The sequence below is a fragment of the Hevea brasiliensis genome, chromosome 5 (genome assembly GCF_030052815.1).
Source record: "Hevea brasiliensis isolate MT/VB/25A 57/8 chromosome 5, ASM3005281v1, whole genome shotgun sequence".
NCBI classification, from domain to species: Eukaryota; Viridiplantae; Streptophyta; class Magnoliopsida; order Malpighiales; family Euphorbiaceae; genus Hevea; species Hevea brasiliensis.
The window spans coordinates 50,977,428-51,121,606 of record NC_079497.1 but is presented as its reverse complement, the minus strand read 5'-3'; positions in this window follow the sequence as shown (position 1 = coordinate 51,121,606).

Here is a 144,179-nt window from a genome sequence, read left to right as displayed (position 1 = left end):
ATGGAAATTTTAAGGTAAAATGTGATTTATGATTTGTATGAAATATTGTGATTTGAAATTGTTTTGATTCACACTTGACATGACACTGTTACTATGTTCCTCCTCCATCTTTGGGGTGAGTGTGATTATTCCTCCCTCTTTGACTTATCAGTCTGGGGTGAGTGTGATTATGTTCCTCCCTCTTTGACTTGTCAGTCTGAGGTGAGTGTGGATAAGTACTCATTATTCAGCTAGCTTCCTCCCTCATTGATTTCGATTATTGGGGTGAGTTTGTCTTGTCGTGGTGTACAACACGGCATGTGTGAAAAAAAAATTGTGACATGGCCTAAATTATGTTATTGATTGGCAACATTGTGTTACTCAGTTATTTGATCAAATTTGTGTTAGATGAATTTTGTAAATTGTGAAATGGAATTGTGAATCATTTGATTTGTGAACTGCCAATAAAAGATTTATATATCGCATTTCAAATTGTTATTGTGCACCACTGAGTAAATTTTACTCAGCGATAGCTTTTCATTGTCAGTGTAGACAGATCGACAGTAGCGTATCAGGCTGCTAGTACTGCATTGAGAGATCATCGGGTATATTGAGTATACCACATTTTGCATTTTGTACTGTAATGTATGTTCACTGTATGTATATATTGTTCTTGATTTTGAGCAGTTGTAAAATAAAATTGTACATTAAAGTTATAAAATAAATTATGAGTTATTTTGACTTGTAAAAATTGTATTATATTTCTTGTATCTCAGTCTTTGAAAAATTACTATGGATTTGAGTTGAGAAATATGTTGTGTTGAGAAATATGTTGGAGTTGAGATTTGGAAATATATATTGAAGTGCTTTTTACAGGTTTTTTCTGAAGAACCGTTTTATCTAAAATATAGATGGCACTCTGCCAAAATTTTTACAGAAATTTCAAATAATTCAAATGTGTTAGTTCTATTACTTCAGTTCAAAAAGGTTTTTAACACCTGTAAATAGTGCTCACCACTGTAAAAGAAGTAAGAAAAGTTTTTAAAATCCCTTGTAGTTTATTTAATGGGTTATCAGTAGACGGAGTTGGTAATTCATTAGGTATACTATGGGATCATGTTATGCCTTACAGAGGGGTAGGGTGTGACAACAATGCATACATTCAGGCATTGGGGCTGATCCCCTTGTTATTGTGCCCAAGAAGCTAGCTATAGATATTCCAATCTGGCTTCTGTGGCCCTGTGTCTGATCTTGTGAACCAGAACCCATAAACTTCTTGCTATCAGTCGGTATACTTGATTGTCCTGGTCCAAATTCCCTCTTACGCTGCCTATCTTTCTTATTTTGTTCATTTATTCGGACCCTTTCCACTTTTGATGCAGCATCTACTAGTTTAGCAAAATCTATGATCTCCAATGCTGTGATTATGACTTTGATGTTGTCATTGAGCCCTTCTTCAAACTGTCTGCACCTCTCTGCCTCTATAGGGACTATCTCCCTCCCATACCGGCTCAGTCTAACAAACTTACGTTCATACTCAACCACTGACAATTACCTCTGTCTCAGACTGAAGTTTTAAATTTCTGATTAGAATTTTCACATTTATTTCCTGTAATAGTACTCTATTCGGGCGTAACTGTATCAAATTATAGATTACTTACAAATATTCTTATTTTATTCTACCACGAGGAAGCACGTAGCTCTACACAATAATCTCATGTCGGTACTGTAATCTGCAGCTTACAATACAAACATTGAGAACATTATGTAGTTATTACGTTATAACCTCATGAACTAGGTTTTCTACTTCTTTTTATAATGCCCTCTGCGACTCTGAGTCCATATCTTAACATTGAATAATCAAAAGTAAACAGATCTGCGTAGTGTCACCTCGACTCTTATGAATGCAATGCATGTATGCACACTATCTTTCCACTTATCTTTGCCTAGGAACGCCTAAACCGTGCTCTGATACCACTAAATGTAACACCCCTCACCCGTCTACAGTGTAGCCGAGCAAGGCGTGCTACACGGCGTGCCGGAGCACCTGATCTTATCTGATTTCATTATAGTTCTAGATTTACTTGTTCAAAAACTTTATCTGAGGTTTAGGCTATTTTTACTGTTTATCAAAATCTGACTAATTTGGAAAATTCAAAAATTTTAATGATAATCCAGCAGAGTGCCGGTAGTAATTTGGACTAACAGTTCTTCTGAACCTGCCAAAAATAATTTCAATATATACTCAAATTCACAACTCAGAATCAGTCTCAAAATTTTTCATACTCAATCTCAATCAGAATCATCATGATCAGATACTTAACTCATATATCAAAATTCTTACATTTTATTATTTTGCATAATTTGCCAACTAATTACATAAATTTGTCAAGTACAGGATGTACAAATAATTTACATTATACTTAGAATGAACAAAATACATAACATGTGTAAATATGAGCCCTATCTGCATGCATTGCTGAGGAGGTGACAACTTTGTACTCTTCTGACACTTCTGCAGATCTGGACTCCATAAATCTCAGTCGACAGTCTACTAGTTTTACCTTTAGTACCTGCGCGAGGAAGCAATTCCATCGCGCTAAGCATTTCTGCTTAGTGGTGCAATAGTATAACAAGAAATAATATATATAATTAAAGAAAGAAATAAATCATAATTCAGATACTCAAGAATCAATTATTCTAGTATGGTATTTCTAGTATCAACAATCTTATATACTAGTTTGTTCCTCTTTGGAAGTGCTTAGTTTATAACTTTTCAGTAATACTACCCAGTATTCAAATTATTCTAACTGTATTGTATTTCAAGTCTCTACGATTCTGCAATTTATATTTTTGTTATGTTTCTTTTGCTAATTTCTTTTACTCATTCATTCTATACTTAATTTAATTGTACTGAAATTTCATTATACTTAACTTAGCTTCCTGAATTGAATAATGTTTTAAATGACTACCCATATAGCCTATACACTGACCAGACTAGATAAACGGATATACTAGCACTGGGTACCTAGTACCTCGGGCCGTCACACCATCGGTCACAAAGTATCTCCTGGTGTGCAAACAGTATGGCTAAAAAGCCATATAATCAATCAGGCATTAAGCCGAGTATAATAATGCAAACTGTATAGCCATAGGCTATTAAAATCATAGTATGGCATAATAAGCCATAAAACACAGTATGACGTAAAGTCATTTATAAAACAGCTGTCAGAATCCTATTAGCATGCTAACCTATCCAAACTAGTCAACTAGGCAAATTAGGGCATATTACAATGTTACATATTTAATTCCTTATTCATAGGGTTTATACATCTTTATGCCTTTCACTGGTCAATAAAATTATTGACCTTTTATGCATCATGGATAAGTTGATTCTAGCATCAACATGTCACAATTTACAATTCAATATGTTGTCAATATAATGCAATTTACCCTTTTCACAAGTTGGCATTCATTGCCAAATTACTTCAAATATCATTTTATGTAATTACCAATTTTCAATTTTAGTGTGCTAGATTGGTCTAGCTTAAAGTCCTATTTCCCTTGGTTTTTAGCTTCTAGTCAAAGAAGCAAAATTGTAGCTCTATGTCTTATTACACGTGGGGCAAAATTTCAGGTCATTCCGAGTTGTATAGACCAAGTTATGGTCAATTTACTAAAGTTGGACATATTGCACCTTTGGTGCAAATTTTGGTCAATTTCTCAATTTTTGTGTGCTAGATTTGTCTAGCTTAAAGTCCTATTTCTCTTGGTACTATTCCCTTTAATTAATTTCATTAGTCAACCTATAATGTTGACCCTTGATGCACTCTACATGAGTCAATTCTAATGTTATCAATATGTCACATTTTATAGCCCTTTAGTGTTGGTATATGTTGCCAATTTCATTTCCAAGTGTATTGCATTTTATTGCAATTTACCGGATTTCGGTGTACTATTTTGACCTAGCCGGACGACCTAGTTCCCTCGGTTTTTGGGTTTCGGTCCAAACTACAAACTTGTAGGTCTATGTCTTATTGCACGCAGGGCAAAATTTCAGGTCATTATGAGTTGTATAGGCCAAGATATGGTCAATTTACTAAAGTTGGACAGATTGCACCTTTAGTGCAAAATTTGGTCAATTTTAGGTCACGTTTGGTTCGGCAGTTTTTGTACCCAAACTTGTGCAAGCCATTTGACTTGGTTCTGGCCATTTCTGGGTTTTGGTTTCTTCATAAGAATTGTAGCTCTATGTCTCATTGCAATTGGGGCAAAATTTCAGGTCATTCTAAGTTGTGTCAATTTACTAAAGCTGGACAGATTGCACCTTTAGTGCAAAATTTGGTCAGTTTTAGTTCTAGCAGTTTTGGTACCTGAACTTGTGCAAGCTATTTGACTTAGTTCTGGCCATTTTTGGGCTTTGGTGTCTTCACAAGAATTGTAGCTCTGTGTCTTATTGCACTCGAAGCAAAATTTCAGGTCATTCTAAGTTGTATAGACCAAGATATGGTCAATTTACTAAAGCTGGACAGATTGCACCTTTAGTGCAAAATTTGGTCAGTTTTAGTTCTGGCAGTTTTGGTACCTGAACTTGTGCAAGCTATTTGACTTAGTTCTGGCCATTTCTGGGCTTTGGTGTCTTCACAAGAATTGTAGCTCTATGTCTTATTGCACTCGGGGCAAAATTTCAGGTCATTCTAAGTTGTATAGACCAAGATATGGTCAATTTACTAAAGCTGGACAGATTACACCTTTAGTGCAAAATTTGGTCAGTTTTAGTTCTGGCAGTTTTGGTACCTGAACTTGTGCAAGCTATTTAACTTAGTTCTGGCCATTTCTGGGCTTTGGTGTCTTCATAAGACTTGTAGATCTATGTCTAAACTAACCATGGTAAAAATTTCAGGTCAATTGGACCTGGTTTGAGTGAGTTATGGTCATCCCAAGGACTACTGTTCATATGGTCAAAAATCTAGGTTGCAAGGTTGCTATTCCGGATTTAGTCATTTTTAAGGTCAATTTCTAGGCAGAATTTTGGCAACATTTCCACATTAAAGTTGGCCTATTTGGTGTCTAGTTTCACCCCATATTGGCCTCATACCAATTGGGTTCATAGTTTGGCACTTATGGCCTCATTTAAGTGCTGCCTTCAATACACAACCTGCACAAAGCACATACACTCCCAATTTGATGTTCCTTCTCCTCCTCATTACTACAATATTCAATCAACAACACTTCCATACATATATTTTACACCATTCCAGCAATAATTCTGGGTAGAATATTCAAGTGCTCAATGCACACAATTCATCATTAAGTTCAACATTCACTTCCACCAAAATTCAACATACTTCAATGTCAATATTACACATACACTTCAACATAATCATACTTCAATAACACTTACACTTGCTGCCCACAATTTATCATTAGCATATATCATTAATAACTACATGTTCACACACAAATTCATGTTATTAGGGGCTGCCAAACTTGGCAGTTTGCTCAAGGCATCAAAGTTCCATTTCACACCCTTAATTCAAACACTACATGCACATACTTAGATTTTAACTTACTACTTCCTCCATTTAAGTTATTCAACCTTAATTTCCATCCATTATAGGTAACCTTTTTTACTAACCTTTTTTGAGCTTGACCAAAACTTCATCAAATCCTCTTCTTTTTGCTTCCAATATACTGCCCATGATGTATAGACTAAGTTTAATGAAGGAACTTATGAAAATCAAGGCTTGAAGATGGGTAGATGAAGGCTTGTATATGGGGCGGCCATGGATGAAGCTTGGAGAAATTTCAATTCGGCAAAGAATAATGAAGAAGAAGATGAATAGTGGAAAAATTTGTCCTAGTGGTCCTTATATACTCCACTAATGCCCCACTAATCACAATTAAAAATTAGATTAATTCAAGATTTCCTTTAATTGCAATTATGCCCTCCAATTCCCTTAAATTACATGTTATCTTGAATTTCATTTTTCATTAAATTTTCAAAATATAATACCACTTATTTTTCATGGAAATTTAAGCCAAAAGTCAACTCTAGGTGTCAATTGATCAGAATACCCCACTTCGGGTTATATTCCCGATTTTTCGGTAACACCGATTTTTGTCTGTTTCTCGATTTTTCATTTTTCTTTGTACTAATTTATTAATTTTTATTTAATAATTCTAGTATCAATTATATTTCAATAGACCTTTACTTACGTCCCGGAATTAAATTCTGAGGATTCCCTGCGGTCCTAGGGTCGGCAACGACCTTCCCAGTGCGGTCACCCATCGCTGCGATGTTAGCTCGTTTAACTTAGCTTCATTTTCTCTCTTTCATTTATCTTTGATTTTTCTTGCATTTTCTTCTTATTTATTTCAACATTATATGTCTGTTCATTATCATCGAAGTGTAGTTTCAGGCATTCCAACTTTCCGAGGTAGACATTAGCCGTCGGAACAGTAGAATGTACGGACTATAAAAATGAGGATGTTACAAAAATGATCAACATGAAAGTTGTTCCTTATTTTGTCTAGTTGCATTTCCTTTTTTGGATCACTCCATTTGGAGTTTTGTAGCTCAAGTTATGGCCCAAAAACCATAACTAGCCGGATTGAAATTTGTCCAGAATTTCTGGACTGACCAAATCTACAATGTTAGAAACAGTAACTGCAACTCACTTTTTGAATATGTTCTGGTCATAATTTGGGTTAGATTTCTTCATGAAAGTTGTTGGTCTATATCTCAGCTTGTTTCTGGTAAAATTTCAGGTCAATTGGACCTTTCTACACTGAGTTATGGCCAAATGACTAAATACTGTTCATTTGGTCATTTTGCCCAGGCAGAATGCAGGTCACCTGGATTAGGGCAAACTTTTGGTCAAGTTGTTTTGGTTTTCTGGGCATAGTTTCTTCACCAAAATTGTGCCATTATGTGTCTAGTTTCATGTCCAATTGACCTTGCACCAATTGAACCTCTACAATTCAAGTTATTACTGCCCAAACCTGCTGGACTCATGCCTATACCTGCAGGTCACCAAGCGCAGCCACACCAAACCCAAATCCCACTACTCAACACACTTCATTTTTTATTCAAACAGATCCAAATGGTCACTAATTGACCATTAAAACCTACTTCCATCATCACATGGTCAAAGTCTCATTTTTCCACTCCAAACTCTAACTCAAACATTACAAATCATGTATTACCATTACACTTCATCACTCCACTTACAAGATGCATGTGAAGGGCAGCCATACTAGCATGTTAAGTCCACAAAAATCATCACCATATTACCCTAACCAAGGCTGCTGAAATTTAGGGATTTCATACAAATGGTATTCCATCAATTTCCATATCATTTGCACTCATTCATAGTCCTAATACATGAATTTAAAGTGAAAGAACAAGGTTAGGTAACTAACCTCTATGGAGTGAGATTTCCCACTTGATAAAATTCTTGTTTTCCGTTTCTTTTTGCTCCCAAAATAATCACCAAGAAGCAAGAACACTTTTTTGTGTTGCTAGGTTAGGGTTTTGTTGGGTAGAAGTGAGTGAAAATCAAGCTTTGAAAGCTTGAAAATGGTTTGGCTATGGAGGAGGTTCACGGTAAGGAAGATGAAGAGAAGAGAAATCTGATTTTTGTTTCATTTTCCAGCCCATTTGTCTCTTTTAAATAAGTTTATGCCATGTGTCCACTTTGGGTTGGTTGGGAAAACTTTAATGACATCACTATGATGTCATAATGTCATTTTCTTTCATTTTCTCTCTATTTCTTGTCTAATTAATTTCAATTAAATTTTTAACAACATTTAGTCATATTTTATGTTATATAAGTTATTTATTTAACTGGACAAGTTGGCCCAAAATCATCTCTGAAGACGAAATGACCAAAATGCCCTTCGTTTGGCTTAACGAGCCAAAATTATCTGTACCGATTGAAAATTTTTTTCTAAGCATTTTCTTGGCATTCTAATGCCATAAGAACCTCAATGACCTTTTTCTAGAGTCCCAAAAATTATTTTATAATTTTTCCCCTAGGTCTAGGGCTCCTAGTTGCGAGAACCGCAACTTCTCACTAGGTTACCCATCGCTAGGGCACCGGCTCATTTAACTTGGTTATATTTTATTTCTAGATTTTTTTTCTAAATTTTTCTTATTAATATTTGAGTTAATTATGGTTCCTCACTTTAGTTTAAATATTTTTCTAGACGTTCTAGCTGTCTGGACCGACACTGGTCACCGAAACAGTAGATTGTACGGACTAGCTAAAGTGAGGATGTTAGAACTCTTCCCCTCTCATAAAAATTTCGTCCTCGAAATTTACCTGACTTAAGTAATCGTGGAGTTGCTACCTCCTTATTTCTTCACTTCCTTGTATCGCCTCATCAGTGTCTGGGTTTAGCTCTTCTTGAGCTTCCATAGCATATACTTGTGGTGTCACCCTGACTTCGAGCTTTTCAACTGTCTCAAAAATAATCTTCTGTGAAATGTCAGCCGTTTCTGCTCTACCCGATCTTTTACCCCTTTGAACTGTTGGGGAAGGTCTATCAACTTGTACTGGAGCTATCGAACCACTCCTCTAAGGGCAATCTCTTATGAAATGATCCGTAGCCCCATACTTGAAACACTCTCCAGTTAACAGTCGACACTCCCCTCCGTGTCTCCTACCACAATGCATACATTCAGGCACTGGGGCTGATCCCCTTGTTATTGTGCCCGGGGAGCTAGCTATAGATATTCCAATATGGCCTCTGTGACCCTGTGTCTGATCTTGTGAACCAGAACCCTTAAACTTCTTACTATCAGTCAGTATACTTAACTGTCCTGCTCCAAATTCCCTCTTACACTGCCTATCTTTCTTATTTTGTTCATTTATTCGGACCCTTTCCACTTTTGATGCAGCATCTACTAGTTTAGCAAAATCTGTCATCTCCAATGCTGTGATCATGACTTTCATGTTGTCATTGAGCCCTTCTTCAAACCGTCCACACCTCTCTGCCTCTGTAGGGACTATCTCCCTCCCATACCGGCTCAGTCTGACAAACTCATGTTCGTACTCAACCACTGATAATTGCCTCTGTCTCAAACTGATAAATTCCCTCCTTCGCTCTTCTAAATACACTTTGCTAACATATTTCTTCCTGAACTCTGTGAGGAAGAATTCCCAGGTGATCCGTTCCGGTTGCACCTCACTGGTTATTGTGTCCCACCAATATGCATCATCCTGAAGTAGGGACGCAACACCCTCGAGTTACGCTCGGGGTGCGATTAAGTCGCTTTGACACTCGATAGTTCTATCCAACCAATTTTCTGCTGTCATGGGATCATCCTCCCTCTTCCCAAAGAAGTCTACAGCCCCATGTTTTTGCTATTTCTCCATATGGGACTTCTGTGGTACTGGTGGAGGTGATGGTTGTGGTTGTGGTGGTGGCATTGCCCCCATCATTTGTCGGTAAAATTCGGTCATTTCTTTGAAATAAGCATGGCGAGGTTAGGCAGTGCCTCGACATCGGTGGAGCAGATTCTCCCCGCCCCAGTTCACCACAGGTGGAGCACGACTCTCCACCTCTTCATCAACTGCTCTTTGCGAAGCAGGATCCATATCCTATTCAAAACAAAAAAACAAACAGATCTGCATCAGTGTCACCTCAACACTTACAAATGCAATGCAATGGTATGCACTCTATCTAGGCCCAAAAACGCCTAAACCGATGCTCTGATACCACTAAATGTGACACCCCTTACCCGTCTACAGTGTAGCCGAGCAAGTTATGCCACTCATTGTGCCGGACCACCAATTCTTATTTTAATTACAATTTGTCCCTTTTAAATTCATGTATTTACAATTTTGATAAATTTGAATTTTTTTACAAATTTTGTAGAAAATCCAGCAGAGTGCCGGCTGTAAATTGGAAAAACAGTTCTTCTGAACCAGCTTAAAAACACTTCCAATATAATTTCCAAATCCAAACTCCATTATACACACATTTCTCAACTCAATCTCAAAATCTCAATGCTATTTTCAGAAACTTTTCTTTACTGTTCACATCATCACTGGAAGCACATTTATATTTCTCAACATTTCATTTATCAACATACATTATACAAAAAATTTCAATAACATGAAATTTCATATGTTTACATTGTTACATAATTTCAAGAGTTTATAGTTACAAACCAAAATTAATACAAAATGCAAAATACAAAGTGCTACCCCGAAATCCTAATGTCCTACCATATGCACGGCAGATGTGAGGTGACTCTAGATTCCGGATGCAAATATGAAGACTCACCCGGTTTGATATCTGCTGGGCTCATCAGCTAGGTCTCCAGTACCTGCGCGTGGCAAAAGCGACGCGCTAAGCAATTCTGCTTAGTGGTGACAATATAAAATTGGAATAAAAATAAGTATGCAGAATGTATGTTAACATTTTTTAGTAAACTTAATTCCTGATATTTTTTGTAGTATTATTTCATTCAAATTTGGTAAAAGTTATTATCATTGCCCGAGTAACCCATACTAGTCGACTGGACTGGATAAATGGGTAAACTAGCACTGGGTGCTAAGTACCTTGGACCATCACACCATCGGTCACATTGTGTCTCCCGGTGTGCAACAGAACAGCTAATAAGCTGTAATAATCATCAGGGATAAAACCCGAGTGTAACAACTTAAATAACATAGCCAAAGGCTATTATGTCACAGAATGGCATGGAAAGCCATGAAACACAGAATGGCATAAAGTCATATGCAGTACTGCTAATAGAACCCTATTGGCATGCCAAGCTATCCAAACTAATCTTGTTAGGTATACTAGGGCATATTACACTTTTAATTTCACAATTCTTGAAATTTAAGTTTTTTGTGTTACTATTTATTTCATTAGTCAACTAAAATGTTGACTTTTGCATAGACAATAGGTATATTGGTTCTAATAATCCCAACATACCATATTTTGCATTCTAAATTTGTTGTTATTGGTTGCCAATACCATTTCTAAACTTAATGTTAATTAGACAGAATTTTTAGTTTTCTTCCTTTGTATTTACTATTCCATTAGTCTTTTTTGCAGTGGGAATTTGGCAAAATGATCAACATGAAAGTTGTTCCTTATTTTGTCTAGTTGCATTTCCTTTTTTAGATCACTTCATTTGGAGCTTTGTAGCTCAAGTTATGGCCCAAAAGCCATAACTGGCCGAATTGAAATTTGTCCAGAATTTCTGGACTGACCAAATCTACAGTGTTAGGAACAGTGACTGCAACTCACTTTTTGAATATGTTCTGGTCATAATTTGGGTTAGTTTTCTTCATGAAAGTTGTTGGTCTATATCTTAGCTTGTTTCTGGTAAAAGTTCAGGTCAATTGGACCTTTCTACACCGAGTTATGGCCAAATGACCAAATACTGTTCATTTGGTCATTCTGCCCAGGCAGAATGCAGGTCACCCAGATTAGGGCAAACTTTTGGTCAAGTTGGTTTGGTTTTCTGGTCATGGTTTCTTCACCAAAATTGTGCCATTATGTGTCTAATTTCATGTCCAATTGGCCTTGCATCAATTAAACCTCTACGATTCAAGTTATGGCTGCCCAAACCTGCTGGACTCATGCCCATACCTGCAGGTCACCAAGGGCAGCCACACCAAACCCAAATCCCACTACTCAACACACTTCATTTTTTATTCAAACAGAACCAAATGGTCACTAATTGACCATTAAAACCTAGTTCCATCATCACATGGTCAAAGTCTCATTTTTCCACTCCAAACCCTAACTCAAACATTACAAATCATGCATTACCATTACACTTCATCACTCCACTTATAAGATGCATGTTAAGGGCAACCATACTAGCGTGTTAAGTCCACAAAAATCATCACCATATTACCCTAACCAAGGCTACTAAAATTTAGGGATTTCATACAAATGGTATTCCATCAATTTCCTTATCATTTGCACTCATTCATAGTCCTAATACATGAATTTAAAGTGAAAGAACAAGGTTAGGTCACTAACCTCTATGGAGTGAGATTTCCCACTTGCTAATTTCTTGTTTTCCTTTTCTTTTTTCTCCCAAAATAATCACCAAGATGCAAGAACACTTTTTTGTGTTGCTAGGTTAGGGTTTTGTTGGGTAGAAGTGAGTGAAAATCAAGCTTTGAAAGCTTGAAAATGGTTTGGCTATGGAGAAGGTTAACGGCAAGGAAGATGAAGAGAAGAGAAATCTAATTTTTGTTTCTTTTTTCCAGCCCATTTGTCTCTTTTAAATAAGTTTATGCCATGTGTCCACATTGGGTTGGTTGGGAAAACTTTAATGACATCACTATGATGTTATAATGCCATTTTCTTTCATTTTCTCTCCATTTCTTGTCTAATTAATTTCAATTAAATTTTAAACAACATTTAGTCATATTTTATGTTATATAAATTATTTATTTAATTGGACAAGTTGGCTAAAAATCATCTCTGAAGATGAAATGACCAAAATGCCCTTCGTTTAGCTTAACGAGCCAAAATTGTATGTACTGATTGAAAATTTTTTCTAAGCATTTTCTTGGCATTCTAATGCCATAAGAACCTCAATGACCCTTCTCTAGAGTCCCAAAAATTATTTTATAATTTTTCCCCTGGGTCTAGGGCTCCTACTTCTCACTAGGTTACCCGTCGCTAGGGCACCGACTCATTTAACTTGGTTGTATTTTATTTCTAGAATTTTTTCCTAAATTTTTCTTATTAATATTTGAGTTAATTATGGTTCCTCACTTTAGTTTAAATATTTTTCCGGACGTTCTAGCTATCCGGACCGACACTGGTCGCCGGAACAATAGATTGTACGGACTAGCTAAAGTGAGGATGTTACAAATTCACAAAGCATTAATGTTGCCAACATCAACACACAGTTTAGGCCATGACACCAAATTTCACAATTAGTGCCGTGTTATACACCATGACAAAGTAATCTCAACCTCACTAACCGTTATTAATGAGGGAAGGGTTAGCTAGCTAATGAGTACTCATGTAGTCTTACCCCACTAACCATTATTATTGTGAGACATAATCAATATCCATTATCAACCCCAAGTAGCCATTACTACTGGGGGAGTTTCGAAAGGGACTGTTATGCTAACTGTGGTTTCAAAACAGTTTCCAAAATTTTCCCACTCAACAATCGCATTTATAAACCAATAAACACATCTAAATTCATCATAATATCCATATAAAGGTGGCAACACCCAAATTTCTTAAATGCAAGAGAAAAACTATATTTCAGTCAAAGTAAACTTGTTCAAAGCAAATTCATTCAAATAAACACATTCCAAACAATTTACAAGTTTAAAAATGAAGAAAAAGTTAGTTGTGTGCAAACCTTCAATGCTCTCCTTTCTCTTTACTCAATATTCCTTGTTAGTCCCAACCTCTTTCTCTACTGAAAATACACAAATAGATTGTCTTAATACACATCTCAATTACTGCCAAGAACTCATTATGTGAATGTCTAATGCATCCCAAATTATTGCAAATTTTAGAGAGTTTTGGTTTTAGACAGCTTGGTGCCCTAATTTTTGAACCCAATTTTTACCTAGTTTCGATCATAATTTGGTGAGGTGTTCTTCATGAAAATTGTTCATCTGGGTCTTAACTTTATTTTCCTTTTTGAATCGCTTAATTCGGAGCTGTGTAGCTCAAGTTATGACCAAAATACAGTTACTGTTTATGTTACTGTTCACCTTATAGCTTCAATTCTGGCAAATTTAATGATCCAACTTCGTTTAGCAATTTGATCAAGTTAAGTCCATAATTTGGTCTAATATTCTTACGAAATATTCTACTATGTCTTAGGTTTCCATTGGTTCAAGAATCACCTAAATTGAAGTTTTCTAGAGAGAGTTATGGTCATGCATAGTTTACTGTTCATATGGTCAATTTGCAGATTTCTAGATTTTCTGTAGATTTGGTGATTCAATTTTGCTTAGCAATTTGACTAGGTTAAGTCCATAATTTAGCCTTAATTTCTTCATATGAAATGTTCTACTATGTTTTAAGTTTCTATCAATTAAAGAATCACCTAAATCGGAGTTTTCTAGAGAGAGTTATGGCCATGCAAAGTTTACTGTTCATGTGCCTAATTCTACAAGTTCTAAAATTTTGTCCCCAAGTTCAAGCCAAGTTTTAGGCAATTTCTGGGTTGGGTCTCTCCATGAAAATTCTAGCCCTATGTCTTAAGTTTCATTTCCAATTGGTTTCACACCAATTGGAGTTGTGTAGCTCAATTTATGGGCTGTCAAACACACTGAACTCAGTGTGCAAATTTTGCCTTAGGTTTAAATTTTTATTTCTTCAATTATTCCCACTAACCAACCTCAATTCATATTTAATTCACCCAAAATACCTATAATTTAGCATTGACACATCAATGGCGCTTTCTAGCACAAACCCCACAATTTTCAAATACCAAAGTTTGTAATTTTCCCTAATCCTACCATTTCATTACTTCTATTCATCAACCCAATGTCAATTTAAACTAAATAAAACTCAAATGATCATAATTTAACACTACACACACCAATTTCACTCTTTGGCACCAAAGCTCCAATTTTCTCATGAACCCTAATCTCTCATAATTAAATTTATACACATTTCATACAATTTCTTTGCCCTAATCATGTATACTACTTGAACTAAGCTTAATCTCATCATCAATTTCATTCAAATACATCAAACCCTAACTTTTCTCCAATTTGGCCAAAACTCTAGTTTAGATTCCATACATGTTTTCTTTCATTTTCTTATGAAATTTCATCATAATCTAACTTAATTTAAGATTTGTATAACTAAATGAGCATTAAAGAACTTACCTCTTGATGACTTCCTTCCAACTCCCCAAATCTTCAATTTTCTTCTAATCTCTTATTTCCCCTTGATTTTAATCTCTCAATCAAAGATCTCTTTGATGTTTACTATAAGTTGATGGAAAACTCATGAAAGATAAGTAAGGGATTGAGCTTGGAGGATGGGTGTCCATGGAGGAGGAAGAGAGAAGAAGAAAGAAATGATGAAAGAGGGAGAAGGGAGGTGGGGCAACATGAATGGGAGAGGAAGGGAGGGTTTTGTCTTCTTTTGTACCTATTTTATTTCTTTTAATTAACAAAAGCCAATAAGTCATAATTTTAAATTTTGTCTTAATGAAAATGGAAATTTAAGTTTTCATTTCTTAAATTTCCCCTTACACATTTTTACTTGAATTTTTGCTCAAAAATTTATTCATAATTCAATTTATTATTTTTATTTACTTAAATTGACATTTTGGTCAAAAATCAACTCTTAAAGTGAATTGACCAAAGTGCCCCTTATCGGGTCATAATCCCTCTTTTACAATATACCCGGTGAGTCTTTATATTTTTGGATCACTTGAATTTTTATTGTGTCTATCTCAATTAATTTTCTATTTATTTTTAGTCCTCAAGGTGTCTTTGAATAGTACCAGTCACGGACCAAAAATCATACAATTCATAACTCAGAGGTTCGGGATGTTACATAAAGACCTTTTGATCTTTTGAAAAGTGCATGCTATATTAGTGGAGATATAAAATTGAGATATGCCTATGGAGTTGGAATTGAATTACTTCTTCATAATTACTCACAAAAGAGGCAAATTTGGTGGAGTTAGTGTTTCTCAAATCTATCCCGATAAAACAGGTTATTTGTGACTTATTAATGGCCTTGCAAAGAGGAATAATTAGTTGAAGCACCATGAAAGGAGGTGAAGTTCTAAATAGGCATCTATTAGAACCCTTATGCCTTGAAAGAGGGAAATTGGTATGAAGGTTGGAGGAGTTCAATTCTATGCTTATTAAATTGTTGGTTATATTCCTAAGTATCCCCTGAAATGTGTTTTAAAACAGACTTTTGCTTTGCTTGAGGACAAGCAAAAGTTTGAGTTTGGAGGTATTTGATACACTTGAATTGTATAGATATTTTTAAGCACGTTTGTATACTATCTCATAGTATTTAGGCAAGTATTTTCATACATAGTAGATGATTTCATTAGTTTTTGTAATTTCTATTGTCAAGCCCTTAATTCCATGTTTTCTACATCATTTTAGGTGTTTGGGTGAAGCCCCACAGTATAGGAGTGCAAAAAGAAGCTTAGAGAGGTCAAGAGACTGAGTATTGCTACTGATACAAAGTACACGGGTCATGTAATTAGACCTGTGTAATCTGCAGGGACCCGTGTAAGTCTCTGCTGGGCACAAGCTTGAAGAACCTTATGAACAATAGTACACGGCCCGTGTAGTTGGTGCAGACCCACGTAACTCTCTGTGCCAATGCAAGACGCCGTAGTTCCACTCCAGCAAGTTACACAGCCCTGGGCCGTGTAGTGACACATGGGCCATGTACTATGCAGCAGCCATGTTTTATAACTCGAATTCTCCTCTTATTTTCTTATTCAAATGAGACTTCTAAAGCCTTTTGGACTCAAAATGACCTAGCCCTAAAGCAACCATTATAACTAGAAGAGAAAACATCAGAAAAAAGGCTGTTGGGGGCTGGCTCTCTGTCTCTCTTATCTGTCGACAGCACTTTTAGGAGTTTTAGAGAAACTCACATTCCTCACTCTCTCTAGCTGTCTTGAGGAGAAGAACATCAGTACCAAAAGGAGTTTTTCAGCTGAAGCTCCATAAGATCAAAGCTACAAACTCTCTTCGGTTCCTTCATTTCATCTCCCTAGACAGATTTTTATTGCTTTATTTCTTCTACATAATTTTCTTTTTACTATTTTTACCTTTTATCATGATGTTTGCTGAACTCACCATGAGTGAGTAGTTTTCTTATTCTGGATTTTGGAGAGTAATGCTTGTAATCATTGTTATGGATAAACATTAAATTTTATTTATTGGATTTGAGATTTGTTCGTTGATTTAATTTCTTGTGATCTTAATGCATGCTATGTGCTGGTACCCACTTAGCCATGATTGTAAATGTTAATTGAAGGACTGAAAGGTGAAGATTAATATTAGAAAACCAAGATCTTGAACCTAGGAATACTGACCTAAACATAGGCTGTCACTTTGTGGAACTTCAAAATTAGTCAAAGACCTTAAGGGATTTTAATTAATCTGATCACCATGAAAGTCAGGTTTAAGTTAATTAGAATACACCCTAGGTACCTTGAAAGAGGACTTAGGATACCTTAGGATTGATTTCCATCAAGGTAAACGATTCTCAAAACTAGTAAATAAATAAAATAACATCCATAGCAAGATTCAAGTGTGAAATCTTAATTCCAGAATTGTTTCAAATAAATCATTTCGTTTTAAGTTTACCATTCTAGTGTTTAAGGTTAACAAACTTCATTCCCTAAGTATTCAATAGCCTAGACAATGAAAATTACTACATAGATTGGTACTTGCTAAACAAAAAAATCCTTGTGGGAACGATACTCTACTCATCACTTTATTACTTGCTAGCGATCCGTGCACTTGTGGGGTTGTGAAACCAGCGAAACAAGTTTTTGGCGCCGTTGCCAGGGATATTTTTGGTTTTAGCAATATCAAGCGATAGGCAATTTAGCTGATTTAGGTAATTATATTTATTATCTAATTTTATTTTACTGATTGTGTTTCTCTTTTTTCCTTTCAGGTGCCCGATCTAGTATATGACCATAACAAGGCAAGAAGAATAAATTTTAGACTATGATCCGAAGATAGACAGAACTCTGAAAGCCATCAGGAGGGAAAGGAAACATCAAAAGCAAGGTCAAGGAGATCCTGAAATTCCAACCATGGCCGATAATAATGACAAACCATAACTCTTGAGAGATTACGGAGCTCCATCTGTCCAAGGATTTTAGCCCAGTGTCACTAGACCCACAGTGGAAGCCAACAACTTTGAATTAAAACCAGCATGGTTCCAAATGATTCAACAAACCCAGTTTGCAGGTTCACCAACAGAAGACCCACACTATCACCTCCAGTGCTTTCTTGCCCTATGTGACGCATTCAAGATGAATGGAGTGTCTGATCAAGCAATAAGACTCAGAGCATTCCCATTCTCCCTTTGGGACAGAGCAAGGAAGTGGTTACTTTCTCAACCGGTGGGATAGGCATACCATCTGGCACTACCGCTAGAGTTAGAAAAGATACATAACGTCTTCCATGTATCGATGTTGAGGAGGTATAGATCCGACCCATCTCATGTGTTACCAGTGGAAGAAATTGAAGTAAATCCAGACCTCACATATGAAGAAGAACCCATAGAGATTCTGGGTTATGAGGTGAAGTAGCTACGGAACAAGCAGATACCGTTGGTTAAAGTGTTATGGAACCATCATTCGGGCCAAGAAGCTACTTTGGAACGAGAGGAGGATATGAGGAGACAGCACCCACAACTGTTCAGAGACTGATGCCAGGTAAAAATTTCGAGACGAAATTTATTTTAAGGGGGGGAGAATTGTAACACCCCTATATGCATAGCCTGGTATATTTCACTGTTTCGATGACTGGTCGGTCCGAACAATTAAAGAGATTAGAATCACATCTAAGACACCTAGATAAGCCCTGAACGCAAATAATTAGTAATTGCCAGATAATTAACTATAAATAAGAAAAACAAAACATAAAAAGTTAAATGAGCCGAGAGTCACAGCAATGGGTGACCTTCCCAAGAAGTGACTGCGAGGTCAGCCTTAACTCAAATTTCGAACCGAAAAATGTGACGCCGCAGTCCTTAGGACTACTGCGAAAACAGTTGAAAAGAGAAAATTATAGAAAAGAATTGTTAAGCAGATCAAATAATTAGGTCAGGGATCTGGAAGAAATATCGAATAACTTACAAACTGGATTGAACCATCGAGGGTTAATTTGGTCAATTCACCCCTAGAGCTGACTCCTGACCTAACTGTTCAATAAAATCAGAGAAACAAAACTTTCAAAATCGCGAATTAAATTAAAGAACTAATGGAAAAATAAATGAAAATAGAAAAAGAGAAAAAGAAAAGTTATTACATCATAATGATGAGCTCATATGTGACATCATAAATCATTTTAATTTTCCTACATAAATTGACCAAGTCAAAAATCATTATAAAGACAAATAATACATAAAAATTAAAAGAAATTTACTTATCTTCCTCCATGAAATCGGAAGCCATATTTCTCTCTCTCACCACCATTGTTTTTCCTCCATTAAAACTTATGTTAAGCTTTAAAATCCCCATTTAATCCTACTTTCCCCCTAATTTGTCCCATTAAAACTTGTTAGACTAACTTGAGAAAGTATTTGAAGAAGAAAAGAAAAGGAAAAAGGGAGTGAAATTGAAGAATTAGAATTCAAGTGGAGGTAAACAAATTACTTTGAAAATTTTGATTTATTAGTTGTGTTTGTAGCTCAATTAACCTAGAAATTTACTTAAAATTTAAAGAAAACAACTATTGGAGGAGTATTTAAAATTTCAGCCAGCTTAGGTGAGGGTTTGAATTGGATGAATTTGATGTAATTGAAAGGTGGTTTAAGTTGAATTATGTATGTAGATCATGAATAGATACTTTTATTTCATTAGTTTGCAAAATTGTGTAATTAGGGTTCTTGAATAATTTGAAAATTTGGGAAAAATTAGAGAAATTGGTCAATTGATGCAATTGACCTTAATTGAGTTGAGAAATAGTCAATTAGAACCATTTATGGTGTGTTGAATTGCTAGAACTAAGTTACAATTCGGATAGGTTAGTGTTCAGATTCTAGCAGCTTGACCTAGGTCCTTTTCAGGGACCAAAACTGAAAATTTACTAACTGAATTGGTGTGAGGCCTATTGGTAATGAAACTAGACACATAATGGACCATTTTTCATTTGGGAATCTTGCCCAGAAAATGACCATAACTTAGTGAACAATTAGGTCAAACTTGGGTGTAGTGCACTGCCACTATACCAAAATGATCAAATGAACAGTGTTTGTTTATTTGGCCATAACTTGAGCTATACAGGTCCAAATGACCTGATTTTTGTGGCATTGGAAAGGTATGACATAGCACTACAACTTTCATGAAGAACCCAACCCAAATTATACCCATAACCCAGTCGTTTTTTCACACAAATTTAGTGACCCAAAACTGCCAAAACCAAATTAGGTGCCCAAAAATTCTGGGTAGACCAATCTGGATAGCCCTGTTTAAATGGCCATAACTTGGGCTAAAAAACTCCAAATGGAGTGATTCAAAAAGGGAATTAAATTTAAGATAATAATGAACAAGTCTTATGAAGAACACTTTGCCAAATTCTAACAGCAACATGACCAATGGAACAGTATAAAACAAGACATCAAAACTAAAAATTTAAAATTGTGCCTAGGAGACTTAAAAATTGAAGAAACAAGCAAAACCAACAAATTAGGTAATCAAAATGTGGTATGTGGGTGAAATTGAAATCCCTATACCTATTAAGCATAAGAAAGTCAACAAATTGACTTGAATAGTAATCCCGAAATGCAAAATTCAAAGAACGTTAAATTAAGCATATTAGGACTCGAAATAAGTAATTGAGAAATTCTTTAATGGATTTATGATAAATTGTGATACTGAAACACTATAAAATTATGTGTTTTAGTTAGAAAGCATACCGAAAAAGAACCCAAGACATCAAGTCAAGGCCAAGAGGTGACTCGCACGAGGTTTGTGCACAACATAAAATGTTCTTTAAATTTCTTTTGCAAAGTGCATGAAATGAATTGTGATTTATTTATATTGAAAAATGATGATTGAAATGTATATTATGCTATTGACCTAAAATGTTGAAAAATTAATTGCATGTGTTTTTAATTGTGAGTAAATGTTTGGTAAATTATTGAAATAGTTTTGAAACCACAGTGTCATGATCATATATTTGAATGCCTCACTAGCATGACTAGTAGGAGGAATTAGTTTTGAATTTTGATTCCCTCTCTGGCCGAAGTGTTGAGGTGTGTGCTAGTAGAGGAAGAAATTGAATGGGTACCCATAAATTGAGTTTGTAACACCCTCCCGGTAGCAACTCCGTACATTCTACTGTTTCGGTGACCGGTGTCGGTCCGGACAGCTAGAACGTCCGGAAAAATATTTAAACTAAAGTCAGGAACCATAATTAACTCAAATATTAATAAGAAAAATTTAGTAAAAATTTTAGAAATAAAATACAACCAAGTTAAATGAGCCGGTGCCCAAGCGATGGGTAACCCAGAGGGAAGTTGCAGTTCTCGCAACTAGGAGCCCTAGACCTGGGGAAAAATTCATAAAATAATTTTGGGGACTCCAGATAAGGGTCATTGAGGTTCCTATGGCATTAGAATGCCAAGAAAATATTTAGAAAAATTTTTCAATCGGTACAGACAATTTTGACCCGTTAAGCCAAACGGAGGGCATTTTGGTCATTTCGCCTTCAGAGACGATTTTTGGCCGACTTGTCCAGTTGAGTAAATAATTATTATGACATAAAATATGAATAAACATTACTAAAAATTAAATTGAAAATGAGTAGAGATGAAAAGAAAAGAAAAATAAAGAAAATTAGGGATAATGACATCACATGATGTCATTATCTTACTCCCAACCAATCACAAGTTAACAAGCATTCTTAAAACACTTAAAAGAGTCAAAATAGACCAAAAAAATTCTGGTCTTCTTCTTCTTCTTCAGCCAGCCGAAACCCTTCTCCCCTCTCCCTCCATTGATTCTCAATCAAAGCTCCCTTTCTCTCTTTGTTTCACTACTAAACCCTAGACACCTTTCATTAAAACTTGTCCATACCTCTTGGGAAAGTGTTTGGCAGCCTAGAAAAGGAAAGAAAGTGAAGTTTAAGTTTGGAAAATTCTGCCCTACAAGAGGTTAGTGCTTATTTATGCATATATTTCTTTTATTCCATGTTAGGGACTTGAAATTAATATGAAATTGTGAATTAAATAGACTAAAACTCATGTGTATGTATACCATGGAATTCGGCTGCCTAGTGAGGGTTATGACTTTGATGGTTTAGATGGGCTTAGAGTGGATTAGAGAGGGTGTTTAAAGTGTATATATATATATATATATATATATATATATATATATATATATATATATATATATATATATAAGGAATGAAAGTGTTAACTAAGGTATGTGGTGTGAATCATAATGGGAAATTAGGGTTTTGACAGTGAAATTTGGACTTGGCTTATGAAATGATGAGTGAACATTCTAATGGTCAATTAGTGACCATTTGAGGTAAGTTGACCATAATTTGAAGTGAATTAGAGTATTACAAACTGAAATGGTATGCTGCCTAGTGAGGGCGGCAGGGGAGGCTGTGAGTCCAGCCTGTTTGGACTACCATAACTCTGGCTGTGTAGGTTTAATTGGTGTTTGGCCAATTGGACATGAAACTAGACACATAATGGCACAATTTTGGTGAAGAAACCATGCCCAAAAGACCAAATCAAGTGAACCAAAAACTGGCCCCAACCCGGATGTCCTGCAACCAGAATCTGCAGAATGACCAAATGAACAGTAATTATTCATTTGGCCATAACTCATTGTAGAATGGGCCAATTGACCTGAAATTTTTACAGCAACAAGTTAAGATATAGACAAACAACTTTCATGAAGAAATACCCCAAATTATGGCCAGAACATATCCAACAAGGCAGTTGCAGTCACTGTTCATTGCACTGTAGATATGGTCAATTCTGCAGTTTTTCAATCCGGCCAGCTGTGGTTTTTGGACCATAACTGGAGCTACAAAACTCCAAATGGAGTGATTCAAAAAAGGAAATTCTACTAGACAAAATAAGGAACAACTTTCATGTTTACCATTCCCTCAAATTCCCATTGTAACAGCCACTAATGGAACAGTAAATTTAGGGTACAAAAACTGAAAATTTTGCTCCCTTAGTTCTAAGCTTAGAAATGGTATTGGTGATTAATTCCAACAAGTTTTGAATGCAAAATGTGGTACATTGGGGGTGTTAAAACCAATGTACCTATTTTCTATCCAAAAGTCAACATTTTTGTTGACCAATGAAGTGAATGGTGACACCAAAACTTGAAATTCAAAAATTGAAGAATTCAAAAGTATCAAATGCCCTAGTATACCTAACAAGATTGGTTTGGATAGTTTGGCATGCCAATAGGGTTCAGTTAGCAGTACTACATATGACATTATGCCATTCTGTGATTTTATGGCTTTTAGCCATTCTGACCTTGTGTTGATATTTGGCCTTGTGCCTATTGTCATTACAGCTTATTAGTCGCTCAAGGTACATCGAGATGCATACGTGACCGATGGTGTGACGCCCAAGGTACTAGATACCCAAAGGCGGTTACGTTTATCCAGTCCAGTCATCCAGTATAGGTTACTTGGGCAACCAAAAGAATGAAAGTGGATAAAATTAACAAAATAAATGATTATAACAAGTAAAAACCCAGTAAAACATCGATACATTCAATACATATTTATTTTCTGCTATTTCCTTTTATTTTGTTATTGCACCACTAAGCATTATTGCTTAGCGCATTGCTTTTGCCACTCGTAGGTTCTGGAGATACTGATCGAGAGCCCAGTAGACTGCAGACTGGGTGAGACCATCCTGTAGCTCTGCATAGTGTCCGTGTCACCTCGCCATCTTCAGTGCATTGGTAGGACACTAAGTTTCATTTTGATATTTTGTAACTAATTTTTATTTTCTCATATGTAATTGAACTTATGAAATGTATTTTGATGTTCATGTAAATAATGAGAATTTTGTTTGTGAAGGGAAAAGTGAATGTTTATCTGTGATTTATACATGATTATCACATGAGATGAATGATTGAGAAATGAAATTGAAAAATGTTGAGATTTCGATATTGGAGTTTGAGATGATTGAGTATGATTATTGGAAGTGTTTTTCACAGGTTCCGAAGAACTGTTTTCTCCATTTTTAGCCAAGATCATTTGATTTTCTATAAAATTTTCGGAACCTCAAATAAATTATAATTTCAATAAATGACTTAAATGAGTTATATTTCACAAGTTATATTCAAAACTATAATAAAAATAAATTAAGAAAGAATAAAAATGATTGAGATGAAGTAGAGTGTTCCGGTACACCGTGTGACATATCTTACTCGAATATACTGTAGACGGGTAAGGGGTGTCACAGAGTTAGCTAGCCTTGAGATTCCTCATAAGCCTCTAGCTATTGAGATGAACATTGTTCTGATGGCATTATATAACTGTGTGTTTTTATGAAATTTGTTTTGAGACTGTTTGGACTAAAAGTTTATAAATTACGTTTTATATTTTTTTTTCATTTTTAGTACCATATTTGAATAAATGTGATTGAATTATGCATAAAATGTTATTTTAGTATGTTGTGCACAACTGAGTCATAGTACTCAGTGATGGCTATTCATTGCTATCGCAGGTAGAGAGATTGGTAAAGCAGCTAAGTGAGCTGTTGAGGAGTACTGAGCTACTTTTAGATATTTTATCGAGTATAATTTTATACCCTTATTGTATATATTTCTTTTGATGTAAATAACTGTATGTACCTTTATAAATGGGTTTTAAGTAGATTGTACATATTTTGTAATAATATTATTTTGGACTCCCTGATATAACTTTTTGGACTGATGAATGTAAATTAAATTTTCTTTAATGCAATGAGCATGACATTAATTATTACTAATTTTGAAAATAATTGAATTGAAATTTTGAGTTGTGAACTATTTATTTGAAATATGGAGTTTGGGGAAAATTTGTGTTGATTGAGTTGAAATGGTGGTTGATTTTGATTGAAGTGTTATATTGGAAGTGTTTTCAACAGGTAAAATTTTTCAGTTTTTTCAAATACAGCCGGCACTCTGCCGAAATTTTCCTAAAATTTTCAGAAAAATGGAAATGGATAGAAATTTTATATGACTTTTAAACCTTAATTAAATGTTTTAAATTCCTACCATAAATGCTCACCACTTCCAAAAAGTAAGAAAATGGTTTTAAAATCCCTTGTAGTAAATTTAATGGGTTATCGGTAGGTGAAGTATAGTAATTCATTAGGTATACTACGGGATTATGTTATGCCTTATAAAGGGGTAAGGTGTGACAATTTATGAGGTTGATTCAAGCTTTGAAAGCTTGAATTTTCATAGCTATGGAGGAAATTAGAGAGAGAAGAGAGAGAGGAGAGAGGGACAGCTAAAGAGAGGTTGAAGATGACTAAAGTTTTTTCTTTTTAATTCTATTTATTTGATTTTTAATTTGTGTGTGTTTATCCACAATTCCCATAATTAAAAATTAAAGTTATTATGTCATGCTTATGTCACTTGTGATGATGTCATAAATCTCTTTTTATTTTCTTTTCTTTTCTTTTCCTTTCTTTTTCCCCACTTCCTCAATTTAATTATATATTTCACAATTTTAATTTCTCACATTTTATTGGACAGTTAGGCCATGAGTCATCTTTAAAAGTGAATTGACCAATTTGCCCTCTTGCCGGTCTAATCCGGTTTGCCAATAATTCAGTATTTCTTCCGGAACCCAAACCTAATTATTTGATCTAGTTCTCTATCTTTTTCTGTGATTTTCATATTTCCCCTAGCTTTGTAATTTTTCCTAGGACTGCGGTGTCACAATGTCCCATACGAAATTAAGGTTTTGACCGATCTCGCAGTCACTTCCCGATGCGGTCACCCATCACTGTGACCCCTGGCTCATTTAACTTTTTATGCTTTGTTTTTCTTATTTATACTTGACCTTCTGGTAATCATTATTTATTTTCATTCAGGGCTTTTCTCAGTGACTTAAATATGATTCTAATCCTCTTAATTTTTCGGACTGACACCGGTCACCGGAACAGTGATTTACACAGGACTATGTATGTAAGGGTGTTACACATCTTCTCAAGATGTTTGTCTAACTGTTGCTATGTCATGGCCTTGGTCAGTGGATTAGCCGGGTTGTCAGCCGAAGCTATTTTCTGTATGGCAATATCGCCTCTTCCAACTATCTCTCTGATAATATGAAATCGCTGCTCTATGTGTTTGGATCGCTGGTGAGACCTAAACTCCTTTGCCTGAGCAATGGCTCCATTGTTGTCATAGTAGAGAGGAACTGTTGACTCAATGGAAGGAACCACTTGTAGTTCTGTAATGAACTTATTGATCCAAACATCCTCTTCTGCAGCATCACATGCAGTAACATATTTAGCTTTGGTCATGGAGTCTGCTGTAGTTGTCTGTTTGGAACTCTTCCAATAGACAACTCCTCCATTACAAAAAAATACAAACCCTAAGATAGACTTTCTATCATCAATATCTGATTGGAAATTAGAATTTGTAAATCCTTCTAGTTGAAGTTCGCCTCCTCCATATATCAAGAATAAATCCTTAGTCCTTCTCAAGTACTTAAGGATATTCTTGACAGCTATCTAGTGTTCTAAACCTGGATTGGATTGAAACCTGCTAGTCACACTAATAGTGTAGGTAATATCAGGCCTAGTACACAGCATGGCATACATTAGGCTTCCTATAGCCAAAGCATAAGGAACCTTAGCCATCTTTTCCCTTTCTTCAGGAGTCTTGGGAGACTGTTCCTTAGAAAGGTGAATTCCATGGCTAACTGGTAACAATCCTCTTTCGGAATCAAGTATGTTGAACCTCTTTAACACCTTTTCCAAGTAAAGCCTTTGGGATGAACCTATTATTCTTTTCGGTCTATCTCTATATATTCAAATTCCCAGAATATAGGTAGCTTCTCCAAGGTCTTTCATAGAGAAAGTACTTGACAACTAAGTTTTTATAGATGTTAGCATACCAATATCATTGCCTATTAGTAATATATCATCCACATATAACACCAGAAAGGTAGTCATATCCCACTAGTCTTCTTATACACACACGATTCATCAATATTTTGAATAAAACTGAAATTTTTAATGGCTTCATCAAAATGTTTATTCCAGCTTAAAGAAGCTTGCTTAAGACCATAAATGGATCTCTTAAGCTTGCAAACTTTAGAACCTTCTTTGATTCAAAACCCTTGGGTTGTTCCATGTATATGTTTTCCTTAATAACACCATTGAGAAAAGCGGTTTTGACATCCATTTGCCAAACCTCATAATCATAGTGTGCTGTAATAGCTAGAAGAATCCTTATGGATTTAAGCATGGCTATGGGAGAGAATGTTTCTTCATAATCTATTCCTCCCCTTTAGCGAAACCCTTTCGCTACAAGCCTAGCTTTGAAGGTCTCCACCTTCCCATCAGGACCAATCTTCCTCTTGAAAACTCATTTACATCCTATGGGTACAATACCCTCAGGTGGGTCTACAATATCCCAAACTTGGTTCTTATGCATGGAATCCATTTCAGATTTCATTGTTTCTAGCCATTTTGAAGAATCTATATCTGATATAGCTTCCTCATAACTAGTAGGATCATCACCATGATCAACTTCTTCATGAATAAACAACTCTTGTTTATTCTCATGAAGAAATCTATATCTCTCTGGTGGATGAGATATTGTACTAGATTTACGAAGAACCGGTGTTGTGGATGTATTATTTATAGGCATAGGCTCTCCCACTGGATTAACATCCATGGGTGTAGGTTGTTGGTTATTGTGAAATTCTCTAATTCCAATTCTATCTTCCTTCCTTTGCCACCCTCTTGAAGAAACTCTTTCTACAAGAAAATTACATCTCTACTTATCACAACTCTTTATGATTGTGGAAGATAAAAATAATATCCAAAATTGTCTTTTGGATATCTAACAAATCTACCTTTTTCAGACCTTGTTTCTAATTTATCAGTTTTCAGTTTCTTGATAAAAACTGGACAACCCCATACCTTAACATGTTTAAGAGATGGTTATCTTCCATGCCATATCTCATAAGGTGTGGAAGAAACTAATTTAGTTGGAATCCTGTTAAGAATATACAGTGCAGTTTCTAATGCATATCCCCATAAGGAAATAGGCAAATCAGTGAAGCTCATTATGCTGCGTACCATGTCTAACAAAGTAAGGTTTCTTCTTTTCGACACACCATTCAACTGTGGTGTACCAAGAGTGGTCAATTGTGAAATTATGCCCTGTTCCTAAAAGAACTCATCAAACTCTGTACTTAAGTATTCACCACCTCGATCAGATCAAAGGGTTTTAATACTTTTTCCTATTTGATTTTCTACTTCAGCCTTGAATTCTTTGAACTTTTCAAAGGATTCAAACTTGTATTTCATTAAATACAAATACCCAAATCGAGATTTATCATCAGTGAAGGTAATGAAGTAGTAATATCCACCTCCAGCCATTTCTCTAAATGGCCCACACACATCTCTATGTATGAGTTCCAAAATATCTTTAGCTCTTTGCCCTTGTCCCACAAAGAGAGATCTGGTCATTTTGCCCTGAAGGTAGGACTCACAAGTTGGTGATGGTTCATTTCCTAAAGTAGACAAAATCCCCATCCTTTCCAATTTCGTGATCCTATCTTCTGCTACATGACCCAATCTTAAGTGCCAAAGTTGTTTTAGATTAAGGTTGACATTTTCTGTTGCATTAATTTCATGTTCGGTGCTTGGAGCCGTTTTGCATTCATTATCAACATAATAAAGTCCATTTTGCAAGTAACCCAAACATACAATTTTATTAACATAATAAACTGTACATACATCATTTATGAATCTAAATTCATAACCGTCTCTAGTCAAATTAGATACAGAAATGATATTTTTATACATGTTGGGTACATACAAAACATCCTTTAAATACAAAACATCATCATCAAAATAATTATTTACAATAAGAGAAGTAGATCCGATGGCTTTGGCATCAACACTTGATCCATCACCAATTTTCAGCCTCACTTCTCCATGATCCAAGCTCCTAAGAGTTACTAGTTCCTGCACATCAGAAATTATATGTGAATTAGAACCAGTATCAATGACCCAAGCAGAATTAGTATGATAAGCAATACTGGAATCTAAGAAACAAGAAACAGTTATACCTTTAGAAGGTTTTGCCTTCTTGCTCTTTATCAACTCTAGGTATTCTAGGCAATTTCTTTTCAGTGCCCATCCTTTTGATAGTGGAAACACTTTCCTTTGTCAACAGGAGTCTTCTTCACAGTTTGGCTCTTTTTGCCCACTCTACCAAAAGGACCAGGGATAGAAGATGGCTTCTTCTTGTTACTTTTCTTCTTCTTCTTGGTCTTACCAAAAGAAGAAGAAGCAACAAGTGCCACTTCCTTTTCCTTCTTGCCAAGCATATTGCCTTGAGCAATTACAAGAATGTTCAGAAGACCAGCCAAAGTGCATTCTTGTTTAGTCATATGGAAGTTTGTGATAAAGCTTCCAAAAGACTCTGGCAAGGATTGAAGGATTAAATCCGTTTGAAGAGAAAAGTCCATGGAAAAATCCAATGCCTCCAGCTACTCTATAAGCCAGATCATGATATGGACATGTTCTCCCACATCCTGACCTTCATGCATTTTCATTCTGAACAGTTGTTTAGATATCTCATATCTAGCCAACCTACTCACCAAACACCTCTTGAAGGTGACTCAGTATTTTAGAAGATGTTTGTATTTTCTCATGCTGCTTCTGTAACTGATTAGTCATTGAAGCAAACATATAGCACTTGGCTTGCATGTCATCTTCATGCCACTTTCTCAAAGTATCATGTTCTTCTTTGGCCTCAGGTGGTAATGCACTAGGAATTTTAGAATCAAGAACGTATCCTATACGCTCAAGATTGAGAACAAATCTCAAATTCCTTAGCCAATCAAAAAAGTTAGGTCTGGTGAGCCTATTATCATCTAGTATGCGTAATAACGGGTTGGACCTTTGTGCCATAATTATCAAATTCAATTATTGCAGAAAAAGCAAGATTCAAATTAGTCATCTTGTATCAAGTAAATTAACCACCAATATGATTATGGTTTTTTAATCAAATTGGTCCTCTCACTAACTTGGCGAATCCTACACTTCCATAATAGGAAACGAAAATCCTAGTGTAACACCCCGAACCTCCGAGTTATGAATAGTACTATTTTTGGTCCGTGACCAGTACTATTCAAAGACACTTTGAGGATCAAAAATAAATATAAAATTAATTGAGATAGACATAATAAAAATTCAAGTGACCCGAAAATATAAGGATTCACCAGGTATATTGTAAAAGAGGGATTATGACCCGATAAGGGGCATTTTGGTCAATTCACTTTAAGAGTTGATTTTTGACCAAAATTTCAATTTAAGTAAATGAAAATAATAAATTGAATTATGAATAAATTTTTGAGGAAAAGAATTCAAGTATAAAGTGAAAGGAAAATATAAGAAACAAAAATCTAGAATTTTAAGTCCATTTTGACCCAATTAAAATTTTAGGACCAATGGGCTTTGGATAACTCAATTAAAGTTAATTAAATAAATCAAAATTTGGGATAAGTATAAAAGGAAGCCATCTTCCTTCCTCCCCCATTTAGTTACCACCTACTCTCTCTCCTTCTCTCTTTCTTTCTTTCTTCTTCTTCCTTCTTTCTCCATTGACACCCATTCTCAAAACTCAATTCCTTGCTTTTCCTCCATTGGTTTTCCATCTAATTGGTAGAGAGCATCAAATTAATCTTTGATTTAGAGATTAAAAGCAAGGGGAAACAAGAGATTAGAAAAAAAATTGAAGATTTGGGGAATTGGAAGGAAGTCATCAAGAGGTAAGTTCTTTAATGCTCAATTTGTTATACAAACCTTAAATTAAGTTAGATTATGATGAAATTTCATAAAAAAAATGAAAGAAAACATGCATGGAATCTAAACTAGGGTTTTGGCCAAATTGGAGAAAAGTTAGGGTTTGATGTCTTTGAATAAAATTTATGATGAGATTAAGCTTAGTTGAAGTAGTATACATGATTGGGGCAAAGAAATTGCATGAAATGTGTATACATTTAATTATGGGAGATTAGAGTTCATGGGAAAATTGGAGTTTTGGTGCTAGAGAGTGAAATTGGTGTGTGTAGCATTAAATTATGGTCATTTGAGGTTTATTTAGTTTGAATTGACATTGGGTTGATGAATGGAAGTAATGAAATGGTAGGATTAGGGAAAATTATAAGCTTTGGTGTTCGAAAATTGTAGGTTTTGTGCTATGAAGTGCCATTGATGTGTTAATACTAAATTATAGTCATTTTGGGTGAATTAAATGTGAATTGAGATTGGTTAGTGGAAGTAATTGAAGAAATGAAAATTTTAACTTAGGGCAGAATTTTGCACACTGAATTCAATGTGTTTGAAAGCCCATAACTTGAGCTACACAACTCCAATTGGTGTGAAACCAATTGGAAACGAAACTTAATACATAGAGCTAGAATTTTCGTGAAGATACCCTGCCCCGAAAATGACCTTAAGCTATCCGAAATGAGCCTTAAACTTAGAGACAAAATTCTGGAACCTGCAAAATTTGACCATATCAACAGTAAACTTTGCATGGCCATAACTCTCTCTAGAAAACTCCAATTTAGGCGATTCTTAAACCGATGAAAACCAAAGACATAGTAGAACATTTCATATGAAGAACTTGAGGCCAAATTATGGAATTAACCTAATCAAATTTCTAAGCAAATTTGAATCACCGAATCTACAGAATTGCAAATTTACCATATGAATAGTAAATTTTGCATGGCCATAACTCTCTTTAGAAAACTCTGATTTAGGCGATTCTTGAACCGATGGAAACATAATACATAGTAAAACATTTTGTATGAAGAACATTAGACCAAATTATGGACTTAACTTGATCAAATTACTGAACAAAATTGGATCGATAAATCTGCCAGAACTAAATCTGTAGCATGAATAGTGACATGAACAGTAATCGTGTTTTGGACATAACTTGAGCTACAAAACTCCGAATTAGGCGATTCAAAAAGGAAAATAAATTTAGGACCTAGATGAACAATTTTCATGGAGAACACCTCACCAAATTATGATTGAAACTAGGTAAAACTTGGGTTCAAAGATTGGGGCTCCAAGTTGTCCAAAACCAAAATTTTCTAAAATTTGCAAAGCTAACTTGGGATGTATTAGACATGCATGTAATGAGTTTTTGGCAGCAATTGAGATTGGTATTGAGGTATTCTATTTGTGTATTTTTAATAGAAAAAGAATTTGGAACGGACAAGGAATAGTGAGTAAAGAGAAAGAAGAGCATTGAAGGTTTGTGCACAACTAACCTTTTCTTCATTTTTAAACTTGTAAATTGCTTGGAATGAGTTTATTTGAATGAGTTTTCTTTGAACAAGTTTACTTTGACTGAAATATGGTTTTTCTCTTGTATTTAAGAAATTTGAGTGTTGCCACCTTTATATGGATATTATGATGAATTTAAATGTGTTTATAGGTTTATAAATGTGATTGTTGAGTGGGAAATTTTTGGAAACTGTTTTGAAACCACAGTTAGCATGACAGTCCCTTTCGGAACTCCCCAGTAGTAACGGCTACTTGGGGTTGATAATTGATATTAATTATGTCTCCCATTAATAACGGTTAGTGGGGTAAGACTACATGAGTACTCATTAGCTAGCTAGCCCTTCCCTCATTAATAATGATTAGTGAGGTTGAGATTGCTTTGTCGTGGTGTACAACACGGCACTAATCATAAAATTTTGTGTCATGGCCTGAGCTGTGTGTTGATATTGGCTGTCACACCCTACCCCTCTGTAAGGCATAACATGATCCCGTAGTATACCTAATGAATTACCAACTTCATCTACTGATAACCCATTAAATACACTACAAGTGATTTTAAAACTTTTCTTACTTCTTTTTACAGCAGTGAGCACAATTTACAGGTGTTAAAAACCTTTTTGAACTAAAGTGAAACAGCTAACACATTTGAACTAGTAGGGATTTCTATAAAAATTTTGGCAGAGTACCATCTGTATTTTGAACAAAACAGTTCTTCAGAAAACCTGTAAAAAAGAACTTCAATATTTTTCTCAATCTCAACTCCAATAGTTAAACACCACAATATATTTCTCAACTCAAATCCCCAATAGTTTTTCAAAGACTGAGATAAAAGAAATACAATACAAAATTTTACAAGGCAAAATAACTCATAATTTATTTTACAACTTCAATGTACAATTTTAATTTACAACTGCTCAAAACCAAGAACAATATATACATACAGTGAACATACATTAAAGTACAAAATGCAAAATATGGTATACTCAATATACCCGATGATCTCTAGCTGAATGCACTAGCAGCCTAGTCTGCTGCCCTATCCGTCTGTCTACCTGCGACAGCAATGAAAAGCTATCGCTGAGACAATGTCTCAGTGGTGCACAACATTAACCAAATACATCTTTAAATCACAATTCATAAATCGTTTAAATGATGGATACATAAAACCATAGTTAAATTCGAGACAATGAATGTCATAAGGAATTTAACACAATATCACAATAAATCTCAGTAATCAAAACGTAGTTAAATTCAAAAGATAGTGAATGTCAATAAGAATTTAAACTCCATTTCACAAATTATCAAAGCTCATAATAATACGATTTAGTCAAATAATTTAAGAACACAGTGTTGCCAATTCATACACAACTTAAGCCATAACACAATTTTCCGATCAATGCCGCGTTGTACACCACGACAAAGAAATCACAACCCCACTAATCGAAATCAATGAGGAAGGAAGCTAGCTATATAATGAGTACTCATCCGATCACCTCAACTGGTAAACCAGAGAGGGAGAAAAATAAACGATCACAACCCCATAAATGGAGAAGGAAAATAAACGATCACAACCCCATAAATGGAGAAGGAATGATGTGATACTGTCATGCTAAGTGTGAACACAAAATCAATTCCAAACATTTTATTCAAATGATTCGTAAGAATCCAATAAATTTCCAAAGTTATAATTTCATTCACAAAATGGCAACACAATTCATAATTAACTTCAATTTTCACAAATCACACTAAATCAATTTTTCTACAGTTTCAAACCATTTACAATGCTTTTCAAGCAATAAGTATCCATTCAAACACATTTCCATAATTGAAAATAATAATATACAAATAGTCATAATTTATTTCAATTGAAAAATTCAAAAGAAATAATCACAGTGCACAAACCTCGATAATCGCTCTGCCTTGATCAGTGACACCCTTACCCGTACAAGATACCCGAGTAAGTAATGCCACCTGGTGTACCGGCACACTCTAATATTCCTCAATTAATTTAAACAATGCTTTTGCATATAATTTATGAAATACAATTTATTTAAACCATGTATCAAAAGTATCATTCATTTAAGGTTCCAAAAATTTTTAAGAAAATCAGTGAGTCTGCTAAAAATGGAGAAAACCGTTCTTGAACTGTTAAAAACACTTCCAATATTTTTATTCCATCATCTCAAACTCCAATATCAACACCAAACTCAATATCAATATCTCAATAATTTGTCAATTTCAGGTCTCAACAATCTTTTCATTTCTCAAAACATCCCTTTCTCAGGGTTCTCATATATAAACAACCATTAAATACTCAAATTAATACCATACATGACCATAAATCTTTATTATTTACAATAAGCTCAAAATACATTACATAAATCCCAAATACATATGAGAAATAAAAATTTAATTACAAAATGACAAAATGACATCTAGTGTCCTACCAATGCACTGCAGGTGACGAGGTGACACGGACACTGAGCAGAACTGCCGGATGGACTCACCCAGTCTGTGGTCTACTGGGCTCGCGATCGGGATCTCCAGTACCTACGCGTGGCAAAAGCAATGCGCTAAGCAATAATGCTTAGTGGTGCAATAATATAATAAAAGAAAATAGCAAGAAAATAAATGTGTAGAGATGTATGCTTTCTTTGTTTGGTATTGATATATTCATTGTTTCATTAACGTTGTTCACTTTTATTCATTTGGTTGCCCCAAGTAACCTACACTAGACGCATCGGATGGATAACGTAAATCGCACTGGGTACCTAGTACCTCGGGCCGTCACACCATCGGTCACATATGCATCTCCCGGTGTGCAACAGAACAGCTAACAAGCTGTAAATAATATTAGGCACAAGGCCAAGTCTCAATGCAAAGTCAGAATGGCCAAAAGCCATGAAATCACAGAATGGCATTTTTGCCATGTGCAGTACTGCTAACTGAACCCTATTGGCATGCCAAACTATCCAAACCAATCTTGTTAGGTATACTAGGGCATTTGAAACTCTTAAATTTGTCAATTTGTGAATTTCAACTTTTTTGGTGTCACTATTCATCATTGGTCAACAAAAATGTTGACTTTTAGAATAAAAATGTGTACATCAACTTTGGCACTCCCAACATACCACATTTGGTGTTTAAAACTTGTTGGCCTTAAGTGTTTTTGCCATTCTAAAGTGTAACTCAACACAAACAGATTTTTCAATTTTGGTGAGTCAACTTCACTGTTCCATTGGACACTGTTACTGTTGGAATTTGAGGAAATGTAAGACATGAAAGTTTTTCCTTATTTTTTCTAGTTGAATTTCCTTTTTTGAATCACTCCATTTGGAGTTTTGTAGCTCCAGATATGGCTCAAAAACCCAAGCTGTTCGGATATGCATTCTGCAGAAATTTACCATATCTACAGTGCATGAACAGTAACTTGAGTCACTTGGTTGAATGGGTTCTGGCCATAATTTGGGGTAGGTTCCTTCATGAAAGTTGTTTGTCTATGTCTTAACTTATTGCTGTAAAAATTTCAGGCCAATTGACCAAATCTACAGTGAGTTATGGCCAAATGAACAGTTACTGTTCATTTGGCAAATTCTGCAGAATTCAGTGCAGGGCATCCGGATTGTGGCTGAGTTTTGACCCTTTTGCTTTGGTCTTTTGGGCATAGTTTCTTCAGCAAAAATGTGCCATTATAAGCCTAGTTTCATGTCCAATTGGCCAAATACCAATTGGACTACCACTGCCCAAGTTATGGCAGTGCAAAGGGACTGAATTTTCAGTCCCTATGCTGCTGTCCTAGGCAGCCTGCAATCCTCACTTTGCAATCTCATTTTTCTGTCCCATTTATGGTCAACACATCTAAAATGGTCACTAATTGACCATTACAATGTGCCCTAACAATTTCCTAAGCCAAGTCACACTTTCACCTTTCCAAACCCTAATTTCCATATGAATTTTTACAACATGCTTTAATTAACTATCTCATTCCATAATCACATGCATACATGGTTTAATCTTGATCTCTAGTCCACTTTAAGTCCATCAAAACACTCATTCCCTTTTTATTCAATAGGGCTGCCGAAACTTAGGGCATGGATAGACATAGATTTCATTCATTTTAGTTACAAATTCCTACTTATTCCAAGTCTCTAACATAGAATTTAAAAAGCTTTAGATGTATATATGCACTAACCTTGTTTGGGCAGAATTTCCAAAGCCCTAAACTCTAATTTCCTTCTTCTTGTTGGCTGCCAAGAGCTTGTTTAAGGTGTGGGGTAAAGTTTTAATGAAGAGGGGTTAGGGAAATATGGTGGAATGATGGAGATCTAAAGCTTGAAAAAAAAAAACTTGAATGGAGGTGGCTATGGAGGTAAATTTCGGCTGGTCTCTTGGGGAGGGTGGCTGCTGCACTTTCTTTCTTATTTTGGTCTTCATTTTGTCTTTTTATTTGTTAGTCAATTGATAGCTTAATTTTGATTGGTTGGTGAGTAAGTGAGTGACCTCATATGATGTCATTTTTGCATTATTTTGCATTTTCTTTTCTTTTCTTTCACTACTCATTTCAAATTTCATTTCTAGTAATGTTTATTCATATTTAATGTTATATTAGTTATTTACTCAACTGGACAAGTCGGCCAAAAATAACCTCGGAAGGCGAAATGACCAAAATGCCCTCCGTTTGGCTTAACGGGTCAAAATCGTCTGTACCGATTGAAAAATTTTTCTAGGTATTTTCTTGGCATTCTAATGCCATGGGAACCTCAATTACCCTTCTCTGGAGTCCTAAAAATTATTTTATAATTTTTCCCTCTGGTCTAGGGCTCCTCGTTGCGAGAACCGCAACTTCCCTCCGGTTACCCATCGCTTGGGCACCAGCTCATTTAACTTGGTTGTATTTTATTTCTAAAATTTTTACTAAATTTTTCTTATTAATATTTGAGTTAATTATGATTCCTGACTTTAGTTTAAATATTTTTCCGGACATTCTAGCTGTCCGGACCGACACCGGTCACCGAATAAAGAGAATGTACGGAGTGGTTACCGGAGGGTGTTACAACTCTTCCTCTAATTTAAATTTCGTCCTCGAATTTACGATGCAAACAGTTGAGGGAACTGTTGCCTCATCGACTCTTCACTTTCCCAAGTTGCCTCCTCGGTGTTGTGGTGCCTCCAAAGCACTTTCACCAATGGAATTTGCTTGTTTCTCAACTCTCTCACTTCCCGAGCCAAGATCCGTAGAGGTTCTTCTTCGTATGTCAAATCCGGCTGTATTTCAATTTCTTCTCTGGAGATGACATGTGAAGGATCTGAGCGGTATCTTCTGAGCATGGACACGTGGAACACATTATGGATCTTGTCCAGCTCTGGTTGTAAAGCTAGCCTATAGGCCACTGGACCCACATGTTCAATGACTTCATAGGGGCCAATGAACCTAGGGCTCAACTTACCTTTTCTTCCAAACCTCAACACTTTCTTCCATGGTGACACCTTGAGGAACACTTTGTCGCCAACCACATATTCTATTTCTTTTCTCTTCAGGTCGACATAAGATTTACATGCATCGAGGCAATCTTTAAGTTGGCTTTGATTGATTTTACCTTCTCCTCGGCTGTTTCACTGTGTCAGCCCTACTGATTGTCTTCGCCCAATTCAGTCCAAAGACACCGAGTTCTACATTTTCTCCCATACGATGCTTCATACGGGCCATTTGAATACTAGCTTGGTAGCTATTGTTGTATGCAAATTACGCGATGGGAGGTATCTATCGACTTTCCTCAAACTCAATGACACAACTCCTCACCATATCCTCAAGGACCTGACAAGTATTTCACGTTATTGTTATCATTTCAATTCAATATTTGTATCAATTTCATTGGTTTCAATTGTTTACCTGGATTACTCTTTCAGATTGCCCATCCGTCTGAGGATGGAAAGCTGTGCTGAAATGGAGTTGTGTACCCAAGGATTCATGCAACTTCTTCCAAAATCTCGATGTAAACCTGGGTCTCAATCAGATATGATGGAAAGTGGAATTCCATGCGCCTAACTATCTCAGCGATATACAATTACGCTAATCTCTCTAGTGAGTAGTCGGTCCTAATCGGCAGAAAGTGTCTCGACTTTGTCAATCTATCAACTATCACCCATCTTGTATCATGTTTCTTAGGGTGAGAGGTAGACCACTTACAAAATCCATGGTGACCCGATCCCATTTCCATTCGGTATGCGATAGGTGTAGCAAACCCGATGGAACTTGATGTTCTGCTTGACTTGCCGACATGTCAAGCATTTAGTCACATAGTCACTATGTCCTTCTTCATACTGTGCCACCAATATCAAGCTTGAGGTCATGATACATCTTTGTACTTCACAGGTGCATAGCATATACACTAGTGTGTGCCTCTTTTAGAATACTAGCTTTCAATTCCCCATCATCCGGTACACACAGTCTTCCTTTATATCTGAGACACCCATCTGCTTTCATCACATAATCAATTGCTTTTCCCTCTAAGACCTTGCTCATAATAGCCATTAACTTCTCATCTACCTTCTGCCCATCTAAAATCTGCTGTAGCAGGTTTGGCCTCACTTGCAACTCAGCCAAGATAGCTCCATCTCGAATCAAAGTTAGACGGGTATTCAATGATCTTAAAGCTGTCATGGATTTTCTGCTCAAAGCATCCGCCACTACATTTGCCTTCCCAAGATGGTAGTCAATTACACAATCATAATCCTTTAGGAACTCAATCCATCGCCTCTGTCTAAGGTTGAGCTCCTTCTGGGTTGGCAAGTATTTCAGGCTTTTGTGGTCTGTGTAAATGTAGCACTTTTCCCCATACAAGTAATGCCTCCATATCTTCAGTGCGAAGATAATTGCTACAAGCTCTAGATCATGGGTAGGGTAGTTCTGTTCATGTGGCCTTAGCTATCTGGAAGCATAGGCGATCACTTTCCCCTCTTGCATCAATACACACCCTAACCCATTATGTGAGGCATCACTATAGACCACAAAGTCCTTTAGGACCTTTGGGTGTGCTGCTGGTGCCTCTGTCAACATAGCCTTCAATTTCTCAAAACTGGTCTGACACTTGTCATTCCAGTCAAATATGACATTCTTGTGTAACAACTTGGTCATTGGAGCAGCTATTAGGGAAAATCCCTTCACAAATCTTCTGTAATACCCAGCTAGCCCCAAGAAACTTCTGACCTCAGTTGTATTTCTGGGAGGCTTCCATTCCATCACTGCTTCTATTTTCTTGGGATCCACCTAATCCCATCGGTGACACTATGTGTCCAAGGAATGCAATCTCATTCAACCAAAAGTCACACTTGGACAACTTAGCATACAGCTTCTTTTCTCTCAGGGTTTGCAGAACAATCCTCAAATGCTCATCATGTTCTTCACTGGTCTTGGAATACACCAAAATATCATCAATAAAGACCACTATGAACCGATCTAAGTGTGGATGAAAGATACGGTTCATAAGGTCCATGAATGCCGCTGGTGCATTTGTTAGGCCAAAGGGCATCACCAGAAACTCATAATGCCCATACCGGGTCCTGAATGCAGTCTTGGGCACATCTACATCTTTCACCCTCAGCTAATGATACCCTGATCTGAGATCAATCTTAGAAAATACTCCTGCTCCCTTCAACTGATCAAACAGATCATCAATTCTAGGCAACGGATACTTGTTCTTCACAGTCACTTTATTCAACTGCAGGTAATCAATACATAGCCTTAAAGTCCCATCCTTCTTCTTTACAAACAGCACTGGAGCTCCCCATGGTGACACACTGGGGCGTATAAACCCCTTATCAAGCAACTCTTGCAATTGAGTTTTCAACTCCCTCAATTCAGTAGGTGCCATCCTATAAGGAGCAATGGAAATGGGTGTTGTACCCGGCAGTGTCTCAATAGCAAATTCGACTTCCCTTTCTGGTGGAAAACCAAGCAACTCTTCAGGAAATACTTCTGGGAAGTCTCTCACTGTGGGTATGTCACTCAAGTTTGGCTTAGCCTGCCTAGTATCCACCACATGTGCTAGGTAGGCTTCACAGCCTTTTCTTATCATTCTTCTTGCAACTGTGGCTGAGATGACATTGGACAAGAAATCATCCTTTCCCCACAATCGTGATCTCATTACCCTCAGGGGTTTTCAAAGAAATTCTCTTCAATTTGCAATCAACTATTGCCTGATGACGTGACAACCAGTCCATTCCCAAAATCACGTCAAACTCATGGAAAGGCAACTCAATCAAGTCTGCCAAGAATTCATACCCTTGAATCCTTAACGGGCAACCTTTGTATACCTTGTTCACCACTACACTGTGGCCCAATGGATTAGTGACCAGAATGTCTTGGTCACTTTCCCCTACCAGTATCCCCCTTTCTACGGGTAGATTGATGCAAACGTATGAGTGAGTGGATCCTGGATCCACCAATGCATGCACAGGAGTAGTGTAGAGGGAGAACGTACCCCTGATGACGTCCAGGGCATCTTGCTCCTCCTGAGCTCTCAAGGCATAATTTCTGGCAGGTGGTCTGTTATCTGGCCTCTCTGATGGCTCAGATGTAGGCCTCTGTGATGGTCCCACTGCGTCAGATCTGCCAGATTTTCTACCTCTCGTGGTGCGGGAGCGAGTCTTTACGCTTGTGTTGGAGCATTTGTAGTAGTTCTGCGTGGGCGGTTCCTTAGCGATGCTCTGTTGACCCACACCTCAGCGAGCACAGTCACTCTCAACACTCCCCTTATGCCATTTCTCGGTGTGGACACGCAGAAAATGCTGGCTGGTCCTCTGAACCCCATCCTCGAGAGCGCCCACCGATGGTGTGGGTGACCTCTCCTAGGGGTGAATCGTGGCACAGGCCCACAGGGTGACCACGACCTGTGGGCGACCAGACTGCGTGCGGAGGACCCTTAAACTTCTTCCCAAATCCAGGGGTGGAACTAGACTGACCTGGTCCCCTATTCTGCTGTCTCTCCCTTTTGGTCTGCTCATTGATTCTCACTTTTTCAACCCTTATTACAGCTTCCACTAGCTTGCTAAATTCTGTGATTCCCAAGGCAGTGAGCTGTATCTTGATATTGTCATTCAGTCCCTCTTCAAATCTCTTGCACCTTTCAGCTTCGTTAGGGACTATTTCCCTTCCATAGCGGCTTAACCGAACAAACTCCTTCTCATACTCGACCACTGACAACTGTCTCTGCCTCAGGTTAATGAATTCCCTTCTTCTCTCTTCCAGGTATACTGATACCCACATATTTCTTCTTGAACTCGAGAGAGGAAGAAGTCCCAAATTCTGACTTAGCTGCACTTCATCGACACAGTGTCCCACCATCCGTAGGCATCGTCTTGTAACAAGGATATAGCGACTTCTAAGTTACGCTGCAGGGTGCAGTGGAGTTGTTTTAAGACTCTGCCCGTTCTGTTCAACCAATTCTCGGCTGCAACAGAGTCATCTTCTCTCTTGCCATAGAAGTCCACAGCTCCAAACTTCCTTAGCCTTTCCAGGTGTGATTTCTGCTGTGGAGCTGGTGGTGGTGGTGGTGGTGCTGGCATTACCCCGGCCATTTGTCTGAAGAAGTCGGCCATTTGTTGGAACATGGCCTGTGGAGGCTGAGCAGGCTCTGCTTGAGCTGGTGGAGCAGATTCTCTCATGCCCCCAGTCTCAGCTGCTGTAGGTGGAGCATGACTCTCCACTTCCTCCTCAACGGCTCTCTGAGATGAAGGGTCCATATCCTATTCAAAATAAGAAAGATAAACAGATCTGCGTTAGTGTCACCTCGACTCTTACAAATGCAATGCATGGTATGGACTCAATCTAGGCCCAGAAACGCCTAAACCGTGCTCTGATACCACTAAATGTGACACCCCTTACCCGTGTACAGTATACCCGAGTAAGTAATGCCACCTGGTGTACCGGCACACTCTAATATTCCTCAATTAATTTAGACAATGCTTTTGCATATAATTTATGAAATACAATTTATTTAAACCATTTATCAAAAGTATCATTCATTTAAGGTTCCGAAAATTTTTAAGAAAATCCGGCGGAGTACCGGCTAAAAATGGAGAAAACCGTTCTTCGGAACCTGTTAAAAACACTTCCAATATTTTTATTCCATCATCTCAAACTCCAATATCAACACCAAACTCAATATCAATATCTCAATAATTTGTCAATTTCAGGTCTCAACAACCTTTTCATTTCTCAAAACATCCCTTTCTCAGGGTTCTCATATATAAACAACCATTAAATACTCAAATTAATACCATACATGACCATAAATCTTTATTATTTACAATAAGCTCAAAATACATTACATAAATCCCAAATACATATGAGAAATAAAAATTTAATTACAAAATGACAAAATGACATCTAGTGTCCTACCAATGCACTGCAGGTGACGAGGTGACACGGACACTGAGCAGAACTGCCGGATGGACTCACCCAGTCTGTGGTCTACTGGGCTCGCGATCGGGATCTCCAGTACCTACGCGTGGCAAAAGCAACGCGCTAAGCAATAATGCTTAGTGGTGCAATAATATAATAAAAGAAAATAGCAAGAAAATAAATGTGTAGAGAATGTGTATGCTTTCTTTGTTTGGTATTGATATATTCATTGTTTCATTAACGTTGTTCACTTTTATTCATTTGGTTGCCCCAAGTAACCTACACTAGATGACTGGACTGGATAACGGGTAAACTGGCACTGGGTACCTAGTACCTCGGGCCGTCACACCATCGGTCACATATGCATCTTCCGGTGTGCATGAGCAGCTAACAAGTCAGAAATAATATCGAGCACAAGGCCAAGTCTCAATGCAAAGTCAGAATGGCCAAAAGCCATGAAATCACAGAATGGCATTTTTGCCATGTGCAGTACTGCTAACTGAACCCTATTGGCATGCCAAACTATCCAAACCAATCTTGTTAGGTATACTAGGGCATTTGAAACTCTTAAATTTGTCAATTTGTGAATTTCAACTTTTTTGGTGTCACTATTCATCATTGGTCAACAAAAATGTTGACTTTTAGAATAAAAATGTGTACATCAACTTTGGCACTCCCAACATACCACATTTGGTGTTTAAAACTTGTTGGCATTAAGTGTTTTTGCCATTCCAAAGTGTAACTAACACAAACAGATTTTTCAATTTTGGTGAGTCAACTTCACTGTTCCATTGGACACTGTTACTGTTGGAATTTGAGGAAATGTAAAACATGAAAGTTGTTCCTTATTTTGTCTAGTTGAATTTCCTTTTTTGAATCACTCCATTTGGAGTTTTGTAGCTCTAGATATGGCTCAAAAACCCAAGCTGTCTGGATATGCATTCTGCAGAAATTTACCATATCTACAGTGCATGAACAGTAACTTGAGTCACTTGGTTGAATGGGTTCTGGCCATAATTTGGGGTAGGTTCCTTCATGAAAGTTGTTTGTCTATGTCTTAACTTGTTGCTGTAAAAATTTCAGGCCAATTGACCAAATCTACAGTGAGTTATGGTTACTGTTCATTTGGCAAATTCTGCAGAATTCAGTGCAGGGCATCCGGATTGTGGCTGAGTTTTGACCCTTTTGCTTTGGTCTTTTGGGCATAGTTTCTTCAGCAAAAATGTGCCATTATAAGCCTAGTTTCATGTCCAATTGGCCAAACACCAATTGGACTACCACTGCCCAAGTTATGGCAGTGCAAAGGGACTGAATTTTCAGTCCCTATCTTTCTGTCTAGGCGACTGCAATCCTCACTTTGCAATCTCATTTTTCTGTCCCATTTATGGTCAACACATCTAAAATGGTCACTAATTGACCATTACAATGTGCCCTAACAATTTCCTAAGCCAAGTCACACTTTCACCTTTCCAAACCCTAATTTCCATATGAATTTTTACAACATGCTTTAATTAACTATCTCATTCCATAATCACATGCATACATGGTTTAATCTTGATCTCTAGTCCACTTTAAGTCCATCAAAACACTCATTCCTTTTTATTCAATAGGGCTGCCGAAACTTAGGGCATGGATAGACATAGATTTCATTCATTTTAGTTACAAATTCCTACTTATTCCAAGTCTCTAACATAGAATTTAAAAAGCTTTAGATGTATATATGCACTAACCTTGTTTGGGCAGAATTTCCAAAGCCCTAAACTCCAATTTCCTTCTTCTTGTTGGCTGCCAAGAGCTTGTTTAAGGTGTGGGGTAAAGTTTTAATGAAGAGGGGTTAGGGAAATATGGTGGAATGATGGAGATCTAAAGCTTGAAAAAAAAACTTGAATGGAGGTGGCTATGGAGGTGAATTTCGGCTGGTCTCTTGGGGAGGGTGGCTGCTGCACTTTCTTTCTTATTTTGGTCTTCATTTTGTCTTTTTATTTGTTAGTCAATTGATAGCTTAATTTTGATTGGTTGGTGAGTAAGTGAGTGACCTCATATGATGTCATTTTTGCATTATTTTGCATTTTCTTTTCTTTTCTTTCACTACTCATTTCAAATTTCATTTCTAGTAATGTTTATTCATATTTAATGTTATATTAGTTATTTACTCAACTGGACAAGTCGGCCAAAAATCACCTCGGAAGGCGAAATGACCAAAATGCCCTCCGTTTGGCTTAACGGGTCAAAATCGTCTGTACCGATTGAAAAATTTTTCTAGGTATTTTCTTGGCATTCTAATGCCATGGAAACCTCAATTACCCTTCTCTGGAGTCCCAAAAATTATTTTATAATTTTTCCCCCGGGTCTAGGGCTCCTCGTTGCGAGAACCGCAACTTCCCTCCGATTACCCATCGCTTGGGCACAGGCTCGTTTAACTTGGTTGTATTTTATTTCTAAAATTTTTACTAAATTTTTCTTATTAATATTTGAGTTAATTATGGTTCCTGACTTTAGTTTAAATATTTTTCCGGACATTCTAGCTGTCCGGACCGACACCGGTCACCGGAACAGTAGAATGTACGGAGTGGTTACCGGGAGGGTGTTACATTGACTCAGTGTTTCCTTCCCTTTCCCTGAGTCTTTGCTAACTGAGAAATACAATTTGAGGTGTTTCAGTACTCATTTAAACTGTCTCTAACGATAATGCTTGATAATTAGTTCACTGAATTCTATTATTTGCTTAGTCAACCTAATATGTCGACCCTCGATGTGATCTAGGTAAATTAGATTTTAATGTTACTAATATGTCACATTCAATAGTCTTTTAGGGTTGATACATGTTACCAAACTCATTTCCATGTATCTTGCATTTTCTTGCAATTTGCTGGATTCCGAGATACTAGTTTGACCTAGCCAGACGACCTAGTTCCCTCGGTTTTCGGGTTTCGGTCAAAACTACAAACTTGTAGATCTATGTCTTATTGCACGCGGGGCAAAATTTAAGGTCATTCTGGGTTATATAGACCAAGTTATGGTCATTTTACTATTGCTGGTCAAAGTGCATCAAAATTGGTCACTTAGGTCATTTTAGGTCAATTTTGGTTCGGCCAGTTTTTGGACCCGAACTTGTGCAAGCTGTTTGACTTGCTTATGGTCATTTCTGGGCTTTGGTGTCTTCATAAGACTTGTAGATATGGGTCTTAAATATTCATGGTCAAAATTTCAGGTCAATTGGACCTGTTTTGAGTGAGTTATGGCCTAAACACTAACTGCTGCCCAAATGGTCAATTTTCAGTCCCTAATTGCACTAATCCGGATTTGGTCATTTTTCAAGTTACCTTACAAGCAGAATTTTGGCAAGCTTCCTTCATGAAAGTTGGCACATTTTGTGCCTAGTTTCACCTCCAATTGGTTTCATACCAATTGGAGCTACACACTTAAGGTTCTAGGCCCAAACTCAAACTGCCCTATTGCATTTTGTTCATGCTCATCAAAGATGTAATAGCCTCACTGTAGCAATTACGTACATTCTACTGTTCCGGTGACTGGTGTCGGTCCGGACAGCTAGAACGTCTGGAAAAATAATTAGACTAGAGTGAGGAGTCATAAATAACTCAAATATTAATAAGAAAAATTTAGGAAAAATTTTAGAAATAAAATACAACCAAGTTAAATGAACCGGTGCTCTAACGATGGGTAACCCAGTGGGAAGTTGCGATTCCCACAACTAGGAGCCCTAGACCCGGGAGAAAATTCATAAAATAATTTTTGGGACTCCAGAGAAGAGTCATTAAGGGTTCTATGGCATTAGAATGCCAAGAAAAGGTTTAGAAAAAAATTTCAATCGGTACAGACAATTTTAGTCTGTTAAACCAAATGGAGGGCATTTTGGTCATTTCGCCTTCAGAGGTGATTTTTGACTGACTTGTCCAGTTAAGTAAATAATTATTATGATCTAAAATGTGAATAAATATTGTTAAAAATTGAATTGAAAATGAGTAGAAAAGAAAAGAAAAGAAAAATAAAAGAAATTAGGAATTATGACATCACATGATGTCATTAACATGCCCCCACCCAATCACAACTTGACAAACTAATTAAAAGAGATAAAAACTAAATAAAAAAGAGACAAAATGAAAAACAATCTGCACTTATCTTCCCCAATCACCCGTAACAAAGGAAAAAAGAGAGAAAAAGAAGAAGGAAGACCACCATTAAAGCTCCAAATGAGCTTGATTCCCTAGCCAACTACACCATAAAACCTCACCCTCTCTTCACAAAAAATTTCCCTTACCACTAGAGCTAAACTTGGGCAGCCATTAGAAGAGAAGAAAGTGAAGGGTGAAAATTCATCCAAGAGGTTAGTGCTAATTTTCTTGCTTCCATTCTTTTCTAAGCATGAATTTAAGTTAAGTTAAAAATTTGATGAAAAATGAATTAAAGATGCATGAACATGCCCCATGAAATTTTGGCAGCCTTAGGGTACCTAGGGTTTCAACAATTTGATTGCATAATAGTTATGTATGGCTGCCATTAAACATGATTTTGGTGTTTTAATTCATGGATTGTATGTATATAGAGAATTGAAATTGTTAGAGTTAGGGTTTGAGCATGAAATAGAGACTTTGATCATGTAATGATGAAAGTGAGTTTTAATGGTCAATTAGTGACCATTTGGTTATTGTTAAATAAGAAATGAAGTGTGTTTAGTGATGGGATTTAGGTTTAGTGTGGCTGCCCTAGGTGACCTGCAGAATTGGACATGAGTCCAGCAGGTTTGGGTAGCCATAACTTGAATTGTAGAGGTTCAATTGGTGTTTGGACAATTGGACATGAAACTAGACACATAATGGCACAAATTTGGTGAAGAAACCATGCCCAGAAAACCAAACTAAGTTGACCAAAAGTTTGCCCTAATCCGGGTGACCTGCAATCTGCCTGGGCAAAATGACCAAATGAACATATTCGGTCATTTGCCAATAACTCAATGTAGAAAGGTCCAATTGACCTGAAATGTTACCAGAAACAAGATGAGATATAGACCAACAACTTTCATGAAGAAACCTAACCCAAATTATGACAATAACCTAGTCAAATTGCCAACTAAACTTAGGTCACCAAATCTGGCAGAACCAAATTGCCCAGAAAATCTGGGTACAGGTCACTCCGACCAGTTATGGTAAAATGACCATAACTTGAGCTACAAAACTCCAAATGGAGTGATTCAAAAAGGGAATTAAAGAAGACACAATAAGGAACAATTTTGATGAAGAAAGGTTAGCCCAGTTTCCACTCTAAAATTGTCCAATGGAATAGTAAACTTAGGTAGTAAAAACTGAAAATTTAGAAATGCATCTAGGGGACTTTAAATTGCAATTGGCAATTAATACTAGCAAATGTAAAACTCAAAATGTGGGATCTTAGTGTAATTAGAATTAATATATCCATTAAGTATAAAAAAGTCAATATTTTGGTTGACTAGTAAGGTGAATAGTAATCAAAATGATTAGTAAATTAAGATGAAGACCTAGAACCAATTCTAAGCTTAAATGCTTAGAATTGTATGACAAATGTGGACTAAGCATCCTAGTCAAAATTTTTAAAAAGAAATTAAGGTCATAAATTTGAAATCCATGAAATATTCATGGATTACTTGAAACATGAAAAATAAGTCACCTAATTGATGTGAATAGATAGTTAGGGCTTATATGCCCATCACAAATGGAATTCATAAAATATTAGTAACTCAACTTGAAATATAAAATTTGTAATTACATAAGTAGATTCTTGAATGTATAAATGAGAAAGGAAAAATGTTTTGAATACAATGGTAAATGTGAACCATTGTTTAGAATTGTGATCAATATGAATAACTGTAACACTCCCGATTGCATAGCCTGGTAGATTTCACTGTTCCGGTGACCGGTGTCGGTCCGGACAATTAAGGGGATTAGGACCACACTTAAGACAACTTAAGAAGCCATAAACACAAATAATTAGTAATGTTTAATTAGTTGACTATAAATAAGAAAAACAGAACATAAAAAGTTAAACGAGCCGAGAGTCACAGCGATGAGTGACCTCCTGAACGCATCGCAAGTCGTTTTAAACTCAAATTTCGAACCGTAAAAAGAGACGCGCCGCTCCTTAGGACCCTTATAAACACAGTGGAAAAGAGAAAATCACAAAAAAGAACTGTTAAGCCAGTCAAATAATTAGGTCAGGGAGCCGGAAGAAATATTGGATTATTTGCAAACCGGGATGAACCGGCGAGGGGCAATTTGGTCAATTGACCCCGAGAGCTGACTCCTGACCTAACTGTCCAATAAAATCGGAGAAAAGAAAATTTCGGAATCGAGAATTAAATTAAAGAACTAATAGAAAAAAAATAAATAAAAAAAAGAAAAAGAAAAGAAAGAAGTTAGAAAAGTCAAAGATGATGTCATAAAAGAATTAATTAAATATTTATTAAATTAGATTTTTTTTTATGGTCTTCCATAGCAAAATAAATAAAAGAAAACAAAAGAAAAAAAAAATTAAAGTCAACTTCTTCAAAAAGAAAAACGTGACTCTCTCTTCCATCTCCCATAAACCACCATTGTTACACTAGAGAAGCTTGAATCCAAGCTTTCTTTCAACCATTTAAGCCTATTTTGACCCCAACTTGACTTATTAGAACCTGATTTAGTTACTTGAGAAGAAGTTTGATCACAAAATAAAGAAGAAAAGTAGAGGAAAATTGAAGAATTAGATAGACAAATTCTGCTCACTTAAGGTAAACTAATCCAACTTTTCTTTTTAGTTTATATGATGGATTTAGGGTAGAAATGAATGAGATTATATGAAGAAATTGAAAAATATTGCATGATTAGGATGTAACACCCCAAAGTTCGGTAGTGCGTTCTACTGTCCCGGTGACCAGTGTTGTCCGGACAGCTAGGATACCTAGAACTACACTCTGACATGAGTGAGGAGACATAAAATAATGAAATACAAGAAAAGAAAATACAAGAAAAACAAAGGAAAAATAATAGCAAAGAAATGTGATCAAGTTAAGCGAGCCGGGAAACCTAACGATGGGTGACCGCACCCGGAAGTCACGGCGTGGATCGTTGACTAGCCCTGGACTGCAGGGAACCCTGGAAAACATTTTTAGGACTTAAATAGAACCTTATTGAAGAATAAATATCATTAGAAAGATCAAAGAAAAATTAAATAATTAGTACAAAGAAAAGTGAGAAATCGAAAAACGGACAAAACCCGGTGATACCGAAAAATCGGGAATGCCACCCGAACAGGGGCATTATGGTTATTTGACATCCCGAATTGTCTTTTGACCTAAATGTCCATTAAAATAATAGTATTACACTTAGAAAATAAAATGAAAAATTAATTTGGTGGTACCTAAAGTAAATAGCTAAAATCATGGGTTAATGTGGAATAAATGAACAATTAGCTTATTATATGATTATTTGGAGTTAGTGGACCATTAATGGATTAATATATACTAAGTGGGGCAGGTGTACATCCATTATCCAAGGGAGAAACTTCATCTTCTTCATTGTACTAAACCTAACCGAATTGAAGGGGAGGAGAAACCTCCATTGGCGTGTTCATGCAAGCTTGGTCCACTCTCTCATTTCAACTCCAATCCCTTAAGTAGCTTCATGAAAAATTGTCTACACATCACAAGGAAGAGTTTGATACCAATTTTAAGAAGTTTAATCAAGGTTTGGCAAGTTTCAACCATAAGGTAAGTTAGTATTTTTGAAGATAGCTTTGTTAAGTTTTGTGTGCATGTTATGGGTGTTGGATTTGTGAAGAAAATTTTTGAGTTTGAAGAGTTATTGTTGTGTTCATTTTGGACAGCCATGGAGTCATGTAATTGATGAAATAATTGTGCATATATTTGATGAGAAATGATGTTGATCATGATGATTTAATAACCTAGTGAATTACTTCACATGTATATGGTGAATTTTGCACTTGGAATGGGGTTTAATGAATTGTAGGACACTTTGGTGTTGAAGGACAATTTCGGCAGCCTTGAAACTCTTGGATAAGTGTATGTGTTCATGAAGATATGGGCAGAATTGTGGCATTAAGGATTGAAGGATATGTGTATGAAATTGTTGTGTAAAGTGTATGTAAAAACTAGTGATGTTTATGTGTATGTGTAATGGTATTTGAACTTTGGGAATTAGAGTTATAATTGGTATGTTGAGGATAATTGTAATCTGCCCAAAGTGATGTTAATGTAAAGTAATATATAGTTTTGGTAATGTACCCAAACAGATTTGGTAGGGAAGTAAACATATTGCAAGGTAAATGTGTGTAATTGATGTGTGTTAAGCAAAGTAACCAAGGGCAGTGTACATTTTAGCCAATAAGTTTAAATGTGTAACCTCAATTGGTATGAGACCAATTGGAGGTGGAACTAGGCACAAAATGTGCCAACTTTCATTGAGAAAACATACCAAAATTCTGCTTGCAAGGTGACCTAAGAAAATGACCAATTCGGATTAGGTACAATTAGGACCTGAAAAATGACCAATTGGGCAGCAGTGAGTATTTAGGCCATAACTCACTCAAAACAGGTCCAATTGACCTGAAATTTTAACCATGAATAGTTAAGACCCATACCTACAAGTCTTATAAAGACACCAAAACCCAGAAATGACCAGAAGCAAGTCAAAAAGCTTGCACAAGTTCGGGTCCAAAAACTGGCCGAACCAAAGTTGACCAAATTGACCTAAAATTGACCTAATTTGATGCCATTTGACCAGCAATACTGTAATGACCATAACTTGGTCTACTTAACTCGGATTGACCTGAAATTTTGCCCCGCGTGCAATAAGACATAGATCTACAAGTTTGTAGTTTTGACCGAAACCCGAAAACCGAGGAAACTAGATCGTCCGGCTAGGTCAAACTAGTATCCCGAAATCCAGCAATTTGCAATGAAATGCAAGAAAACGCAATATACATAGAATTGAGTTTGGTAACACGTACCAACCCTAAAACCCTATCGAATGTGACATATAAAGGACACTAAAACCTAATTTACCTAGAAAACATCGAGGGTCGGTATATTAGGTGATTAAGCAAATAAAGGTATTCAGTGAATTGTTTATCGAACATTATCGTTAGAGGCAAATTAATTTAGCACTGAAACACTTCAAATTGTGTTTCTCAGTTAACAAGGACTCAGCAAAAGGGAAAGAAATACTGAGTCAAGACCAGGAGACAAATATCAGAGGTTTTTGCACAACAACTATTTCTTTTGAATTATTTTCAATTGAAATAAATATTGACTATTTGTATATTATTGTTTTAAATTGTGGAAATGTATTTGAATGAATATTTATTGCTTGAAAAGCATTGTAAATGATTTGATACTGTGAGAAATTGTTTGAATGACATTGATGGATACTTATTGATTTAAAAGCATTGGAAATGGTTTGAAACCACAGCTATCATGTATATTGATTGTATTCCTCATTAGCTTGTCTAGTGGTACGAATTGAATTTCCTCTCTGGCTGAAGTGTTGAGGTGTGTGCCTGTTGAGGACGAATTGGATGAGTACTCATATTTTTGCTAGCTAGTTATGTTATTCCTCATTAGTCATCGACTTTTGGGACGAATTGAATACCTCATTAGCCATTGGCTTTTGGGACGAATTGAACTATGGATCATGATTAAGCTGTGTGTGATTTATTGATATGTATTGTGAGATTGTGAAATGGATTTAAACTCTCATTGACATATACTGTCTTTTGAATTCAAACATGATCTAACTTATGAAAATTATTGTGATATTGACAAATGGAGTTTAAATTCTTGTTGACAATTACTGTCTTGAAATTGACTATGGTTTTAAGTATCCACTATTGATATGATTTATGAATTGTGATTTAAATTGTATTTGGTTAATGTTGTGCACCACTGAGACATTGTCTCGTGATAGCTTTATTCTTTGTCGCAGTAGAGAGAGGCAGACAGGCAGACTAGGCCGCATATACCTCCAAAGAAGAGATTTTTGGGTATAGTGAGTATACCACATTTGGCATTTTGTACTGTAATGTATGACACTGTATGTACATTTTGTTTTTGGTTTTGAGCAGTTGTAAATTCAAATTGTACCTTGAAGTTGTAAATTAATTATGAGTTATTTGACTTGTGAAAATTGTATTATATTTCCTTATCTCAAACTTTGAAAAATTTCTATGGAATTGAGTTGATAAATTGTTGTGTTGAGAAATGTATTGGAGTTGAGATTTGGAAAATTATTGAAGTGTCTTTTATAGGTTTTCTGAAGAACTGTTTTATCCAAAATACAGATGGCACTCTGCCAAAAGTTTTACAGAAATTCCAAATAAATCAAATGAGTTAATTGTTTCACTTCAGTTCACCAAAGTTTTTAATACCTGTAAATAGTGCTCACCACTGTAAAAGAAGTAAGAAAAGATTTTAAAATCCCTTGTAGTGTATTTAATGGGTTATCAGTAGACGGAGTTGGTAATTCATTAGGTATACTACGGGATCATGTTATGCCTTACAGAGGGGTAGGGTGTGACATGTTTTAGTGGTATCAAAGCAAAGTTTTTAAACTCTGTTTTCACCTGTTACTTGAATGTTATGTCTTCATAGTACAACTGCTTAATATCATTGTTTGATATATACAGTACATTATATTATAAAAATGCACTAACAGGAGGAAATCTCCTTGTGTTATTTGTTCAGGAGATCTTAAATCCTCGCATTGAATATGGAAGAGGGTGATCGTTCAGTCGATCAATCTATTGAGGCTGAGGTGCAAGGGGATGTCCCAGGCCTACATAATGTTAGTGGTTCAGCTGCACCAACCCCTGCGATCTGCGCGATTTCTGCTCGATTCGCTCGTGAGATGGCTGCAATGTTCCAATAAATGGCTGGTAATGTGCCTACTCAAGTCCCAATACAGACACCAGTGGTACAACCACAGTCTCCTACGAGGCAGTATGACAAATTGATGAAGTATGGGGCTACAGAGTTTAAGGGGATAGTAGATCCTCTAGAAGCTGAACAATGGTTAGAGAGGATGGATAGGGTGTTTAAGAAGCTACATTGTACAGAAGAGCTTAGATTTGAATACTCAGTGTCCTTACTACAGGGGGATGCTTATGACTGGTGGAAAACCATTCCCCACAGTCTGGTAGAGCCTGCAGTGCTAACATGGAATGACTTACTCAGGGAATTCAGGCAGAAATATGTCCCTGATGCTTATGTAGACCAGAAGCTGCAAGAGTTCCTAAGTTTGAAACAGGGGAACAGATCAGTGGCTGAGTATGAAAGAGAATTTTCCCGCCTGAGCCATTATGCAGTAAGTTTGCTTGCTACCAGCAGGGAGAGATGCAAGAGGTTTGAAACTGGCTTGAAGCCCAGTATCAGAGTACAAGTGATCGGCTTCAAACACACTAACTTCTCTAAACTTGTTTCTCAAGCCCTAGAGTTGGAAAGAGTTGAGTTTGAGACTGCTCCAGAGAAAAAGAGATCAGAGAAGACAGAGAAAGAGGGAAAGTCGGTGAAACGAGTTCGGTGGTCATACTGGGAAGAGGAAAAACTATGGGGGACATGGCAGAGGTGGCAAGAAATCTGGTAGGGGAAGATATTTAGGACAGAGACCTCCCCTATCTGGTCAGCAGAGTACCAGAGGTTCCTACCCTCCCCGCCAATGTAAAACTTGTGGAAAGAATCATGGTGGGATATGCTATAAGGCTATTGGAGCCTGTTATAACTGTGGAGGCACAGGACACTTTGCCAAGGACTGCACTAGTAGTCGCAGAGTTGGACCACCTCCTACTACTACAGAAGGATCAGTTCAGAGCCCTGTCACCAGAAGTTCACAACCACCTAGCAGAGGTATAGGCAGGGGTAGAGGTAGCCAAGCAGGCAGCCAAGGCACAGTAAAACACTCAGAGCAAGATAGTGCTCCAGTCAGAGTCTATGCCATGAGACAGAGAGAAGAGGCAGAGACATCTGATGTTGTGGCTGGTACCTTCTCAACTTTTAACCAAAATGTGTTTGTGTTATTTGATCCGGGCTCTACCCATTCTTATATGAGTGCTAGCATCATTGATTGCATTGCTGTTCCATGTACAAAAATGGACTTTGAGGTGCTAGTAACAAGTCTGTTAGGACAGGAGGTCAGGGTTAATAGAATGTATAGAGATTGTCCTTTGGTGATCCAAGGACACACTTTTCTATCCGATCTCATTGAAATGCCCTTCAGAGATTATGATATCATCTTGGGCATGGATTGGTTAGCTAGGCATCATGCCATGATTGACTGTAGGCTGAAGACAGTCACTTTTGGCCTTCCTCAGTACAGTGATGTGGTAATACAAGGGGAGAGGCAGTTATTGCCATCAAACATCATTTCGGCTGCACTAGCCAGAAAAATGATCAGAAAGGGGTGTGAAGCCTACTTGGCACATGTGATAGACACCCAAGTGGGGAGTCCAGCGTTGAAGGACATCCCTACAGTACATGACTTTTCAGATGTGTTTCCTGATGAATTGCCAGGATTACCTTCGGAAAGAGAAGTGCAGTTTGAAATTAATGTTATGCCTGGTGTGGATCCAATCTCCATAACGCCATACAGAATAGCACCAGCAGAGTTGAAGGAGTTGAAGATACAATTGCAAGAACTACTTGAAAAGGGCTTCATCCGCCCTAGTGTGTCACCTTGGGGAGCACCAGTGTTGTTTGTTAAGAAGAAGGATGGTACTCTCCGCTTATGTATTGACTACCGACAGTTGAATAAGGTGACAATAAAGAACAGATATCCATTGCCTCGCATTGATGATCTGTTTGATCAGTTGAAGGGTGCAGCTGTATTCTCCAAAATTGATTTGCGATCTGGTTATTATCAGTTGAAGGTGCAAGAGCAGAGTATTCCAAAAACTGCTTTCAGAACTCGATATGGCCACTATGAGTTTCTAGTAATGCCATTCGGGTTAACAAATGCTCCAGCTGCTTTTATGGATCTAATAAACACTATCTTCAGACCATACCTTGATCAATTTGTGGTGGTGTTTATTGATGACATTTTGATATATTCAAGGAATGCAGAAGAGCATGATAGACATCTGCAGATTGTACTGCAGACCTTAAGGGAGAAACAGCTATACGCCAAATTGTCGAAGTGTGAATTTTGGCTGAAAGAAATCTCCTTTTTGGGACATGTTTTGTCAGCTGAAGGGATCAAGGTAGATTCCAGCAAGGTAGAAGCTATCCTTAATTGGAAGCCACCCAGGAACATCACAGAATTCACAGTTTTCTGGGTTTAGCTGGATATTACCATCGGTTTGTGAAGGATTTTCTATGTTATCTTCTCCTTGACCAAACTACTTGGAAAGATGTAAAATTTCGGTGGGACGGATAAATGTCGTGAGTTTTGATGAGTTGAAGAGGTGTTTGGTGAAGCTCCAGTCCTCACTTTACCTACTCTGTAAAGAATACACGCTTTATAGTGATGCTTCTCACAATGGGTTAGGCTGTGTACTGATGCAAGATCGGAATGTCATTGCTTATGCATCACGCCAGCTGAAACCGCATGAGAGGAACTACCCAACACATGATCTGGAGTTAGCAGCTATTGTTCTCTGAAGATCTGGAGACACTATTTGTATGGGGAGAAATGCTACATTTACATAGATCACAAGAGCTTGAAGTACTTAGGCACCTAGAAGGAATTGAATTTGAGGCAGAGGAGATGGTTAGAACTCATCAAAGATTATGATTGCTTAATAGACTATCAGCCAGGGAAAGCAAATGTGGTGGCTGACGCCTTAAGTCGCAAGACTATGGCAAATCTCAGAGTTTCTCCTATGTCCATGGTATGTGAATTGAAAGCACAGCATGCCAGTTTAGAGATTGATGATGAGGGACAGACAGTAGTTGCTTGGCATGTACAGCCAGTGTTGATTGATCAGATCAAAATGGCTGCTCAGAGTGATGAAAAGTATCAGAAGCTACTGAAAGAAGTCCAGCAGGACAAGAAACCTGAATTCTCTGTGAGAGATGATGGTTTATTGCTACATCAGGGCAGAGTGTGCGTTCCTAGTGATGTGGAATTGAGACAAATCATTATGAAGGAAGCACATGAGTCTCCATTTGCTATGCACCCTGGTGGAACTAAAATGTACAGAGGGCTGAAAGAGCATTACTGGTGGATGGGCATGAAAAGAGATATAGAATTCGTTTCCAAATGCCTAACTTGTCGCAAGTAAAGGCGGAACATCAAGTTCCGGTGGTTTGTTACATCCTTTGTCGATGCAGTGGAAATGGGAACGAATAACTATGGATTTTGTTACAGGACTTCCAAGGACACAGAGTAGTCATGATGCAGTATGGGTTATAGTTGACAGATTGACCAAGTCTGCTCACTTTTTGCCAGTTCGGATGGACTATAGCCTGGAAAGATTGGCTAGATTGTACATATATGAGATTGTAAAACTGCATGGAGTGCCAGTATCAATTGTGTCTGACAGAGATCCTAGGTTCACTTCTAGATTCTGGGGTAGTCTTCAGAGAGCCCTAGGAACTAGATTGAACTTCAGCACAGCATTCCACCCACAGACAGATGGCCAGTCTAAGAGGGTTATTCAGATATTGGAGGATATGCTACGGGCTTGTGTGATTGAATTTGAAGGTAGTTGGGATACACACTTGCCTTTGATTGAGTTTGCTTATAACAATAGCTACCAATCAAGCATTGGGATGCCTCCATATGAAGCATTGTATGGCAGGAAGTGCAGAACTCCTTTATGTTGGGATGAGGTAGGTGAAAGGAAGATGATTGGGCCAGAAATTGTCCAGCAGACAGAGGAAAAGATCAGATTGATTAGAGATAGACTCAAGGCTGCATCAGACCGTCAGAAGTCCTATGTTGATCTGAAGAGAAGAGATATTGAGTATGCAGTGGGTGATAAGGTATTCCTCAAAGTTTCTCCTTGGAAGAGAATTATGAGATTTGGCAGAAAGGGGAAACTGAGTCCTCGTTTTATCAGACCATATGAGGTTCTGGAAAGAGTGGGTGCTTTGGCATATCGGTTGGCATTACCTCCAGAGTTAGCAAGGATACACAGTGTCTTCCATGTGTCCATGTTAAGGAGGTACAGATCTGACCCATCTCATGTACTATCAGTTGAAGAGATTGAAGTAAATCCAGACCTCTCATATGAGGAAGAACCCATAAAAATTCTGGCATATGAGGTGAAGCAGCTGAGGAACAAATAGATATACCTGGTTAAAGTGTTGTGGAACCATCATTTAGGCCAGGAAGCTACTTGGGAACGTGAAGAGGATATGAGGAGACAGCACCCACAGCTGTTCAGAGACTAATGCCAGGTAAAATTTCGAGACGAAATTTAATTTAAGGGGGAGAGAATTGTAACACCCCAAAGTTCGGTAGTGCGTTCTACTGTCCCGGTGACCAGTGTTGTCCGGACAGCTAGGATGCCTAGAACTACACTCTGACATGAGTGAGGAGACATAAAATAATGAAATACAAGAAAAGAAAATACAAGAAAAACAAAGGAAAAATAATAGCAAAGAAATGTGATCAAGTTAAGCGAGCCGGGAAACCTAACGATGGGTGATCACTTTTGGAAAGTCACGGCGTGGACCGTTGACTAGCCCTGGACTGCGGGGAACCCTGGAAAACATTTTTAGGACTTAAATAGAACCTTATTGAAGAATAAATATCATTAGAAAGATCAAAGAAAAATTAAATAATTAGTACAAAGAAAAGTGAGAAATCGAAAAACGGATAAAACCCGGTGATACCAAAAAATCGGGAATGCCACCCGAACAGGGGCATTATGGTCATTTGACATCCTGAATTGTCTTTTGACCTAAATTTCCATTAAAAATAAATAGTATTACACTTAGAAAATAAAATGAAAAATTAATTTGGTGGTACCTAAAGTAAATAGCTAAAATCATGGGTTAATGTGGAATAAATGAACAATTAGCTTATTATATGATTATTTGGAGTTAGTGGACCATTAATGGATTAATATATACTAAGTGGGGTAGGTGTACAGCCATTATCCAAGGTAGAAACTTCATCTTCTTCATTGTACTAAACCTAGCCGAATTGAAGGGGAGGAGAAACCTCCATTGGCGTGTTCATGCAAGCTTGGTCCACTCTCTCATTTCAACTCCAATCCCTTAAGTAGCTTCATGAAAAATTGTTTACACATCACAAGGAAGAGTTTGATACAAATTTTAAGAAGTTTAATCAAGGTTTGGCAAGTTTCAACCATAAGGTAAGTTAGTATTTTTGAAGATAGCTTTGTTAAGTTTTGTGTGCATGTTATGGGTGTTGGATTTGTGAAGAAAATTTTTGAGTTTGAAGAGTTATTGTTGTGTTCATTTTGGACAGCCATGGAGTCATGTAATGGATGAAATAATTGTGCATATATTTGATGAGAAATGATGTTGATCATGATGATTTAATAACCTAGTGAATTACTTCACATGTATATGGTGAATTTTGCACTTGGAATGGGGTTTAATGAATTGTAGGACACTTTGGTGTTGAAGGACAATTTCGGCAGCCTTGAAACTCTTGGATAAGTGTATGTGTTCATGAAGATATGGTCAGAATTGTGGCATTAAGGATTGAAGGATATGTGTATGAAATTGTTGTGTAAAGTGTATGTAAAAACTAGTGATGTTTATGTGTATGTGTAATGGTATTTGAACTTTGGGAATTAGAGTTATAATTGGTATGTTGAGGATAATTGTAATCTACCCAAAGTGATGTTAATGTAAAGTAATATATAGTTTTGGTAATGTACCAAAACAGATTTGGTAGGGAAGTAAACATATTGCAAGGTAAATGTGTGTAATTGATGTGTGTTAAGCAAAGTAACCAAGGGCAGTGTACATTTTAGCCAATAAGTTTAAATGTGTAACCTCAATTGGTATGAGACCAATTGGAGGTGGAACTAGGCACAAAATGTGCCAACTTTCATTGAGAAAACATACCAAAATTCTGCTTGCAAGGTGACCTAAGAAAATGACCAATTCGGATTAGGTACAATTAGGACCTGAAAAATGACCAATTGGGCAGCAGTGAGTGTTTAGGCCATAACTCACTCAAAACAGGTCCAATTGACCTGAAATTTTAACCATGAATAGTTAAGACCCATACCTACAAGTCTTTTGAAGACACCAAAACCCAGAAATGACCAGAAGCAAGTCAAAAAGCCTGCACAAGTTCGGGTCCAAAAACTGGCCGAACCAAAGTTGACCAAATTGACCTAAAATTGACCTAATTTGATGCCATTTGACCAGCAATAGTGTAATGACCATAACTTGGTCTACTTAACTCGGATTGACCTGAAATTTTGCCCCGCGTGCAATAAGACATAGATCTACAAGTTTGTAGTTTTGACCAAAACTCGAAAACTGAGGAAACTAGATCGTCCGGCTAGGTCAAACTAGTATCCCGAAATCCAGCAATTTGCAATGAAATGCAAGAAAACGCAATATACATAGAATTGAGTTTGGTAACACGTACCAACCCTAAAACCCTATCGAATGTGACATATAAAGGACACTAAAACCTAATTTACCTAGAAAACATCGAGGGTCGGTATATTAGGTGATTAAGCAAATAAAGGTATTCAGTGAATTGTTTATCGAACATTAATGTTAGAGGCAAATTAATTTAGCACTGAAACACTTCAAATTGTGTTTCTCAGTTAACAAGGACTCAGCAAAAGGGAAAGAAATACTGAGTCAAGACCAGGAGACAAATATCAGAGGTTTTTGCACAACAACTATTTCTTTTGAATTATTTTCAATTGAAATAAATATTGACTATTTGTATATTATTGTTTTAAATTGTGGAAATGTATTTGAATGAATATTTATTGCTTGAAAAGCATTGTAAATGATTTTGAAACTGTGAGAAATTGTTTGAATGACATTGATGGATACTTATTGATTTAAAAGCATTGGAAATGGTTTGAAACCACAGCTATCATGTATATTGATTGTATTCCTCATTAGCTTGTCTAGTGGGACGAATTGAATTCCCTCTCTGGCTGAAGTGTTGAGGTGTGTGCCTGTTGAGGACGAATTGGATGAGTACTCATATTTTTGCTAGCTAGCTATGTTATTCCTCATTAGTCATCGACTTTGGGGACGAATTGAATACCTCATTAGCCATTGGCTTTTGGGACGAATTGAACTATGGATCATGATTAAGCTGTGTGTGATTTATTGATATGTATTGTGAGATTGTGAAATGGATTTAAACTCTCATTGACATATACTGTCTTTTGAATTCAAACATGATCTAACTTATAAAAATTATTGTGATATTGACAAATGGAGTTTAAATTCTTGTTGACAATTACTGTCTTGAAATTGACTATGGTTTTAAGTATCCACTATTGATATGATTTATGAATTGTGATTCAAATTGTATTTGGTTAATGTTGTGAACCACTGAGACAGTGTCTCAATGATAGCTTTATTCTTTATCGCAGTAGAGAGACAGACAGGCGGCAGACTAGGTGCATATACCTCCAAAGAAGAGATTTTTGGGTATAGTGAGTATACCACATTTGACATTTTATCTTGTAATGTATGACATTTGTATGTACATTTTGTTTTTGGTTTTGAGCAGTTGTAAATTCAAATTGTACCTTGAAGTTGTAAATTAATTATGAGTTATTTGACTTGTGAAAATTGTATTATATTTCCTTATCTCAGACTTTGAAAAATTTCTATGGAATTGAGTTGATAAATTGTTGTGTTGAGAAATGTATTGGAGTTGAGATTTGGAAAATTATTGAAGTGTCTTTTACAGGTTTTCTGAAGAACTGTTTTATCTAAAATACAGATGGCACTCTGCCAAAATTTTTACAGAAATTCCAAATAAATCAAATGAGTTAATTGTTTCACTTCAGTTCACCAAAGTTTTTAATACCTGTAAATAGTGCTCACCACTGTAAAAGAAGTAAGAAAAGTTTTTAAAATCCCTTGTAGTGTATTTAATGGGTTATCAGTAGACGGAGTTAGTAATTCATTAGGTATACTACGGGATCATGTTATGCCTTACAGAGGGGTAGGGTGTGACATAGGAAGAAAGGGAATTTTTAGCCAGCCATGGATGTATGAGTGTGGATGTATTTTAAATGAATTAAAGGTATTAATAAACTAGCCTGAGTATGGTAGTAAGATGAAAAGGCATAAATGCAAGTAATTGTAACAATTAAGTGAGATTACGGTTTTGTATGCTAGGGTTTGTGAACCAAATTTTGGAGAAATGCATAAATGATGACCTTGGTCTATTGTGAGATGAAAAATGGTCAATAATGACCAAAAGAAATGTGTGGGAATTGTTGGAATGAGAATCAAATTCGTAGGTCCAATGCAGCATGACCAAACCCACTTTGAAGGACCAAAACTCAAATTTTACTAGTCCAATTGATATGCCACCAATTGGAGATGAAAATAGACATAAAAGAGCACAATTTTCATTAAGGAACCATGGCCAAAAACTGACCAAAACTTGGTGAAACAATTGACCAAAGTGAAATGAGAGCAGGCTGCCCTGCACCAAATTGACCAAATGAACAGTAATTGTTCATTTGGTCATAACTCGAGCTAGGAAGGTCAAATTGACCTGAAATTTTACCAGAAATTAGATAAGACATAGATCTAAAACTGTCATGAAGAACACCACCCCAAATTATGCCATTAACCCATTCAAATTATTGAGAAAAGTTAAGTTACCAAACCTGCAACTCTGCAGAATTTCCATTGAGCAGTAATGTTTGAAGGGTTATAACTCTTTCTAGAAAACTCCGATTTAGGCGATTCTTAAACCGATGGAAACCTAAGACATATTAGAACATTTCATGTGAAGAAAGTTAAGCCAAATTATGAACTTAACTTGACCAAATTACTGAACAAAGTTGGATCAAAATCTGCCAGAACCCAAAATCTCAGCATGAACAGTGCACGTGAACAGTAATAGTATTTTGGCCATAACTTGAGCTACAAAACTCCAATTGAGGTGATCGAAAAATTAGAATACACTTAAGATAATAAGGAACATTTTCTATGAAGGAAGTTTTGTCAAATTCCAACAGTAGATCGATCAATGGAACAGTGCAACTTCGGAGCACCAAAATCGAAAATTGGCAATTTTGCCAAAATGACCTAAGTTTTTAGAAAATGACCAAAACCAACAAGTTTAATGACCAAAATGTGGTATGTGGGTGAAGTTGGAGTTCCCATACCTATTAAGCCTTAGAAAGTCAATAATTTGACTTGAATAGTGTAATGAATAGTAACCCGAAACACAAAATTTCGAAAACGTCGAATTTAACACATTAGAGCTAGGTAAATGTGAAGCTAAGTTTATTTTGGATTTATTTTAAGTTCTAGTACTGAAACATTGTAAAATTGCGTGTTTCAGTAGAAAAGAATACTGGAACAGAACCCGAGGAGTCGAGTCAAGGCCAACAGGCTACTCGTTTGAGGTTTGTGCACAACATCACTATGTTTTAAAATGTATTGATAAAGTGAATGAATTATGTATTTTACATCTGCTTTGAATTATTGAAAATTTATTTGTGACATTAGTGATGATGTTTTGACTTAAATTGTGAAAGTTATTGTGTATATTGAAATGACAATGTTTAGCAAATTGTTAAGATAAGTTTTGAAACCGCAGTGTCATGACCATATATTTGAACACCTCACTAGCACGACTAGTGGGGGTAATTAGTTTCGAATTTTGATTCCTTCTCTGGAGAAGTGTTGAGGTGTGCCAGTAGAAGAGGATGTGAATGGATATCCATATATTTGAGCTAGCTAGCCTTGTGATGTGATTTCTCTTTAGCCTCTAGCTATTGAGATTCAAGTGATTTCTCTTTAGCCTCTGGCTATTGAGATTCATGTGATTTCTCTTTAGCCTCTGGCTATTGAGATTCTATTTGTTTCGAATGGCATGATCTAACTGTGGGTTTTATGAAATGTGTTTGATACTTTGAAATGAACTTGGTTCGTATTAAAATCTCATGATTTATGTTTTGTGTTTAATGCGCATGTTTAGCCAAAATTTTGAATAAATGTGATTGAAGTTTTGCATAAATATTATTTTAGTATGTTGTGCACCACTGAGTCCTAGTACTCAGCGATAGCTTCTATTCTTTGTCAGAATCTGAGAGACTAGAGGAGCAGTGTGAGCTGCTGAGGATTGAGGATCGTTCTGCTTTGAAGCTATCGGGTATAATTTATACCCTGGTCGTAAATATTATTTTGATGTATGTAATGCACAGAAATGTATGGACATGTGAAGATGGGTTTTGAGCAGCTTGTACAAAATCTGTATAAAATTTGTAATAAACTTTAGTTTGGATTTTCTTAATGTAAATTTTTGTATGATGAATACATAAATTGTTTATCTTTAAAAAAAATATATGAATGTATGAAATTGATTGACTATACATTGAGGACTATTGAATTTTGAACTGAAGAAATTTATTGAAATGATTGTGAAATTGATTGAGTTTGATTGTGAAACCGAAGTAGTGGTTGAGAAAAACTTTTAGAAGTGCTTTTTACAGGTATTTGAAGAACAATTTTCTCAAAATACAGAGGAAACTCTGTCAAAATTTTTATAGAATTTGCGGAAAACTAAAATGGACCAAAAATATTAACTAGTTTTAATTTTAACTAAATGTTTTAAATGCCTATTAGAAAATGCTCACCACTTAACAAAAGTAAGAAAATTGATTTAAAATCCTTTGTAGGGTACTTAATGAGTTATCGGTAGGTGAAGTTCGGTAATTCATTAGGTATTCTACGGGATCATGTTATGCCTTACAGAGGGCTAAGGTGTGACATGTTTTAGTGGTATCAGAGCAAATTTTTGAATTATGTTTTAACCTATGAATTTGTGTCTTTTCTTTGTTAAGTACAACTGCTCAATGTCCATAATTGTTACATACAGTGCATTACATCATGAATATGAACTAACGAAGGGAAATCTCCTTGTGTTACTTGTTCAAGAGATACCCTACTCGGTATTATGGAAGAAGGATCGCTCGGTTGAGCGATCTGTTGAAGCCGAGGCACAAGAGGAAGCCCGACTTTGCGAGAATGTCGGTGGGTCAGTGACACGATCTCACAAATGCCGCGATTCGCACACTGGTCGCAATGAGATGCTGCGATGTTTCACAAATGGCTGGGGTATGCTGCTCAAGCTCCACCCGGACACACGGACACAACCACGCCTCGGCCAGACAGTATGATAAATTATCAAGTATGGGGCTGCGAATTTAAAGTGCAGTGGACCCTTTAGAGGCGAGCAATGGCTTGAGAGAATGGGCCAGTGTTTAAGAAATTGCACCGCCGGATGAGTGAAGTTTGAATATTACGTGTCGCTCTCGCAAGGATGCGTATGATTGGTGGAAGACCATCCCCACGGCTTATTTGAACCACGATCTTGACACAGGATGACTTCATCGAGAGAGTTTAGGCAAATACATCCCAGATGCATATGTTGATCAGAAACTGCAAGAATTTTTTAGCTTAAAACAAGGAAATCGATCAGTGGCAGAGTATGAGAGGGAGTTCTCCCGCTTGAGTCACTATGCGGGGAGTCTCCTTACTACCAGCAAGGCAAGGTGCAAGAGATTTGAGACGGGTTTGAAGCCCAGTATAAGGATGCAAGTTGTGGGATTTCGACACAGCAACTTCTCAGAGCTTATGTCTCAAGCACTTGAACTGGAGAGGATTGAATCAGAAGCAACCCCAAGGAAAGAAAAATCGAGAAAAGTCGAGAAATCGAGAGAAAGACAAGGGGAAAAGTGCAGAGAGCCGAGTTCGGTGGGACTTCGGGAAAAAGAAGAAATTTAGTGGACCCAAATAGGGTCGAGGTGGAAAGATTTAGTAGAGGCGATTCTCGGACAGAGACCCCTAGGTGCAGTGGTGATCAGCGAGGGTTCACATTATGCCCGCCTGTGAGACTTGTGGCAAGATTCATGGGGAATGCTATTGGGCCACCGAGCACGCTTTAGCTGCGGAGGCAAGGGCCATATAGCTAAAGACTGTACTAGTGCTCCGAGATATAGTCCAGCTCCTACTACTGCCGAGGGATCTATTCAGAGTCCTGCTCTCAGAGGTTCACAGTCAGTTGGCAGAGGAAGAGGCAGAGGTAAAAGCACTGCTTCAGGCAGTTAAGGCACAGTTGGTCAGTGAGGACAAGGAAGTGCTTCAACCAGAATCTACACAATGAGACAGCGAGAAGAGGCTGAGACTTCTGATGTGGTAGCTGGTACATTCTCTATCTCTGATCAAGAAGTATTTGTATTGTTTGATCCGGGTTCAACCCATTCATATGTTAGTGCTAGCATAGTTAGTTCACTTCTTTGTTCCATGTGTGCAAATGGGTTTTGAAGTGCTAGTAACTAGTCCGTTAGGACAAGAGGTCCGGTCAATGAATTTATAGAGACTGGCCCTTTGGTGATCCAAGGACATGTTTTCCGTCGAGACTTTATTGAAATGCCCTTCAGAGAGTATGATATCATCTTGGGCATGGATTGGTTAGCTGAGCATCATGCCATGATTGGTATGGAGATCAAGAGTCACTTTTGGTCTCCCTTTGTACGGTGATGTGGTAATACACGGGGAGAGGCATTTACTGCCATCAAACATCATTTCGGCTGCACTAGCCAGAAGAATGATCAGAAAGGGGTGTGAAGCATACTTAGCACATGTTATAGACACCCAAGTGGGGAGTCCAGCACTAAGGGACATCCCTACTGTATGTGATTTTCCGGATGTGTTTCCTGATGAATTACAGTGATTACCTCCGAAGAGAGGTGCAGTTTGAGATTGATGTTATGCCTGGTGTGGACCTAATTTCCATAACGCCATATAGAATGGCACCTGCAGAATTGAAAGAGTTGAAAATACAATTACAAGAGTTGCTTGACAAAGGCTTTATTCGCCCTAGTGTGTCACCTTGGGGAGCGCCAGTATTGTTTGTAAAGAAGAAGGATGGCACTCTCCGCTTGTGTATTGATTATCGGCAGTTGAATAAGGCGACAATAAAGAACAGATACCCATTACCACGTATTGATGACTGTTTGATCGGTTGAGGTGCGGTGTGTTCTCAAAATTGATTTGAGATCGAGTTATTATCGGTTGAAAGTACAAGAGCGAGTATTCCTAAATCGTCTTGTAACCCGTTATGGCCATTATGAGTTTTTGGTTATGCCATTCGGGTTAACTAATGCTCCGGCTGCTTTTATGGATCTGATGAATACTATCTTCAGACCATACCTCGACCAGTTTGTTGTGGTATTCATTGATGATATATTGGTCTATTCGAGGAATGCAGAAGAGCATGATAGACATCTGCGGATTGTACTGCAAACTTTGAGGGAAAAATAGCTATATGCCAAATTGTCGAAGTGTGAATTTTGGCTGAAGGAGATATCTTTCTTGGGACATGTAGTATCAGAAGAGGGTATCAAGGTAGATCCAAGTAAGATTGAAGCTGTCCTTAATTGGAGGCCACCCAGAAATGTCACAGAGATTCGCAGTTTTCTGGGTTTAGCTGGATACTACCGTAGATTTGTGAAGGGATTCTCCATGTTGGCATCTCCATTGACCAAGCTGCTTAGAAAAGATGTAAAATTTCAGTGGACGGATAAATGCCAACAGAGTTTTGATGAATTGAAGAGATGTTTGACTGAAGCTCCAGTCCTGACTTTACCTACTCCGGGTAAAGAATACACAGTTTATAGTATGCTTCTCACAATGGGTTAGGTTGTGTGTTGATGCAAGATCGAAATGTCATTGCCTATGCATCACGCCAGCTGAAACCGCATGAGAGGAACTATCCAACACATGATTTGGAGCTTGCAGCTATTGTGTTTGCTCTTAAGATCTGGAGGCATTATTTGTATGGGGAGAAGTGCTACATCTATACAGATTATAAGAGTTTGAAGTATTTGGGCACCCAAAAAGAGTTGAATTTGAGACAGAGGAGATGGTTAGAGTTGATAAAAGACTATGATTGTCTGATAGACTATCAGCCAGGGAAAGCTAATGTTGTGGCTGACGCCTTAAGTCGCAAGACTATGGCAAGTCTACGAGTTACTCCTTTGTCTTTGGTACATGAGTTAAGATCATTACATGCCAGTTTAGAGATTAATGATGAGGGGCAGACAGCAGTTGCATGGCATGTACAGCCAGTGTTAATTGATCATATCAGAATGGCTGCTCAGAATGATCAGAAGTATCAGAAGCTGATGGAAGAAGTCCGACAGGGCAAGAAACCAGAATTCTCAATCATAGATGATGGTCTATTGCTACACCAGGGCAGAATGTGTGTTCCTAATGATGTTGATTTGAGACAGATCATTTTGAAGGAAGCACATGAGTCTCCTTTTGCCATGCACCCTGGTGGCACAAAAATGTATAGAGGGCTAAAGGAGCATTACTGGTGGATGGGTATGAAAAGAGATGTGGCAGAGTTTGTATCCAGATGCCTAACTTGTCAGCAAGTAAAGGCAGAGCATCAAGTGCCAACTGGGTTGTTACATCCACTACCAGTGCCAGAATGGAAATGGGAAAGAATAACAATGGATTTTGTGATGGGACTTCCGAGAACACAGAAGAGTCATGATGCGGTATGGGTTATTGTTGACAGACTGACTAAGTCTGCTCATTTTCTGCCAGTCCGGATAGATTATAGTTTGGAAAGATTGGCCAAGTTATACATCGATGAGATTGTGAGACTGCATGGAGTGCCAGTATCCATTGTATCAGACAGAGATCCTAGGTTCACTTCTAGATTCTGGGGTAGTCTTCAGAGAGCCCTAGGAACTAGATTGAACTTCAGTACTGCGTTCCACCCACAAACAGATGGCCAGTCTGAGAGGGTAATTCAGATCTTGGAGGACATGCTACGGGCTTGTGTGATTGAGTTTGAGGGTGGTTGGGATACACACTTGCCTTTGATTGAGTTTGCTTACAACAACAGCTACCAATCAAGCATTGGGATGCCTCCATATGAAGGTTTGTATGGCAAGAAATGTAGAACCCCGTTGTGTTGGGATGACGAGGGTGAAAGAAAAATGATTGGACCCGAAATTGTTCAGCAAACTGAGGAGAAGATTAGGGTGATCAGAGATCGACTTAAAGCTGCATCAGACCGTCAGAAATCCTATATTGATTTGAAAAGAAGGGATATTCAGTATTCAGTGGGTGAGAAAGTTTTCCTCAAGGTTTCTCCTTGGAAAAGAATTATGAGACTTGGCAGAAAGGGGAAACTGAGTCCTCGCTTCATCGGGCCATATGAGGTATTGGAAAGAGTGGGTCCTTTGGCATATCGTTTGGCACTACCTCCAGAGTTAGAAAAGATACATAATGTCTTCCATGTGTCTATGTTGAGGAGGTATCGATCAGACCTATCTCACGTACTACCAGTAGAGGAAATTGAAGTAAATCCAGACCTCACATACGAAGAAGAACCCATAGAGATTCTGGCTTATGAGGTGAAGCAGCTACGGAACAAGCAGATACCATTGGTAAAAGTGCTGTGGAACCATCATTCAGGCCAAGAAGCTACTTGGGAACGAGAGGAGGACATGAGGAGACAACACCCACAACTGTTTAGAGATTGATACCAGGTAAAATTTCGAGACGAAATTTATTTAAGGGGGGGAGAATTGTAACACTCCCGGTTGCATAACCTGGTAGATTTCACTGTTCCGGTGACCGATGTCGGTCCGGACAATTAAGGGGATTAGGACCACAGTTAAGACAACTTAAGAAGCCATAAACACAAATAATTAGTAATGTTTAATTAGTTGACTATAAATAAGAAAAACAGAACATAAGAAGTTAAACGAGCCGAGAGTCACAGCGATGAGTGACCTCCTCGGGAACGACTGCGAAGTCGTTTTAAACTCAAATTTCGAACCGTAAAAAGAGACGCGCCGCTCCTTAGGACCCTTATAAACACAGTGGAAAAGAGAAAATCACGAAAAAGAACTGTTAAGCCAGTCAAATAATTAGGTCAGGGAGCCGGAAGAAATATTGGATTATTTGTAAACCGGGATGAACCGACGAGGGGCAATTTGGTCAATTGACTCCGAGAGCTAACTCCTGACCTAACTGTCCAATAAAATCGGAGAAAAGAAAATTTCAGAATCGAGAATTAAATTAAAGAACTAATAGAAAAAAATAAATAAATAAAAAGAAAAAGAAAAGAAAGAAGTTAGAAAAGTCAAAGATGATGTCATAAAAGAATTAATTAAATATTTATTAAATTAGATTTTTTTTTTATGGTCTTCCATCGCAAAATAAATAAAAGAAAACAAAAGAAAAAAAAAATTAAAGTCATCTTCTTCAAAAAGAAAAACGTGACTCTCTCTTCCATCTCCCATAAACCACCATTGTTACACTAGAGAAGCTTGAATCCAAGCTTTCTTTCAACCATTTAAGCCTATTTTGACCCCAACTTGACTTATTAGAACCTGATTTAGTTACTTGAGAAGAAGTTTGATCACAAAATAAAGAAGAAAAGTAGAGGAAAATTGAAGAATTAGATAGACAAATTCTGCTCACTTAAGGTAAACTAATCCAACTTTTCTTTTTAGTTTATATGATGGATTTAGGGTAGAAATGAATGAGATTATATGAAGAAATTGAAAAATATTGCATGATTAGGAAGAGAGGGAATTTTCAGCCAGCCATGGATGCATGAGTGTGGATGTATTTTAAATGAATTAAAGGTATTAATAAACTTGCATGAGTATGGTAGTAAGATGAAAAGGCATAAATGTAAGTAATTGTAACAATTAAGTGAGATTAGGGTTTTGTATGCTAGGGTTTGTGAACCAAATTTTAGAGAAATGCATAAATGATGACCTTGGTCTATTGTGAGATGAAAAATGGTCAATAATGACCAAAAGAAATGTGTGGGAATTGTTGGAATGAGAATCAAATTCGTAGGTCCAATGCAGCATGACCAAACCCATTTTGAAGGACCAAAACTGAAATTTTACTAGTCCAATTGATATGCCACCAATTGGGGATGAAAATAGACATAAAATAGCATAATTGTCATTAAGGAACCATGGCCAAAAACTGACCAAAACTTGGTGAAACAATTGACCAAAGTGAAATGAGAGCAGGCTGCCCTGCACCAAATTGACCAAATGAACAGTAATTATTCATTTGGTCATAACTCGAGCTAGGAAGGTCAAATTGATCTGAAATTTTACCAGAAATTAGATAAGACATAGATCTAAAACTGTCATGAAGAACACCACCCCAAATTATGCCATTAACCCATTCAAATTATTGAGCAAAGTTAAGTTACCAAACCTGCAACTCTGCAGAATTTTCATTGAGTAGTAATGTTTGAAGGGTTATAACTCTTTCTAGAAAACTCTGATTTAAGCGATTCTTGAACCGATGGAAACCTAAGACATATTAGAACATTTCATGTGAAGAAAGTTAAGCCAAATTATGAGCTTAACTTGACCAAATTAATGAAAAAATTTGGATCAAAATCTGCCAGAACCCAAAATCTCAGCATGAACAGTGCACGTGAACAGTAATAGTATTTTGGCCATAACTTGAGCTACAAAACTCCGATTGAGGTGATCCAAAAATGAGAATACACTTAAGATAATAAGGAACATTTTCTATGAAGGAAGTTTTGTCAAATTCCAACAGTAGATGACCAATGGAACAGTGCAACTTCGGAGCACCAAAACCGAAAATTGGCAATTTTGCCAAAATGACCTAAGTTTTGAGAAAATGACCAAAACCAACAAGTTTAATAACCAAAATGTGGTATGTGGGTGAAGTTGGAGTTCCCATACCTATTAAGCCTTAGAAAGTCAATAATTTGACTTGAATAGTGTAGTGAACAGTAACCCGAAACACAAAATTTCGAAAACGTCGAATTTAACATGTTATAGCTAGGTAAATGTGAAGATAAGTTTATTTTGGATTTATTTTAAGTTCTAGTACTGAAACATTGTAAAATTGCGTGTTTCAGTGGAAAAGAATACCGCAACAGAACCCGAGGAGTCGAGTAAAGGCCAACAGGCGACTCGTTTGAGGTTTGTGCACAACATCACTATGTTTTAAAATGTATTGATAAAGTGAATGAATTATGTATTTTACATCTGCTTTGAATTATTGAAAATTTATTTGTGACATTAGTGATGATGTTTTGACTTAAATTGTGAAAGTTATTGTGTATATTGAAATGACAATGTTTAGCAAATTGTTAAGATAAGTTTTGAAACCGCAGTGTCATGACCATATATTTGAACACCTCACTAGCACGACTAGTGGGGGTAATTAGTTTCGAATTTTGATTCCTTCTCTGGAGAAGTGTTGAGGTGTGCCAGTAGAAGAGGATGTGAATGGATATCCATATATTTGAGCTAGCTAGCCTTGTGATGTGATTTCTCTTTAGCCTCTGGCTATTGAGATTCATGTGATTTCTCTTTAGCCTCTGGCTATTGAGATTCTATTTGTTTCGAATGGCATGATCTAACTGTGGGTTTTATGAAATGTGTTTGATACTTTGAAATGAACTTGGTTCGTATTAAAATCTCATGATTTATGTTTTGTGTTTAATGCGCATGTTTAGCCAAAATTTTGAATAAATGTGATTGAAGTTTTGCATAAATATTATATTAGTATGTTGTGCACCATCGAGTCCTACTCAACGATAGCTTCTATTGTCACGCAGATACAGAGACTAGAGGAGCAGCAGATCGAGTCACGAGGATTGAGGATCGCTCGCTTTGAAGCTATCGGGTATAATTTATACTCAGTCAGAAATATTATTTTGATGTATGTAATGCATGTAAATGTATGGACATGTGAAGATGGGTTTTGAGCAATTTGTACAAAATCAGATAAAATTTGTAATAAACTTTAGTTTGGATTTTCTTAATGTAAATTTTTGTATGATGAATACATAAATTGTTTATCTTTAAAAAAAATATATGAATGTATGAAATTGATTGACTATACATTGAGGACTATTGAATTTTGAACTGAAGAAATTTATTGAAATGATTGTGAAATTGATTGAGTTTGATTGTGAAACCGAAGTAGTGGTTGAGAAAAACTTTTAGAAGTGCTTTTTACAGGTATTTGAAGAACAATTTTCTCAAAATACAGAGGAAACTCTGTCAAAATTTTTATAGAATTTGCGGAAAACTAAAATGGACCAAAAATATTAACTAGTTTTAATTTTAACTAAATGTTTTAAATGCCTATTAGAAAATGCTCACCACTTAACAAAAGTAAGAAAATTGATTTAAAATCCTTTGTAGGGTACTTAATGAGTTATCGGTAGGTGAAGTTCGGTAATTCATTAGGTATTCTACGGGATCATGTTATGCCTTACAGAGGGCTAAGGTGTGACATGTTTTAGTGGTATCAGAGCAAATTTTTGAATTATGTTTTAACCTATGAATTTGTGTCTTTTCTTTGTTAAGTACAACTGCTCAATGTCCATAATTGTTACATACAGTGCATTACATCATGAATATGAACTAACAAAGGGAAATCTCCTTGTGTTACTTGTTCAAGAGATACCCTACCTGCATCGTTATGGAAGAAGGGATCGCCGCTTGAGCAATTGCTGAAGCTGAGGCACAAGAGGAAGCCCCAGCTTTGCAGAATGTCAGTGGGTCAGCAGCACCAGTCTCACAAATGCCGCAGTTCCCTGCACAATTCGCACAGCAGATGGCTGCGATGTTTCAGCAAGAAATGGTCAGGTATGCTCGCTCAAGCTCCACCCTGCACACTGCGGACACAACCACCGCCTCCCAGCATAAAGATGATAAATTACTGAAGTATGGGGCTGCAGAATTTAAGGGTACAGTGGACCCTTTAGAGGCAGAGCAATGGCTTGAGAGAATGGACAGAGTGTTTAAGAAATTGCACTGCCCAGATGAGCTGAAGTTTGAATATTCTGTGTCGCTACTGCAAGGGGATGCGTATGATTGGTGGAAGACCATCCCCACGATTGCTGAACCACGATCTTGACACGGGATGACTTCATCGAGAGTTTAGATGTAAATACATCCCGCATGCATATGTTGATCGAAGCGCAAGAATTTTTTAGCTTAAAACAAGGAAATCGATCAGTGGCAGAGTATGAGAGGGAGTTCTCCCGCTTGAGTCACTATGCGGGGAGTCTCCTTACTACCAGCAAGGCAAGGTGCAAGAGATTTGAGACGGGTTTGAAGCCCAGTATAAGGATGCAAGTTGTGGGATTTCGACACAAAGAACTTCTCGAGCTTATGTCTCAAGCACTTGAACCGAGAGGATTGAATCGAAGCAACCCCAAGGAAAGAAAAATCGAAAAAGGAGAAATCAGAGAAAGACAAGGGGGAAAAGTCTGTAGAGCCGAGTTCTGGTGGGACTTCTGGGAAAAAGAAGAAATTTAGTGGACCCAGCAGGGGTCGAGGTGGAAGATTTAGTAGAGGCAGATTCTCCGGACAGAGACCCCCTAGGTCTGGTCAGCAGTCGAGCAGGGGTTCACATTATGCCCGCCCCTGTGAGACTTGTGGCAAGATTCATGGGGGGGAATGCTATTGGGCCACTGGAGCTCGCGAATCATGGAGGCAAGGGCCATATAGCTAAAGACTGTACTAGTGCTCCGAGATATAGTCCAGCCTCCTACACGCCGAGGATCTATTGCAGTCCCGCTCTCGAGGTTCACGATGGGCCAAGTGCAGGAAGAGGCAGAGGTAAAAGCACCGCTCGTGCGCTAAGGCACAGCTTGGTCGGTGAGGACAAGGAAGTGCTTCAACGAATCTACACAATGAGACAAATGAGAAGAGGCCGAGACTTCGATGTGGTAGCCGGTACATTCTCTATCTCTCGATCAAGAAGTATTTGTATTGTTTGATCCGGTTCAACCCATTCATATGTTAGTGCTAGCATAGTTAGTTCACTTGTCGCTCCATGTGTGCAAATGGGTTTTGAAGTGCTAGTAACTAGTCCGTTAGGACAAGAGGTCCGGTCAATGAATTTATAGAGACTGTCCTTTGGTGATCCAAGGACATGTTTTCCCGTCAGACTTTATTGAAATGCCCTTCAGAGAGTATGATATCATCTTGGGCATGGATTGGTTAGCCAGGCATCATGCCATGATTGACTGTAGACTGAAGACAGTCACTTTTGGTCTCCCTTTGTACGGTGATGTGGTAATACACGGGGAGAGGCATTTACTGCCATCAAACATCATTTCGGCTGCACTAGCCAGAAGAATGATCAGAAAGGGGTGTGAAGCATACTTAGCACATGTTATAGACACCCAAGTGGGGAGTCCAGCACTAAGGGACATCCCTACTGTATGTGATTTTCCGGATGTGTTTCCTGATGAATTACCAGGATTACCTCCAGAAAGAGAGGTGCAGTTTGAGATTGATGTTATGCCTGGTGTGGACCTAATTTCCATAACGCCATATAGAATGGCACCTGCAGAATTGAAAGAGTTGAAAATACAATTACAAGAGTTGCTTGACAAAGGCTTTATTCGCCCTAGTGTGTCACCTTGGGGAGCGCCAGTATTGTTTGTAAAGAAGAAGGATGGCACTCTCCGCTTGTGTATTGATTATCGGCAGTTGAATAAGGCGACAATAAAGAACAGATACCCATTACCCCGTATTGATGACCTGTTTGATCAGTTGAGGGGTGCAGCTGTGTTCTCCAAAATTGATTTGAGATCAGGTTATTATCAGTTGAAAGTACAAGAGCAGAGTATTCCTAAAACTGTCTTCAGAACCCGTTATGGCCATTATGAGTTTTTGGTTATGCCATTCGGGTTAACTAATGCTCCGGCTGCTTTTATGGATCTGATGAATACTATCTTCAGACCATACCTCGACCAGTTTGTTGTGGTATTCATTGATGATATATTGGTCTATTCGAGGAATGCAGAAGAGCATGATAGACATCTGCGGATTGTACTGCAAACTTTGAGGGAAAAATAGCTATATGCCAAATTGTCGAAGTGTGAATTTTGGCTGAAGGAGATATCTTTCTTGGGACATGTAGTATCAGAAGAGGGTATCTGTAACACCCCTATTGGTATAGCCTGGTATATTTCACTGTTCCGGTGACCGGTGTCGGTCCGGACAAATAAAGAGATTAGAGCCACACTTAAGACAACATGAGAAGCCATAAACACAAATAATTAGTAATGTTTAATTAGTTAACTACAAATAAGAAAAACAGAACATAAGAGGTTAAACGAGCCGAGAGTCACAAATGATGAGTGACCTCCTGAACGATCATGAAGTCATTTTAAACTCAAATTTCGAACCGTAAAGTGACGCTGCGGTCCTTAGGACCCTTATGGACACAAAGTGAAAAGAGAAAATCATGAAAAAGAACTATTAAGCTACCAAATAATTAGGTCGTGAGCCGAAGAAATATTAGATTATTTGCAAACCGGATGAACTGCGAGGGCAATTTGGTCAATTGACCCGAGAGCTGACTCGACCTAATCACAAATAAAATCAGAGAAAAGAAAATTTCGGAATCGATAATTAAATTAAAGAACTAATAGAAAAATATAAAAAAAAAAGAGAGAGGAAAATGAAAAAGGTGATGACATCATGCATGACCTCATGCATGATGCCATAAAAAAATTAATTAATTGAATTATTAAATTAGATTTTTATGGTCTTCCATAAGCCAAAATTTATAAAAGAAAAAGAAAAGAAAAAAAAAATAAAACACAAGTCTTCTTCTTCTCCAAAAACGTCACTCACTCTCTCCCTCACCCTCTCCCTCACTTAAACCACTTAAACCACCATTAAAGCTCATTTTTGAGCTTGAAGAACCAAAATCCAACCATAGAAAATTGTCCTACCATAACTAGACTTTGTTTGGGCAACTAGGAAAGAAGATTCAAGGAAAAGAAAGAAGAAAAATTTGAAGAAAAGGGAGAAGAAAATTCTGCACACAAGGTTAGTATGTTAAACCCTTCATTTATCCATTCAAATGCATATGTGAGGGTTGGAAGTGAGCTTAGAAGTTATGAAATGAAATAAAAACATGGGAGAAGGACCAAACTGAAATTTGGGCAGCTTGAGAGGAGTATGATTTACATGAATTTGATGCATTAGAATAAGTTTAAAAGCTTTGATTAGTGAATGGTTAAGGTTAAGTGCACTAGTTGTGATTTAATGCATGAGAGGGAAGAGCTAGGGTTTGAATGTTAGGGTTTTGAGGCAAAATTTTGGAGAAATGCATAAATAGCATGTTTAACCTATTGTGAAATGAAATAATGGTCAATTATGACCAAATAATTTGTGTGGGAATTGTTGGAATAAAAATCAAATTCGTAGGTCAATGGTCATGCTGCTGGCAGCATGACCAAACCCACTTTGAAGGACCAAAACTCAAATTTTACAAGTCCAATTGATATGCCACCAATTGGAGATGAAAATAGACATAAAAGAGCACAATTTTCATTAAGGAACCATTGCCAAAAACTGACCAAAACTTGGTGAAACAATTGACCAAAGTGAGTTGATAGCAGGCTGCCACTGCACTAAACTGACCAAATGAACAGTAACTGTTCATTTGGTCATAACTCGAGCTAGGTAGATCAAATTGACCTGAAATTTTTCCAGCAATTAGATATGATATAGACCTAAAACTTTCATGAAGAACACCTACCCAAATTAGGCCATTAACTCATTCAAATCATTGAGCAAAGTTAAAATTTCTGTACTGAAATTCTGCAGATTTTTAGTTGAGCAGCAATGTTTGGATAGCTATAACTCTCTCTAGAAAACTCGGATTTAGGCGATTCTTGAACCGATGGAAACCTAAGACATAGTACAACATTTCATATGAAGAAAGTGAGACCAAATTATGAACTTAACTTGATCAAACAATTGACCAAAGTTGGACCAAAAATCTGCCAGCACCTAAATTGCAGTATGAACAGTGCACGTGAACAGTAAACTTATTTTGGCCATAACTTGAGCTACAAAACTCCGATTGAGGTGATCCAAAAATGAGAATACACTTAAGACAATAAGGAACATTTTCTATGAAGGAAGTTTTGTCAAATTCCAACAGTAGATCGACCAATGGAATAGTGCAACTTCGGAGAACCAAAACCTAAAATTGGCAATTTTGCCAAAATGACCTAAGCTTTAAACAAATGACCAAAACCAACAAGTTTGGTGACCAAAATGTGGTATGTGGGTGAAGTTGGAGTTCCCATACCTATTAAGCCTTAGAAAGTCAATAATTTGACTTGAATAGTGCAGTGAATAGTAACCAAATACAAAATTTTGAGAACGTCGAATTTAACACGTTAGAGCTAGGTAAATGTGAAGTTAAGTTTATTTTGGATTTATTTTAAGTTTTAGTACTGAAACATTGTAAAATTGTGTGTTTCAGTTGAAAAGAATATCGGAAGGAACTCAAGAACCGAGTCGAGGCTAAAGGACGACTCGCTTGAGGTTTGTGCACAATATTACTATGCTTTAAAAAATTCATTGATTAAATGAATGAAATATGCATTTTATTGTTGCTTTGAATTGTCAAAGTATTGTGACCTTACTTATGATGTTTTGATTCAAATTGTGAAATTTATTGTGTATATTTGAAATGACAATGTTTAGCAAATTGTTAAGATAAGTTTTAAAACCACAGATCATGACCATATATTTGAACACCTCACTAGCACGACTAGTGGGGGTAATTAATTTCAATTTTGATTCCTTCTCCGAGAAGTGTTGAGGTGTGCCAAGAGAAGAGGATGTGAATGGATATCCATATATTTGAGCTAGCTAGCCTTGTGATATGATTTCTCTTAGCCTCCGGCTATTGAGATTCATGTGATTTCTCTTAGCCTCTGGCTATTGAGATTCTATTTGTTTCGAATGGCATGATCTAACTGTGGGTTTTATGAAATGTGTTTTGATACTTTGAAATAAACTTGGTTTACATGTAAAATCTTACAATGCATGATTGTATTTAATTTTTATGTTTAGTCAAATTTTTGAATGAATGTACTTTAAGTTTTGCATAAAGATTATTTTAGTATATTGTGCACCACTGAGTCCTAGTACTCAGCGATAGCTTTTATTGCTGTCGCAGATACAGAGATTAGAGGAGCAGCAGACTGAGCTGCTGAGGTGTGTGAAGTCATCAGCTTGAAGTCTTCGGCATAATTTATACCCTAATCGTAAATATTTCTTTGATATATATATTGCACATAAATGTATGGACATGTACATGGGTCTTGAGCAGCTTGTACAAAGTTTGTATAAAAGTTGTAATAAATTTTAATTTGGACTTTTTGAATGTAAATTTTAGTATGATGAATATATAAATTGTTTATCTTGAATGGAATATGAATAAATGATATTGATGGACAGTATTTTGAGAATTTTTGAACTTGTGAATTTTGAGAAATTGGTTGAGATTGAGTATGAGTTTGAAGCAATGGTTAGATAATTATTGGAAGTGATTTTATTTCGTATTTGAAGAACGGTTTTCTCAAAATACAGAGGAAACTCACAAAATTTTTATAAAATTTATGAAAACTAAAATGGCCAAAAATATTAATTAGTTTTAATTTCAACTAAATGTTTTAAATACTTATTTGAAATGCTCACCACTTGTCAAAGATAAGAAAATTGTTTTAAAATCCCTTGTAGGGTATTTAATGAGTTATCGGTAGGTGAAGTTCGGTAGTTCATTAGGTATTCTACGGGATCATGTTATGCCTTACAGAGGGGTAAGGTGTGACATGTTTTAGTGGTATCAGAGCAAATTTTTTTGAAGTATGTTTTAACTTGTGAATTTGTGTCTTTTCTTTGTTAAGTACAACTGCTCAATGTCCATAATTGTTACATACAGTGCATTACATCATGAATATGAACTAACGGAGGGAAATCTCCTTGTGTTACTTGTTCAAGAGATACCCTAACTTCAGATCAAATGGAAGAAGGGGATCGCCGCTTGAGCAAATTGCTGAAGCCGAGGCACAAGGGGAAGCCCCACTTTACCGAATGTCGGTGGTCAAGAAGACCACCCACAAATGCCGCAAATTCCTACACAGTTAGCACAGCAGATAGCGGCAATGTTTCAACAAATGGCTGGGGGTATGCTTGCTCAAGCTCCACCCCAATCACCTGTGGCACAACCACTGCCTCCACTGCATACTTTGATAAATTGCTAAAGTATGGGGTGCAGAATTTAAGGGTACAGTGGACCCTTTAGAGGCAGAGCAATGGGTTGAAAGAATGGAACGAGTGTTTAAGAAATCAGATCGCCAAGATGAGCTGAAGTTGGAATATTCTCGTGTCGCCATCGCAAGGGGATGCGTATGATTGGTGGAAGACCATCCCCACAGCCTTGGTGAACCACTGTCTTGACCTGGGATGACTTCATCAGAGAGTTCAGACAGAAATACATCCCAGATGCATATGTTGATCAAAAACTGCAAGAATTTTTGAGTTTGAAACAAGGGAACCAAACTGTAGCAGAGTATGAAAGAGATTTCTCAAGGCTAAGCCACTATGCTGGAAGCTTAGTCTCCACCCCCAGAGACAGATGCAAGAGGTTTGAGTCCGGGCTAAGACAGAGTCTGAGAATGCAAGTTGTGGGTTTCAGACATCAGAATTTTTCTGAATTGATCTCACAAGCCTTGGAATTAGAAAGGATAGAATCAGAAGGGGCAGTGAGGAAGGGTTCACAAGAGAAATCAGAAAAAGACAAGGGGGAAAAATCAGTTGAACAGAGTTCTGGTGCTACCTCTGGAAAAAGAAAGAAGTTTAGTGGACCCAGTAGGGGTCGGGGTGGAAGATTTAGTAGAGGCAGATTTTCCGGACAAAGACCCCCTAGGTCTGGCCAGCAGTGCCAGGTTCACACCGCCTACCGTGAGACTTGTGGCAAAATTCATGGGGAGTGTTATTGGGCCACTGAGCCTGCTTTAATCATGAGGCAAGGGTCATTTAGCAAGAGACTGTACTAGTGCTCCGAGATATGGTCCAGCTCCTACTACTGCCGAGGGATCTATTCAGAGTCCTGCTCCCAGAGGTTCACAGTCAGTTGGCAGAGGAAGAGGCAGAGGTAGAGGCACTGCTTCAGGCAATGTGGCACAATTGGTCGGGCCAGACAAGGAAGTGCTTCAACCAGATCTACGCAATGAAACAAATGAGAAGAGGCCGAGACTTCGATGTGGTAGCTGGTACATTCTCTATCTCTCGATCAAGAAGTTTTTGTATTATTTGATCCGGTTCAACCCATTCATATGTTAGTGCTAGCATAGTTTGTTCACTTGTCGCTCCATGTGTGCAAATGGGTTTTGAAGTGCTAGTAACTAGTCCGTTAGGACAAGAGGTCCGGTCAACAGAATCTATAGAGACCGCCCTTTGGTGATCCAAGGACATGTTTTCTGTCGATTTGATTGAAATGCCCTTTAGAGAGTATGATATCATCTTGGGCATGGATTGGTTAGCTGTGCATCATGCTATGATTGATCTGTAGATCAAGACAGTCACTTTTGGTCTCCTTTGTACGGTGATGTGGTAATACACGGAGAGGCATTTATCGCCATCAAACATCATTTCGCCGCACTAGCTAGAAGGATGATTAAAAAGGGGTGTGAAGCATACTTGGCACATGTGATAGACACCCAAGTAGGGAGTCCAACACTGAGGGACATCCCTACGGTATGTGACTTTTCGGATGTGTTTCCTGATGAATTGCCAGGATTACCTCCAGAAAGAGAGGTGCAGTTTGAAATTGATATTATGCCTGGTGTGGACCCAATCTCCATAACGCCATATAGAATGGCATCTGCAGAATTAAAAGAGTTGAAAGTGCAGTTGCAAGAGCTGCTTGACAAGGGTTTCATCCGCCCTAGCGTGTCACCTTGGGGAGCACCAGTGTTGTTTATAAAGAGGAAAGATGGCACTCTCCACTTGTGTATTGATTATCGGCAGTTGAATAAGGTGACAATAAAGAACAGATATCCATTGCCCCGCATTGATGACTTATTTGATCAATTGAGGGGTGCACCTGTGTTCTCCAAAATTGACCTGAGATCAGGTTATTATCAGCTAAAAGTACAAGAGCAGAGTATTTCTAAATCGCTTCGTAACCCGCTATGGCCATTATGAGTTCTTGGTCATGCCATTCGGTTAACTAATGCTCCTACCGCTTTTATGGATCCGATGAACACTATTTTCGCAGACCATACCTCGGCTTTGTTGTGGTATTCATAGATGATATATTGGTCTATTCGAGGAATGCGTAAGAGCATGATAGGCATCCATGATTGTACTGCAGACTTTGAGGGAGAAACAGATATATGACAAATTGAAGAAGTGTGAATATAGTCTGAAAGAAAAATCTTTCTTGGGGCAAGTAGTATCAGAAGAGGGCATTAAGGTAGATCCAAGTAAGATTGAAGTCGCCATAATTGGAGGCCACCCGTAAATGTCACGTAGATTCGCAGTTTGGTTTAGCTGGATACTACCGTCGATTTGTGAAGGGATTCTCCATGTTGGCATCTCCATTGACCAAGCTGCTTAGAAAAGATGTAAAATTTCAGTGGACGGATAAATGCCAGCAGAGTTTTGATGAATTGAAAAGATGTTTGACTGAAGCTCCAGTCCTTACCTTACCTACTCCAGGTAAAGAATATACAGTATATAGTGACGCTTCTCACAATGGGTTAGGCTGTGTATTGATGCAAGATCGAAATGTCATTGCCTATGCATCACGCCAGCTAAAACCGCATGAGAGGAACTATCCAACACATGATTTGGAGCTTGCAGCTATTGTGTTTGCTCTTAAGATCTGGAGGCATTATTTGTATGGGGAGAAGTGCTACATCTATACAGATCATAAGAGCTTGAAGTATTTGGGCACCCAAAAAGAGTTGAATTTGAGACAGAGGAGATGGTTAGAGTTGATAAAAGACTATGATTGTCTGATAGACTATCAGCCAGGGAAAGCTAATGTTGTGGCTGACGCCTTAAGTCGTAAGACTATGGCAAATCTACAAATTACTCCTTTGTCTTTGGTACATGAGTTGAGATCATTACATGCCAGTTTAGAGATTAATGATGATGGGCAGGCAGCAGTTGCATGGCATGTACAAACAAGATTGATTGATCGATTAGAATGGTCGCCGTAATGATCGAAGTATCGTGGTTGATGGGAGAAGTCCGACAGGCAAGAAACCGTAATTCTCAATCGAGATGATGGTCTATTGCTACACCAGTGGCGTAATGTGTGTTCCTAATGATGTTAATTTGAGGCAGATCATTTTGAAGGAAGCACATGAGTCTCCTTTTGTCATGCACCCCGGTGGCACAAAAATGTATAGAGGGCTAAAGGAGCATTACTGGTGGATGGGTATGCAAAGGAATGTGGCAGAATTTGTATCCAAATGCCTAACTTGTCAGCAAGAAAAGGCAGAGCATAAAGAACCTCCTGGTATGATACATCCACTAACATTACCAGAGTGGAAATTGGAGATAATAACGATGGATTTTGTGATGGGACTTCCGAGGACACGTAAGAGTCATGATGCGGTATGGGTCATTGTTGACATTGACTAAATCGCTCATTTTCCGCCACCGATGGACTACGCTTTAGAAAGATTGGCCAAGTTATACATCGATGAGATTGTGAGATTGCATGGAGTGCCGATTCATCGTGACGCAGCAGATCCTAGGTTCACTTCTAGATTCTCGGGGTAGTCTTCAGAGAGCCCTAGGAACTAGATTGAACTTCAAGATCGCATTCCACCCACGCATGCATGGCCACCCGAGAGGGTAATTCAGATCTGAGAGGACATGCTACGGGCTTGTGTGAGTGAGTGTGAGGGTAGATGGGATACACACTTGCCTTTGCTTGAGTTTGCTTATAACAACAGCTATCAATCAAGCATTCGGATGCCTCCAGATGAAGCTATGTATGGCATAAAAAGTGGAACCCCGTTGTGTTGGGATGACGTGGGTGAAAGAAAGATGATTGGACCAAATTGTTCAAAGAACCGAGGAGAAAATCCGGTGATCAAAGATCGACTTAAAGTCGCATCGATCGCCGTAAGTCCTACATTGATTTGAAGAGAAGGGATATTGAGTATGCAGTGGGTGAGAAAGTTTTCTCAAGGTTTCTCCTTGGAAGAGGATTATGAGAGTCGACAGAAAGGGGAAACTGAGTCCTCGTTGTATCGGGCCATATGAGGTTCTGGAAAGAGTGGGTCCTTTGGCATATCGTTTGGCACTACGTCCAGAGTTGGAGAAGATACATAATGTCTTCCATGTGTCTATGTTGAGGAGGTATCGATCGACCCATCTCATGTACTACCAAGAGAGGAAATAGAAGTGAATCCAGACTCACATATGAAGAAGAACCCATAAAGATTCTCGCTCATGAGGTGAAGCAACATGAATAAGCAGATACCGCTGGTAAAAGTGTCGTGGAACCATCATTCGGCCAAGAAGCTACTTGGGAACGAGAGGAGGACATGAGGAGACAACACCCACAGCTATTCAGAGATTGATACTGTAAAATTTCGAGACGAAATTTATTTAAGGGGGAGAATTGTAACACCCTATTGGTATAGCTCGGTATATTTCATCGTCGGTGACCGTGTCCTGTCCTGACAAATAAAGAGATTAGAGCCACACTTAAGACAACATGAGAAGCCATAAACACAAATAATTAGTAATGTTTAATTAGTTAACTACAAATAAGAAAAACAGAACATAAGAGGTTAAACGAGCCGAGAGTCACAGCGATGAGTGACCTCCTGAACGATCGCAAGTCGCTTTAAACTCAAATTTCGAACCGTAAAGTGACGCTGCGGTCCTTAGGACCCTTATGGACACAAAGTGGAAAAGAGAAAATCATGAAAAAGAACTGTTAAGCTACCAAATAATTAGGTCGTGAGCCGAAGAAATATTAGATTATTTGCAAACCGGGATGAACCGGCGAGGGGCAATTTGGTCAATTGACCCCGAGAGCTGACTCCTGACCTAACTGTCAAATAAAATCGGAGAAAAGAAAATTTCGGAATCGATAATTAAATTAAAGAACTAATAGAAAAATATAAAAAAAAAAGAGAGAGGAAAATGAAAAAGGTGATGACATCATGCATGACCTCATGCATGATGCCATAAAAAAAAATTAATTAATTGAATTATTAAATTAGATTTTTATGGTCTTCCATAAGCCAAAATTTATAAAAGAAAAAGAAAAGAAAAAAAAAATAAATCACAAGTCTTCTTCTTCTCCAAAAACGTCACTCACTCTCTCCCTCACCCTCTCCCTCACTTAAACCACTTAAACCACCATTAAAGCTCATTTTTGAGCTTGAAGAACCAAAATCCAACCATAGAAAATTGTCCTACCATAACTAGACTTTATTTGGGCAACTAGGAAAGAAGATTCAAGGAAAAGAAAGAAGAAAAATTTGAAGAAAAGGGAGAAGAAAATTCTGCACACAAGGTTAGTATGTTAAACCCTTCATTTATCCATTCAAATGCATATGTGAGGGTTGGAAGTGAGCTTAGAAGTTATGAAATGAAATAAAAACATGGGAGAAGGACCAAACTGAAATTTGGGCAGCTTGAGAGGAGTATGATTTACATGAATTTGATGCATTAGAATAAGTTTAAAAGCTTTGATTAGTGAATGGTTAAGGTTAAGTGCACTAGTTGTGATTTAATGCATGAGAGGGAAGAGCTAGGGTTTGAATGTTAGGGTTTTGAGGCAAAATTTTAGAGAAATGCATAAATAGCATGTTTAACCTATTGTGAAATGAAATAATGGTCAATTATGACCAAATAATTTGTGTGGGAATTGTTGGAATAAAAATCAAATTCGTAGGTCAATGGTCATGCTGCTGGCAGCATGACCAAACCCACTTTGAAGGACCAAAACTCAAATTTTACAAGTCCAATTGATATGCCACCAATTGGAGATGAAAATAGACATAAAAGAGCACAATTTTCATTAAGGAACCATTGCCAAAAACTGACCAAAACTTGGTGAAACAATTGACCAAAGTGAGTTGATAGCAGGCTGCCACTGCACTAAACTGACCAAATGAACAGTAACTGTTCATTTGGTCATAACTCGAGCTAGGCAGATCAAATTGACCTGAAATTTTTCCAGCAATTAGATATGATATAGACCTAAAACTTTCATGAAGAACACCTACCCAAATTAGGCCATTAACTCATTCAAATCATTGAGCAAAGTTAAAATTTCTGTACTGACATTCTGCAGATTTTTAGTTGAGCAGCAATGTTTGGATAGCTATAACTCTCTCTAGAAAACTCGGATTTAGGCGATTCTTGAACCGATGGAAACCTAAGACATAGTACAACATTTCATATGAAGAAAGTGAGACCAAATTATGAACTTAACTTGATCAAACAATTGACCAAAGTTGGACCAAAAATCTGCCAGCACCTAAATTGCAGTATGAACAGTGCACGTGAACAGTAAACTTATTTTGGCCATAACTTGAGCTACAAAACTCCGATTGAGGTGATCCAAAAATGAGAATACACTTAAGACAATAAGGAACATTTTCTATGAAGGAAGTTTTGTCAAATTCCAACAGTAGATCGACCAATGGAATAGTGCAACTTCGGAGAACCAAAACCGAAAATTGGCAATTTTGCCAAAATGACCTAAGCTTTAAACAAATGACCAAAACCAACAAGTTTGGTGACCAAAATGTGGTATGTGGGTGAAGTTGGAGTTCCCATACCTATTAAGCCTTAGAAAGTCAATAATTTGACTTGAATAGTGCAGTGAATAGTAACCCGAAACACAAAATTTTGAGAACGTCGAATTTAACACGTTAGAGCTAGGTAAATGTGAAGTTAAGTTTATTTTGGATTTATTTTAAGTTTTAGTACTGAAACATTGTAAAATTGTGTGTTTCAGTTGAAAAGAATATCGGGAAGGAACCCGAAGAACCGAGTCGAGGCTAAAGGACGACTCGTTTGAGGTTTGTGCACAATATTACTATGCTTTAAAAAAATTCATTGATTAAATGAATGAAATATGCATTTTATTGTTGCTTTGAATTGCTGAAAGTATTGTGACCTTACTTATGATGTTTTGATTCAAATTGTGAAATTTATTGTGTATATTTGAAATGACAATGTTTAGCAAATTGTTAAGATAAGTTTTAAAACCACAGTATCATGACCATATATTTGAACACCTCACTAGCACGACTAGTGGGGGTAATTAATTTCGAATTTTGATTCCTTCTCTGGAGAAGTGTTGAGGTGTGCCAGTAGAAGAGGATGTGAATGGATATCCATATATTTGAGCTAGCTAGCCTTGTGATATGATTTCTCTTTAGCCTCTGGCTATTGAGATTCATGTGATTTCTCTTTAGCCTCTGGCTATTGAGATTCTATTTGTTTCGAATGGCGTGATCTAACTATGGGTTTTATGAAATGTGTTTTGATACTTTGAAATAAACTTGGTTTACATGTAAAATCTTACAATGCATGATTGTATTTAATTTTCATGTTTAGTCAAATTTTTGAATGAATGTGCTTTAAGTTTTGCATAAAGATTATTTTAGTATATTGTGCACCATGAGTCTTAGTACTCGTGATAGCTTTATTCTTGTATGCAGACAGAGATTAGAGGAGGAGCGAGACGAGGTGTGTGAAGTCATCACTTGAAGTCTTGGGTATAATTTATACCCTAATCAGTAAATATTCCTTTTTATGTATAGATTGCACATAAATGTATGGACATGTACATGGGTCTTGAGCAGCTTGTACAAAGTTTGTATAAAAGTTGTAATAAATTTTAATTTGGACTTTTTGAATGTAAATTTTAGTATGATGAATATAAATTGTTTATCTTGAATGGAATATGAATAAATGATATTGATGGACAGTATTTTGAGAATTTTTGAACTTGTGAATTTTGAGAAATTGGTTGAGATTGAGTATGAGTTTGAAGCAATGGTTAGATAATTATTGGAAGTGGTTTAATTTCTGGTATGTGAAGAACGGTTTTCTCAAAATACAGAGGAAACTCTGTCAAAATTTTTATAAAATTTGCGGAAAACTAAAATGGCCAAAAATATTAATTAGTTTTAATTTCAACTAAATGTTTTAAATACTTATTTGAAATGCTCACCACTTGTCAAAGATAAGAAAATTGTTTTAAAATCCCTTGTAGGGTATTTAATGAGTTATCGGTAGGTGAAGTTCGGTAGTTCATTAGGTATTCTACGGGATCATGTTATGCCTTACAGAGGGGTAAGGTGTGACAGTATCAAGGTAGATCCAAGTAAGATTGAAGCTGTCCTTAATTGGAGGCCACCCAGAAATGTCACAGAGATTCGCAGTTTTCTGGGTTTAGCTGGATACTACCGTAGATTTGTGAAGGGATTCTCCATGTTGGCATCTCCATTGACCAAGCTGCTTAGAAAAGATGTAAAATTTCAGTGGACGGATAAATGCCAATAGAGTTTTGATGAATTGAAGAGATGTTTGACTGAAGCTCCAGTCCTGACTTTACCTACTCCGGGTAAAGAATACACAGTTTATAGTGATGCTTCTCACAATGGGTTAGGTTGTGTGTTGATGCAAGATCGAAATGTCATTGCCTATGCATCACGCCAGCTGAAACCACATGAGAGGAACTATCCAACACATGATTTGGAGCTTGCAGCTATTGTGTTTGCTCTTAAGATCTGGAGGCATTATTTGTATAGGGAGAAGTGCTACATCTATACAGATTATAAGAGTTTGAAGTATTTGGGCACCCAAAAAGAGTTGAATTTGAGACAGAGGAGATGGTTAGAGTTGATAAAAGACTATGATTGTCTGATAGACTATCAGCCAGGGAAAGCTAATGTTGTGGCTGACGCCTTAAGTCGCAAGACTATGGCAAGTCTACGAGTTACTCCTTTGTCTTTGGTACATGAGTTAAGATCATTACATGCCAGTTTAGAGATTAATGATGAGGGGCAGACAGCAGTTGCATGGCATGTACAGCCAGTGTTAATTGATCATATCAGAATGGCTGCTCAGAATGATCAGAAGTATCAGAAGCTGATGGAAGAAGTCCGACAGGGCAAGAAACCAGAATTCTCAATCATAGATGATGGTCTATTGATACACCAGGCGAATGTGTGTTCCTAATGATGTTGATTTGAGAGATCATTTTGAAGGAAGCACATGAGTCTCCTTTGCCATGCACCACGGTGGCACAAAAATGTATAGAGGGCTAAAGGAGCATTCTTGGTGGATGGGTATGAAAAGAGATGTGGCGAGTTTGTATCCGGATGCCTAACTTGTCGCCGGCAAGTAAAGCGAGCATCAAGTGCCAACTGGGTTGTTACATCCACTACCAGTGCCAGAATGGAAATGGGAAAGAATAACAATGGATTTTATGATGGGACTTCCGAGAACACAGAAAAGTCATGATGTGGTATGGGTTATTGTTGACAGACTGACTAAGTCTGCTCATTTTCTGCCAGTCCGGATAGATTATAGTTTGGAAAGATTGGCCAAGTTATACATCGATGAGATTGTGAGACTGCATGGAGTGCCAGTATCCATTGTATCAGACAGAGATCCTAGGTTCACTTCTAGATTCTGGGGTAGTCTTCAGAGAGCCCTAGGAACTAGATTGAACTTCAGTACTGCGTTCCACCCACAAACAGATGGCCAGTCTGAGAGGGTAATTCAGATCTTGGAGGACATGCTACGGGCTTGTGTGATTGAGTTTGAGGGTAGTTGGGATACACACTTGCCTTTGATTGAGTTTGCTTACAACAACAGCTACCAATCAAGCATTGGGATGCCTCCATATGAAGGTTTGTATGGCAAGAAATGTAGAACCCCGTTGTGTTGGGATGACGAGGGTGAAAGAAAAATGATTGGACCCGAAATTGTTCAGCAAACTGAGGAGAAGATTAGGGTGATCAGAGATCGACTTAAAGCTGCATCAGACCGTCAGAAATCCTATATTGATTTGAAAAGAAGGGATATTCAGTATTCAGTGGGTGAGAAAGTTTTCCTCAAGGTTTCTCCTTGGAAAAGAATTATGAGACTTGGCAGAAAGGGGAAACTGAGTCCTCGCTTCATCGGGCCATATGAGGTATTGGAAAGAGTGGGTCCTTTGGCATATCGTTTGGCACTACCTCCAGAGTTAGAGAAGATACATAATGTCTTCCATGTGTCTATGTTGAGGAGGTATCGATCAGACCCATCTCACGTACTACCAGTAGAGGAAATTGAAGTAAATCCAGACCTCACATACGAAGAAGAACCCATAGAGATTCTGGCTTATGAGGTGAAGCAGCTACGGAACAAGCAGATACCATTGGTAAAAGTGCTGTGGAACCATCATTCGGGCCAAGAAGCTACTTGGGAACGAGAGGAGGACATGAGGAGACAACACCCACAACTGTTTAGAGATTGATACGAGTAAAATTTGAGACGAAATTTATTTAAGGGGGAGAATTGTAACACTCCGGTTGCATAACACGGTAGATTTCAGCTTTTGGTGACGATGTCGGTCAGGACAATTAAGGGATTAGGACCACAGCTTAAGACAACTTAAGAAGCCATAAACACAAATAATTAGTAATGTTTAATTAGTTGACTATAAATAAGAAAAAGCAGAACATAAGAAGTTAAGCAGTGAGAGTCACAAAGAATGAGTGACCTCCTGGAGCAGCTGAAGTCATTTTAAACTCAAATTTCAAACCGTAAAAAGAGACGCGCCGCTCCTTAGGACCCTTATAAACACAGTGGAAAAGAGAAAATCACGAAAAAGAACTGTTAAGCCAGTCAAATAATTAGGTCAGGGAGCCGGAAGAAATATTGGATTATTTGCAAACCGGGATGAATCGGCGAGGGGCAATTTGGTCAATTGACCCCGAGAGCTGACTCCTGACCTAACTGTCCAATAAAATCGGAGAAAAGAAAATTTCAGAATCGAGAATTAAATTAAAGAACTAATAGAAAAAAATAAATAAAAAAAAAGAAAAAGAAAAGAAAGAAGTTAGAAAAGTCAAAGATGATGTCATAAAAGAATTAATTAAATATTTATTAAATTAGATTTTTTTTATGGTCTTCCATAGCAAAATAAATAAAAGAAAACAAAAGAAAAAAAAATTAAAGTCATCTTCTTCAAAAAGAAAAACGTGACTCTCTCTTCCATCTCCCATAAACCACCATTGTTACACTAGAGAAGCTTGAATCCAAGCTTTCTTTCAACCATTTAAGCCTATTTTGACCCCAACTTGACTTATTAGAACCTGATTTAGTTACTTGAGAAGAAGTTTGATCACAAAATAAAGAAGAAAAGTAGAGGAAAATTGAAGAATTAGATAGACAAATTCTGCTCACTTAAGGTAAACTAATCCAACTTTTCTTTTTAGTTTATATGATGGATTTAGGGTAGAAATGAATGAGATTATATGAAGAAATTGAAAAATATTGCATGATTAGGAAGAGAGGGAATTTTCAGCCAGCCATGGATGTATGAGTGTGGAAGTATTTTAAATGAATTAAAGGTATTAATAAACTTGCATGAGTATGGTAGTAAGATGAAAAGGCATAAATGTAAGTAATTGTAACAATTAAGTGAGATTAAGGTTTTGTATGCTAGGGTTTGTGAACCAAATTTTGGAGAAATACATAAATGATGACCTTGGTCTATTGTGAGATGAAAAATGGTCAATAATGACCAAAAGAAATGTGTGGGAATTGTTGGAATGAGAATCAAATTCGTAGGTCCAATGCAGCATGACCAAACCCATTTTGAAGGACCAAAACTCAAATTTTACTAGTCCAATTGATATGCCACCAATTGGAGATGAAAATAGACATAAAAGAGCACAATTTTCATTAAGGAACCATGGCCAAAAGCTGACCAAAACTTGGTGAAACAATTGACCAAAGTGAAATGAGAGCAGGCTGCCCTGCACCAAATTGACCAAATGAACAGTAATTATTCATTTGGTCATAACTCGAGCTAGGAAGGTCAAATTGATCTGAAATTTTACCAGAAATTAGATAAGACATAGATCTAAAACTGTCATGAAGAACACCACCCCAAATTATGCCATTAACCCATTCAAATTATTGAGCAAAGTTAAGTTACCAAACCTGCAACTCTGCAGAATTTTCATTGAGCAGTAATGTTTGAAGGGTTATAACTCTTTCTAGAAAACTCCGATTTAAGCGATTCTTGAACCGATGGAAACCTAAGACATATTAGAACATTTCATGTGAAGAAAGTTAAGCCAAATTATGAACTTAACTTGACCAAATTACTGAACAATGTTGGATCAAAATCTGCCAGAACCCAAAATCTCAGCATGAGCGATTGCGTGAGCGATAATAGTATTTTGGCCATAACTTGAGCTACAAAACTCCGATTGAGGTGATCCAAAAATGAGAATACACTTAAGATAATAAGGAACATTTTCTATGAAAGAAGTTTTGTCAAATTCCAACAGTAGATGACCAATGGAACAGTGCAACTTCGGAGCACCAAAACCGAAAATTGGCAATTTTGCCAAAATGACCTAAGTTTTGAGAAAATGACCAAAACCAACAAGTTTAATGACCAAAATGTGGTATGTGGGTGAAGTTGGAGTTCCCATACCTATTAAGCCTTAGAAAGTCAATAATTTGACTTGAATAGTGTAGTGAACAGTAACCCGAAACACAAAATTTCGAAAACGTCGAATTTAACACGTTAGAGCTAGGTAAATGTGAAGATAAGTTTATTTTGGATTTATTTTAAGTTCTAGTACTGAAACATTGTAAAATTGCGTGTTTCAGTGGAAAAGAATACTGGGACAGAACCCGAGGAGTCGAGTCAAGGCCAACAGGCGACTCGTTTGAGGTTTGTGCACAACATCACTATGTTTTAAAATGTATTGATAAAGTGAATGAATTATGTATTTTACATCTGCTTTGAATTATTGAAAATTTATTTGTGACATTAGTGATGATGTTTTGACTTAAATTGTGAAAGTTATTGTGTATATTGAAATGACAATGTTTAGCAAATTGTTAAGATAAGTTTTGAAACCGCAGTGTCATGACCATATATTTGAACACCTCACTAGCACGACTAGTGGGGGTAATTAGTTTCGAATTTTGATTCCTTCTCTGGAGAATTGTTGAGGTGTGCCAGTAGAAGAGGATGTGAATGGATATCCATATATTTGAGCTAGCTAGCCTTGTGATGTGATTTCTCTTTAGCCTCTGGCTATTGAGATTCATGTGATTTCTCTTTAGCCTCTGGCTATTGAGATTTTATTTGTTTCGAATGGCATGATCTAACTGTGGGTTTTATGAAATGTGTTTGATACTTTGAAATGAACTTGGTTCATATTAAAATCTCATGATTTATGTTTTGTGTTTAATGCGCATGTTTAGCCAAAATTTTGAATAAATGTGATTGAAGTTTTGCATAAATATTATTTTAGTATGTTATGCACCACTGAGTCCTAGTACTCAGCGATAGCTTCTATTGCTGTCGCAGATACAAAGACTAGAGGAGCAGCAGACTGAGCTACTGAGAATTGAGGATCGTTCTGCTTTGAAGCTATCGGGTATAATTTATACCCTGGTCGTAAATATTATTTTGATGTATGTAATGCACAGAAATATATGGACAAGTGAAGAAGGGTTTTGAGCAGCTTGTACAAAATCTGTATAAAATTTGTAATAAACTTTAGTTTGGATTTTCTTAATGTAAATTTTTGTATGATGAATACATAAATTGTTTATCTTTAAAAAAAAAATATGAATGTATGAAATTGATTGACTATACATTGAGGACTATTGAATTTTGAACTGAAGAAATTTATTGAAATGATTGTGAAATTGATTGAGTTTGATTGTGAAACCGAAGTAGTGGTTGAGAAAAACTTTTAGAAGTGCTTTTTACAGGTATTTGAAGAACAATTTTCTCAAAATACAGAGGAAACTCTGTCAAAATTTTTATAGAATTTGCGGAAAACTAAAATGGACCAAAAATATTAACTAGTTTTAATTTTAACTAAATGTTTTAAATGCCTATTAGAAAATGCTCACCACTTAACAAAAGTAAGAAAATTGATTTAAAATCCTTTGTAGGGTACTTAATGAGTTATCGGTAGGTGAAGTTCGGTAATTCATTAGGTATTCTACGGGATCATGTTATGCCTTACAGAGGGGTAAGGTGTGACAATAAAATAATGAATGAATAAATGAACCATATTAATTTATGAATGAGACATTAGTTCTCATTATTGTAGAGAGGAGAAGTATTTTGAGTACAATGGTATAAAAGGATATTTGATGTGGATTGTGATCATATAAATGATCAAATGAATGTATGAATTATAATTGAAATTTATCATGAAATAATGATGTCATAAAACACAATATATTAATATTTAATGATATTATGTGCCCTTGTGTTGCCTAGACATGTGTGTCAGATTGGATAGTTTGGCATGCCAATAGGGTACTGTTTTAGCAGTATTGCGAAAGGCTTTATGCCTGTATTCATGGCTTTATGCCCGTATTCATGGCTTTATGCCCACATACATGGCTTTATGCCTGTATTCATGGCTTTTATGCCCGATTATGTGTTATCATGGCTTTTTAGCCATACTGACTGCATACGTGGTTGACGTTCTACGTCCCATGGTATGACGGCCCGAGGCACCGCGGTGTCCAGTGCTAACGACCCGTTATCCAGTTTAGTCAGCCTGTCGTAGGTTACTTGGGCAGTGTAATTTATTGAAATAAATTAAGACTATTAGTAATTAAAAATATTAGAAATCAAATAAATGAGTTAATAAGACTTCAAAAGAATTAGTTAGAATTATGAAATGATCCAAACCACATAAAAACTGTTAAGTAAAATGATAAAAGAGTTGCAAAAATAGGTATAACTTAACTAAATATTTTAAATGTACCTTCTATTGCCATATGAATATAAACTGAGTATTTTTATTAATTCTGTATATTGTACATCATCTCTGTGAATTTAGGAATTAAACGCTTCTAAAGCGGAACAAATTAGAACAAAAGATAATTAATATTAGACACATTGTATTAAATTAAATTGATTCTTAAATATTCAAATTATGCTTCTTTTTTTCTTTATTTGTATATTTTATTTTCTTGTTATATTATTGCACCACTAAGCAGCAATGCTTAGCGCGATGGATTTGTTTCCTCGTGCAGGTATTTTGACTAAGATTTTTGGAGTCCAGATCTGCAGAAGTGTCTGAAGTATTCAAGGTTGTCACCTCCTCAGCAATGCATGTAGATAGGTGTAACACCCCTAAGTTCGGTAGTGCGTTCTGCTGCTCCAGTGACCAGTGCTGTCTGGACAGCTAGGATGCCTAGAACCACACTTCAATGAGAGTGAGGAGACATAAAATAATGAAATACAAGAAAAGAAAACACAAGAAAAACAAAGGAAAAATCATAGCAAAGAAATGTAACCAAGTTAAGCGAGCCGGGAACCCTAGCGATGGGTGACCGCACTGGGAAGTCACGGCGTGGACCGTTGACTAGCCCTGGACTGCGGGGAACCCTGGAAAACATTTTTAGGACTTAAATAGAACCTTATTGAAGAATAAATATCATTAGAAAGATCAAAGAAAATTTAAATAATTAGTACAAAGAAAAGTGAGAAATCGAAAAACAGACAAAACCCGGTATTATCGAAAAATCGGGAATGCAACCCGAACAGGGGCATTATGGTCATTTGACATCCCGAAGTGTCTTTTGACCTAAATTTCCATTAAAAATAAATAATATTACACTTAGAAAATGAAATGAAAAATTAAAAGAGGGGTACCTAATACAAATAGCCAAAAGTGGGGTGAAAATGTGTAAATAACACATTTAAACTTATTTTATGATATAATTTAAATGAGTGGACCACTAAGGGAATAAAATAAAACAAAGAGGGGCAGCTGTACTTCCACTAAACCAACAGAAACTTCATCTTCCTCATTTGGATTCAAAGTTGCCGAATTGAAGAAAATGGAAACCACCATGGCCATTTTTCATGCAAGCTCTCTTAACTCTCCATTTTCAACTCCAATCTCTTAGGTTCCTTCATGAAAATTTGTCTACTCATCACAAGGAAGAGTTTGATACTAAATTTGAGAAGTTTAAGCAAGGTTTAACAAGCTCCAAACATAAGGTAAGTTCATAATTTTGAAGATAGCTTTGTTAAGTTTTGTGTGCATGTTATGGGTGTTGGTTTTATGAAGGAAAATTTTGAGTTTGAAGAGTTATTGTTGTTTTCATTTTGGACAGCCATGGAGTCATGTTTTTGATGAGATATTTGTGCATATAATTGATGAGAAATGGTGTTGATCATGATGATTTAATAACCTAGTGAATTACTTCATGTTTATATGGTGATTTTGGCACTTGGATGAGAATTGATGAATTGTAGGGCAATGTGGTGTTGAAGAAGGTTTTCGGCAGCTTGGGAACCCTTGAATAATTGTATGTATTGATGGAAGTGTTGGCAGAATGTTGACATAGAAGAATTGATAAATGTGTATGTAAATTAGTAGTGGAAATTATATGTAATGAATAGGTGTATTTATGTACATATATTGCTAAATTTGGACTTTGTGGTTTAGGGTTGTATTTGATGTATTGAGAATGTTTGTATTCTGTCCAAATTGACCATAGTAAGAAGTGATAAATGAATATGGAATGGTATAAAATCAGAATTAGGTATGGGGATTTAAAGTAGAGCAAGTTAAATGTGTGTTTGAATTGGGGTTTGAAAGACATATAGAGGGCAGTGTGCAAATAGACCTATAACTTTAAATGTGTAACCTCAATTGGTATGAAACCAATTGGAGGTGAAACTAGGCACAAAATGTGCCAACTTTCATTGAGAAAACATACCAAAATTCTGCTTGCAAGGTGACCTAAGAAAATGACCAATTCGGATTAGGTGCAATTAGGACCTGAAAAATGACCAATTGGGCAGCAGTGAGTGTTTAGGCCATAACTCACTCAAAACAGGTCCAATTGACCTGAAATTTTAACCATGAATAGTTAAGACCCATACCTACAAGTCTTATGAAGACACCAAAGCCCAGAAATGACCATAAGCAAGTCAAACAACTTGCACAAGTTCGGGTCCAAAAACTGGCCGAACCAGAGTTGACCAAATTGACCTAAAATTGACCTAAATTGGTACCATTTGACCAGCAATAGTATAATGACCATAACTTGGTCTACTTAACTCGGATTGACCTGAAATTTTGCCCCGCGTGCAATAAGACCTAGATCTACAAGTTTTTAGTTTTGACCGAAACCCGAAAACCGAGGAAACTAGGCCGTCCAGCTAGGTCAAACCAGTATCCCGGAATCCAACAAGTTGCATTAAAATGCACTAAACAAGGAAATGAGTTTGGCAAAACGTACCAAACCTAAAACCCTATCGAGTGTGACGTATTAATGACACTAAAACCTAATTTACCTAAAACGCATCGAGGGTCAGTATATTAGGTGATTAAGCAGATTATCGCTTTCAGTGAATTACTTATCGAACATTATAAATCGAAACAATATAATTTAGCATCTTGAAACACTTCAAATTGTGTTTCTCGATTAACAAGGACTCAAGAAAAGAGAAAGAAATCGAGTCAAGACCAGAGACAAATATCGAGGTTAGTGCACAACAAAGGTTTCTTTTGAATTATTTTCAATTGAAATAAATATTGACTATTTGTATATTATTGTTTTAAATTGTGGAAATGAGTTTGATGGACACTTATTGATTGAAAAATATTGTGAATGGTTTGTAACTGTGAAAAATTGTTTGAATGACATTGATGGATACTTATTGATTTAAAAGCATTGGAAATGGTTTGAAACCACAGCTATCATGTATATTGGTTGTATTCCTCATTAGCTTGTCTAGTGGGACGAATTGAATTCCCTCTCCTGAAGTGTTGAGGTGTGTGACTGTTGATGACGAATTTTATGAGTACTCATATTTTTGCTTGCTAGCTATGTTATTCCTCATTAGTCTTCGACTTTTGGGGACAATTGAATACCTCATTAGCCATCGGCTTTTGGGACGAATTGAACTATGGATCATGATTAAGCTGTGTGTGATTTATTGATGTGTATTGTGAGATTGTGAAATGGATTTAAACTCTCATTGACATATACTGTCTTTTGAATTCAAACACGATCTAACTTATGAAAATTATTGTGATATTGACAAATGGAGTTTAAATTCTTGTTGACAATTACTGTCTTGAATTTAACTATGATTTTAAGTATCCACTATTTACATGACTTATGAATTGTGATTTAAATTGTATTTGGTTAATGTTGCGCTGCTCGAGACATTGTCTCAAATGATAGCTTTATTCTTTGTCGCAGTAGAGAGACGCAGGCGGCAGACTAGGTGCATATACATCCAATGAGGATTACAGTATAATGAGTATACCAGTATTTTGCATTTTGTACTGTAATGTATGACACTGTATGTACATTTTGTTTTTGGTTTTGAGCAGTTGTAAATTCAAATTGTACCTTGAACTTGTAAATTAATTATGAGTTATTTGACTTGTGAAAATTGTATTATATTTCCTTATCTCAGACTTTGAAAAATTTCTATGGAATTGAGTTGATAAATTGTTGTGTTGAGAAATGTATTGAAGTTGAGATTTGGAAAATTATTGAAGTGCTTTTTACAGGTTTTCTGAAGAACTGTTTTGTCCAAAATACAGATGGCACTCTGCCAAAATTTTTACAGAAATTCCAAATAAACCAAATGAGTTAACTATTTCACTTCAGTTCACCAAAGTCTTTAACACCTGTAAATAGTGCTCACCACTGTAAAATAAGTAAGAAAAGTTTTTAAAATCCCTTGTAGTGTATTTAATGGGTTATCAGTAGACGAAGTTGGTAATTCATTAGGTATACTACGGGATCATGTTATGCCTTACAGAGGGGTAGGGTGTGACAATAGGGCCCATATAGATTATATTTTATATTTTGTATAAAATGCTTAGATATTATATTGTAATGTATATTATGAACAGGTAATTAATAGAAATGCAATGTAAATTAATTAATTAGCTTTTTCATATGTAATTAATTTATATATCATGTAAATTATGAAATTTTATAATTATTTTGTAAATTATGTAAATTAAGGAAATTTAAAAATTTTGCTTATGTAATGTGAGAATGTTTACATATGAATTGAGTATGAATGGAAATGTATGGAAATGATTATGAAATTGAAATGTATGGATGAGATTTGAAATATGAGAAAATTATGAGAATGATTGATGAGATAATTATGATTAGCATGGATAAGATTTTATTTTGGAAATATAGTTGAATTTCAAACAGGTGAATATTGAAATACGCCAAACGATAATAAAATAGGGGAAACTCCGCTGGTTTCTCCATCAAAAAATAATTGATATTAAATTAAATGAATTCAAAATTATTTAAAAAATAATAATAAAGTAAGATAAGTTAGGGTGCTCCGGCACCGATTATAGCATGCCTTGCTCGGCTACACTGTAGTCGGGTTAGGGGTGTTACATTTATTAGTATCAGAGCACAGTTTAGGCGTTTCTAGGCATAGATAGATAGAATGAGATAGTGTGCATAACATGCATTGCATTCATATGAGTCGAGGTGACACTAATGCAGATCTGTTTTCTTGGTTATTTTAGGTTAAGGTATGGACTTAGAATCGCAGAGGGCAGTAGAAGAAGAAGTAGTAAGCCGTATTCCGACTGGGAGTGATATTAGAAATTGGGGAGATCCTGCTTCACCAATGCAAGAGGTGCCTGTACAACCCCAACCAGCCTTGTTTGAGCAGATGACTGAATTCTTTCAACAGATGACTGGGGTTATTCCACCACTGCCTCAGCGAAAATCACCTCTAGGAAAAATTAGGAAGTATGGAGCTATAGATTTGAATGGTAGAAAGGAAGATGATTCTTCAGCGGCTGAGTATTGGTTAGAAAGGACTGAAAGAGTCCTGCAGCAACTCCATTGCACACCAGAACAAAGTTTGGAGTGTGTAGTTTCATTGTTACAAGAAACTGCATATCGGTGGTGGGATGTTGTAACCAAGGTAGTGCCACCAGCCGACGTAACTTGGGAATTCTTTCTGATAGAGTTCAGAAAGAAATATATTAGCTGTGTTCATAAAGAGGAGCAAAAGAGGAGTGGTGATCAGTAAAAGAGGAAATTTGGACAATCTAGTAATAAGAGGCCGAGAGAACAATTAAGTCAGACATCTGATCAAAGTAGGAGATCTAGACCCAGGCCTATACCCAAAAGAGATCAACTAGAAACACTAGTAGTGAGTGCGCCAAGACTAGCAAGAAAATGTGGCCATTGTAACAAATGGCATAAAGGTGAATGTAGGGGATTGACTGGAGCCTGTTATAGATGTGGGGCCATAGACCATCGACTGAAAGATTGTCCCAAGAGGAATTTACCACGGACCCAAACAGAGGTCGTGGAAGGACCAAGTACAACAGTAACACCACTTCCAAATGTCACCCAAGCTGGAGAGGAACAAGAAGCCCCAAATGTGAATTTGAGGTAAAGTACTTCCTTTATGATATGCCTAAGTGTATAATGACAGATTCGAAAAGACTAAATAGTACCATATATACAAAAGAAGTAAACAGAGGGAGCAATAGAAAGGTAAAAGAATTATCTCAAAATCCAAGACACCCAGTAAATTTCGAGGACGAAATTTAAATTAGAAGGGAAGAATTGTAACACCCTCACTGCAGCAATTATGTACATTCTACTGTTTCGGTGACCGGTGTTAGTCCGGACAGCTAGAACGTCTGGAAAAATAATTAGACTAGAGTGAGGAGTCATAAATAACTCAAATATTAATAAGAAAAATTTAGGAAAAATTTTAGAAATAAAATACAACCAAGTTAAATGAGCCGGTGCTCTAGCGATGGGTAACCCAATGGGAAGTTGCGATTCTCGCAACTAGGAGCCCTAGACCCGGGAGAAAATTCATAAAATAATTTTTGGGACTCCAGAGAAGAGTCATTGAGGGTTCTATGGCATTAGAATGCCAAGAAAAGGTTTAGAAAAAAATTTCAATCGGTACAGACAATTTTAGTCTGTTAAACGAAACGGAGGGCATTTTGGTCATTTCGCCTTCAGAGGTGATTTTTGACCGACTTTTCCAGTTAAGTAAATAATTATTATGATCTAAAATGTGAATAAATATTGTTAAAATTTGAATTGAAAATGAGTAGAAAAGAAAAGAAAAGAAAAATGAAAGAAATTAGGAATTATGACATCACATGATGTCATTAACATGCCCCCACCCAATCACAACTTGACAAACTAATTAAAAGGGATAAAAACTAAATAAAAAAGAGACAAAATGAAAAACAATTTGCACTTATCTTCCCCAATCACCCGTAACAAAGGAAAAAAGAGAGAAAAAGAAGAAGGAAGACCACCATTAAAGCTCTAAATGAGCTTGATTCCCTAGCCAACTACACCATAAAACCTCACGCTCTCTTCACAAAATATTTCCCTTACCACTAGAGCTAAACTTGGGCAGCCATTAGAAGAGAAGAAAGTGAAGGAAAGTGAAGGGTGAAAATTCATCCAAGGGGTTAGTGCTAATTTTCTTGCTTCTATTCTTTTCTAAGCATGAATTTAAGTTGAGTTAAGTTGAAAATTTGATGAAAAATGAATTAAAGATGCATGAACTTGCCCCATGAAATTTTGGCAGCCTTAGGGTACCCAGGGTTTCAACAATTTGATCGCATAATAGTTATGTATGGCTGCCATTAAACATGATTTTGGTGTTTTAATTCATGGATTGTATGTATATAGAGAATTGAAATTGTTGGAGTAAGGGTTTGAGCATGAAATGGAGACTTTGATCATGTAATGATGAAAGTGAGTTTTAATGGCCAATTAGTGACCATTTGGTTATTGTTAAACAAGAAATGAAGTGTGTTTAGTGATGGGATTTAGGTTTAGTATGGCTGCCCTAGGTGACCTGCAGAATTGGACATGAGTCCAGCAGGTTTGGGCAGCCATAACTTGAATTGTAGAGGTTCAATTGGTGTTTTGCCAATTGGAAATAAAAATAGACACATAATGGCACAAATTTGGTGAAGAAACCATGCCTAGAAAACCAAACCAAGTTGACCAAAAGTTTGCCCTAATCCGGGTGACCTGCAATCTGCCTGGGCAAAATGACTAAATGAACAGTATTTGGTCATTTGCCAATAACTCAATGTAGAAAGGTCCAATTGACCTGAAATTTTACCAAAAACAAGATGAGATATCGACCAACAACTTTCATGAAGAAACCTAACCCAAATTATGACCATAACCTAGTCAAATTGCCAACCAAACTTAGGTCACCAAATCTGGCAGAACCAAATTGCCCAGAAAATCTAGGTACAGGTCACTCCGACCAGTTATGGTAAAATGACCATAACTTGAGCTACAAAACTCCAAATGGAGTGATTCAAAAATGGAATTAAAGAAGACACAATAAGAAACAATTTTGATGAAGAAAGGTTAGCCCAGTTTCCACTCTAAAATTGTCCAATGGAACAGTAAACTTAGGTAGTAAAAACTGAAAATTTAGAAATGCATCTAGGAGACTTTAAATTGCAATTGGCAATTAATACTAGCAAATGTAAAACTCAAAATGTGGGATCTTAGTGTAATTAGAATTAATATATCCATTAAGTATAAAAAAGTCAATATTTTGGTTGACTAGTAAGGTGAATAGTAATCAAAATGATTAGTAAATTAAGATGAAGACCTAGAACCAATTCTAAGCTTAAATGCTTAGAATTGTATGACAAATGTGGACTATGCATCCTAGTCAAAATTGTTAAAAAGAAATTAAGGTCATAAATTTGAAATCCATGAAATATTCATAGATTACTTGAAACATGAAAAATAAGTCACCTAATTGATGTGAATAGATAGTTAGGGCTTATATGCCCATCACAAATGGAATTCATAAAATATTAGTAACTCAACTTGAAATATAAAATTTGTAATTACATAAGTAGATTCTTGAATGTATAAATGAGAAAGGAAAAATGTTTTGAATACAATGGTACATGTAAACCATTGTTTAGAATTGTGATCAATATGAATAACATAATGAATGAATAAACGAACCATATTAATTTATGAATGAGACATTAGTTCTCATTATTGTTGAGAGGAGAAGTATTTTGAGTACAATGGTATAAAAGGATATTTGATGTGAATTGTGATCATGTAAATGATCAAATGAATGTATGAATTAAAATTGAAATTTATCATGAAATAATGATGTCATAAAACACAATATATTAATATTTAATGATATTATGTGCCCTTGTATTGCCTAGACATGTGTGTCAGATTGGATAGTTTGGCATGCCAATAGGGTATTGTTTTAGCAGTATTGCGAAAGGCTTTATGCCTGTATTCATGGCTTTATGCCCGTTTTCATGGCTTTATGCCCACATTCATGGCTTTATGCCTGTATTCATGGCTTTTATGCCCGATTATGTGTTATCATGGCTTTTTAGCCATACTGACTGCATACGTGGTTGACGTTCCGCGTCCCATGGTATGACGGCCCGAGGCACCGCAGTGTCCAGTGCTAACGACCCGTTATCCAGTTTAGTCAGCCTGTCGTAGGTTACTTGGGCAGTGTAATTTATTAAAATAAATTAAGACTATTAGTAATTAAAAATATTAGAAATCAAATAAATGAGTTAATAAGACTTCAAAAGAATTAGTTAGAATTATGAAATGATCCAAACCACAAAAATTGTTAAGTAAAATGATAAAAGAGTTGCAAAAATAGGTATAACTTAACTAAATATTTTAAATATACCTTCTATTGCCATATGTATATAAACTGAGTATTTTTATTAATTCTGTATATTGTACATTATCTCTGTGAATTTAGGAATTAAACGCTTCCAAAGCGGAACAAATTAGAACAAAAGATAATTAATATTAGACATATTGTATTAAATTAAATTGATTCTTAAATATTCAAATTATGCTTCTTTCTTTCTTTATTTGTATATTTTATTTTCTTGTTATATTATTGCACCACTAAGCAGCAATGCTTAGCGCGATGGATTTGTTTCCTCGCGCAGGTATTTTGACTAAGATTTTTGGAGTCCAGATCTGCAGAAGTGTCTGAAGTATTCAAGGTTGTCACCTCAGCAATGCATGTAGATGGGGCCCATATAGATTATATTTTATATTTTGTATAAAATGCTTAGATATTATATTGTAATGTATATTATGAACAGGTAATTAATAGAAATGCGATGTAAATTAATTAATTAGCTTTTTCATATGTAATTAATTTATATATCATGTAAATTATGAAATTTTATATTTATTTTGTAAATTATGTAAATTAAGGAAATTTGAAAATTTTGCTTATTTAATGTGAGAATGTTTACATATGAATTGAGTATGAATGGAAATGTATGGAAATGATTATGAAATTGAAATATATGGATGAGATTTCAAAAATGAGAAAATTATGAGAATGATTGATGAGATAATTATGATTAGCATGGATAAGATTTTATTTTGGAAATATTGTTGAATTTCAAACAGGTGAATATTGAAATACGCCAAACGATAATAAAATAGGGGAAACTCCGCTGGTTTCTCCATCGAAAAATAATTGATATTAAATTAAATGAATTCAAAATTATTTAAAAAAAATAACAAAGTAAGATAAGTTAGGGTGCTCCGGCACCGATTGTAGCATGCCTTGCTCGGCTACACTATAGTCGGGTGAGGGGTGTTACAAAAGATCACCTTTAACACTTACCAAACTTCACTTTCATGCTAATTCTGGTTTGTACCCTAACCTAAACATATTTCACAACATATTATTGATCACTTTGGCAGCTTACAATCACATTCAATGTCACACCTTACCCCTCTGTAAGGCATAACATGATCCCGTAGAATACCTAATGAACTACCGAACTTCACCTACCGATAACTCATTAAGTACCCTACAAGGGATTTTAAAACAATTTTCTTATTTTTGATACGTGGTGAGCATTTTCTAATAAGTATTTAAAACATTTAGTTAAAATTAAAACTAGTTAATATTTTTGGTCCATTTTATTTTTTCGCAAATTTTATAAAAATTTTGACAGAATTCTGTCTGTATTTTGAGAAAACAGTTTTTCAAATACCTGTAAAAAGCACTTCAAAAAAAATTTCTCTCAACCACTACTTCAATTTCACAATCAAAATCAATCAATTTCAACAACTCCACAATCATTTCAATCAATTTCTCAAGTTCAAAATTCAATAATCCTCAAGGTACAGTCAATCAATTTCATACATTCATATTTCTTTAAAGATAAACAATTTATATATACATCATACAAAAATTTACATTAAGAAAATCCAAACTAAAATTTATTACGAATTTTATACAGATTTTGTACAAGCTACTCAAGACCCATTTTCACATGTCCATACATTTCTGTACATTACATACATCAAAATAAATATTTACAATCAGGGTATATATTATACCCGATAGCTTCAAAGCAGGAAGATCCTCAAACCTTAGCAGCTCAGTCTGCTACTCCTCTAGTCTTTATATCTATGACAGCAATAAAAGCTATCGCTGAGTACTAGGACTCAGTGGTGCACAACATACTAAAATAATCTTTATGCAAAATATAAATCACATTTATTCAAAAATTTGACTAAACATGAGCATTAAACACAAAACATGAATTATGAGATTTTAATGCAAACCAAGTTCATTTCAAAGTATCAAAACACATTTCATAAAACCCACAGTTAGATCATGCCATTCTAAACAAATAGAATCTCAATAGCCAAAGGCTAAAGAGAAATCACATCACAAGGCTAGCTAGCTCAAATATATGGATATCCATTCACATCCTCTTCTACTGGCACACCTCAACACTTCTCCAAAGAAGGAATCAAAATTCGAAACTAATTACCCCCACTAGTCGTGCTAGTGAGGTGTTCAAATATATGGTCATGACACTGCGGTTTCAAAACATATCTTAACAATTTGCTAAACATTGTCATTTCAAATATACATAATAACTTTCAACAATTTAGATCAAACATCATAAGAATGCCATAATCCAATATTTCACATTATTCAAAACTGTATGCAAAAGATGATTATAAAAAGTATACGTTGTGCACAAACCTCAAACGAGTCGTCTATTGGCCTTGACTCGACTCCTCGAGTTCTGTCCCCGTATTCTTTTCCACTGAAACACACAATTTTACAGTGTTTTAGTACCATAACTTAGCATAAATCTAAAAATAAATTCAACTTCACTTTTACCTAGCTCTAACGTGTTAAATTCGACGTTCTTGAAATTTTGTGTTTTGGGTTATTATTCACTATACTATTCAAGTCAAATTGTTGACTTTCTAAGGCTTAATAGGTATGGAAATTCCAACTTTACCCACATACCACATTTTGGTCACCAAACTTATTGGTTTTGGTCATTTTCTCAACACTTAAATCTTTTAGGCAAAATTGTCAATTTTCAGTTTTTGGTGTCTAAGGTTGCACTGTTCCATTGGTCACTTATCTGTTGAAATTTGGCAAAACTTTCTAGAAAATGTTCCCTATTGTCTTAAGTTTATTTTCCTTTTTGAATCACTCCAATTGGAGTTTTGTAACTCAAGTTATACTCAAATTAAGGTTACTATTCATGCTGCAGAATTTGGTTCTGTAGATTTATTAATCCAAATTCATTCAGCAATTTGATCAAGTTAAGTCCATAATTTGGTCTAATTTTCTCCATATGAAATGTTCTACTATGTCTTAGGTTTCCATCGGTTCAAGAATCACCAAAATCGGAGTTTTCTAGAGAGAGTTATAGCCATTGAAACTTTACTGTTCACATGGTAATCTGCAGTTCTGCAAGTTCAGGTCACCAAATTTGCTCAGTAATTTGATTGGGTTAATGGCATAATTTGGGTTGGTGTTCTTCATGAAAGTTTTAGGTCTATATTCCGTCTACCACTGGTAAAATTTCAAGTCATTTTGACCTGCCTAGCTCGAGTTATGACCAAATGAACAAACACTGTTCATTTGGTCAGTTTGTGCAGGGCAGCCTACGATTTCTCAACTTTGGTTACTTTGTTCACTAGGTTTTAGTCACTATTTGGGCAGGCTTCCTAAATGAAAATTGTGTCATTTAGTGCCTATTTTCAACCCCAATTGGTTCCATATCCATTGGACTTGTAAAATTTCATTTTTGGTCCCTCAAAGGAAATTTTGGTCATGCTGCCAGCACATGACCTTATCCAATCCGAATTGGTTTTTAATTCCAACACTTCTAACACATCTCACTTGGTCACAAATGACCATTTTTCACTTCATATTAGGTCAAAGATACCATTTACAAGTTTGAAGACAAGCTTTAATGGAGGTTTAAGTATGGAGATATGAGGGAGAGGGAAAGTGACGTTTTGAAGAAGAAGACTTTGTGTTTTATTTTTTTTTTTCTTTTCTTTCTTTATGTCTTTTGTCTTATGGAAGACCCAAAAATCCATTTAATCAAATTATTAATGATGGGATTTATGGCATCATGCATGATGTCATGCATGATGTCATTTCCCTACACCTTTTTCATTTTCCTTCTTTTTTTCTTTTTTTTTCTATTAGTTCTTTAATTTAATTTTCGATTCCAAAATTTTATTTTCTCTGATTTTATTTGACAGTTAGGTCAGGAGTCAGCTCTCGGGGTCAATTGACCAAATTGCCCCTCGCCGGTTCATCCCGGTTTGCAATTAATTCCATATTTCTTCTGGCTCCCTAACCTAATTATTTGACTAGCTTAACAGTTATTTTTCGTGATTTTCTATTTTCCACTATGTTTATAAGGGTCCTAAGGACCGCAGCGTCACTTTATACGGTTCGAAATTTGAGTTTAAAATGGCTTCGCAGTCTTTCCCGAGAAGGTCACCCATCGCTGTGACTCTCGGCTCGTTTAACTTCTTCTGTTCTATTTTTCTTATTTATACTCAACTAATTGAACATTACTAATTATTTGTGTTTATTGCTTCTCTAGTTGTCTTAAGTGTGGTTCTAATCTCCTTAATTGTCCGGATCGACTCCGGTCACGGGAACAGTGAAATCTACCAGGCTATGCAAATGGGGGTGTTACATTCAACATACACCATAAAGTGCAGAATTTGTCAAACTCAATTACAAAAATTAAACCACCTATTCATGCTCATTTACATGTCCAACCTCACACCATCACACATATACCCAAGCTGCCATAACAACCATCACAATTCAACATTATTATACCATAATGCAAACATAAAATAACATCCTTATGGTTCACCAAACTAGGCTGCCGATTCATGCATTTGTATTCCATTAATTCCCAAGCTTCAAATTTCAAATACGCATTCATATATACTAAGTATACATCACCCAAATAATTTCCTACACACATAAACATTTAATTAATCCTTTAATCCACCATTTACAAGCAAAAATAAATTGTCTTCAAGGAGTTTCCATGGCTGCCAAAAGTACACATTCCCCTTTAAACATCAAACCTCAAAAATCTCTCCATAAATCAAAAACCCATAACATCCTTACAAACTTTAATAAAACAATAATCAAAAACACAAACTTACCTATTGATGAGGCTTGTTAAATCTTCACCAAACTCCCTTGATTTTAGTGTAACACCCTCCCGGTAACCACTCCGTACATCCTACTGTTCCGGTGACCGGTGTCGATCCGGATAGCTAGAACGTCCAGAAAAATATTTAAACTAAAGTCAGGAACCATAATTAACTCAAATATTAATAAGAAACACTTAGTAAAAATTTTAGAAATAAAATACAACCAAGCAAAACGAGCCGGTGCCCAAGCGATGGGTAACCGGAGGGAAGTTGCGATTCATAACGAGGAGCCCTAGACCCGGGGGAAAAATTATAAAATAATTTTTGGGACTCCAGAGAAGGGTAATTGAGGTTCCCATGGAATTAGAATGCCAAGAAAATACCTAGAAAAATTTTTCAATCGGTACAGACGATTTTGACCCGTTAAGCCAAACGGAGGACATTTTGGTCATTTCGCCTTCCGAGGTGATTTTTGGCCGACTTGTCCAGTTGAGTAAATAATTAATATAACGTAAAATATGAATAAACATTACTAGAAATTAAATTGAAAATAAGTAGAGGAGGAAAAGAAAAGAAAATGAGGAAAAAAGGTATTTATGACATCATGGTGATGTCATTAAGAAAACAATGACCAATCAAAATTAAACTATTATTTGACTAACTATTAAAAAAGATAAGAGAAGACCAAATTGGCAAAAATTGCAGCAGTCATCCTCCCCAAAACAAACCAGCCGAAACACACTAGAACCCTCCTCCATTGATGTTCACTTTAAACCTTCAATTCCCTCCTTCATTTCACCCTAAAACCCTAGTTTCCTTTCACTAAAATTTGTCCTAGCACCTTGCATAATCTTTTGGCAGCCAAGAAGAAGAAAGAAAGTGAAGCTTTCTCAAGCTTGGATTGGCATACAACAAGGTTAGTGCATATATACACTTAAAACTTTTAATTTCTATGTTAAGGACTTGAAACCAACAAGTATTTGTGAATGAAATGAACCAAACTCATGTGTATGTCCAATATAGAATTTGGCAGCCCTATTGAAGGTATAGGAATAAGTGTTTTGTTGGTCTTAAAGTGGACTAAAAATGATGTTGAGGATATATATATATATATATATATATATATATATATATATATATATATATATATATATATATATATATATATATATATATATAGGTGATGAATTGGTATGCTAACTAAAGCACCTTGTAGAAATTATATTGTGAAGCTAGGGTTTTGCGAAGTAAAAATTAGCTTGGCTTATGAAATTGTTAAAGTACATCCTAATGGTCAATTAGTGACCATTTGAAGGAATTTGACCTTAATTGGGACTGGAATGAAGCATGGCAAAGGGAAGGTGTGTGCTGCCTAGAGGGTGCAGAATGGTGACTGAAAATTCAGTCCAATTACACAGCCATAACTTTGGCTGTGTTAGTCCAATTGGTGTTTTGCCAATTGGAAATGAAACTAGGTTTATAATGGCACATTTTTGCTGAAGAAACCATGCCCAAAGGACCAAAGCAAGAGGACCAAAACTTGGCCCCAATCCGGAACCCTGAAACTGATTCTGCAGAATTGGCTGTTCATTTGGCCATAACTCACTGTAGATTTGGTCAATTGACCTGAAATTTTTACAGCAACAAGTTAAGACATAGACAAACAACTTTCATGAAGGAACCTACCCCAAATTATGGCCAGAACCCATCCAACCAAGTGACTCTAGTTACTGTTTATGCACTGTAGATATGGTAATTTTTTGCAGAATGCACATTCGGCCAGCTTGGGTCTTTGGACCATATCTAGAGCTACAAAACTCCAAATGGAGTGATTCAAAAAAGGAAATTCAACTAGACAAAATAAGGAACAACTTTCATGTTTTACATTTCTTCAAATTTATACAGTAACAGTGTCCAATGGAACAGTGAAGTTGACTCACCAAAACTGAAAATTCTGCTTGTGTTGAGTTACACTTTGAAATGGTATTAACACTTAATGCCAACAAGTTTTAAACACCAAATGTGGTATGTTGGGAGTGCCAAAGTCAATGTACACATTTTTATTCTAAAAGTCAACATTTTTGTTGACCAATGATGAATAGTGACACCAAAAATTTGAAACTCACAAATTGAAGAATTTAAAAGTTTCAAATGCCCTAGTATACCTAACAAGATTGGTTTGAATAGTTTGGCATGCCAATAGGGTTCAGTTAGCAGTACTGCACATGGCAAAAATGCCATTCTGTGATTTCATGGCTTTTAGCCATTCTGACTTTGCATTGAGACTTGGCCTTGTGCCTGAGATTATTTACAGCTTGGTAGTCGCTGTTGCACACCGGGTGATGCATATGCGACCGATGGTGTGACGGCCCGAGGTACTAGATACCCAGTGCCAGTTTACCCATTATCCAGTCCAGTCGTCTAGTGTAGGTTACTTGGGCAACCAAATGAATGAAAATGAGCAATGTAGAAGAAATAAATGAATGGATATACAAATACATGACAAACAAAACATGTACATGCAATACATATTTATATCTGTTATTTCATGTTATTTTATTATTGCACCACTAAGCATTATTGCTTAGCGCGTTGCTTTTGCCACGCGTAGGTACTGGAGATCCTGATCGTGAGCCCGTGAGACCACAGATCGGGTGAGTCCATCCCGTAGTTCTCGCAGTTGTCAGTGTCACCTCACTACCTGCAGTGCATTGGTAGGGCACTAGGTGTCATTTTGTCATTTTGATATTTTGTAGCAGATTTTTACTTTTTCATATGTATTTGAACTCATGTAATATATTTTGATGTCCATGTAAATAATGAAAGTTATGACTATGAATGCAAAATTTGAGCATGTATTTATCGCTTGTATATGAGAAATGGATGTTTGTGAAATGAAAAGATTATTGAGAATTTGCTATTGAGAAATATTGTTGAGATTTTGGATATTGGAGTTTGAGATGATGGAATAAAAATATTGGAAGTGTTTTTAACAGGTTCCGAAGAACGGTTTTCTCCATTTTTAGCCGGTACTCCGCCGGATTTTCTTTAAAATTTTCAGAACCTTAAATGAATGATACTTTTGATAAATGGTTTAAATAAATTGTATTTCATAAATTATATGCAAAAGCATGATATAAATTAATTGAGGAATATTAGAGTGTGCCGATACACCATGTGGCATTACTTACTCGGGTATACTGTACACGGGTAAGGGGTGTCACATTTAGTATCTACTTCTTCCTTGTTAGGTGGGGATCAAAATTTGTGAAGTGACTTTGGTGTTTAGGATGGAAATGGTGGGGGTTTAGGAAGCTTTAAACATTTCGGCCATGGATGGTTTTGGAGAGCTTCCTTTCGGAAATGGAAGAATGAATGAAGAAAATGAAGTTTGAGTGAAAGTACACCTGCCCACATAGTGTTTATTTAATCCCCATAGTGCTCCACTCACCTAAGAAAATGATTTAATATGATTTAAGTGTTAATTACTCAATTTATACCCCATTTTTGCTATTTACATTATGTACCACTAATTTAATTTTTCATGAAATTTTCCAAATATAATATCATGTATTTTCAATGGACATTTAGGTCAAAAGACAACTCGGGATGTCAAATGACCACAATGCCCCTGTTTGGGTTGCATTCCCGATTTTTCGGTAACACCGAGTTTTGTCTGTTTTTCAAATTCTCACTTTTCTTTGTACTAATTAATTAATTTTTTTTTTGATATTCTAATGATATTTATACTTCAATTGATGTCTCATTAAGTCCTAAAAATATTTTTCAGGGTTCCCCACGGTCCAGGGCTAGTCAACGGTTCATGCCGTGACTTCCCAGTGCGGTCACCCATCGCTAGGGTTCTCGGCTCGCTTAACTTAGTTACATTTCTTTGCTATTATTTTTCCTTTGTTTTTCTTTTATTTTCTTTTCTTGTATTTCATTATTTTATGTCTCCTCAATCATATCGAAGTGTAGTTCTAGGCATCCTAGCTGTCCGGACAACACTGGGGTGTTACAATTCTCCCCCCCTTAAATAAATTTCGTCTCAAAATTTTACCTGGCATTAGTCTCTGAATAGCTATGGGTGTTGTCTCCTCATATCCTCTTCACGTTCCCAAGTAGCTTCCTAGCCTGAATGATGGTTCCACAGCACTTTAACCAAGTGTATCTGTTTATTCCTCAGCTGCTTCACCTCATAAGCCAGAATTTCTATGGGTTCTTCCTCATATGAGAGGTCTAGATTTACCTCAATCTCTTCAACTGATAGTACATGAGATGGGTCTGATCTATACCTCTTTAACATGGACACATGGAAGACACTGTGTATCCTTGCTAACTCCGGAGGTAATGCCAACCGATATGCCAAAGGACCCACTCTTTCCAGAACCTCATATGGTCCGATGAAACGAGGACTCAGTTTCCCCTTTCTGCCAAATCTCATAATCCTCTTCCAAGGAGAAACTTTGAGGAATACCTTATCACCCACTGCATATTTAATATCTCTTATCTTCATATCAACATAGGACTTCTGATGGTCTGATGCAGCCTTGAGTCTATCTCTGATCAATCTGATCTTTTCTTCTGTCTGCTGAACAATTTTTGGCCCAATCATCTTCCTTTCACCTACTTCATCCCAACATAAGAGAGTTACACACTTTCTGCCTTACAAAGCTTCATATGGAGGCATCCCAATGCTTGATTGATAGCTGTTGTTATAAGCAAACTCAATCAAAGGCAAATGTGTATCCCAACTACCTTCAAACTCAATCACACAAGCCCGTAGCATATCCTCCAATATCCGAATTACCCTCTCAGACTGGCCATCTGTCTATGAGTGGAATGCTGTGCTGAAGTTCAATCTAGTTCCTAGGGCTCTCTGTAGACTACCCCAGAATCTAGAAGTAAACCTAGGATCTCTGTTAGATACAATTGATACTGGCACTCCATGCAGTTTTACAATATCATATATGTACAATCTGGCCAATCTTTCCAGGCTATAATCCATCCGAACTGGCAAAAAGTGAGCAGACTTGGTCAGTCTGTCAACTATAACCCATACTGCATCATGACTATTCTGTGTCCTTGGAAGTCCTGTAACAAAATCCATAGTTATTCGTTCCCATTTCCACTCTAGTACTGGCAAAGGATGTAACAAGCCAGCTGGAACTTGATGTTCTGCCTTTACTTGCTGACAAGTTAGGCATTTGGAAACAAATTCAGCTATATCTCTCTTCATACCCATCCACCAGTAATGCTCTTTCAGCCCTCTGTACATTTTAGTTCCACCAGGGTGCATAGCAAAAGGAGACTCATGTGCTTCCTTCATAATGATCTGTCTCAATTTAGCATCATTAGGAATGCACATTCTTCCCTGATGTAGTAATAAACCATCATCTTTCACAGAAAATTCAGGTTTCTTGCCCTGCTGGACTTCTTTCAGTAGCTTCTGATATTTATCATCATTCTGAGTAGCCATTCTGATATGATCAATCAATACTGGCTATATATGCCATGCAACTACTGTCTGTCCCTCATCATCAATCTCTAAACTGGCATGCTGTGCTTTCAATTCATATACCATGGACAAAGGAGAAACATTGAGACTTGCCATAGTCTTCCTCACATTCGTAACATTTCTTTGTTATATTTGAACCAACGATTCGAATTTCTATGTCCATAACTCTTTTTATCTGTCAATATTCTATAACTTACTTCCTTTTGTACTGAACTATAACCTTTCGATATTCTAACTTTTGAGTTTTAGATCCCTAAGTAGGATTTTCAAACTTATTTCTAACAATTAAATTCTGTCCTGGCATAACTATACCAAAACAGGTGCCATTGACAACTATTCTCATCTTGGTGTACTATCGGGTAGTACGTAGCTCTACACAAAAAATCTCAAGTTTGTACTGTAATCTACAGCTTACAATATAAACATCAAGAAAATTGCATAGTTGCTATGATACATTCCAATAGATCAAATTATCTGATATTTATCCTTTTCGAATTTACTGATATCCGAAACTTATTCTAATTACAATATCCATTAACAATTACTAGCAGTAACATCTCTGTCTTCATCTAGAGCAATTCTATTTTCGCATTTTACTTTTACGTCCTCTTGCCTTACATTAAGTAGGCTCGCCAATTAGCTTTATAATTTATGGTGTGTTAGAAAATACTTTTCGCCGATAAACTCTTTCAAAACCTATTTCACTTATTATCACAATCATTACCTTAAGGACTAATCACTAATGCATTGAAATTTATTCCCCTGTAAAGGAATAACAACAAAATATATAATTCTAACACTAACATAAAGGTATTCAGACTCCAGGTCAAACAATATATAAACGAAGAGTGCCATCCTTCTTCTTTACAAACAATACTGGCGCTCCCCATGGTGGCACACTAGGGCGGATGAAGTCCTTTTCAAGTAGTTCTTGCAACTGTACCTTCAACTCCTTCAACTCTACTAGTGCCATTCTATATGGTGTTATGGAGATTGGATTCACACCAGGCATAACATTAATTTCAAACTGCACTTCTCTTTCCGGTGGTAATCCTGGCAATTCATCAGGAAACACATCTAGAAAGTCATATACTGTAGGGATGTCCCTCAATGCTGGACTCCCCACTTGGGTGTCTACCACCTGTGCCAAGTATGCTTCACACCCCTTTCCGATCATTTTTCTACCTAGTGCAGCCGAAATGATGTTTGGTGGCAATAGCTGCCTCTCCCCATGTATTACCACATCACTGTAATGAGGGAGACCAAAAGTGACTGTCTTCAGCCTACAGTCAATTATAGCGTGATGCCTGGCTAATCCATGCCTAAAATGATATCGTAATCTCTGAAGGGCATTTTAATGAGATCAGATAGAAAAGTGTGTCCTTGGATCACCAAAGGACAATCCCTATACATTCTATTAACCCTGACCTCCTGTCCTAACGGACTTGTTACTAGCACCTCAAAGTCCATTTTTGTACATGGAACAGCAATGCAATCAATGATGCTAGCACTCACATAAGAATGGGTAGAACCCAGATCAAATAACACAAACACATCTTGATTAAAAGTTGAGAAGGTACCAGTCACAACATCACATGTCTCGGCCTCTTCTCTCTGTCTCATTGCATAGATTTTGACTGGAGCACTGTCTTGCTCTGATTGTTTCACTGGGCCTTGGCTGCTTGCTAGGCTACCTCTACCCTTGCCTCTACCTCTGCTGGGTGGTTGTGAACTTCTGGTGACAGGGCTCTTAACTAACCCTTCAGCAGTAGTAGGAGGTGGTCCAACTCTACGGGCACTGGTGTAGTCCTTGGCAAAGTGTCCTATGCCACCACAGTTATAACAGGCTCCTATGGCCTTGTAGCATACCCCACCATGATTTCTACCACAAGTTTCACATTGGCAGGGAGGGTAGGAACTTTTCGTTGTTCGATGACTGGACCTTGGTGGTCTCTGTCTTGATGATCCCCCTCTGCTATATCCCTGAGCTCGGGGCTCCTCAAATTCTTTTCTCTTTCTCAAATTACTGCTTGAGCTCTGACCCATAGGTTTCTCCCTCTTCTCTATTTCATGTTGCCCTTGTGGGGGTTGGGTCTATACTTGGGTTTGGGCTGACAGATTATCAGCCATTTGTTGAAAGAAAGTGGCCATTTACTAGGCCATTTGTGCAGTAATTTGTACCGGTAAAACTGGTACAGTCGGGCTTTCGACACTTTGTGGAGCTAGGGCCTTAACTTGTACCTCAACCTCTATCGGTTGATCGACTGAACGATCACTCTCTTCCATAGCCAATTCGAGGATCTTAGACCTCCTGAACAATTAACACAAGGAGATTTCCTCCCGTTAGTGATAATGTAATGTACTGTATGTATCAAACAATGATATTGAGCAGTTGTACTATGAAGAAAGAATATTCAAATTACAAGTAAAAATAGAATTTAAAAACTAGCTCTGATACCACTAAAACATGTCACACCCTACCCCTCTATAAGGCATAACATGATCCTGTAGTATACCTAATGAATTACCAACTTCATCTACTGATAACCCATTAAATACACTACAAGGGATCTTAAAACTTTTCTTACTTCTTTTTATAGTGGTGAGCACAATTTACAGGTGTTAAAAACCTTTTTGAACTGAAGTGAAACAGCTAACACATTTGAACTAGTAGGGATTTCTGTAAAATTTTTGGCAGAGTGCCATCTGTATTTTGAACAAAACAGTTCTTCAGAAAACCTGTAAAAAAGCACTTCAATATTTTTCTCAATCTCAACTCCAACAGTTAAACACCACAATATATTTCTCAACTCAAATCCCCAATAGTTTTTCAAAGACTGAGATATAAGAAATACAGTATAAAATTTTACAAGCCAAAATAACTCATAATTTATTTTACAACTTCAATGTACAATTTTAATTTACAACTGCTCAAAACCAAGAACAATATATACATACAGTGAACATAAATTACAGTACAAAATGCAAAATGTGGTATACTCAATATACCCGATGATCTCTCGCTGAATGCACTAGCAGCCTAGTTCATCGCCTCTATCCGTCTGCTTCACTGTGATAAAGAATGAAAAGCTATCGCTGAGACAATGTCTCAATGGTGCACAACATTAACCAAATACATCTTTAAATCACAATTCATAAATCGTTTAAATGATGGATACATAAAACCATAGTTAAATTCGAGACAATGAATGTCATAAGGAATTTAACACAATATGACAATAAATCTCAGTAATCAAAACGTAGTTAAATTCAAAAGACAGTGAATGTCAATAAGAATTTAAACTCCATTTCACAAATTATCAAAGCTCATAATAATACAATTTAGTCAAATAATTTAAGAACAAAGTGTTGCCAATTCATACACAACTTAAGCCATGACAAAGCAATCACAACCCCACTAATCGAAATCAATGAGGAAGGAAGCTAGCTATATAATGAGTACTCATCCGATCACCTCAACTGGTAAACCAGTGTAACACCCTCCCGGTAGCAACTCCGTACATTCTACTGTTCCAGTGACAGGTGTTGGTCCGGACAGCTAGAACGTTCGGAAAAATATTTAAACTAAAGTTAGGAACCATAATTAACTCAAATATTAATAAGAAAAATTTAGTAAAAATTTTAGAAATAAAATACAATCAAGTTAAATGAGCCGGTGCCCAAGCGATGGGTAACCCAGAGGGAAGTTGCGGTTCTCGCAACTAGGAGCCCTAGACCCGGGGAAAAATTCATAAAATAATTTTTGGGACTCCAGAGAAGGGTCATTGAGGTTCCTATGGCATTATAATGCCAAGAAAATATTTAGAAAAATTTTTCAATCGGTACAGACAATTTTGACCCGTTAAGCCAAACGGAGGGCATTTTGGTCATTTCGCCTTCAGAGGCAATTTTTGGCCGACTTGTCCAGTTGAGTAAATAATTATTATGACATAAAATATGAATTAATGTTGATGAAAAACTAATTTAAAGTTAGTAGAAAAGAAAAGAAAAGAAAATGCAACAAAATGCCAAATATGACATCATTATGATGTCATTTAAAAGTTTCCACCAATTATAATCAAACAACCATTTCATTAACTAATAAAAGAGATAATAAAGACCAAAGAAATTAAAAACCTATCAGCCATTTCTCTCCTTCATTCCAGCCGAACCACCATGGCCATGGAAGCCTTCATCTCTTCCTTCATTCAAGCTTGAAATTCTCTCCAACCTTAACCCAAAACCCTAAGTCACCTTCACTAAAACTTATCTACACACCCTAAGGAAGCTCTAGGCAGCCAAGAAAAAGGAAAAGAAGTGAAGTTTAAGCTTGGAAAATTCTGCCCTACAAGAGGTTAGTGCACATATATATCTCAAACTCTTTAATTCCATGTTAGAGACTTGAAATAAGTAAGAATTTGTAACTTAAATGAATAAAAATTATGTGTATGTATACCCTGAATTTCGGTAGCCCTAAGGAAGGAACAAGATGGAGTGTTTTTGATGGACTTGGAGTGAAATAGAAATCATGTTTAAAGTATATAAACATAAGGAAAAGGAATTAGTTAGTTAACTAAGGCAAATGGTGTGAACCTTGAATTTGAGCTAGGTTTTGGGAGTAAAATTTAGACTTGGCTTATGAAATTGTTAAAGAACATTCTAATGGTCAATTAGTGACCATTTGAGGTAAGTTGACCATAATTTGGACTGAAATATAGCATGGCAAAGTGAAAAGTGTATGCTGCCTAGTGAGTGCAGCAGGGTGGCTGTGATTCCAGCCCACTTAGACAGCCATAACTTTGGCTGTTTAGGTCCAATTGGTGTTTGGCCAATTGGAAATGAAACTAGACATAAAATGTCACGATTTTGCTGAAGAAACCATGCCCAAAAGACCAAAGCAAGAGGACCAAAAGTTGGCCCCAATCCGGATACCCTGCAAACAGGTTCTGCAGAATGACCAAATGAACAGTAGCCATAACTCACTGTAGAATGGCTAAATTGACCTGAAATTTTTAAAGCAACAAGATAAGATATAGACAAACAACTTTCATGAAGAAACCTACCCCAAATTATGACCAGAACCTATCCAACAAGGCACTCACAGTCACTGTTCATTGTACTGTAGATTTGGTAAATTCTGCAGTTTTCCAATCCGGCCAGCTATGGTTTTTGGACCATATCTGGAGCTACAAAACTCCAAATGGAGTGATTCAAAATAAGAAACAACTTTCATGTTTACCATTTCCTCAAATTCCCACTGCAACAGTGCCTAATGGAACAGTAAAGTTAGGTTACAAAAACTGAAAATTTTGCTTCCCTTGGTTTAAGCTTAGAAATGGTATTAATGCTTAATGCCAACAAGTTTTCAATGCAAAATGTGGTATGTTGGGAGTGTCAAAACCAATGTACCTATTTTCTATCCAAAAGTCAACATTTTTGTTGACCAATGAGGTGAACAGTGACACCAAAACTTGAAATTCAAAAATTGAAGAATTTAAAAGTATCAAATGCCCTAGTATACCTAACAAGATTGGTTTGGATAGTTTGGCATGCCAATAGGGTTCAGTTAGCAGTACTACACATGGCATTATGCCATTCTGTGATTTCATGGCTTTTAGCCATTCTGACATTATGTTGATACTTGGCCTTGTGCCTAATGTTATTACAGCTTATTAGTTGTTCTGTTGCACACCGGGAGACACATATGTGACCGATGGTGTGACAGTCCGAGGTACTTGATACCCAGTGCCAGTTTACCCGTTTATCCAGTCCAGTCATCCAGTATAGGTTATTTGGGCAACCAAAAGAATGAAAGTGGACAAATTTAATGAAATAATGAATATAACAAGTACAAAATAAGTAAGATTACAAATACTCATCGAAAATTTATTTGAAATGAAACATCAATACATTCACTGCATATTTATTTTCTGTTATTTATTTTTATTTTATTATTGGCACCACTAAGCATTATTGCTTAGCACGTTGCTTTTGCCACGCATAGGTTCTGGAGATACTGACCGAGAGCCCAGTAGACCACAGACTGGGTGAGACCTCCTGCAGCTCTGCATAGTGTCCGTGTCACCTCACCATCTTCAGTGCATTGGTAGGAAACTAGGTTTCATTTTGGTATTTTGTAACTATCTTTTATTTTCTCTTGTGCAAATGAAAATTATGTAATGTATTTTGATTTTCATGTAAATAATGAGAACTGTGTTTGTGAATGGAAAAGTGAATGTTTATCTGTGTTTTATACACGATTGCCACTTGAGATGAATGATTGAAAAATGAAATTGAAAAAGGTTGAGATTTTGATATTGGAGTTTGAGAATGACTGAACATGGCTATTGGAAGTGTTTTTAACAGGTTCCGAAGAACGGTTTTCTCCAGTTTTAGCTGGTACTCTGCCGGATTTTCTATAAAATTTTCGGAACCTCAAATAAATTTTAATTTCAATAGATGGATTAAATGAATTATATTTCACAAGTTGTATTCAAAACTATGATAAAAATAAATTAAGGTAAAATAGAGTGTTCCGGTACGCCGTGTGACATAGCTTACTCGGATATACTGTAGACGGGTAAGGGGTGTCACAACCAGAGAGGGAGAAAAATAAACGATCACAACCCCATAAATGGAGAAGGAAAATAAACAATCACAACCCCATAAATGGAGAAGGAATGATGTGATACTGTCATGCTAAGTGTGAATACAAAATCAATTCCAAACATTTTATTCAAATGATTCGTAAGAATCCAATAAATTTTCAAAGTTATAATTTCATTCACAAAATGGCAACACAATTCATAATTAACTTCAATTTTCACAAATCACACTAAATCAATTTTTCCAAAGTTTCAAACCATTTACAATGCTTTTCAAGCAATAAGTATCCATTCAAACACATTTCCATAATTGAAAATAATAATATACAAATAGTCATAATTTATTTCAATTGAAAAATTCAAAAGAAATAACTGTTGTGCACAAACCTCTGATAACTGTCTCTTGGCCTTGACTCAGTGTTTCCTTCCCTTTCCCTGAGTCTTTGCTAACTGAGAAACATAATTTGAGGTGTTTCAGTACTCATTTAAACTATCTCTAACGATAATGCTTGATAATTAGTTCACTGAATTCTATTATTTGCTTAGTCAACCTAATATATCGACCCTCGATGCGTTCTAGGTAAATTAGGTTTTAATGTTACTAATATGTCACATTCAATAGTCTTTTAGGGTTGGTACATGTTACCAAACTCATTTCCATGTATCTTGCATTTTCTTGCAATTTGATGGATTCTGGGATACTAGTTTGACCTCACTGGACCACCTAGTTCCTTCGGTTTTTGGGTTTCGGTCAAAACTACAAACTTGTAGATCTATGTCTTATTGCACGCGGGGCAAAATTTCAGGTCATTCTGGGTAATGTAGACTAAGTTATGGTCATTTTACTATTGCTAGTAAAAGTGCATCAAAATTGGTCACTTTAGGTCATTTTAGGTCAATTTTGATTCGGCCAGTTTTTGGACCCGAACTTGTGCAAGCTGTTTGACTTGCTTATGATCATTTCTGGGCTTTGGTGTCTTCATAAGACTTGTATATATGGGTCTTAACTATTCATTGTCAAAATTTCAGGTCAATTGGACCTGTTTTGAGTGAGTTATGGCCTAAACAATAACTGCTGCCCAAATGGTCAATTTTCAGTCCCTAATTGCACTAATCCGGATTTGATCGTTTTTCAAGTTACCTTACAAGCAGAATTTTGGCAAGCTTCCTTCATGAAAGTTGTCACATTTTGTGCCTAGTTTCACCTCCAATTGGTTTCATACCAATTGGAGCTACACACTTAAGGTTCTAGGCCAAAACTCAAACTGCCCTATTGCATTTTGTTCATACTCATCAAAGATCACCTTTAACACTTACCAAACTTCACTTTCATGTCAATTCTGGTTTGTACCCTAACCTAAACATATTTCACAACATATTATTGATCATTTTGGCAGCTTACAATCACATTCAACATACACCATAAAGTGCAGAATTTGTCAAACTCAATTACAACAATTAAACCACCTATTCATGCTCATTTACATGTCCAACCTCACACCATCACACATATACCCAAGCTGCCATAACAACCATTACAATTCAACATTATTATACCATAATCCAAACATAAAATAACATCCTTATGGTTCACCAAACCAGGCTGCCGATTCATGCATTTACATTCCATTAATTCCCAAGCTTCAAATTTCAAATACACATTCACATATACTAAGTATACATCACCCAAATAATTTCCTACACACATAAACATTTAATCAATCCTTTAATCCACCATTTACAAGCAAAAATAAACTATGTTCAAGAAGTTTCCATGGCTGCCAAAAGTACACATTCCCCTTTAAACATCAAACCTCAAAAATCTCTCCATAAATCAAATACCCATAACATCCTTACAAACTTTAATAAAACAATAATCCAAAACACAAACTTACCTATTGATGAGGCTTGTTAAATTTTCACCAAACTCTCTTGATTTTAGTATCTACTTCTTCCTTGTGAGGTGGGGATCAAAATTTGTGAAGTGACTTTGGTGTTTAGGATGGAAATGGTGGGGGTTTAGGAAGCTTTAAACATTTCGGCCATGGATGGTTTTGGAGAGCTTCCTTTCAGCAATGGAAGAATGAATGAAGAAGATGAAGTTTGAGTGGAAGTACACCTGCCCACATAGTGTTTATTTAATCCCCATAGTGCTCCACTCACCTAAGAAAATGATTTAATATGATTTAAGTGTTAATTACTCAATTTATACCCCATTTTTGCTATTTACATTATGTACCACTAATTTAATTTTTGATGACATTTTCCAAATATAATATCATGTATTTTCAATGGAAATTTAGGTCAAAAGACAACTCAGGATGTCAAATGACCACAATGCCCCTGTTCGGGTTGCATTCCCGATTTTTCGGTAACACCGGATTTTATCCGTTTTTCGATTTCTCACTTTTCTTTGTACTAATTAATTAATTTTTCTTTGATATTCTAATGATATTTATACTTCAATTGATGTCTCTTTAAGTCCTAAAAATATTTTTCAGGGTTTCCCGCGGTCCAGAGCTAGTCAACGGTCCACGCCGTGACTTCCCGGTGCAGTCACCCATCGCTAGGGTTCTCGGCTCGCTTAACTTAGTTACATTTCTTTGCTATTATTTTTCCTTTGTTTTTCTTGTATTTTCTTTTCTTGTATTTCATTATTTTATGTCTCCTCACTCATATTGAAGTGTAGTTCTAGGCATCCTAGTTGTCCGGACAACACTGGTCACTGGAACAGTAGAACACACTACCAAACATAGGGGTGTTACAATTCTCCCCCCCTTAAATAAATTTCGTCTCGAAATTTTACCTGGCATTAGTCTCTGAACAGCTGTGGGTGTTGTCTCCTCATATCCTCTTCACGTTCCCAAGTAGCTTCCTGGCTTGAATGATGGTTCCACAGCACTTTAACTAGGTGCATCTGTTTATTCCTCAGCTACTTCACCTCATAAGCCAGAATTTCTATGGGTTTTTCCTTATATGAGAGGTCTGGATTTACCTCAATCTCTTCAATTGATAGTACATGAGATGGGTCTGATCTGTACCTCCTTAACATGGACACATGGAAGACACTGTGTATCCTTGCTAACTCCGGAGGTAATGCCAACCGATATGCCAAAGGACCTACTCTTTCCAGAACCTCATATGGTCCGATGAAACGAGGACTTAGTTTCCCCTTTCTGCCAAATCTCATAATCCTCTTCCAAGCAGAAACTTTGAGGAATACCTTATCACCCACTGCATATTCAATATCTCTTCTCTTCATATCAACATAGGACTTTTGACAGTTTGATGCAGCCTTGAGTCTATCTCTGATCAATCTGATCTTTTCTTCTGTCTGCTGAACGAATTCTGGCCCAATCATCTTCCTTTCACCTACTTCATCCCAACATAAGGAAGTTCTGCACTTTTTGCCAAACAAAGCTTCATATGGAGGCATCCCAATGCTTGATTGATAGCTGTTGTTATAAGCAAACTCAATCAAAGGCAAGTGTGTATCCCAACTACCTTCAAACTCAATCACATAAGCCCGTAGCATATCCTCCAATAACTGAATTACTCTCTCAGACTGGCCATCTGTCTGTGGGTGGAATGCTGTGCTGAAGTTCAATCTAGTTCCTAGGGCCCTCTGTAGACTACCCCAAAATCTAGAAGTGAACCTAGGATCTCTGTTAGATACAATTGATACTGGCACTCCATGCAGTTTTACAATCTCATATATGTACAATTTGGCCAATCTTTCCAGCCTATAATCCATCCGAACTGGCAAAAAGTGAGCAGACTTGGTCAGTCTATCAACTATAACCCATACTTCATCATGACTATTCTATGTCCTTGGAAGTCCTGTAACAAAATTCATAGTTATTCGTTCCCATTTCCACTCTGGTACTGGCAAAGGATGTAAAAAACCAGCTGAAACTTGATGTTCTGCCTTTACTTGCTAACAAGTTATGCATTTGGAAACAAATTCAGCTATATCTGTCTTCATACCCATCCACCAGTAATGCTCTTTCAGCCCTCTGTACATTTTAGTTCTACCAGGGTGCATAGCAAAAGGAGACTCATGTGCTTCCTTCATAATGATCTGTCTCAATTCAGCATCATTAGGAATGCACATTCTGCCCTGATTTAGCAATAAACCATCATCTTTCACAGAAAATTCAAGTTTCTTGCCTTGCTGGACTTCTTTCAGTAGCTTCTGATATTTATCATCATTCTGAGCAGCCATTCTGATCTGATCAATCAATACTGGCTGTACATGCCATACAACTACTGTTGTCCCTCATCATCAATCTCTAAACTGGCATGCTGTGCTTTTAATTCATATACCATGGACAAAGGAGAAACTCTGCGACTTGCCATAGTCTTCCTCACATTCGTAACATTTCTTTGTTATATCTGAACCAACTGTTCAAATTTTTACGTCCATAACTCTTTTTATTTGTCAATATTCTATAACTTACTTCCTTTTGTACTGAACTATAACCTTTCGATATTCTAACTTTTGAGTTTTAGATCCCTAAGTAGGATTTTCAAACTTATATCTAACAATTAAATTCTGTCCTGGCATAACTATACTAAAACAGGTGTCGTTGACAACTATTATCATCTTGGTGTACTATCGGGTAGTACGTAGCTCTACACAAAAAATCTCAAGTTAGTACTGTAATCTGCAGCTTACAGTATAAATATCAAGAACATTGCATAGTTACGACGATACATTCCAATAGATCAAATTTTCTAATATTTTATCCTTTTCGAATTTAATGATATCCGAAACTTATTCTGATTACAATATCCATTAACAATTACTAGCAGTAGCATTTCTGTCTTCATCTAGAGCAATTCTATTTTCGCATTTTACTTTTACATCCTCTTGCCTTACATTAAGTAGGCTCGCCAATTAGCTTTATAATTTATGGTATGTTAGAAAATACTTTTCACCGATAAACTCTTTCAAAACCTATTTCACTTATTATCACAATCCTTACCTTAAGGACTAATCACTAATGCATTGAAATTTATTCCCCTGTAAAGGAATAACAACAGAACATATAATTCTAACACTAACATAAAGGTATTTAGACTCTAGGTCAAACAATATATAAACGAAGAGTGCCATCCTTTTTTTTAACAAACAATACTGGCGCTCCCCATGGTGGCACACTAGGGCGGATGAAGTCCTTTTCAAGTAGTTCTTGCAACTGTACCTTCAACTCCTTCAACTTTGCTGGTGCCATTCTATATGGTGTTATGGAGATTGGATTCACACCAGGCATAACATTAATTTTAAACTGCACTTCTCTTTCCAGTGGTAATCCTGGCAATTCATCAGGAAACACATCTAGAAAGTCATATACTGTAGGGATGTCCCTCAATGCTGGACTCCCCACTTGGGTGTCTACCACCTGTGCCAAGTATGCTTCACACCCCTTTCAGATCATTTTTCTAGCTAGTGCAGCCGAAATGATGTTTGATGGCAATAGCTGCCTCTCCCCATGTATTACCACATCACTGTACTGAGGGAGACCAAAAGTGACTGTCTTCAGCCTACAGTTAACTATAGCGTGATGCCTGGCTAACCAATCCATGCCTAAAATGATATCGTAATCTCTGAAGGGCATTTCAATGAGATCAGATAGAAAAGTGTGTCCTTGGATCACCAAAGGACAATCCCTATACATTCTATTAACCCTGACCTCCTGTCCTAACGGACTTGTTTCTAGCACCTCAAAGTCCATTTTTGCACATGGAACAGCAATGCAATCAATGATGCTAGCACTCACATAAGAATGGGTAGAACCCAGATCAAATAACACAAACACATCTTGATTAAAAGTTGAGAAGGTACCAGTCACAACATCACATGTCTCGGCCTCTTCTCTCTGTCTCATTGCATAGATTCTGACTGGAGCACTGTCTTGCTCTGATTGTTTCACTGGGCCTTAGCTACTTGCTAGGCTACCTCTACCCTTGCCTCTACCTCTACTGGGTGGTTGTGAACTTCTGGTGATAGGGCTCTGAACTAACCCTTCAGCAGTAGTAGGAGGTGGTCCAACTCTACGGGCACAGGTGCAGTCCTTGGCAAAGTGTCTTATGCCTCCACAGTTATAACAGGCTCCTATGGCCTTGTAGCATACCCCCCCCCCCCATGATTTCTACCACAAGTTTCACATTGGCAAGGAGGGTAGGAACTTCTAGTTGTTCATCGACTGGACCTTGGTGGTCTATGTCTTGATGATCCACCTCTGTTATATCCCTGAGCTCGGGGCTCCTCTAATTCTTTTCTCTTTCTCAAATTACTGCTTGAGCTCTGACCCATAGGTTTCTCCCTCTTCTCTATTTCATGTTGCCCTTGTGGCGGTTGGGTCTGTACTTGGGTTTGGGCTGACAGATTATCAGCCATTTGTTGAAAGAAAGTGGCCATTTGCTGGGCCATTTGTGCAGTAATTTGTACTGGTAAAACTGGTATAGTCGGGCCTTCGACACCTTGTGGAGCTGGGGCCTTAAATTGTACCTCAGCCTCTATCGGTTGATCGACTGAATGATCACTCTCTTCCATAGTCAAATCGAGGATCTTAGACCTCCTAAATAATTAACACAAGGAGATTTCCTCCCGTTAGTGCATATTTATAATGTAATGTACTATATGTATCAAACAATGATATTGAGCAGTTGTACTATGAAGAAAGAATATTCAAATTACAAGTAAAAACATAATTTAAAAACTAGCTCTGATACCACTAAAACATGTCACACCCTACTCCTCTGTAAGGCATAACATGATCCCGTAGTATACCTAATGAATTACCAACTTCATCTACTGATAACCCATTAAATACACTATAAGAGATTTTAAAACTTTTCTTACTTCTTTTTACGGTGGTGAGCACAATTTACAGGTGTTAAAAACCTTTTTGAACTGAAGTGAAACAGCTAACACATTTAAACTAGTAGGGATTTCTGTAAAATTTTTGGCAGAGTGCCATCTGTATTTTGAACAAAACAGTTCTTCAGAAAACCTGTAAAAAAGCACTTCAATATTTTTCTCAATCTCAACTCCAACAGTTAAACACCACAATATATTTCTCAACTCAAATCCCCAATAGTTTTTCAAAGACTGAGATAAAAGAAATACAGTACAAAATTTTACAAGCCAAAATAACTCATAATCTATTTTACAACTTCAATGTACAATTTTAATTTACAACTGCTCAAAACAAAGAACAATATATACATACAGTGAACATACATTACAGTACAAAATGCAAAATGTGGTATACTCAATATACCCGATGATCTCTCGCTGAATGCACTAGCAGCCTAGTCTGCTGCCCTATCCGTCTATCTACCTGCGATAAAGAATGAAAGCTATCAGAGACAATGTCTCAGTGGTGCACAACATTAACCAAATAAATCTTTAAATCACAATTCATAAATCGTTTAAATGATGGATACATAAAACCATAGTTAAATTCGAGACAATGAATGTCATAAGGAATTTAACACAATATCACAATAAATCTCAGTAATCAAAACGTAGTTAAATTCAAAAGACAGTGAATGTCAATAAGAATTTAAACTCCATTTCACAAATTATCAAAGCTCATAATAATACAATTTAGTCAAATAATTTAAGAACACAGTGTTGCCAATTCATACACAACTTAAGCCATGACACAATTTTCTGATCAATGCCGCTTTGTACACCATGACAAAGCAATCACAACCCCACTAATCGAAATCAATGAGGAAGGAAGCTAGCTATATAATGAGTACTCATCCGATCACCTCAACTGGTAAACCAGAGAGGGAGAAAAATAAATGATCACAACCCCATAAATGGAGAAGGAAAATAAACGATCAGAACCCCATAAATGGAGAAGGAATGATGTGATACTGTCATGCTAAGTGTGAACATAAAATCAATTTCAAACATTTTATTCAAATGATTCGTAAGAATCCAATAAATTTCCAAAGTTATAATTTCATTCACAAAATGGCAACACAATTCATAATTAACTTCAATTTTCACAAATCACACTAAATCAATTTTTCTAGAGTTTCAAACCATTTACAATGCTTTTCAAGCAATAAGTATCCATTCAAACACATTTCCATAATTGAAAACAATAATATACAAATAGTCATAATTTATTTCAATTGAAAAATTCAAAAGAAATAACTGTTGTGCACAAACCTCTGATAACTGTCTCTTGGCCTTGACTCAGTGTTTCCTTCCCTTTCCCTGAGTCTTTGCTAACTGAGAAACACAATTTGAGGTGTTTCAGTACTCATTTAAACTGTCTCTAACGATAATGCTTGATAATTAGTTCACTGAATTCTATTATTTGCTTAGTCAACCTAATATGTCGACCCTCGATGCGTTCTAGGTAAATTAGGTTTTAATGTTACTAATATGTCACATTCAATAGTCTTTTAGGGTTGGTACATGTTACCAAACTCATTTCCATGTATCTTGCATTTTCTTGCAATTTGCTGGATTCCGGGATACTAGTTTGACCTAGCTGGACGACCTAGTTCCCTCGGTTTTCGGGTTTCGGTCAAAACTACAAACTTGTAGATCTATGTCTTATTGCACGCGGGGCAAAATTTTAGGTCATTCTGGGTTATGTAGACCAAGTTATGGTCATTTTACTATTGCTGGTCAAAGTGCATCAAAATTGGTCACTTTAGGTCATTTTAGGTCAATTTTGGTTCGGCCAGTTTTTGGACCCGAATTTGTGCAAGCTGTTTGACTAGCTTATGGTCATTTCTGGGCTTTGGTCTCTTCATAAGACTTGTAGATATGGGTCTTAAATATTCATGGTCAAAATTTCAGGTCAATTGGACCTGTTTTGAGTGAGTTATGGCCTAAAAACTAACTGCTGCCCAAATGGTCAATTTTCAGTCCCTAATTGCACTAATCCAGATTTGGTCATTTTTCAAGTTACCTTACAAGCAGAATTTTGGCAAGATTCCTTCATGAAAGTTGGCACATTTTGTGCCTAGTTTCACCTCAAATTGGTTTCATACCAATTGGAGCTACACACTTAAGGTTCTAGGCCCAAGCTCAAACTGCCCTATTGCATTTTGTTCATACTCATCAAAGATCACCTTTAACACTTACCAAACTTCACTTTCATGCCAATTCTGGTTTGTACCCTAATCTAAACATATTTCACAACATATTATTGATCATTTTGGCAGCTTACAATCACATTCAACATACACCATAAAGTGTAGAATTTGTCAAACTCAATTATAACAATTAAACCACCTATTCATGCTCATTTACATGTCCTACCTCACACCATTACACATATACCCAAGCTGCCATAACAACCATCAAAATTCAACATTATTATACCATAATCCAAACATAAAATAACATCCTTATGGTTCACCAAACCAAGTTGCCGATTCATGCATTTACATTCCATTAATTCCCAAGCTTCAAATTTCAAATGCACATTCACATATACTAAGTATACATCACCCAAATAATTTCCTACACACATAAACATTTAATCAATCCTTTAATCTACCATTTATAAGCAAAAATAAACTATCTTCAAGGAGTTTCCATGGCTGCCAAAACTACACATTGCCCTTTAAACATCAAACCTCAAAAATCTCTCCATAAATCAAATACCCATAACATCCTTACAAACTTTAATAAAACAATAATCAAAAACACAAACTTACCTATTGATGAGGCTTGTTAAATCTTCACCAAACTCCCTTGATTTTAGTATCTACTTCTTCCTTGTGAGGTGGGGATCAAAATTTGTGAAGTGACTTTGGTGTTTAGGATGGAAATGGTGGGGGTTTAGGAAGCTTTAAACATTTTGGCCATGGATGGTTTTGGAGAGCTTCCTTTCGGAAATGGAAGAATGAATGAAGAAGATGAAGTTTGAGTGGAAGTACACCTGCCCACATAGTGTTTATTTAATCCCCATAGTGCTCCACTCACCTAAGAAAATGATTTAATATGATTTAAGTGTTAATTACTCAATTTATACCCCATTTTTGCTATTTACATTATGTACCACTAATTTAATTTTTCATGATATTTTCCAAATATAATATCATGTATTTTCAATGGACATTTAGGTCAAAAGACAACTCAGGATGTCAAATGACCACAATGCCCCTGTTCGGGTTGCATTCTCGATTTTTCGGCAACACCGAGTTTTGTCCGTTTTTCAATTTCTCACTTTTCTTTGTACTAATTAATTAATTTTTCTTTGATATTCTAATGATATTTATACTTCAATTGATGTCTCTTTAAGTCCTAAAAATATTTTTCAGGGTTCCCCGCGGTCCAGGGCTAGTCAATAGTCCACACCGTGACTTCCCGGTGCGGTCACCCATCGCTAGGGTTCTCGGCTCGCTTAACTTAGTTACATTTCTTTGCTATTATTTTTCCTTTGTTTTTATTGTATTTTCTTTTCTTGTATTTCATTATTTTATGTCTCCTCACTCATATCGAAGTGTAGTTCTAGGCATCCTAGCTGTCCGGACAACACTGGTCACTGGAACAGTAGAACGCACTACCGAACATTGGGGTGTTACATTGGCAACACTAATGCTTTGTGAATTGTGATTTATGAAGTATGATTTCTCATTTGAAATGTTATTCCAATAAATGGCTCTTATGAACTTAGAACTATTGTGAAGTTTTCATACTTAAGAAAAATGTGATTTATTATGCTTTGACAAATTGTGTTTTATCTTAAGTTTTAAAGTTATTAGTTGTGCACCACTGAGTGATATACTCAGCGATAGCTTCTTTATGCTGTCGCAAGTAAGGGAAAGGAAAAGGCTATCGAGTGAGAGACTTGGAAGCAGCATTTTGGTATTGTTTGTGGGTATATATTGTTGGTATACCCCTGTAATTTCCTTTTGATGTATTTTGCACCTATATGTATGGATGTACGGACATTGAGCAGTTTGTATTTAAAAACATTGCATTGCTATCACATTTTGAGTTTGTAACTATTTTGTATTTTACTTTGAGTTTTATGAAAATGTAACTTTTGCAATATTTAGTCTATAATTATTTCCAATGAATGTTTACATGGAATTTTAACTATTCTCATGCAGTTTTTCGCAAAAGAATTGATAAGATAAAAAGTTATGGTTTGTTTTAAAATCCTTTGTAGCATAACTAATGGGTTATCTGTAGGTGGAGTTCAGTAATTCATTAGGTATGCTACGGGAATATGTCGTGCCTTACAAGGGATAGGGTGTGACATGTTAAGTGGTATCAGAGCTTTGGTTTTCATACAAGTTTTGAAATTGCATATTTGAAAATTTTTTATAAGTACAACTGCTCAACTGTCATTATTGATACATATAGTACATTACATAATAAATATGGACTAATGGAGGGAAATCTCCTTGTGTTGGTTGTTCAGGGAGTAGAATTCCTTGTGTGAAAGTGGATTATGATGTGCTAGTGACTAGTCCTTTAGGACAAGAGGTTAGGGTAAACAAATTGTATGAAGATTGTCCTTTGGTGATCCAAGGACATACATTCCTGTCAGACTTAATTGACATGCCCTTCCGAGATTATGATATCATCTTGGGCATGGATTGGTTTGCCAGGCATCATGCCATGATCGACTGTAAACTGAAGACAGTCACTTTTGGTCTTCCCGAGTATGCAGACGTAGTGATACACGAGGAGAGGCAGTTATTGCCATCCAATATCATTTCAGCTGCACTTGCTAGAAAGATGATTAGAAAGGGATGTGAAGCTTATCTAGCTCATGTGATAGACACCCAGGTGGGGAGTCCAGATCTTAAAGATATTCCTACGGTATGGGGTTTTTCGGATGTCTTTCCGAAAGAATTGCCGAGATTGCCTCCGAAAAGAGAGATGCAGTTTAAAATTAAGACTATGCCTGGTGTGGAACCAATCTCCATCACTCCTTATAAGATGGCACCTGCTGAGTTGAAAGAGTTGAAGGTACAATTGCAGGAATTGTTAGATTTCATCCACCCTAGCATGTCACCTTGGGGAGCACCAGTATTATTTGTGAAGAAGAAGGATGGTACTCTCCGCCTATGCATAGACTACAGACAGTTGAATAAGGTGACCATAAAGAATAAATATCCTCTGCCACAGATCGATGATCTGTTTGATCAGTTGAAGGATGCGACTGTATTCTCCAAAATTGACTTGAGATCGGGCTACTACCAATTGAGAGTGCAGGAGCAAAGTATTCCTAAAACTGCCTTTAGGACTCAATATGGCCACTATGAGTTCTTGGTAATGCCATTCGGGTTGACTAATGCTCCAGCTGCTTTTATGAGCCTAATGAACACTATCTTCAAGCCATATTTGGACCAGTTTGTTGTGGTGTTCATTGATGATATTTTGGTATACTAAAAGAATGCAGAGGAACATGACAAGCACTTGAGGATAGTATTACAGACTTTGAGGGAGAAGCAGTTGTATGCCAAACTGTCGAAATGTGAGTTTTGGCTAAAGGAGATTACATTTTTGGGGCATATTGTATCTACAGAGGGTATCCAGGTGGATCCTAGCAAAATAGAAGCCATTCTTAATTGGAAGCCACCTAGAAATGTCACAGAAGTTTGGAGTTTCCTTGGTTTAGCTGGTATTATCGAAGGTTTGTGAAGGGATTCTCCATGCTAGCATCTCCACTTACCAAGCTACTTAGGAAGGATGTAAAATTTCAGTGGACTGATCGGTGCCAGGAGAGTTTTGATGAGTTAAAGAGGCGTTTAACTAAAGCTCCAGTCTTAACCTTGCCCACTTTGGGTAAGGAGTATACCATATACAGTGATGCTTCTCATAATGGATTAGGCTGTGTTTTGATACAAGATAGAAATGTCATTGTCTATGCTTCACGCCAGCTTAAACCGCATGAGAGGAATTATCCTAGACATGACTTGGAGCTAGCAGCCATTGTCTTTGCCTTGAAGATCTGGAGACATTACTTGTATGGAGAGAGATGTTATATATACACAGATTATAAAAGTTTGAAATACTTGGGCACACAGAAGGAGTTAAATTTGAGGCACAGGAGATGGTTAGAGCTAATAAAAGATTATGATTGCTTGATAGACTATCAGCTTGGAAAGGCAAATGTTATGGCTGATGCTTTAAGTTGCAAGACTATGGCTGGTTTGAGGGTTTCTCCTTCATCCATGGTGCATGAATTAAGGGCATTACATACTAATTTAGAGATTAATAAAGATCGGCGGATGGTAGCTACTTGGCAAGTAAAGCCAATGCTGGCAAAACAAATTAAAGCAGTTGCACAGAAGGATGATAAGTATGTGAAGTTGATGGAAGAGGCTCGGGATGGCAAGAAACCAGAATTATCAGCAAATGATGAGAGCTTATTGTTATATAAGGGCAGAATGTGCATTCCTGAGAATGATGAACTGAGGCAGACCATTTTAAAGGAAGCACATGATTCACCTTTTGCAATGCACCCCGGTGGAACCAAAATGTACAGAAGTGTGAAAAAGCACTATTGGTGGAGAGGAATGAAGAAAGACATTGCAGAATATGTTGCCAAATGCCTAACTTGTCAACAAGTAAAGGCAGAACACCAAGTGTCTGCAGGGTTGCTACAGCCATTGCCAATTCCAGAGTGGAAATGGGAAAGAATCACTATGGATTTCGTGACAAGACTTCCACGTACACAAAAGAATCATGATGCAGTTTGGGTTATTATTGATAGATTGACCAAGTCTGCACACTTTTTGCCAGTGAGGATGGATTATAGCCTAGAAAGATTGGTCAAACTGTACATTGATGATGTTGTGAGGTTACATGGAGTGCTAGTGTCTATTGTGTCGGACAGAGACCCAAGGTTCACTTCTAGATTCTGGGGTAGTCTCCAAAAAGCCCTAGGAACTAGATTGAACTTCAGTACAGCATTCCATCCATAGACAGACGGCCAATCTGAAAGGATTATTCAGATTTTGGAGGATATGCTTCGGGCTTGTGTGATTGAGTTTGAAGGGAGTTGGGACACACACTTGCCTTTAATTGAATTTGCCTACAACAATAGTTATCAGTCAAGCATCGGGATGCCTCCATACAAAGCACTTTATGGCAAAAAGTGTAGAACTCCCTTGTGTTGGGATGAAGTGGGTGAGAGGAAGTTGATTGGCCCAGAATTAGTGCAGCAGACAGAAGAAAAGGTTAAGCTCATTAGAGATAGACTCAAAGTTGCAACGGATAGACAGAAGTCCTACATTGACCTAAAGAGAAGAGATATTCGGTACAGTGTGGGTGACAAGGTGTTCTTGAAAGTTTCCCCATGGAAGAGGATCATGAGGTTTGGTAGAAAGGGGAAACTAAGTCCTCGCTTCATTGGGCCGTATGAGGTTCTGGAAAAAGTGGGTCCATTAGCATATGGACTTGCATTGCCTCCGGAGTTGGAAAAGATTCACAAAGTCTTCCATGTCTCTATGTTGAGGAGGTACAGATCAGACCCCTATCACATTTTGCTAGTAAAGGAGATTGAGGTGAATCCAGACCTGACATATGATGAAGAGCCCATAAAGATCTTAGCACATGAGGTGAAGCAGCTGAGGAACAAGCAAATACCTCTAGTGAAAGTGTTGTGGAACCATCATTCAGGCCAAGAGGCTACATGGGAGCGTGAGGAGGACATGAGGAGACAACACCCACAGCTATTCAGAGACTGAGACCAAGTAAATTTCGAGGACGAAAATTATTTTTAAGGAGGGGAGAATTGTAACACCCCGAACCTCTGAGTTATGAATATTATCATTTTTGGTCCGTGACTAGTACTATTCAAAGACACTTTGAGGACTAAAAATAAATAGAAAATTAATTGAGATAGACACAATAAAAATTTAAGTGACCCAAAAATATAAGGATTCACCAGGTATATTGTAAAAGAGGGATTATGACCCGATAAGGGGCATTTTGATCAATTCACTTTAAGAGTTGATTTTTGATCAAAATGTCAATTTAAGTAAATGAAAATAATAAATTGAATTATGAATAAATTTTTGAGGAAAATAATTCAAGTATAAAGTGAAAGGAAAATAAAAGAAACAAAAATCTAAAATTTTAAGTCCATTTTGACCCAATTAAAATTTTAGGACCAATGGGCTTTAGACAACTCAATTAAAATTAATTAAATAAATCAAATTTGGGATAAGTATAAAAGGAAGCCATCTTCCTTCCTTCCCCATTTAGTTACCACCTACTCTCTCTCCTTCTCTCTTTCATTCTTTCTTCTTCTTCCTTCTTTCTCCATTGACACCCATTCTCAAAACTCAATTCCTTGCTTTTCCTCCATTGGTTTTCCATCTAATTGGTAGAGAGCATCAAATTAATCTTTGATTTAGAGATTAAAAGCAAGAGAAAATAAGGGATTAGAAGAAAATTAAAGATTTGGAGAATTAGAAGGAAGTCATCAAGAGGTAAGTTCTTTAATGCTCATTTTGTTATACAAACCTTAAATTAAGTTAGATTATGATGAAATTTCATAAGAATTTTGGCCAAATTGGAGAAAAGTTAGGGTTTGATGTCTTTGAATGAAATTTATGATGAGATTAAGCTTAGTTGAAATAGTATACATGATTGGGGCAAAGAAATTGCATGAAATGTGTATACATTTAATTATGGGAGTTAGGGTTCATGGAAAAATTGGAGTTTTGGTGCTAGAGATGAAATTGGTGTGTGTAGCATTAAATTATGATCATTTGAGGTTTATTTAGTTTGAATTGACATTGGGTTGATGAATGGAAGTAATGAAAGGGTAGGATTAGGGAAAATTATAAACTTTGGTATTTGAAAATTGTAGGTTTTGTGCTAGGAAGTGCCATTGATGTGCTAATGCTAAATTATAGTCATTTTGGATGAATTAAATGTGAATTGAGATTGGTTAGTGGAAGAAATTAAAGAAATGAGAATTTTAACTTAGGGCAGAATTTTACACACTGAATTTAGTGTGTTTAAAAGCCCATAACTTGAACTACACAACTCCAATTGGTGTGAAACCAATTGGAAATGAAAATTTATACATAGAGCTAGAATTTTTGTGAAGATACCCTGCCCGAAAATGACCTTAAGCTATTCGAAATGAGCCTTGAACTTAGAGACAAAATTCTAGAACCTGCAGAATTTGACCATATGAACTGTAAACTTTGCATGGCCATAACTCTCTCTAGAAAACTCTGATTTAGGCGATTCTTGAACTGATGAAAACCTAAGACATAGTAGAACATTTCATATGAAGAACTTGAGGCCAAATTATGGAATTAACCCAATCAAATTGCTGAACAAAGTTGAATCACCAAATCTGTAGAATTGCAGATTTACCATATGAACAGTAAACTTTGCATGGCCATAACTCTCTCTATAAAACTCCGATTTAGGCAATTCTTGAACCAATGGAAACCTAATACATAGTAAAACATTTTGTATGAAGAACATTAGACCAAATTATGGACTTAACTTGATCAAATTGCTGAACGAAATTAGATCTATAAATCTACCAGAACTAAATCTGCAACATGAACAGTGACATGAATAGTAATCGTGTTTTGGACATAACTTGAGCTACACAACTCCGAATTAGACGATTCAAAAAGGGAAATAAATTTAGGACCTAGATGAACAATTTTCATGAAGAACACCTCATCAAATTATGATCAAAACTAGGTAAAACTTGGGTTCAAAGATTGGGGCACCAAGTTGTCCAAAACCAAAATTTTCTAAAATTTGCAAAGCTAACTTGGGATGCATTAGACATGCATGTAATGAGTTTTTGGCAGCAATTGAGATTGGTATTGAGGTATTCTATTTGTGTATTTTCAATAAAAAAAGAATTTGGAACGGACAAGGAATAGTGAGTAAAGAGAAAGGAGAGCATTGAAGGTTTGTGCACAACTAACCTTTTCTTCATTTTTAAACTTGTAAATTGCTTGGAATGTGTTTATTTGAATGAGTTTGCTTTGAAAAAGTTTACTTTCACTGAAATATAGTTTTTCTCTTGTATTTAAGAAATTTGGGTGTTGCCACCTTTATATGGATATTATGATGAATTTAAATGTGTTTATTGGTTTATAAATGTGATTGTTGAGTGGGAAATTTTTAGAAACTATTTTGAAACCATAGTTAGCATGACAGTCCCTTTCGGAACTCCCCAGTAGTAACGGCTACTTGGGGTTGATAATTGATATTGATTATGTCTCCCATTAATAACGGTTAGTGGGATAAGACTACATGAGTACTCATTAGCTAGCTAGCCCTTCCCTCATTAATAACGGTTAGTGAGGTTGAGATTGCTTTGTCGTGGTGTACAACAAGGCCCTGATCGTGAAATTTTGTGTCATGGCCTGAACTGTGTGTTGATATTGGCAACACTAATGCTTTGTGAATTGTGATTTATGAAGTATGATTTATCATTTGAAATGTTATTCCAATAAATGGCTCTTATGAACTTAGAACTATTGTGAAGTTTTCATGCTTAAGAAAATGTGATTTATTATGCTTTGACAAATTGTGTTTTACCTTAAGTTTTAAAGTTATTAGTTGTGCACCACTGAGTGATATACTCAGCGATAGTTCTTTATGCTATCGCAGGCAAGGGAAAGGAGATGGCTGCCGAGTGAGAGACTTGGAAGCAGCATTTTGGTATTATTTGCGGGTATATATTGTTGGTATACCCCTGTAATTTCCTTTTGATCTATTTTGCACCTATATGTATGGATGCATGGACATTGAGCAGTTTGTATTTAAAAGCATTGCATTGCTATCACATTTTGAGTTTGTAACTATTTTGTATTTTACTTTGAGTCTTATGAAAATATAACTTTTGCAATATTTAGTCTATCATTATTTCCAATGAATGTTTACATGGAATTTTAACTATTCTCATGTAGTTTTCCACAAAAGAATTGATCAGATAAAAAGTTATGGTTTGTTTTAAAATCCTTTGTAGCATAACTAATGGGTTATTTGTCGGTGGAGTTCGGTAATTCATTAGGTATGCTACAGGAACATGTCGTGCCTTATAAGGGATAGGGTGTGACACCTAGTTGGATGGATTTCTAGTGGGTGATTAAATTCTTATATATTGTTAACCATCCTCAAATCACATTTTCTTGGATACTTTTAACAACATATAAATGAACAACACTTGCTCATCACATCTTATGTGAAATTCAATCAATAAATTTTAGCTCATAATGCTCAAAACCTCAGGTACATCCATTCTTGGCCTTTCTTACATTAGTTAAATTGAGCCCACTAGGCCAGTGAGTATGGAAGTTTGAAACTTGAAGACCTCAGGTACATCCATTCTTGATCACCAAAGTACCCACATGCTAACATCACATGCTTTAATAATTAAATTTAGAAAATCTCTTAAACTACGAAAACCATCCCTATGTAACCATAGTCGACAGTCTAAGTATCTAAAATTTTCAAATTTAATTGCCCTAGTGGAGAGCCATGATATAATTACCATAATTATATCATTATCAACTTAATCATTTGTTGAAAGATTTTATGGTCAACTTAATTACTATTAAGGTCTCACTTTGCACATTATCCATTTGGCATGCATATATCTCATATAAGCATCCATTCATATACATCTCATGCATACATGGATAATAAATAAAACGGTATGATCATGGACTTTCTAAGGGATTCAATTCTAAGCCACCAAAATTAAATTAAGGCATTTCCTAGGTGCATTTCATCTATTCTATTACAAGTGATGCTGACGGAGTACATAAATCAACTCTTGATCTTGATGTGCTCCTACTGGTCCCACCAATACTCTTGATCTCTTCATGCTTCTTGCAATTCAATTACAAAGTAACCCTTGGCATACCAAGGTGAATTTACAAGAATATGGACCTTATAGTCCTTAAACAAGTGAAATTACATCCTATGTAATATAACACTTATATTACATGCCTCTATAAATAAAATTAATTATTACATCCCAAAGAAGAACAAAAAAAATAAATCCAATCACATTGGTCTTTTATTGTCCATGATCATCCATCATGCATATAAACATTTAATAATTAAATATAAATATACATGCATAATTAAATTGAATATCGTATACCCAATTTATAACTAAATTTGAATCTCATTCAAATTAATCTCAAATTTAGGAACCCTTCCCAAATTTAATTTTCATGAAAACAATTTTCAAAATATTATTTGTATGATTGGAAATCCTAATTAAACAATTTAATTAGGTCTAGGCTTAATTTAGGGTCTCAAATTACACAACAGTTGCATAAAAACCCTTTAATTTGTCAAAACATGCCCTCCATGTAAAACACACTAGTGTGAAAACAACACGGCCCGTGTAACAGTTACATGCCCTGAGGTGTCGAATTACACGGCCCATGTGGTGCAAAAGCACGGCCCGTGTTAATCAGTAACATGGCCCGTGTAAACTTCTGTCTATTTTTTATGCCACAAACCCAAAAACACGGCTCGTGGCATGGGACACGCCCAAGCCGTGTTTCTTGGGGTAAAAACAATTTTCTTAGGGTTTTTCAATCCGAATCTCATTCAAATCACCCCAAATCTCATCCAATCACACAATTAAGTCCCATAAACAATCCTAATGGCAAATATAGTGGCTCTGATTCCAAATTGATGGCGTTGGGAAGCATGGTTAGGGCCTTAGAGGATGGATTTCAAAAATTTTATCTAGGATTTCATGCATACATACAAGTGTATTATGATCCTAGCCTTTCTCTAATGACCTAAAGCATGTCAAAACACTCTTTTAACATGCATTTTTAATTCATTTGCCATTAAAGATTGAGGTTTAACAATTAACTAAAAGAGGGTTTAAAGACAACTAACCTGAAGGGCTGCAGAATCAAACTTCTTACTCCCTTTGGTAGTCTCTAAGAGCACCACTTGTTACTCCTCTAGCTTGTCCACTACAAGCTTCTACCAAGATCACCTTAGGCAGCCCAAGTCCTCTCTTTGATGCTTGCCAACCAGTAACAATTAGGGTATTTGCTTTAGGTGATTTCTATGAATGTATTTGAGCTAGAAACCTTTTCTAGTGTCTTTGATTCAAGAAAGAAACAAGCTTTCTTTCTATCATCAATGGAGGAAAAACGTAGGAAGGAGAGAGAGAGAGAGGTTGCCATCCAACATAGAAGAAGAAGAAGAAGATTCAACTCACTTGGTCCTCTTCTTATCTTGTATTTATATACAAGAGATAAAAATTATTAAATAGTTGCCACATGTCACTTTAAGATTGAATCTTACTTTTTTTTTATTTTAATCACATTATGACAAGTGTAAAGCTAAGATTAAATCATCAAAAAGTTGTCTTCCATCATATGAAAGACAAGTAGCGCATTTTTATAGGTGTCACGTGTCACCATCTCTTGGTGCCATGTGTCACCATGTGAAATTACCATTTTGCCCTTGTATTGAATTTTGAGTTCTCAACTCAAAATTGTAATTTCTCTCTCAAATTAATTTATATCACATATGAATTAATTAATTAATTAATCTCCATTAATTAATCTTACAATTGAATTCATATTTAAACTCTTTAAATATAAATTCAACTTTCATCATACATCCAATATTCAAGATTTGGTTTCAAGTCATGCTAGGGACTTTGCAATCTTATTGCAAACCGAATCTATTAAACTAATTAAACTCTTTAATTAATTAATTAAATCATAATTAACTTGGCGGTTAACTTGTGTAGGTGCGTGACTTACTAAGCTCATTACTAATTGGTAATGAGAAATGATATTAACTCTTAATATCATTAGAACTCTTTCAACCCATAAATGATTTTCCCAAATCATTTTAGGCATCTTATAGACCATGGTTGACACCTAGCATAGCATGCCATGGCCACCCAATTAGTAACAAGAAATATCTTAATAATGAACCTTTGATCATACGTTACCATGCACTAAAATCCTTCCGTATTATGTCCCAATTCCATTAAGGGTCATGGTTGAGTCAAACCCCTTTGTATGGAATCTTATGCACTCATTTGAAATCTGATTCTTGACATATAAGACTTTACCATTAGGAAACACCTGTGACACCTCTTACCCGACTACAGTGTAGCCGAGCAAGTTATGCCACTCAGTGTGCCGGAGCACCAATTCATAGTTCTATTACAATTTATCCCTTTTAAATCATTTGTTTACAATTTTTGATAAATCTAAATTTTTACGCAATTTTTATAGAAAATCCGGTAGAGTGCCGGCTATAAATTGGAAAAACAGTTCTTCTGAACCTGTTTAAAAACACTTCCAATAATTTCCAATCATTCACAAACTCCATTTGTATCACATCAATTTACAACAATTTCTTAACAATTCCTTTATTTGTCATTCATTCATTTCACATCATCATTAGACTCAAATCATAAATAAATTCTCATATGTTATTTATAATCACATTACAAGTACTTACATTAATACAAAATTATATTGCATTTTTTTTCAAATACACATGATAAAATAAGAGTTTAATTACAAAATTTACAAAAATCACAAAATACAAAATGGGACCTAGTGTCCTACCAATGCACTGTAGTCTGTGAGGTGACACGGACACTATGCAAAACTGTGAATGGCCTTACCCAATCTGTGGTCTACTGGGCTCTCTGTCTAAATCTTCAGTACCTATGCGTTGCAACAGCGACGCGCTAAGCATAAAGCTTAGTGGTGCCAATAATACAAGAAAATATAATATGCAAATAAAAATAATAATTTCCTAGCTATTGTGTTCATAAGAAATGAATAATTACTAACTTATTGTTTAGTCGAGGGCTAATTATGTTTTATGATATTAACTTCTTCATGCATTTTGTTAATTATTTTCTTCATGATCTTGAGCTTCTTTGTATTTTATTGCAATCATTCCTGATATTTAATTTTCGTATTTTCTTTAATAATCAGTTCAATTACAGTTATACTTTTCCATGCCCAAGTAACCTATACAAATTGACCAGACTGGATAAACGTGTAACACCCCTCACCCGACTACAGTATAGCCGAGCAAAGTGTGCTACATTCGGTGCCGGAGCACCGAATGCCGGCACCGAATGTAGCACACTTTGCTCGGCTATACTGTAGTCGGGTGAGGGGTGTTACATTTATTGGTATCAGAGCGCGGTTTAGGCGTTCCTAGGCATAGATAGATAGAATAAGATTGTGTGCATGACATGCATTGCATTCATATGAGTCGAGGTGACACTAATGCAGATCTATTTTCTTGGTTATTTTAGGTTAAGGTATGGACTCAGAATCGCAGAGGGCAGTAGAAGAAGAAGTAGTAAGCCGTATCCTGATTGGGAGTGATATTGGAAATCGGGGAGATCCTGCTCCACTAGTGCAAGAGGTGCCTGTACAACCCCAACAAGCTTTGTTTGAGCAGATGACTGGATTCTTTCGACAGATGACTGGGGTTGTTCCACCATTGTCTCAGCAGAAATCACCCCTAGGAAAAATTAGGAAGTATGGAGCTGTAGATTTCAATGGTAGAAAGGAAGACGATTCTGCAGCGACTGAGTATTGGTTAGAAAGGACTGAAAGAGTCTTGCAGCAGCTCCATTGCACACCAGAACAGAGTTTGGAGTGTGCAGTTTCATTGTTACAAGAAGCTGCATATCGATGGTGGGATGTCGTAACCAAGGTAGTGCCACCAGCTGACGTAACTTGGGAATTCTTTCTGATAGAGTTCAGAAAGAAATATATTAGCTGTGTTCATGAAAAGGAACAGAAGAGGAGTGGTGATCAGCAAAAGAGGAAATTTGGACAGTCTAGTAATAAGAGGCCGAGAGAACAGTTAAGTCAGACATCTGATCAAAGTAGGAGATCTAGACCCAGGCCTATACACAGAAGAGATCAACCAGAAACACTAGTAGTGAGTGCGCCAGGACTACCAAGAAAATGTGGTCATTGTAACAAGTGGCATAAAGGTGAATGTAGGGGATTGACTGGAGCCTATTATAGATCTGGAGCCATAGAACATCGTCTGAAAGATTATCCTAAGAGAAATTTACCACGGACCCAGACAGAGCTCGTGGAAGGACCAAGTACAACAGTAACACCACTTCGAAACGTCACCCAAGCCAGAGAGGAGCAAGAAGCCCTAAATGTGAATTTGAGGTAAAGTATCCTTCCCTTCTGATATGCCTAAGTGTATAATGATAGATTCAAAAAGACTAAATAGTACCATATATATAAAAGAAGTAGACAGAGGGAGCAATAGGAAGGTAAAAGAATTATCCTAGATACCTAAACCCAGTAAATTTCGAGGACGAAATTTAAATTAGAGGGGAAGAATTGTAACACCCTCATTGTAGCAATTACGTACATTCTCATCGCTAGGTGACCGGTGTCGGACGACTAGAACGTTTGGAAAAATATTTAAACTAAAGTGAGGAACCATAAATAACTCAAATATTAATAAGAAAAATTTAGTAAAAATTTTAGAAATAAAATACAACTAAGTTAAACGAGCCGGTGCCCTAGCGATGGGTAACCCAGTGGGAAGTTGCGGTTCTCGCAACTAGGAGCCCTAGACCGGGGGAAAAATTATAAAATAATTTTTGGGACTCCAGAGAAG